This window comes from Miniopterus natalensis, chromosome 1, assembly GCF_054644295.1.
Source record: "Miniopterus natalensis isolate mMinNat1 chromosome 1, mMinNat1.hap1, whole genome shotgun sequence".
In the NCBI taxonomy this organism is placed as follows: Eukaryota; Metazoa; Chordata; class Mammalia; order Chiroptera; family Miniopteridae; genus Miniopterus; species Miniopterus natalensis.
Genome location: NC_142081.1, coordinates 24,403,765 through 24,524,711, shown reverse-complemented (window position 1 = coordinate 24,524,711; position 120,947 = coordinate 24,403,765). Strand labels below are relative to the sequence as shown.

At 43.5% G+C, this 120,947-nt stretch overlaps 1 protein-coding gene across 4 annotated transcripts; it reads left to right on the top strand.

Annotated features, from left to right (window-relative positions):
- The first annotated feature begins 30,708 nt into the window (after positions 1 to 30,708).
- On the top strand, positions 30,709 to 120,315 carry SUSD6 (sushi domain containing 6). Of its 4 annotated transcripts, XM_016223848.2 has the most exons (6): positions 30,712 to 30,920; positions 70,568 to 70,768; positions 108,558 to 108,755; positions 109,991 to 110,129; positions 113,628 to 114,037; positions 116,247 to 120,315. In XM_016223848.2, the coding sequence occupies exons 2-6, from the start codon at positions 70,648 to 70,650 to the stop codon at positions 116,270 to 116,272; spliced, it is 894 nt and encodes a 297-aa protein (XP_016079334.1). In that variant the 5' UTR covers positions 30,712 to 30,920; positions 70,568 to 70,647; the 3' UTR covers positions 116,273 to 120,315. The 4 variants fall into 4 exon arrangements, with proteins under 4 accessions (XP_087675717.1, XP_016079334.1, XP_016079337.2 ...); XM_087819591.1 differs by lacking the exon at positions 116,247 to 120,315 and having other exon boundaries at positions 30,709 to 30,920; positions 113,628 to 114,069; XM_016223851.2 differs by lacking the exons at positions 30,712 to 30,920; positions 116,247 to 120,315 and adding an exon at positions 31,142 to 31,292 and having other exon boundaries at positions 113,628 to 114,069.
- The last annotated feature ends 632 nt before the right edge of the window (positions 120,316 to 120,947 follow it).

Genomic DNA, 120,947 nt, shown 5'->3' with positions numbered 1-120,947 from the left:
GAGGAAACCAGAGAGAGAGCAAGCTCTCACCTGTCTTTCTTATAAGGGCACTAATACATCATGAGGGATCCATTCTCATGACTTAGTCACCTCCCAAAGACCCCATCTTCAAATACCATTACATTGGGGGATTAGAATTTGTTGGGGGAGACACAAACATTCAGGCCATAGCACTCACTTATTTTGGACCCCCAAAAGAACCCTTATATAATGTATATATTATCATTTAAATTCCTTCTGATCAGCCCCCATCACTCAGCTCTGAGCACTTGTGTTCATTCCCCTTCTTAACAAAGTTCTGTTTACAGAATAGAGATCATTCATTCCAAAGTTCTAAATCAGGAGTTGTTAAGCTAGGATCTGTGGGCCACATCCACTGGCTGTTTGTAAATCAAATTTTATTGGAATACAACCATGCTTATTTATTTACATATTGTCTACACTACTTTTCCTGAAATGATGGCTGAATTAAATAGTTTTGACAAAGATTGTATGACTCCCAAAGCTTAGAATATTTACTGTCAGGCTCTTTACAGAAAAATATCACCAATACATGTTATAATGACTGATAACAGCTTGTGGCAGTTATCGATTTATTGCCTTACACCTCCAAATTCACTCTTCACTACCTGCTCTGGGATAACAGACTGTGTGCATTTTCTACTTGACAGTGAGCATGACGCTAAGGTTGGCCAGTAGAGGGAGCCGGAGGGATGTTGCAGGAGGAAGGTGCTTCTCTTTCTGGTTCCTGTATGCTGTGCTTTTTGTTTTTTCTTGCTCCTGCCGCATGATGAGAGGGGCAGATGTTTGGGGACATCCTGTGGCATCCTGCTCCAGCTGCGTGCCTAGAGCAGTTTTTTGGTGATCTTGCAACCCAGGCCCAGGCCTGGTAAACACCTTCCCAACTGAGTCTTCCTGAGGCAGACACCATGTGCTCTAAGCCTTGTGCCCTGACCCTGCTCACTATCCTCACTCCACCTTTGAAGATTATTTCCTGCTTGCCTGGCAACTATGGAACAGATATGCCCCATACAAAATTCTGTGCTGCCCCGATGCACTGCAATCACACCTCCAATGAGGTGTGAACCCCAACCTTTCAGAAGGGGCTCCCTCCCTTTCCAAGTTTTCCTTCCCTCCCTCAGCCTTAGGGAACCCTTGAGAGTTCTCTTTATATCTTTATATTTACTCTCGGTTCATAGTTTAATGCTTCTTTATATTAAGCTTCCTGTGCTTAAATTACTGTGTGGTTTCTGTCTCCTGATTAGACCCAGAATAATACACAGTGTAAAGTATAACCACCCCCAGTTCTTGCGACTAAAGCCTTCAGAAGGAATTTAGGACACAAACCAGAAGTTAAAGGTAGTATTTGTTAAAAGCAAAGCATTCTATTTCATATTTTAATGAAGTAAGTAATATATGTTCATTACAGTAGGAAGTTAAAAAATATAGAAAAAGGAAGGAAAAAAATCACCCAAAGACCACTAGCTTAGTGTGTAAGTGACTTGGTGTGTAAGCTGCAGGAGAACGGGTCTGTGTCTGTTTCTGCTCATAGCTGCTTAGGGCCTAGTACGTAGTAGGCTCTCCTGCTGAATGCGTTGAGAGGGAATGAGGTCTTAAGTGCTACTTTTCCCACCATATGCACCATGAAACTGGCCTTGTCAAAATATTTTGAGCCATTAAGCCACTTTGAAAAATCCTCAGAGTTAGGCATCTTATGCAGATGATGCTCATGTTTGAGAACATGACATGAGAGACCAACTGGCACTAACCCATGGAGTTAGCAAGGAAACCTAGAGGGAATCTTACAGTTGAGCTAATGGGAGTTTTCTCTCACTTCTATAAGGGCCACAGCCCATTTGATTTTGTCTGATACTGGAGAAGATTCTTCATTCCTGAGTGTGAACATGCACTGAGGGTGCTGCCCTATGGACATTTGTCTATGAGACATTTATGGATCCACTCGAAAGAGTGGGCTGTTGCTTAGGAGCCAGACTTGTTCCCAGGTTCTCTGCCTCTCTTACTGGGCCATCTGCTCCTGGCATGAAGCCACCTACCTGCTCCATACTGTAGGCCCTTTCTGTTTTCCAAAGGGCTATTCTGAAGTTACAGCTCCTGTTCCCACAGGCCTCTTCTCCTGCTGTCTGCCAACACACACATGCCTTTTTATAAAAAGTGGGCAATTCTCACTTCAAACACTGTACACCATTGACCTCCATAATGTCTTAGACCAGTCCAGTCACCAGTCATCCTGGTATTTATATTTAGAGATTCAGAGATAAGTCATATCCCATTACTGGAGATGGTGGCCCCTTTTTTGCATGTTTTTCGTGAGGATCAGGAATCTGCCAGCAGGCTCCTTTTACCCTTTCAAATGTGTCAGTCAATCCCACGAGAACAACAAAAAGTGCCTTGAAGACTTATTGCTAAAAAGTACCAAGCTTAGCTAGAAAGTCTGGGAATACTGAGAAGGGTAAGATAGGGTCCTTGCCCTGAATGCGTTGAAGTAACAGTACCCAAACATTCAAGAAGTTTAATAAAAGAGTTAAATCAGTTATAAGAGTTGGTACATAAGAGTGATGACAAGGCAGAATATGATTAATGTATTCTTAACCAGTGCATTACTAATTAATTATTGCTAATTAGTAATTACTAGCCAATTGGGAAAGTTCTTCAACCTCTGAGTCTGATTTCCTTTCTTGTTTGTATTAATTAGCCTGCTAGGACTGCCATAACAAAATACCACAGACTGTGTGGCTTAAACAACAAAAATGTATTGTCTCAGAATTCTGGAGACTAGAAGTCCAAGATCATGGCATCCAGGGGTTTGGATTCTGTGGTCTCTCTCTTTGGCTTGTAGGTGGTTGCCTCCTTGCTGTGCTCTCATGTGGCCTTCTCTCTGTGTTTCCTGTGTCCTAATCTCATAAGGACACTATTCATATTGGATTAGGGTCCACCCTAATGATACCACTTTAACTTAATTACCTCTATAAAGGCCCTCTGTCCAGTGCCATTCTGAAGTACTGGGGGTTAGGACTGCAATATATGACTTTTGAAGGTGCCATAATGCAGCCCATAACATCGATGATACAAAAATAATGATTCCTGGCTATTTTTGGTCAAATATTGATTGAATGCTTATTTTGTGCCAAGCACTGGAATCACACTGGCGGAGCCCTGTCATCATGAATTCTGTAATGGGGAGATGATTATAAATCTGTCACAGAAGTGCTGAGAAGGAGAGGGACTCCTGGGAGAGCATCTGTTCAGGCAAGAGATGGCCATGACCTGAATGAAGGCAGCAGAATTGAGGACAGCAAAAACAGAAAAATGTGAAAGGTATTTATGAGAGAAAATCAACAAAACTGGTGAGGGATTAAGTGTGGGATCAAAACTCTTAGGTGTCTGGCTTGGGCAACCGGATGTGGTGGTGTGAGGTTGGGGGTTGGTGTCATTTGCTGAGATGGGGAATGCAGGAGGAAGAACAACTTTTAAGCCAAGATGAGGAGTTCCTCCTAGGACCTGCTTAATGGCCATGTCCATCAGGTGTCTAACCCAGCCATTGAGAGCATGAGCTTCTGAGTCCATAAACCAGAGTTCAAATTCCAGCTTGTCCATGTCCTGGCTGTGTGATCCTGGGAGTGTTAGTTAACCTCTCTGAATTGCCCTTTGTTCGCTATAAAATGGAGTATAGTAATATCTCCCTTATAAAGTTGCTGCTGAGAATTAAATGAGATAGAATATGTTCAGCACATAGCACAGTGTACCCATGTACGTGGTGTGTAGTAATAACTCAAAAAAATGGCAGGTCATTATTATCTTTATTAAATTTGAATGAAACGATGAGCTTTCTTTGGTTGAATTTCTATAGATCATGTCTCTAACCTGGATTTTAGTTCCTCTGCTCTATTTGGAGACATTGCTCTATACTTGTTTTACCTTTTGTTCTTGGCGATCAAAGGATTTCCCTGATGCTCAGCTCTTTGATAAAGCTGGGTAGAAGGCACAATTATTTTGTTTACCTAAGGAAATTTTAAGAGGGGGTCTCAGTGCTCACTCCGCAGTCTCACTGCAGGTGGCGCCCGTCCTCTGCTCATATGCCTGTGGTACTAATTCTCTAAAATCAGAAACCAGGTTTGAAAACAACAAACCAAATCCTAAAACTCAGGGGAATGCCCAGTGCACCTGAAGGACAGTTTCACAAGGGAACTTGAAGAAAATGTCTTCCTCATTTTAGCTATAGAAATTGACTTGTACCTACAATTCTCTAAGCAAGGCCTGCCGTTTCATGTTCCTCTCTCTCTCTGTGCATGTGCCATTTGCTGGCAATATTGTTCCATACGACTTTGCCTCATTAACTCCTCATCTAGCAAAACTGAACTCAGATGTCACCTCAGTGAAGACTTCCCCGATCGGCCTTTTAGCTGAGTGGGGTTGGGTGCCTCTTCTCTGTGCTTTGACCACGCCTTGAGCATTTCATTTGGATGGAGCTATAATATATGTTTTTATTTATTGAGAACTTCAAACATAAAAAAATAGAATAAATGATCTAATAATGTCAATCTTATAGAATTGTAATTTCTGATTTTCTTATTTGGTTCCCCTACTGAATAGTGACCTCTGTGAGGAGTGGACCGACCTATATTTTATGACATTTTGTCCTCAGCTCGTGTGCCTGGCGTAGATACTCAATGAAAGTTTGAGGAATAAGTGGAAGTACACTTGGTCCCATTTCTCTGTTCACATTCTTCCCCCCTTTCCTTCCTCCTGTTTTTGGGAAGCTCTCGCCATTTATACTTCCAGCCTTTGATGAGCAGCCATGGACACGCCCAGCAGCACTCAGGACTAAGTGTGGCTCACATGACACCCTTCACCAGTTTGGAATGGGCTTTGGAACCACACACAAGTGTCCACATTTCAGCCATTGTGTTGTTTTCCCTTTTAATGAACATGGCAAATTATTTAATGTCTCTGAGCCTAAGTTAATTATCTGTAAAAATAAAACTTGTTTGCTTTGCAGAGCTGTTGCGAGAATTAAATAAGATACCCAATTGCTTGGTGCATAGTAGGTGTGCAGTAGATACTAGTTTCCTTTTCTGTGGGTTTTTTTCTATTCTAGGAAAGTGACTTCATCCCTGGGGAAGAATGGCTGTGATTCATTATGTAGCTGGGACAATGACAACATGGATTTTTGGGCAACACTGGCCTTCCCTGCGGGGCACAGGAAATGGGACATCAGCCTCCCTGCACACCCATGCCCTCTGATTCTGATAACGGAGGCCAGACTGGCCAAGGAAAAATGAGAAGGGCAGCAGGACCCCTGCACTGTGCCCTCCCAGTTCTGTTTGTTGATTCTTCCATTCACTTATTCACCCAACACTCCATATTCTTGAGTTCTTCTGTGTGCAGGCACGGGGCTCAGTGCTGGGGCTCGGTGGTGGAGAGAGGTGCATATTGCAACAAGGGATAGGACTATGAATGAAAAGTGTGGGATATGAGAGGGAATTACGGTACTCTAACCTAGTCTGGGGGATGGGAGGGCTTCCCTGAGGAAGTGACCTTGAAGCCAGGATATAAAGGACAAATGGGAATTAGCAGACCAAGAGAATGGGGAGAAGAGGGCCCTTCCATCCTTCATTGCAGCTCATCTTCTTTCCCCATTCACTCGTGGGGTGCCCATGTGCACTCCACCCAGAGCTCCCTGTCACAAAGCTCTCCCTGTGTGTCATCTCCCAAACATCCTAGCCTAGCCTCACTGGCCCTCTTCTCAACTGACTGCAGGAACTGGTCGTCTTCTCACCAAGGAGGTCACCCTAAGATGGCAGCTGAGAAATGTGACCCTTTCAAGGAGCACTTGCCTTCTCAAAGATGCATTCAAAAGAACTGTCTTTAAGGAACATATTCCAAACACTGGGAATCTCAGGCTCTCTTCCTTCCTTCCTTCCTTCCTTCCTTCCTTCCTTCCTTCCTTCCTTCCTTCCTTCCTTCCTTCCTCCCTCCCTCCCTCCCTCCCTCCCTCCCTCCCTCCCTCCCTCCCTCCCTCCCTCCCTCCCTCCCTCCCTTCCTTTTTAAAATATATCTTTATTGATTTCAGAGAGAGGAAAGGAGAGGGAGAGAGAGAGAGATAGAAACATCAACGACGAGAGAGTCATTGATCGAGTCCACAACCTGGGCATGTGCCCTGAGCGGGAATCGAACCCCGATCACCTGGATCCTAGGTCGATGCTCAACCGCTGAGCCATGCTGGCTGGGCTCAGGCACTTTCTTGAAGAAAGACAACCACAGGGAAGTCTTTCTTCTCTCCCTAGTCACTGGACCCATTAGCTTCCTCCCACCAGAGCAACCCAGCAGAAACACCCAGAGCCTGTCCTTCCCGCCCAGGAGACAGGGAGGGCATGCAGGTGTTTTGTTGCTGGGCAATGGTGCCCAGCCCAGGGCAAAAGTGAACTTGATGTCAGCCCTGGGTGAGGTCAGCCAACAGATGGTCTGTGGACCTCAAAAGAAAAAGAAGCCTCACCGAGAACAGAGCCAGGCTGCTTTCATTTCCTCTTCTTGAGCAGGCTGGCAGATCAGGGCATTGCTTGCAATCAAAGGCAAGATCCTGGACACGCTTCATGGGTGGGACAGGGAAGCATGTTCCTGGTCAGACTATAGCCAGATGGTGTCATCTCTAGTGGCAGTGCTATCCCGAATGCTGTGCTATTCAAGGGTTTTACCCACAACTTGTTTGTAGACAGGACGATCAAAGATGATGTTAATGTGGGCAGAGAGAATAAAAACGATTGTAGCTAGCATTTATATGCCAGGCACATTTCACTTGGCCACATACTTCTTACTTTTTATTTAATGCTCATGGTGACCAGTTGACAGATGAAACAGACTTGGGTTAAAATGTTCAAGGTCACACAGCTAGCAAGTGGTGAGATGGGCTTGGAAAACCATCTAAAGCTCTTCACCAGCACTGATAAGCTTCATTCATTCATTCATTCATTCATTCATTCATTCATTCATTCATTCAACAGAGAACTTATTGAACTCCTTCCATGTCCCAGGCAGTGCTTGAAGTAAAGCAGATAGATTGTACTCTCATGGAACTTACATCCTAGTGAAGAATAAAACAAGTTAAAAGGATAGATTTACAGCAGTGCTATAAAAAATAAAGTGGGATAATAACAGGGCCATTTTAGACTGAATGGTCAGGGAAGATGGTTCTGAGGAAGTGACATCTGTGCAGAAAGGAGCCACGGTGGCAGATCTGGGGGAAGGTCCTTGGGCAGAAGTGGGTTTGGCACCTTTGAGAAACAGAGTGCTGGACTTTAATGGGTTTTAAGTGAGCCATAATTCTGAGTTCCAAGAACTTCATTGGAATAAATGTAAAATCTTGTACTTGGGCTCAGAACAGCAACTGCCTAAACACAGGACATGATGGACTTGCTTAAACTGGGCTTGGGTGAGAGAAGCCAGAGTTTCAGTTGATGTGGTAGTTAACATAATCTTTTATTTATTTTTAAGTTTCTTTATTGTTGAAAATGTTGTGGATGTCCCCTTTTTACCCCATTGATCCCCTCCACCCTGCATCCACCCCACCCCAAGGCCTTCCCCGAACAGTGTCTGTGTCCAAGGGTTATACTTAGAAAATATAAGTTCTTTGATTAATCTCTCCCCACCCACTCCCCCATCCCCACCTTCCCTCTGAGATCCCTCAGTCTGTTCCATGCTTCTATATCTCTGGATCCATTTTGTTCGTGAGTTTATTTTGTTTATTACATTCCACATATAAGTGAGATCATGTGGTACTTGTCTTTCTCTCACTGGCTTATTTCACTTAGCATAATACCTTCTAGTTCCCTCCATGCTGTCCCAAAGGATAAAAGATTCTTCTTTTTTACAGCTGCATAGTATTCCATGGCGTGAATGTACCACAGCTTTTTTATCTACTCATCTGCTGATGGGCACTTGGGCTGTTTCCAGATCTTAGCTATTATAAATTGTGATGTTATGAACATAGGGGTGCATAAGTCCTTTGTGATTGGTGTTTCGGGTTTCTTAGGATATATTCCTAGAAGTGGGATCACTGGGTCAAATGGCAGTTCCATTTTTAATTTTTTGAGGAAACTCCATACTGCTTTCCGTAGTGGTTGCACCAGTCTGCAATCCTGCCAGCAGTGTACTAGGGTTCCCTTTTCTCCACACCCTCACCAACACTTGTTCATTGATTTGTTGATGGAGCCATTCTGACAGGTGTGAAGTGATACCTCATTGTGGTTTTAATTTGCATCTCTCTGATGATTAGCGACGTTGAACATTTTTTCATATGCCATCTGTATGTCCTCTTAGCCATCTGTATGTTCTCTTTGGAGAAGTGTCTGTTTATTTAGGTCCTTTGCCCATATTTTAATTGGATTGTTTGTCATCCTTTTGTTAAGTTGTATGAGTTCCTTATATATTTTGGATATTGACCCTTTATCAGATGTGTCATTGGCAAATATGTTCTCCCATCTAGTGGGCTCCTTTTTGTTTTGTTGATGGTTTTTTTTGGCTGTGCAGAAGCTTTTTATTTTAATGCAGTCTCATTTGTTTATTTTCTCCTTTGTTTCTCTTGCCCTAGGAGATGTATCAGCAAACATATTGCTACGAGAGATGTCTGAGGTTTTGCTGCCTATGTTTTCCTCTAGGATTTTTATGGTTTCACGTCTTTCAAGTAAGTCTTTTATCCATTTTGAGTTTACTTTTGTGTCTGGTGTAAGTTGGTGGTCTAGTTTCATTTTTTTGCAAGTACCTGTCCAATTTTCCCAACACCATTTATTGAAGAGACTGTCTTTACTCCATTGTATGTTCTTGCCTCCTTTGTCAAACATTAAGGCCATAATGGCATGGCTCAATTTCTGTGTTCTCTGTTCTGTTCCACTGATCTATATGTCTGTTCTTGTGCCAATACCAGGCTGTTTTGATTACAGTGGCTTTGAAGTATGCTTTGATATCTGGTATTATGATCTCTCCAACTTTGTTCTTCTTTCTCAAGATTGCCATGGCTATTCGGGGTGTTTTTTGGTTCCATATAAATTTTTGAAGTTTGTTCTAGATCTGTGAAATATGTTATTGGTATTTTTATATGGATTGCATTGAATTTATAGATTGCTTTGGGTAGTATGGACATTTTAATGATGTTAATTCTTCCAGTTCACGAACATGGTATATTTCCCCATTTGTTTATATCTTCCTTTATTTCTTTTTAAAGTGTCCTGCAGTTTTTCGAGTATACGTCTTTTACATCTTTGGTTAAGCTTATTCCTAGGTATCTTATTTTTTTAGTTGCAATGGTAAATGGAATTGTTTTTTTAGTTTCTCTTTCTGAGAGTTCATTATTGGTGTATAAAAATGCCATCGATTTCTGGGTATTAATTTTGTATCCTACTACCTTGTTGAATTCATTTATTAAATCTAGTAATTTTTTGGTGGAGTCTTTAGGATTTTCTATGTACAATATCATGTCACCTGCAAATAATGACAGTTTTACTTCCTCCTTTCCAGTTTGGATGCCTTTTATGTTTTCTTCTTGTCTGATCACTGTGGCTAGGACTTCCAGTACTATGTTGAATAAGAGTGTTGAAAATGGACACCACTGTTCCTGTTCTTAGGGGAAATGGTTTTAGTTTTTGCCCATTGAGTATGATGTTGGCTGTAGGTTTGTCATATATGGCCTTTATTATGTTGAGGTATGATGCCTCTATTCCCACTTTGCTGAGAGTTTTTATCAAAAATGGGTGTTGGATTTTACTGAATGCTTTTTCTGCATCTATTGATATGATCATGTGATTTTTGTCTCTCAATTTGTTTATGTGATATATCACGTTTATTGATTTGTGAATATTGTACCAGCCTTGCATCCCTGGAATAAATCCCACTTGGTCACGGTGTATGATCTTTTTAATATATTGCTGGACCTGATTTGCTAATATTTTGTTGAGGATTTTGGCATCTATGTTGATCAGGGATATTGGCATGTAATTCTCTTTCTTTGTAGTGTCTTTATCTAGTTTTGGAATTAGGCTAATGCTGGCCTCATAAAAAGAGTTTGGAAGTGCCCAGCCGGTGTGGCTTAGTGGTTGAACATGGACCTATGATCCACGAGATCTCGGTTTGATTCCTGGTCAGGGCGCATGCCCGGCTCGTGGGCTCAATCCCCAGTGGGAGACGTGCAGGAAGTAGCCGATCAATGATTCTCTCTCATTGTTGATGTTTCTATCTCTCACTCCCTCTCTCTCTCTTTCACTGAAATCAATAAAAACATATTAAAAAAAAAAAAAAGAATTTGGAAATGTTCCTTCCTCTTGGATTTTTTGAAATAGTTTGAGGAGGGTAGGTGTTAATTCTTCTTTGAACGTCTGGTAAAACTCCCCTGTGAAGCCATCTGGGCCAGGGCTTTTGTGTGCTGGAAGTCTGTTGATTACTGCTTCAACTTCATCAGCAGTTATCGGCCTACTCAGGTTTTCTGACTCTTCCTGATTCAGTTTTGGAAGGTTGTATTTTTCTAGGAATTTGTCCATTTCATCCAGGTTGTCCAGTTTGTTCATAGTATTTTCTTACAAACCTTTGTATCTCTGTTGGGTCAGTTGTTATTTCACCTTTTTTGTTTCTGATTTTGTTTATTTGGGTCCTCTCTCTGTTTCTTGATGAGTCTGGCTAAAGGTTTATCAATCTTGTTTATCTTTTCAAAGAACCAGCTCTTGGTTTCATTGATCTTTTGTATTGTTTTTTTAGTTTCTATGTCACTTATTTCTGTTCTGATCTTTGTTATTTCCTTCCTTCTACCTACTCTGGGCTTTTCTTGTTGTTCTCTTTCTAAGTTTTTAGGTTGTAGGGTGAGAGAGTCTATTAGAAGTTTTTCTTGTTTTTCAAGGTAGACCTGTAGTGCTATGAACTTCCCTCTTGGGACTGCTTTCATTGTGTCCCATATATATGGAGTTGTTGTATGTTCATTTTCATTTATTTCCAGGAAGTTTTTTTATTTTATTATTTTATTTATTTATTGTTTGTTTGTTTGTTTTTGTTTAAAATATTATAGATGTCCCCAATGACCCATTCCACCCCCTCCCTCTCCCCACCATTGTCCGTGTCCTTGGGTTGTGCATATATGCATATAAATTCTTTGGTTAATCTCTCACCCTCCACCCACCCACCCTGCTCTATCTCTCTGACATTCGTCAGTCTGATCTATGCTTCCATGTCATTGAATCTATTCTGTTCATCAGTTTATCAAGTTCTTTAGATTCCACGTATAAGCGAGATCATGTGATGTTTGTCTTTCTCTGCCTGGCTTATTTCAATGATTTCTTTCTTGATCTCTTTGGTAACCCATTCGTTGTTTAAAAACATGCTTTTTAGCCTCCATGTGTTTGAATGTTTTTGAGTGTTTTTATTGTGGTTGATTTCTAATTTCATGCCATTGTGTTCCGATAAGATGCTTGATAAGATTTCAATCTTCTTGAACGTGTAGAGACTTGTTTTGTGTCCTCACTTGTGATCTATCTTTGAGAATGTCCCGTGTGCACTTGAGAAGAATGTACATTCTGCAGCTTTGGGGTGGAATGTCCTGTAAATGTCAGTTAAATCCATCTGATCTAGTGTGTCATTTAGGTTCACTGTTTCCTTGTTGATTTTTTGGTCTGGAAGACCTATCCAGTGAAGTCAGTGGGGTGTTAATGTCCCCTAGTATGACTGTATTGCTGTCGATCTCTCCCTTAAAGTCCTCTAGAAGTTTTTAAAATAAATTTAGGTGCTTCTATATTGGTTACATATATGTTTATCAGGGTTATGTCCTCTTATTGGGTTGATCCCTGTAGTATTTTGTAATGACCTTCCTTGTCTCTCATTATGGTCTTCATTTTGAAGACCTATTTGGTCTGATATGAGTATTGCTACCCCAGCTTTTTTTTCATTTCCATTTGCATGGAAAATTTTGTTCCATCCCTTCACTCTCATCCTGTGTATTTTGTTCTGAGGTGGGTCTCTTGTAGACAGCATATATTTGGGTCATGTTTTCTTATCCATTCAGCCACCCTATATCTTTTTATTGGGGCATTGAATCCATTTACATTTAAGGTTATTATTGAAAGATAATTATCTACTGCTATTTTATTTCTTTATGTCTATGTTTCTCATTCTATTTCTATTTCTAATTATAGCAGTTCCTTTAACATTTCCTGTAATGCTGGTTTTGTGGTGATAAACTCCTTTAGCCTTTTTTTTGGTCTGTAAAGCTCTTTATTTCACAATCTATCTTGAATGATAATCTTGCTGGATAGAGGAGTCTTTGTTACAGATCTTTGTTTTGCATTATGTTGAATACTTCATGCCATTCCCTTCTGGCCTGTGACAGCCTTATGGGGGCTCCTTTGTAGGTAACACATTGCTTTTCCCTTGCTGCCTTTAAGATTCTTTGTCTTGAATTTTTGGCATTTTAATTATGATGTGTCTGGGCGTGGGCCTCTTTGGATTCTTCTTGCTTGGGACTCTCTGTGCCTCCTGAACTTGTGTGACTTTTTCCTTGACCAAGTTAGGGAAGTTTTCTGCCATTATTTCTTCAAACAGGTTCTCTAACCCTTGCTTACTTTTGACCTCCTCTGGCACTCATATAATGCAAATATTGTTACTTTTCATGTTGTCCCACAGCTCCCTTAGACTGTTCTCCTGTTTTTTAATTGTTTTTTCTTTTCGGGTCTCTGATTGAGTGATTTTTTTCTACTCTGTCTACTAATTCACTGATGCTATCCTCAGCTTCCTCTAATCTGCTGTTTATTCCTTCTAGTGTATTCTTTATTTCTGCTATGTCCTTCTTCATTTTCTTCATAGTTTCTATATATTTTTTCATGCTGTTGAGCATCCTTACAATCAGTATTCTGAACTCTTTATCTGAGAGATTGCTTATGTCCATTTTATTTAGCTCTTCTTTTGGAGACTTCTCCTATTCTTTCATTTGGGGCTTGTTTTTTTGGTCTCCCCATTTGGCTACCTTTTTGGGTTTGTTTCTAAGTATTAGGTAGATCTGCTAGGGCTCTCAGTATTTTTGGAGGGTCTCTGGTACAGACCAATGTCAGACACAGTTTGTGACTGGCCCTGAGTACCCTGTTTGGACCTCTCAACAACCCTCGGCTTGAGGTCTCCTCTGCTGGGGCTGGGTGTGTTTGGACAGGACCAAGATGCCCACCAAAGTCTGCTTTTCCAGAAGCAGATCAGGCAAAGACTCAAAGCACTCTGGAGGTCTACCTCTGCCTGCAGGCTGATTAATCTGATTCTCTTAAGGAGCCTCAGGCTGTAGAAGCTCCACAGGGCGAGGCGGCTGGTTGTTATCAGTCTGTTAATGAACCTCAGGCTGTAGAAACTCCTCTGGATAGGGTGAGCGGCTTTCCAGCAGGGTGGGACAATTGCTTTCCCCCTAAGGCAAAAGCCGAAAATTGTCCTCCCAAGAAAGGTCCTCCACAGTCTGGGGGAATGACTTGGCACAGAAGTCCAAACGGGCGTCCCCTGATCTCACTCTCCAGAGCCCACAACCCCAGACTCTCCCCACAGAGCTCCAGTCTACTCTGCTCCCCCTCCACTGGAGCCCAAGGTGAGTGGCTGCACTCAAAACTCTGTGCATTGGCTCTTTAAGGAGATGACTGCAGTTTCAGCTGTCTCTCCCTGGTAGACAGAAACCCTGCTGCTTGTCACAGCCAGATGTTATATGGGCATCTTTCTCAGTTCCGGTGCTCTTGGCTGGGAATCCCAGCCTGGGGTTTATGCCCCAGAATCCTCAGTGGGAACCCCCCACAGCTGAGATCTCCCTCCAGACCTTCAGCTGCCGCCTGTGGGAGCCCAGCCAGCCCTCTCGTGTTCGTACTTCCTTTCAGTCTCTATGCAGTCTCCACTTTTCCTCCTCAGTTATGAGGGTGCCTCCAGCTAGTCTTCAGTTGGTTTTCAGGATGGTTTTTCTATATTTTAGTTGTAAATCCAGATTGGTCCTGGGAGACCAATGAGTGTAGCTTTCACTCATTCTGCTGCCATCTAGGATCTCCCATAATCTTGAGTTGCTCTGATAAAAGTAGGGCCTGGGGTGAAGTAGGGGATGACCCTGTCTTCTCTGAGCAAGTCAGACCCCACCTGGAGATTTGTGTGTGCTCTGGACACTGTACTTTAAGAGGTCAATTGATACATTAGATTGTTCCCCTAGCAGGGATGGGAAATGTCTGGCCCTGTGAAGGCCTCACCAAAGAGAAGCAGTTCCAGGCATCACAAGAGGGTGAGTTAATTAAATGTTTGACCAAATATAGCAGGCTAATTTTTAAGTTGATAATTTTGAATGGCCCTAGAATGATGTTATAAATATCCAAATAGCTCTTGACAGAAAAAAGGTTCCCCATCCGTGCCCCAGAGGACTGCCACACCAGGGTGGAGAGCAGGACAGGTCAGAAAATCATTTTCCTAGAATATTTAGGGAGGCATGCAAGCTGTCTCCAGAAAAATCTAGGATCTATGGGAAGGAGTTTTAAGAAATCAGATTTCTTTCTTTTTTTCCCCCCTGATAAAATGAATATGTGCAGACATTTTCTAAAGTAGAAAAAAATGGAGATTAAAGATGGTGGTGGACTGAGTGGAAGCTACACTGACATTCTCCCAGGACCAAACTGGAATTACAACTAAAATATAGAAAAACCATCCTGAATAATCAACTGCAACTGAAGATGAGCTGGAGAGCACTCTCATAACCAAGGAGAAAAAGTGGAGACCACATAGAGACTGATAGGAAGTGCAGAGGCATGAGGGGTCTGGCTGGGCTCCCACAGACAGCAGCTGAAGGCCCAGAGGGATATCTCAGCTGTGGGGGTTCCCACTGAGGACTCTGGGGCATAAACCCCAGGCTGGGCTTCCCAGCCAAGAGCACCAGAACTGAGAAAGATGCCCACATAACATCTGGCTGTGAAAAGTAGCTGGATTTCTGTCTACCAGAGAGAGACGGCTGGAACTGCAGTCACCGCCTTAAAGAGCCAATGCACAGAGTTTTGTGTGCAGCCACTCACCTTGGGCTCCATCGAAGGGAGAGCAGAGTGGAGTAGAGCTGTGTGAGGAGAATCTAGAGTTGCGGGCTCTGGAGATAGAGCTCAGAGGGCACCCCTTTGGGTTCCTGTGCCAAGCCATTCCCCCATACTGCAGAGGACTTCTTTCACAGGCAGACATTTACTTTCCAAGAAGCTTTTGCCTGAGGGAGAAGCAATTGCCCCACCCTGCTGGAAAGCCAATTGCCCCACCTAGAGGAGTTTCCACAGCCTGAGGCTCATTAACAGACTGATAACAACCAGCCGCCCCACCCTGTGGAGCTTCTACAGCCTGAGGCTCCTTAAGAGAATCAGATTAATCAGCCTGCAGGCAGAGGTAGACCTCCAGAGTGCTTTGAGTCTTTGCCTGATCTGCTTCTGGAAAAGCAGACTTTGGTGGGCATCTTGGTCCTATCCAAACACACCCAGCCCCAGCAGAGGAGACCTCAAGCCGAGGGTTGTTGAGAGGTCCAACCAGGTACTCAAGGCCAATGAACTGTCCGACATTGGCCTGCATCAGAGACCTTCCAAAAATACTGAGAGTCCTAGCAGATCTACCTAATACTTAGAAACAAACCCAAATAGGCAGCCAAATGGGGAGACTTAAAAACAAGCCCCAAGTGAAAGAACAAGAGAAGTCTCCAAAAAAAGAGCTAAATAAAATGGACATAAGCAATCTCTCAGATAAAGAGTTCAGAATACTGATTGTAAGGATGCTCAACAGCATGAAAAAATATATGGAAACTATGAAAAATGACTAGTCAGAAATGAAGAAGGACATAGCAGAAATAAAGAATACATTGGAAGAAATAAACAGCAGATTAGAGGAAGCTGAGGATTGCATCAGAGAATTAGAAGACAGGGTAGGAAAAAATCACTCAATTAGAGATCCAGAAAGAAAAAGCAATTAAAAAACAGGACAGTGTGAGGGAACTGTGGGACAGCATAAAAAGTAACATGCCAGAAGAGGTCGAAAAGTAAGCAAGGGTTAGAGAACCTGTTTGAAGAAATAATGGCAGAAAACTTCCCTAACCTGGTCAAGGAAAAAGTCACACAAGTTCAGAAGGCACTGAGTACCAAGCAAGAAGAATCCAAAGAGGCCCATGCCCAGACACATCATAATTAAAATGCCAAATATTCAAGGCAAAGAGAATCTTAAAGGCAGCAAGGGAAAAGCAATCTTTTACCTACAAAGGTGCTCCCATAGACTGTCAGCTGACTTCTTATCAGAAACTCTACAGGCCAGAAGGGAATGGCATGAAGTATTCAACATAGTGCAAAACAAGGATCTGAAACCAAGACTACTCTATCCAGCAAGGCTATCATTCAAAATAGATGGTGGAATAAAGAGCTTCCCAGACAAATAAAAGGCTAAAGGAGTTTATCACCACCAAACCAGCATTGCAGGAAATGTTAAAGGGACTGCTGTAATAAGAAGAAATAGAGAAACATAGGGATAAAGATTTACAATGGCAATTATAATCTATCAGTAATAAACTTAAGGACTTTAAGGGAGAGATCAACAGCAATACAGTCATAGTCGTGGACTTTAACACCCCACTGACTTCACTGGATAGATCTTCCAGACCAAAAGTCAACACAGAAACAGTGACTCTAAATGGCACACTAGATCCGATGGATTTAATTAATGTTTACAGAACATTTCACCCCAAAGCTGCAGAATATACATTCCTCTCAAGTGCACATGGATCATTCTCAAAGACAGAACATGTTAGGACACAAAACAAGTCTCTACAAGTTCAAGATTGAAATCATATCAAGCATCTCAGATCACAAGGGCATGAAATTAGAAATCAACCACAGTAAAAACACTCAAAAACATTCAAACACATGGAGGCTAAATAGCCTGTTATTAAACAATGAATGGGTTACCAATAAGATCACGAAAGAAATCAAAAACTTCCTGGAAACAAATGAAAATGAACACACAGCCATCCAAAATCTATGGGACACAGCGAAAGCAGTCCTAAGAGGGAAGTTCATAGCACTGCAAGCCTACCTCAAAAAACAAGAAAAATTTTTAGTGAACTATCTAACCCTAAAGAATTAGAAAGCTTCCCTGTGAAACCGTCCTGACCAGAGCTTTTGTTTGCTGGGAGCTTTTTTTTTTATTGCTGCTTTGATTTCATCAGCTGTTATTGGCCTATTCAGGTTTTCTGATTCTTCCTGATTCAGTTTTACATGATCTCCCTCTTATGTGGAATCTAATAAACAAAATAGACTGAGAAACAAAACAGATCCAGAGACATAGAAGCATGGAACAGATTGATGAATCTCAGTGGGAAGGTGGGGGTGGGGGAGTGGGTGGGGGGAGATTAAGCAAAGAACTTATATGCGTAACCCATGGACACAGACAATAGTGTGGTGAAGGCCTGGGGTGGGGGGTGGATGCAGGGTGGAGGGATCAATGAGGAAAAAAAGGGACATCTGTAACACTTCCAATAATAAAGATAAATTAAAAAATAAATAAATAAAAATATTTTTAAAAAGTAGACAAAAGTATAAAGAAGGAAAATAAAGCACTTTTAATTCCATTATCTAGAGACAACCACTGATAACATTTGGTAATTTCTAAGTTAGGAGCAACCTCTGGAAAGATCACAAAAATGACACTGCAGTTGTTTCTTGGAAGAATTGGTGGGAGACTAGTTTTACTTTTCACTTTGGTACATTGTGAATTTCATACCATGTACATGTAATATAAAAGTATAATTTTATAGCCTGGGTAGTGTGGCTCAGTCGTTGAGCATCAAACCATGCAACAAGAGGTCACTGGTTTGATTTCCAGTCAGGGCACATGCCTGGGTTGTGGGCTCAATCCCCAGTAGAGGGTGTGCAGGAGGCCACTGAACCATGGTTCCCTCTCTCTCCCTTCCTCTCTCCGTAAAAATCAATAAAAACATACATTTTTTAAAAAAGTATAATTTTATATAAATAATGGTCAAGAATAGATTCTTTGGACCATATAAGAAATAAAATGACTAGTCTGTTGGGAATATACAACATTTGGTTTCTTTACGAATTAAGTTTATCCATGTGCATTTGAAGTGTATTTGTAAAACTTTGCCTTAAATATCTCCCTGAAGCAGACCTCTCTGTAAGCAGCCACTCCTGTGTTGTTTCAATGTGGCTGGGAGCATTGTCATAGCAAGTTGGACTCTTACAGGTCTCTTTTCCTTTGCACTTGCTTTGGAGTCAGAAACCCGTATTCCAATTTTGGCTCTACCACTTATAGCTACTCACCTTAAGTGAGTTACTTAACTCCTCTAAGAAAGAAGGACCTTATTTTACTTAGGTATAAAAAGTAGTAGGGCAGAGATCGCTAATTGCTTACTCAATATCCGTTCTTACCATCTAGCTTAATACAAAACCCTGACTGGTTTTATTGAGACTAGAAATGTGCACAGCTAAGATATTCCGCTTCCTAGCAAATAAAAGTGGCCAATAAGATGTAATTGGAAGTGGCTGGGTGGGGCTTCCAAGAACCCATCCCATTTTCTTCTTACTGCCTGAATGTGGATGTGATGGCTGGGGCTATGGCAGCTATCTTGAGTATGTTTAAGCCACAGTAGTTACATCTCTGTTAAAGGTAATATTAACTCAAGGAATGGCCTAATAAATTGCCTGAAGACTTATAAGTGTCATAAAAGCCCATAAGAGCACACACAAAGAGATGTGGTGCTCATGGAGATATTCTGATGATGTTAGGAACATGCACAGACCTGGCCAGTTTGGCTCAGTGGTTAGAGCATTGGCCTGTGGACTGGAAGGTCCCGGGTTCAGTTCTAGCCAAGGGCATGTACCTTGGTTGCAGGCTCGATCCCCAGCCTTGGTTGGGGCCAGTGCAGGAGGCAACCAATCGATGTGCCTCTCTCACATCAATGTTTTCCTCTCTCTCCCTTTCACTCTCTCTGAAAAGCAATAGAAAAAATTTAAAAAAAAGAACATGTCCAACAGGAAGGAGCTAGCTGGCAATCCCTCAGCTTCCATTAGAGCTTGCCATGGAAAAGAAGCACTCAGGAACCTTACTGTGCTCAGTTTTCTAACCAATAATGCCAGTTTTAGGGAGAGAGGAATAAGGCCTCTAGGGTGTGGGTATAAGAACCCAGGAGGGTCCTTGGCTTCCTGGAGAATGTACGGAAAATGACCAGTCAGGCACCCAATCCTATTGCCAAACCCTACAGGTCCTGAGAGAACCAGTCCTATAAAGCTTGGGATGGGATGGAGTGTGTGTGTGCTGACAGCCTTTGCTCTGAGGGGCCCTGGGGGTGGACTAGACAACTAGAGGGCTAGGGTTAGAGGGCTGAGCCCGAGGCAGGCTATAGGACAGCATGTGGTGGGAGAAAGCCTGAGAGATCCTAGGATGGTTTCTCAAAGTGAATACTTAGTGCTTCTAGAAAGGCTACAGAGGACTCACTGGGAAAGAGCAGGAGGGCTCTTCAAGGCTGGAACTGGGTAGAGGAGTCTGGGAGTCTGGTAGAGGAGTCTCAGACTTGCTACAGGTCTGAGGCCAGAAAGACCATGGGGATCTTCAGCCCTGGTTAAATTGTTTGTTGCAAGTCATTGGATTGTTAATTAAGTATACTAGGCTTTCTCTGCAAAATTGCTGTGACCTCTGTCAAATTACTAGTTGTTTTTGAACATCTATGTCATCACTTGTCACAAAAGCCTATCCTCTTCTGAGGCATATTATAAGGCAATACTTGCGTATAATCTGTAAAGCAGGACAGAGAGCAGTACTGTGGAAAGAATGTCTTTGTTAATATGATCACAGAATATTCAAATGCCCTGTAACTAGATGAAAAGGTGCATTTATAGACACCTCTCTTGACTCCAGATTCCACAATATATCTCTAGAACTGACAACTGTCTGCCTGAGGGTTGGTATGAAAATTGAATTTTAACTGTGTAAGTCACACCTGTCGGTTCGCTGGGGTTGTACACAGCCTTCGAGCGCTGGGTGGAAGGCGGGAGCCTGAGCAAGTGCGCGCAGGCCCTCCTTTCTTCTCATCTTTGTGCCTGCTTCCTCCATCCCGGCCCTTCCAGCTCGGTGGAGATCAAAGCCACTCCCTAGACCATACAAAGCCATTGCTGGAAAAGCCACACAAACGCAGCAGCTCTTTGCTTACTGGGCCTGGGAGTGGTGCCAGGCCAGCGATTTTGGAAGGGAAACCTTCCAAATGCTAGATTAAGCCTCTGGAGCAGATGTTGCCTGTGAGTTGCCAGCACTCAGAAAGCTGTGTGGGCAGCAAGTGTGGACTGGGATTTGGGTAGCTCACAAAATTGGCGAACAAAGACCTGTAGACACTGCGCTGATGTAAAGGCCGAGGAAGGGTCAGCTGTCAGGAGTCCAGTCTCAGTGCCCAAGAGACTGGAATCACAGTGAGTCATTTCAGATGGTAAGAAAGGGCACAGAACAAGTGTCCCTGTGGACACTCCCAACCCCTCCCTCACGCAGTACTCAGTGGATAGTCTTCCCTCTCCCAACTTTACACTCAACCTCCCCATTTTAAAAATGGGAACAACATAATTCCTGAAATTGGCAAATGAGTCAGGCTTTGAGAAATGGTAGAAATAATGTAGGCGCCATATCCATAAACCACGTTTTTGCACACAAAGTCCAGCAGCTCAGACAAAGCTGATCTTACTGCCTTTGGGAGGAGGTGATTTAAGGGAACAGACAGGTATGCCAACTGGAGGACATTTCCCTCCATGGCATGTGACAATGCTTGAAATTCCACTTCCAGGTAGTGCAGTCAGGGCAAAGAAGAGAGCAAAAAGGGGGGACCAGGAGGCCTGAGACGACCTGGTGAAAGATGTACTTTGCTGAGTGTGGAAAAGAACATTGGATTTGGAGTCTGGCTGACCCGGGTTTGAATCCTGGCTCCGACACGAACTGGCTGGGTGACTTTGAGCTGGTTACTTGATTTTTCTGAGCCCCCATTTGCCATTGTGAAAGCAGGCTAGTGATTCCTGCCTTCCAGGGCTGTTGTGAATGTGAACATGCTCTTTTTACTGAGACCTTGTGCGCACATGTGATTTATTAGAGGCCACGGCCCCAGAGTCATCCCTGCCAATGCATGTCTGGGGCCAGGATGTTCCATCAGCGAGCAAATTTCTCTCTGCTGTCATTGTTCATCTCAGCCCAAACCCCTGGCTTGTTCTGGGGCAGTTACTTCAGAAACTGAGGTGACACTCCCTGCAAGCTGTTGAGAGGCTGGAGGTTTGGATTTCACTGAAGGCTTCAAAAGGTATTTGCATTTTGAGGCCAGTTTCCCTTTGTCATGTTTTTTCCATTGGTTCTTGGCCCTTGGGAGAAGGTTTTCATCTTTCTAGCTCCCCTGAAAGTGATCTTTCTCTCGAAGTATTTCATACCACCAAGGAAGACCTGGGTCTGCCCCCAGAAAAATTTGCAGAGAGGGCAGGACAGAGAAGGAAGAGGAGAGAAAAAGCTGGCGTCAAGTCAGGGACAGGGACTGGGGTGAGAGCAGCAAATGAAATGCAGGGAGTTAGAAGTGACCCTGCTGACGATTGAAACTGGAGGGTCACTCCCTAAGTGACTGTGGGAACCAGGAGTCCCCATGGAGCTGCGTTCTCTTAGGGTCTCCCATCCCTGCCAGGATGCAGAGCAGCCTGCCCCCAAGGAGCTGTGCAGGGGATGCCTCTGTGTTGATTCTAAAATCAGTGCCATGTTGGCCCATAGAGTCTTCTGGCTTCCGTTTCCATATGCCCTCCAGCTGCCTTGAGAGGACTACAGATTGTTTGCGAAGGCCCATTTCATGCCCTGCCTGCCACTACCCAGTGCAGGGCAGGCTTCCTGGGTGTATCACCTGTGTAACTGTACAAAGTCCCCTGCTCAGAAGGACCCTGCCTTGGCTTAATCCTCTTGTTCTGTCATCATCTTGAAATTCTTAATAATTTTAATTTTGAAATAGATGAGCATTTTGTAAGTGAAATCCAATGGATCAATGGAGCATGCATGAAATAAGACATCTGGTGACAGCACATGGCAGGGCAGGCAACAGGAACAAAGAGCAGTGGGCCTGGTGGCCCTGCATGTACATGTGTGCCTAGGAAGTCTGGGGCTCTACTGGATCCCAATGTGTCTGGGTAGGACCTGGGCTCAGATTGTTGGCAGCAACCACAGGAGAGTGGAGGGGATCTACAGGGAAGCAGCATTAGGACCCCAGGTGTGAGGACCACTTGTGCCCCTGGAGCCCATCCTTGCAATGTCTATGCAAATAGCTCTTCGCCTGAGCTCCTGGACCAGAATTGCTGGCCTGTAAACAGTAAACTTTGTCAGTAAATTATTACAAAATAAAAGCATATAAATAGGTATCGTAAGAGACCACATTAGGGAATTATTAGAATTCTTCAAGATGTTTAGAATCTTCCATTTTAAAAACTGCCGAGAGCCCTGGCGAGTGTGGCTCAGTTGTTTGGGCATTGTCCTGTGCACCAAAGGGTTGCTGGTTTGATTCCCAGGTTGCGGGCTTGATACCTGGCAGGGAGGTGCAGCTGATTTTTTGTTCTCACATCAGTGTTTCTCTCTGGCTAAAAAAAAAAAATCAATAGCCCGGCCAGGCGTGGCTTAGCAGATGAGCATCGACCTATGATCCAGGAGATTGCAGTTCGATTCCTGGGCAGGGCACATGCCCAGGTTTCGGGCTTGATCCCCAGTTGGGGGGATGCAGGAGGCAACTGATCAATGATGACTCATCATTGATGTTTCAACTCTCTCTCTCCCTCTCCTTTCCTCTCTCTGAAATCAATAAAGATATATATATTTTTAAAAAATCAATAAACTTTTCTTTAGAAAAAAAATAATAAAAACTGCTGCAAAATTGCAAAGCAAGTATCAGAGGCTTAGAAAGAGAAATTAGATTTAAAGGTCATTGCATTCAATGGAAAAGAACACTATATTCATATGAAACTTGGGAAAACCAATTAATAAGCAAGACAATTTAAAAATTAATTTTTCCCTTGTAATTGAAGATACAATGAAAGAGTGCATAAATAGGTGTTTTAAATTATATTCAAAAGATGAAATCTCTTTCAGTTTCTTATATGATCTCCACAAGGAAATGTCAGAGGAAACATTAAAAGGCTGTTGTATATGCCTGGCCAGTGTGACTCAGTGGTTGAGCATCGACTCATGAACCTGGAGGTTGTGGCTCAATTCCCAGTCGGGGCACATGCTCAGGTTTCAGTCTCAATCCCCAACAGGGGGCGTGAAGGAGATTGATGATGTTTCTATCTCTCTCTCCCTCTCCCTTCCTCTCTCTCTAAAATCAATAAAAAAAAAAATTTTTTTTAAAAAAGGCTGTAGTACAAACTTACATTTAAAATAAAATTCAGACTTTTGTGTGAAACTGATATGTATGAAGATTTAAATCTGCTTAGAAAATTGTTCCATGAGAATCATCAGCTCTAAGTGCACTGAAATTTATATTTTGAAATAATGATCAGAAGTGTATTCCAGTGTTGGTTGCCACAGCCCATAAAATACTCTTAACAGCTTCAGTAACAGTTGTATCAGCAGAAAACTCCTCAAAATTAAAAATTATTGAAAATTATTCGCAATGTTGCATTTGCCAAAGAACAGCTAACATCATTCTCAATTATACTGATTAAAAATAAAGTTGCTAAAATTAATTTTTTTAAATTACAAATTTTGATCACCTAATAAGTGAATTTGCAAAAAAGCCAGAAATTCTTATGATCAATCAAGATTGAACATTAATGAAGTATTATTATATATTACATTTATAAAATATGACACCAAAAATACTTTATTACAACTTGTGAGTTTATGTTGTTTTTTTAAATATATCTTTATTGATTTCAGAGAGAGGAAGGGAGAAGGGGAGAGAGAGATAGAAACATCAATGATGAGTCATTAATCGGCTGCCTGCTGCATTCTCCCTACTGGTGGAGATCAGGCCCACAACCCAGGCATATGCTCTGATTGGAAATCAAACCGTGATCGCCTGGATCATAGATGGATGCTCAACTGCTGAGCCATGCCAGCCAGGCACCCCTATAACCTTTCATAAGTAATAAAATATTTCTAAAGGCAAAGCTTTATATTGTAGTACCTTTAGCAGCACTTTTTTCCTACTCTTTGAACAAGGGAGTTTTATTTTGCACTGGGCCCCACACATTATGTGCTCTGCCCTGCCTCAGTTCCTTGAAGGCTCTCTAGATCTCAGCAAAGTACATAGACGTAGAAACTCTTATAGTTTGAGTTCCTCTAGACTCCAGAGCAGTGGTTCTCAACTGAGAGCAATTTTGTCCCTCCCCCAAGGAGACACGTGGCAACATCTGGAGACATTCTTTGTAGTCACAACTAGGGGGCTGCTACTGGCATGTGGCTAAGGATGTTGCTAAACATCCTACAATGTGCAGACAGCCCCCACAACAAGGAATTATCTGGTCTGAAATATCAATGGTTGCTGCAGTGGAGAAACCCTGATCTAGTGTCTCCAGTTGTGGTTTTGGGCTAGCAGAGCAGCATCCCTGGTGGGTTGTTCGAAATGTAGACTCTCAGTCTCCAGCCCAGACCCTCTAAATCAGAATCTGCATTTTAACAAGGTCCCCAGGTGATTGGTGTCCACATAAAAGTTTGGGAAGCACTGAGCTACGGGATGTGAATCACTAATGGCAGACGTGGGAGGGAGCCCTTCTCTGCCTCTTCAGTCATGCCAGCCCTACAGGACCCCAGGGATTATGCTGTTCTTGACACTTTCTTTATGCTTCTTGCTCATCTCCCAACTCCCCCCGCCCCCTGCCCCCCACAGGCATGTGACAGGCAGGCCCAGGTGCAGGAACACTGTCAGTAGTATCTGACAGCACTTCAGTCCCAGCACTCTCTGGTTTTGAACTTGTACCTCTGTCAAGCAAGTATGCAGAGAAAAGACAGCAGGCTGATTTCAGACCTAGGAATGTCAAAGCTCTGGCCCGACTCCCAGCTGGTCCCAGGCCTCCTTCTGTTGTTCTGGGCCTGAGGACTCTCCGCTGTGCCTCCACGTACTAGGGCCTGGTCCTCTAGCATGCCACTGTTTTCAGGGCACAGCCTTTGAGAGTGCTGTTTCCTTCACAATGACCTTTCCCACTTTAACGGCCTCTGGCTGAGCCTTCAAGACTCACTTGTCTGTCCCTCCTGGAAGCTTTCAGTTTTCCTCAAGGTCCCTATAACTAACAGCAGACAGACCTGTGACAGTGTCCTCAAGTTCCAGGGTCTTCATGGGAGGGAAAGTAAATGAAGGTCAGGTGGAAACTCTGGCAAATGCAGGGGTCCTGAGTCTATAAACAAATGCAGGCCCAGTGTTTACAAAGCTTTGAATTTTTTAAGAGAAGCAGAAAGTCTGGGTTTTTAATGTGAAATCTGATTTTCAAATATTGGCAACTAAATAAAAGATTAAATAAACCACAACGCAGACCGAACCCCTCTGTAGGAGGCTAGGGCCTCAGAGAGACAGTTTGCTGCTGCTGGACTGGGCAAACACCACCTTGTGTTGTCATTATTTGTGGGCATCTTCGTCTCCCCACTCGGCCTGGTGGGGCGAGAACAAAGCAGTCCTCAGCACATCTGGTGAATAAATAAATGAATGCGTGAATGAATGAGTTTATCATTCTGCTACTTGTTCTAAGCTCTGGTTAACCAGTGGGCTTAAAGCCATGGTTTGTAATAGGCAGTTATCACCCTGTAGGGGTTGTTTGGATACTTTGTGGGGGTGTTTTTGGTTGATTGAAAGCACTATTGGCATTTAGTGGATGGGGTGTCAGAGTGATCAAAATAATATCAAGCATCCATTTTGTGTTCATTATGTGCTAGGCTCTGTTCCAAGCACTTAATTGAAATGAACTCATTTAATCTTTTTATTTTTATTTATTGATTTTAGAGAGAGAGAGAGGAAGGGAGGGGAGGGGAGGAGAGAGAGAGAAGGAGGGAGAGATATTTGTTGTTCCACTCATTCATGAATTCATTGGTTGATTCTTGCATGTACCCTGACTGGGGATTGAACCCGCAACCTTGGCGAATGGCGACGATGCTCTAACCAACTGAGTTACCCAGCTAGGACCACTTAATCTTTACAATAGCCTTTCAAGGTAGATATTGCCATCATCCCCATTTCAGCGAAAGTGGCGTTGGTGGTGTGGGGGCGCTGGTCCATCTGCAAAGGACAGGACAGCCCACACGGCAAGGAACCATCTTGTGTTCCACAGACTCTTCCCCAACTGGATGTTTATGTAGAAGGAAAAAAACCTGTTTATAATGATCAGAAATAACAACACTCGTATATATTGCAGGAAGAGTGTGCTTTATTCTTCAGCACTTTCCCAAGAGCTCAGCATCTCAGAAAAACAACACAATAGGCAGCAATGTTGCTCAAGGTATATGAGTCACTAAACCCATATACCTACATCCATCCACTTAGAGTTGATCAAGTCATGGTGATTTTAGGTGCAATAATTGGATCGATTAATTTTTTTAAGTAAATTCTTTATTGAAAAACTACATACTTCAAAAAAGTGAGTCATAAGTATTAACCTCTATGAACTTTTGCAAAGTGAATACACCCCTGTGTAACCAGCACTTAGATCAAGAAATGAAACATTCTCAGCACCCAGAAGTCCTCTCATATTCTCTTCTAGTCACAATTCCCCCTAAAGGTAATGGCCATCCTTTCTACCACTTCTAACACCTTACATTAATTTTGCCTATGTGTTTGAATCTTATATACATGGAATCACATAGTGTATGCTTTTTTTGTGTCTGGCTTCTTTCAGTCAAAATCATATTGTGAGATTCATCCATGTTGTTGTGTGAACTGCTGGCCACTACCTTGGGCAAGAGGCAGGAAGGAGAAACCGGTAATCAGGCTGGAGGGGGAACCTGGGCAGTTATGAAGACACAGCAGGTAGATACTCCCTTTGCTACCTTGGCTTATCCTTGAGTGTAAAATAGGGCTCCTACTTTTTACTCAGCTTACATGGTCTGTATCAGAGACAAAAATGTTGCCAAAGAACAAGTGGGACGACATCAAAATAAGAAGCTTCTGCACAGCAAAAGAAAACATCAGCAAAACGAAAAGAGAGCTCACTGTATGGGAGAACATATTTGCCAATGATACATCTGATAAGGAGTTAATTTCCAAACTATATAAGGAACTCATACAACTTAACAAAAAGAAGACAAACAATCCAATTAAAAAATGGGCAAAGGACTTAAATAGACACTTCTCCAAAGAGGACATACAGATGGCCAAGAGACATATGAAAAAATACTCAAAGTCACTAATCATCAGAGAAATGCAAAATAAAACAATGAGATATCACTTCACACCTGTCAGAATGGCTACCACCAACAACTCATCAAATGACAAGTGTTGGCGAGGGTGTGGAGAAAGGGGAACCCTAGTACACTGCTGGTGGGAATGCAGACTGGTGCAGCCACCATGGAAAGCAGTATGGAGGTTCCTCAAAAAATTAAAAATGGAGCTGCCATTTGACCCAGTGATTCCACTTCTAGGAATATATCCTAAGAAACCTGAAACACCAATCAGAAAGAAGTTATGCACTCCTATAGCAGTGCAGTTTACAATAGCTAAGATTTGAAAACAGCCCAAGTGCCCATCAGTAGATGAGTGGATAAAAAAGCTGTGGGACATTTACACCATGGAATACTATGCAGCTGTAAAAAAGGCATCTCTTACCCATTGGGACAGCATGGATGGAACTGCAGAGTATTATGCTAAGTGAAATAAGCCAGTTAGAGAAAGACAAGTATCACATGATCTCACTCATATGTGGAATATAATGAACAAAATAAACTGATGAACAAAATAAATACAGAGACATAGAAGTATGGAGCAGTCTGATGAATTTCAGAGGGAAGGCAGGGGTGGGGAGTGGGAGTTGGGGAGAGATTAATCAAAGAATTTACACACATCTGCTGACTGGGCATTGTCAGGTATGTGTAAGAAGGGTGATCCAGACCAGTGGCCAGCAGGGACTGGGACACCAAGCCTGGCTCTCATTGGTTCCTGACATGTCAGAGGAGGAGTGTCCCAGGTGATAGCTTAGGCCCACATATTCAGACAACCTGCTGAACTCAGGATCTTCCTTCTGAGAACTAGGAACCGCCTCTCAGCCGTGCTGGCCCAGCCTGCTGGGTCACCCATCTTGGACTCTGACTTTCTGAGGTGATATGGCCTGAATATTTCCACCTCCCCTGGGGCCAAGCAGATTTACTTGTTTATTTCCTTGGGGTTTTGAAGGCTGCCCAAGGAATCTTGAATCAAAACAGGTAAACCCCATGCTAACTCCTGTCTCAGGTCAGACAAGCCAGTCATCTGCTTGGTGCCTCAACTTCCTTATAGGTATAACATGGGAACAATAATGTCTCATTTTATGAGGATGTTGTGCAGATAAAATGAGCTGGTGTGCAAGAAAGCACTTTTTAAAAGATCAAGAGATATGTAATGACAATTTAAGTCACTATTTGCTATTTTTATTGGGAGTAGGAGGGGCCATATATTTATTAGAAAAAAGTGTGATTTTTGGAACAAACAGGAATGAATTCTGGTCTTGTAACAACATACATGCTATGTAGTTATTGATGTCATAAAAATCTCTTTGAACCTGTGTCTTCATGTGGAAAATGGTGTTAATGATACTTAACTTGGAGGATTGTTATCAAAATTAGTTGTGAATAATGGAATGAAGAAATAAAATGGAGTCCCTATAGTTAAGCCACTAAATACTAAAATCAAGTAGGTTGAGGCATAAGGAAAGGATTCTATTCTTATTTTAACTAGTCTGGAAACTTAAACTTTTGAACTTCCTAGTCCTGTACCAACGCCTGGTTATATATCAAACCTTCAAATAACCTTCTGATTACCTCCTGAAGGACTAAGTAAAAAATGTGCAGCTATCCAGACCACAGATCATCTAGAGGATTACCATCTCAGATTAATCCAGAGTCTAAGAATGCAGAACTGATTCTTGTCAAGAATGTACTTTTTACTATAAGAACTCTTAGTTTTTCTTTCTTCTTAGGAACACTCTGGGTATGTCCTAATTGTGTTTTAGGTTTATAAACCAAAAGACCCTTTAATAAATCTTTATCATTTATTTCTAGCCAAAGCCTCCAGGCTCTTTTTGAGTTCATTTGATACTGGTTACATGTATAAAAATCCCTACCCAGGGCCTGGCACACAGTAGGTGCTCAATAATAGATGCTGTCATTCCTGTTCTTATAAGTAAAAACGACAGCAACAGAGATACAATATACTAATTCTGAACCTTTTCTCTCCTTCACTTTCAGGGAGCCAGGCTCCTTTTTCCTGTCCTCTAAGTGGTCCAGGCACAGGCTACTAGTTAGATTTCTGCAAGAGAGAGAAGGAATACTGTGCTTTCAGACATACCATATGAGTGACCAGATTTTCCCGATTTGCCCAGGAGTGTCGTCGTAGTATTAGAACTGGAAGTCCTAGTTCCTTGAAATCCCTTAGCCCCAGTCAAACTGGGACGGACTGACTTCTCTACAAACTGCAGCAAAGGCTGAAGTCTGTCCAAATGCAGACGCTGGCACAGATTCTCAAGTAGGAGCACCTCTGAGACAGGCACTGTACAAGGCCCTGGGCACAAAGATAAAAAGTCACAACCATTTCCATGAGCTCTGTAAACACAACAGCTGAGTACTTATCTCCTAGGACCGCAACGCGATCACCAATAGCCACAGTGCACTCGTATGGCAAGGTGCTGGAAAATAGCCTCAGGCAGCAAGACTCTGGATGGGAAATAAACCTAGGAGTGTGGCGGGCTTCTAGCTCCGCCTCTGCCTGTCCTCTCTCTTAACTCCACAGTTTTCTCAGCCTTGAGATTCGTCGTGTGCTTTTAGCGTGCTGAGGAATCACTTCCGAATGCTCATTAAAATAGATTCCTGAATCTGACGCTAGCTTACAGAATCAGAAGGGTTGGAGGTGGGCCCTCAAATCTGCATTTTTACACCCACTCCACCCCTCCGAGCAATTTTGACGTTGGCAGGCTACGCACCACAGTTTGGGAATATACTGATCAATAGGGAGATAATGACCTGCCTCAACCACGGGTCTGGCGAGTGATTTAAAAGCTAATAAGGCAACAAGCAAGAAAGTGCCTTGTGGACCTGAGAGCAAACCAATTCTTTGCAAATAATAGAAACCCATAATCCAAATAATACCCAAAATATCTAAATAATAATGTAAAAGAGCTGGAGGACGCACTGCAAACGCGACACAGTCTGAGCCAGTATAATCGCCCAATCCGCTCCAGCACAATTGACGTGACTGTCCCTTTAAGGCCCTGACGTCCCCACCCCCACCCCACCTCCACCCCATTCACCTTCCCCGGGGTGTGCGGCCCCACAGGCGGCGCGTGCGTGCTGGCGGCGGTCGAACGCCAGAGCCTCCCAGCGGAGCGGTCGCTGCGCCGCGACGCCGGCGTCGGCGCTTGTTGCGTGCGCGCCCGGCTCCGCCCCTTTCCCTTCCCCTTCTCCTCCTCCTCCCTCCCCGGGCCTCCCCCGCCCGCGAGGTACAGCTGGGCCAGTGACGCGGGAGGTGCCGCCGCCGAGTTCTATTCTCCTCAGCCGGCGACAGCCTCGCGCCCTGCCTCCCGCCTCCTTCCCCAGGCGCCGGCGAGCTGCAGCCAGACAAGGGCACGCGGGGCACGCGGGGCCTCGCCTACACCCGAGAGGGCTGCGGGAGCGCGCAGGCGGCGGAGCGGATCCCGGAGCCGCGGAAACTGCAAGCTCCTCCCTCCCGGAGGTCGCCGCGCCGTTCCTCGGTAAGTTGTCACCGTGGCCGGGGAGCAGCGGAGTCCGGCATTGTGTCCCTGGCGCGCCCGGCCGGCTGTCAGGGTCTCGGGATTGGCGCGCACCGCCCGGGAGGGACGCTGGGGAGCTCCGGCTGGCTGCCTGGCGTCAGCTGCTCTGCGCTGTCTTGCTGTCACCCGCGTGGGCCGGCCGGGCCCGGTGCGGGGCGGGCGGCCGGGGAGTCTGTGCCGAGGCCGCAAGGAGGACCGGACGGCCGTTTTGCGGCCAGGAGCTTAGTGGCCGGATCGGGGCACGCCGCCCTGGCCTCCCCGGGCGTGCTGGGTCGTGCTCGCTGCCGGGGCGTTCAGGGTGGAGACCACGGTTGGCCGATCGCTGGAAAGGAGGTAGGCTGAGGCCCCTTTTCTTTTACTATTATTATTATTTTCCTCGTCAGCCGACTAAAGCTGCGGGTCCCCAGCTGGGGCAGGGTTTGCTTAGCGACTGTGGATTTCCGGAGCAAACCTTGGAGTTCGTATGTGTGAGTCCTGGAGCTTTCTGCAGCCCTCACTCCCCATCTGGTCTTTAATCTCAAAACTTCTCTTGTTATACCCGGCTGAGACTCACCGAAACCATTTCCTGTTTATGTATGTAGACTTTCGTTTTGACTCTTGCTTTTTGAGACTCCAAATATTAGTGTAGGTCTGACCCTCCCGTAGGGTCGTGGCTCTGGGGCTGCTGAAGTGGAAAAAGTTACCTGTAAGGAGATGAGGAGGGAGAGGTGGTTTGGGGAACTGTAAGACACTGGAGAAAAGACGCGTCAAAATCAGGTCTTTGGCTGGTTCCGGGGAAGTTCATGTTTTGGCAAAGAGGCCTAATGCTGTTCCCACGGAATGTTCTCTCGGTGGCAGGCCACTCATTGGGCTTTGTTGCTCTTGGTGACTGGGCTTGTGTGTGCTTTGTACAGAGGTGCAATAAAACTACTCAGTTCAATTAAACTGTAGATATTTACTCCCTTTCTACATCTACAGAGGTGGGAGGTGTGTCTTTCTGTCCTTCACAGTCGTTAATTCATTTTTTGCTTTTTTTATACCTCTGGTTTAAAATGTATGTATGAATGATGTACACACACACACACACACACACACACACACTTTCTGTTTTGGGAATTCCACACCCAAATTGTCACCGTCTAGTGGAGGGCTAGTAGAGGCATGTGCTTGGCATTGAGGTCAAAATTTTTTGGGCTTTGCATTTTTAGCTAGATGCATATTCAAGCAGAAGTGAAAATTTTCAGTTTGAGAGGAGGTGTCTACCTCCCCTTCAGTAAAGGAGGTATTTAGTAAAGCAACAACGATAGCAGTAGTAGGAGAAATTCTTGAGGATGAGGACTTAATGTACATCAAGCCTTCTGCCAAGGACTTTACTTTCTTGATCTCATTTAAATAAACAACAAACTTTTGGTAGATATTGTTATTTGCATTTTTTCCAGTTGAGACCAAAGCCAAACAAATAATTTGCCCAAGGTCACAAAGATAGCTTGTGGTGGAACCCACACTGTAACTACTTGATTCTGCTGTTTCTAGTTTGCTTACCTTTTGGTAAAACTGGAGTCATTCTAGAGTCTTTTCAAAGCACTACTTCTTCAGGCTATTTTTCAGATCCTGAGCACCTCTTTCACCAAGGTACACATTTTTGGTGTGTTTGCACAACATTAATTTATTCATTCATTCTTCCATTTAGTACTCACAGGTATTTATATGATATAGAATGTATGTCAGGCTAGGTATTGGGGATACTGGAATAAATAAGACAGAACCCAGCCATGCCCCTGTGGAGTTCACAGTCTTTAAGTCAATTTTGTTTTCGTTTATGTTGTCAATTTTCATTGGTGGTCATTTACTGCTAAAGGAACTTTTGCCCAATGATTTAACTAGAGGCCTGATAGATAGGACTTCTGTCCACACTGACTTTTTGGATACTGTAGTAGAAATGGCATGGGAAACAGATCCTCACCTACAGCTAGACTGAGGGCAGGTCTCAGTCAGCTTCAACTGGAGATCTCATCTGTTCTGGAGCTGTGGGGTGCTCAGAGTAGGGCCTGCCCCAACCTCTGCCCTGCAGTGTTTAAACCCTGAGAGCAAGCTCACTGTCAGATGGCAGAGTTCAACTTATTTGCTGAGGTGTGCCTTCTCAAAGCCCAGAATTTGGGCTTACAGAAGAGGAAGAAAGGTAGAATAAGGTGTTACAGATGCAGGCCGGCAAATGATGAGACCTCAACACTTTGCCTGGTTTCCTGGCAGGTCTCCATCTCCTGGTGATTGAACATGTGCTCTTATGTAATGGTGCATCTCCTGGCAGGGAATTTCCTTCTTTGCTGTTGCTGGGGCAGCAATTCCTATAGCTATCCTCCCCCTCCATATATACGTATGCAACTTCCAAAGGTAATAAGTCACTTGGCTTCTTAAAAATAAGACCTTGTTTCAGGTTTATTGCTACTAAGCATTGTTTCACTCTCCCCGTGTTTTTCCATCCCCCAGATAAAAACTTGCCTTATGGTTTAAATCTTTTCTTGTGCTCTTTTTCCATATCCTTAGCTTTTTTGACAACCAGGTAACTACTGGTATCTGTTTGTGGGCTTAGAGAATTAAAATATCTTTAAAAAAAATTAGTCACATAATTTTACTCATTTCCTTACCCAAACAAGTGAACAGGGGAGAATGTCTTTAGCAGAGCCCCTTGCAGGCAGAGAAGGAAGGTCAGACAGCATATTTGCTTGTCTTTTCCCTCTAGTTCCCCATTTACCAAGGGACAGTTCACTGAGAGGTAGCCCCAGGGCTATAATGCCCTCTTAAAGGTCTGAAATGCCTACTTGGAGGCCTGAATGTCAGCAGATCCATTGGGCCAGGTTGTGTAATTGCCATGCATGAAGCATTTTACTGAGCTCCTGAACTGCCTTGATCACCAGTTGAAGCTGACAGGCAGTATTCATTTTCCCTCTTCTGTCTGCCTGGAGAGTAGGGATGTCTTGTTTAGGGGAGGGCATTCCATCAAGCAGTAGGAGAAAGGTGAGAAGGAACAAATAATAGAAGAAGCCCAGTGCCCTTTTTTTTTTTTTTTTTTTTTTAAACTTTGGAAGCAAATATTGCTCTGGTGCAGACTCCAGTAGTGAGAGTTAAGACAGTTGGGTTAAAGTAAGGGTAAGCATTGGGACAAATGCATAGGATAATAGAGACTCCCCCAGCTTCTCCTCAAGATCACTTCATTCTGGGGACCACCCACATATCCCATTGTAGTGAGATTTAATTTAATGGAATTTAAAAAAAAATTAATATATATATTTTTTTTACTGAAGAAACTTTATTCATAAAACAAGTGTGAAAGTTTCTTTTTATTGGTAGTAAAAGGGAATTTTAAGGCAGTAATGTCAGCTCTTTATTCCTCAAAGGGAAATAGTTACTATAAGGCTGTACTTTGAGCCACAGGGCTAGTTAGCACCTTTCCTCTTCATTGGAGAACCATGAAATCTATTATGGTCCCTTAGGATGGTGGTTTCAATGAGAAATTGCTACATTTGTAAAAAAAAAACTCAACAACAACAAAACCATACAACATATTTACCATGATAGAAAGATTTTACCAAAAATTAACATTCTTAAGTTAGGTTGCCACATTGCAGGAAACTTAGAAATAAGAGCAATGAGAAATGATGCCTGTAATGTGGAAGGGCTATTTTCATATTGGTGGGAGTGAAGGATGCTGTTTGAGGTTGGGGCTGGGGGTTTTGTGATGGGTATTTGAAGCTGCTAACAGTTGTGGATCTAAGACTAGTGAAGCAATTTCAGGACAGCATTGGGGTGACTGTCCTTGAGTATCAAGATCTGTTCACTCCCACCCTGGGTTGGATTCAGGGCAACAGCCTTTGTTCCCTAGGGTGATGGTAAGTTGGTGTCTCTGTGTAAAAGCATTTATCTGAAAAAGTAGAGCTGCTGGGGAAAGAGTTACCTTTTTCAAGGCTTAGGTTTTAGTGGCAGAGCCTGTGAGACACTTGTGGATGTTTCCTTTTTCTTGTGCTCATGTGTGTCCGTGATGGTGTCCTTTTTCTTTCCCTTTCAGTCCTTTGGCTTAGAAGTCAGCAGGGGTCCTCTGTTCTCTCATCCTCTGGTTCTTACCTGAGTGTGGAAGTCTCCACTCTGCTGGTAGACCTTGCAGTGGCACCAAGCTGGTTCACGTCAGCCATGAAAGGACACCTTTGCTATTGTCAGGGCTGGGGGACAGTGGAGTCCCTGTGAAGTTATTGGTATAGCAACAGCAGAAAATGCAACTGTAGTGAAAACTAAATGGGTTTCACAGACTCTGGTGTTGCCTGTGATGTATTCTCTCTCCCTGGCTCTTACATCTCAAAAAAGGAGAAAACAGCCACCCTTGAAACATCTGAAGGCTACATGCCAAGAATCAGAAACAGGATATTATTGAAGCATTTTTCTCAAGCAGAAACAGATGTAATTCCCTGTTACTGTCGCCAGTGTTAGTAAATCCTTAAAATTACCTGATAGCTATGTGCCCTTAAATGTACTACCACCTCCCACACACATATACAAGTATTATACTTTTTCTCTTTTTTGCCAGGGCCCCTTGCCTTGACTTGGGGAAAGTTAGTCTGGGATTCCTGATGACAGTAATAGGTTCTCAGTGGGTGTGCAGACGGCAGAGTTGGTAACTGAGAATTCTTTATTACTCAGAAGACGATCTGTGGTGAAAATGAAATGATTCAGGATTCTTTTCTCTTATAGTTGGAGATTGGACACAAAACCTCCTAAGAAGAGACACAGATAGGGGCTCTTTCCCAGTCCTCCTTTTCTTATCATCCTGTCTTAGGAGGGGGAAACGTCAGTCTTTCCAAGTCCAACCTCCTGCCTGCGGTGACTTGCCTTCACCCACAGAATTTTAAGATCGGGTGTGGAGTTGCTCTGTGTGTAAACTCTCCTTGCTGAAGTTTTGGCTACACTAGGCTTTGGCTTCTGAACTAGCCAGTAAAACGAAACTGGTTTCTGGGAATGGGATAGGAGTATTTATCCCATTCTTCCTTCTTTGGGCTGTTCTGAGTTTATCTCAGTGAACTAAGTGGGTGGAGGTTTAAGATTGGGAACCTGAAAAAGAGAACAAGGTGGTTTTGCTTATTTTGCATTTTAAATTGTAGCTAGGCAACCTATCTGAAGGAAGACTGAGGTTTTTTGTTTTTGTTTTTTTAATCAATACATTTGGGTTGTTGGAGACAGTTTTACAGAAAGTTTGGAAAATAAAGGAGAAAAAAGTCACTGTGATTCTACTATCCTAACACAAACATTATTTCCATGTGTTCTGTTTTTTCTTTTAATTGGTAATCCAAGTACATTCAATTTTATATGTAGTTTTTCACTTAGCACTATACCATAAACATTTTCTTTATGGCACATAGCCTTTTGTAATTCTTTTTAATGGCTTTATAATATTGCATCAAATAGATCATCTGTGATTTAAATATCTCTTAAATCATTTCTTTCTAAGTTTGCTCAAGGAGCTTTTTTTCAGAGGGGTAATTTTATTTTGTCTAATATGTATTTTTTAAAAAACAGCTTTATTGAGACCATTTATATATCATAAAATTCAATTCAGAGTGTACAATTCAGTGGATTTTAGTATATTTACAGAGCTGTATAACCATCACCACAGTCTAATTTTAGAACATTTTCATCACCCCAAAAAGAAACCCCATTAATAGTCACTCCCTATTCCTCTACAATGCTTCCAGCTCATGGCCACCACTAACTAATCTGTTCTCTCTCACAATTTACCTATTTGGACATTTCATATAAACAGAATCATACAATATGTGGTCTTTAGTAATTGACTTCTTTCACTTAGCATAATGTTGAGGTTTATCCATGTTGTAGCATGTAGCAGTACTTTATCCCACTTTATTGCTAAGTAATCTGTTGTATACCACCTTTTGTTTATCCATTCATTAGCTGATGGACATTAGGGTTGTTTGTTTTTGGTTATTAGGAGTGATGTTGTTATAAACATCCATGTATAAGGTTTTCTGTGGAAATGTATTTTCATTTCTCAGGGAGATACTTTAAAAGCTGTGTTTAAATTTTACTTTGGAGTTATTGTACTTGGTTATGCAGTTTGGGGAAGAAAAACTCTTGGTGTTGAGGATATTGCCCTGAATTAAAAAAAGATGTTACACAAAGACACACACACAGAATCTTTTGTTTATGAAGTTTGAACTCTCCAATAGCATTGTTTCCAAATCTTTGGTGCAGAACTGTAAACAGTAGTGAGAGTTGAGAGATGCAGTAGTGCCTAAATTCAGTGCACATGTACCACTGCCTTTCTATTTATTTGTTTATTTTTTATTCTCATCCCAGGATATTTCTTCCACTGCTTTTCAGAGAGAGTGGAAGGGAGAGAGAGAGGGAGGGCGGGGGAGAGAGAGAGAGAAAGAGAGAGAGAAACATCGATGTGAAAGAGACATGCCGATTGGCTGCCACCCGCATGTGCAACCGAGGTACGTGCCCTTGGCCGGAATCGAACCTGGGACCCTTCAGCCGGCAGGCCAGTGCTCAAACCACTGATCCAGACTGGCTAGGGCTACCTTTTTTTTTTTTTTTTTTTAAAGAGTATTTTCAGCATGAAGCCTCAGTTCTAAATCACATCATTGTGTTTTATGGAGAAAACTTTACCATGAACCCCACAGAGCCTTCCTTATCAAATGTAATTTATAGTTCTCAGAAGCATTTCCTTTCCTTATGAAAAATCCCATGCCAGGGTTGGTGCACCTGCTTGGAGGCTTCTGCTAGGCTAGGGAGTGGAATGCTTGCTGAATAAAGAGCCAACCATTGAGGGGAAGGGCTTTTTACTGGTGGACCTCATTTCCGCTGGAGGTTAAAAATGTAGATCATGCCAGACACAAAGAGGAACAGATGGTGCTGCTGGAGTGTCATTTCCTCTATGGGATCTACCCGAGTGGTTTTACATTATACCAGCCATGTTATTGAAATAATGCAGTAGCTGGTCTTGCTTTCTCTGCTCCTAGAACAAGTGTGCTAATGCTGGCCACCTAAGGTTTTTTTTGTAAGGTCAAGATGGTTCCACCCCAGGGAAATATGTGGGTCACAGGGCACGTGCTCTTTGTTCAACAAACAGGACAGAAACCAGGAACTTGAATTATTTCCTCCTATACCTGTATTAGGTTTCTGTACCTGGAGCCAAGCCCAAGGATCAGTCCACCAGAAAATTCCCATGTGTAAAATGTGTGTGAAGTAATCATAATTTCCCTTTCACAATTCATTGCCCAAAGTTTTGGATATGGAGTGGGCTTTACCTGTTCATGCAAATACTATTCCCAAGTACTAGGAGTCTCAAAAGGCTGAGTGAAGTGAAATAAGACTTATCTGAAGATCTGAATTCTTGACTATAGTATCCAGATGTTACTATAAAACTTGTACAGCAGAGAGACTATAGGCTCATGAGATGCTGGAGTTGGAAGGATGGGACTTTGGGGATCATCTCATTCTACCTCCTCACTTTATAGAAAGGAGAAATGGAAAGTGGATGCTCAGAGCTCACCTCTCTGAGTGGTGACAGGGCCAGGGGAGAAGCCAGAGCTCCAGATCCTAGTCTAGTGCTCTTTCTACCCCAGTGTGTTTGACTTCTCTTCTCTGGGCCTGTCCCAGGAAAGGGGATTGGGAGCCCAGCAGGGTGTGTGATTCATATTGTTAGAAACAAACCATGCCCCTTCTGTGATTTTGGTTTTGAGTCTAATAATGAAATTACAAAGGGGAATTAGTCTTTCAGTATAGAACTGTTCTTAAAATGGGCACTGTTATTCTTAGGTTGGGCGTGTTTTAACTATTTTATCTCTGTACTGTGCTTCTTTGCAATTCAAAAACAACACCTGACTCCAGGCCAATAAGATGTGTCCTTTGAGTCATTTCCCACTTTGGGTCCCCCTTGCCCAGCTGGGAGAGTGGCAAGAGCTGGTGACATCCTAGATATAGTAGAACTGCCTGATAATTGGGAACATGCTTTCTGGGAGGGCTGTGGTTCTGATCTCCTCAGGTTTATTTTATGTAGGACCATCCATCCATCCAAATGCAGTGTGAATACTCATCTCTAACTGTGTCTCTAACCAGCCAGGAAGGAAATAAGCTACCTGAGCTGAGGTCATACATGCTATAACTTTCCCCATCCTGAAAACCATTGAGCAGTTTTGTGTTCACTGGGTGCTATTCTTTCAGTTGGCATGCTCAAGACATTTCTAGAGAATTAAGAAATGGTATGTTGGCTGTTCCACACCTTATCAGTCCTTGATTGCCATCCGCCACCAGATAGAAACTCTGCCATGTGAAAGCCATCTGCCTCCTTGTTTCAGTCCTGTGGGGATTTTGCTTGTTACACATCAGTATGGCAAGAAAAACAGGCTCTAGGTTTCATAAGAGTTCATTGGTCCATCTCCTCCCTCCCCTCCCCCCCGCTTTACTTGCACCTTGAAGCCATAATAATTTGTGAGCTGATAATCTGGTTGGGCTCTGACATCAAGCTGGGGTAGGTACCTGATTGCTGCAGAAACAGAAAGGAATGAAATCTAATCATTTGTTTGGCAAGTATTTAGTGAATACCTGTGGTTGGTGCCAGGTACATATTGGCAAGCAGAACAAAATGGACACAATACTTGCCCTTGAGGAGTTAACAATCTGGGAGAATACCCATGGATCATTTAATTTGAAGAATCTGTTGTGTACAGTCAACTTTCAGCTTGACTACTCTGAAGGAGTAGTTCTGACCTTTTCAGTGACATCTGTGCCCCAAACCAGTATCCCCGTGGAAGGGAGGAGGGCTTGACAGATATTCTTGGAGAATTCCTTCTTGCCTCCCTACCAAGAAAGCAATTGTCTTTCACTGCGGAGTGAGCTATGTCTAGGAGTTTGGTCTGGTGGGAGGGTGCCTGTTTTCTTGCTTTACTTAACCAATCAGCGTTTTCATGTGGGAATGTTTTCTCACCCTGAAATAACTTTCTTTTTTTTTTAAATTAAGAGAAAAGCAGATTTGGATTCAACAGTGAGAAATTGGGAGAAGAGAAATAGATAGGATCAGTGGCTTGAATTCCTTGGGAATCTTTTTTCTCCCATCTCCCCCAAGTCTCAATTTTAGATATAAATGTTGGTTTGTGATATTTCTTATCCTGATATATCTGTGGCTTTCTAACTTGCTGTGGGCAGTAAAGGAGCTAGTACAATACTGGCAAAAATAAGGCTCCCAGTAAACGTACATACCCATGTATTTTACCTCCATAGGTAGCCCAGATTCCAGGTGAAATTGAAAGTCCCCTCAGGTTAGTGACTGTCTCATCCACTTCTTTGTACTCAGATCCTGGATTAATTTGTTAATTGATAAGTGAGTGACCAGGTATAGAGGATTAAAGTAAAAGATCAGAGGGCAAGGTGATTTTGAGGATATGAGCCTTGATGAGGAGGAATCGAAGAGTAGTAGTAGTAATGAAATTCTAAAAAGAGATATTGGAGGGATGCTTGCTTTGAATGAAAAGCAAATATAAACTAGGTGATAAAATGCTGTTAATGTTCACCAAGTTCACTGTGACTGGTGCCAGGAAAAGAAGACAGCTAAGGAATCATGGAGGTGGGAGGAGGTGACGGAAAGAAAGAGTTGGAGGTTGTTCAGAATGTTTTAGCAAGGTCAGTCAAAAACAAACTACAGGACACCTTAAGAATTTTGATCCAAGACCAGAATACCCTTGCCAATTTTCAGATGCAGGTCTTTGTTTCTAGAACTCTGTCATTCTTTTAGAAGCCTCTGGAGGCATTAGTCATGACCTAAATTGAATTTGCACATGTGCATCTTAGTTTGGCCTTATTTACGTGTATGTGTATAAAACATTTAGCATCTACTGTGAATTTGAAGTAGTTAACACAGGATGGCTTGTCTCTGTTTGTTCTCCAGAATTGAGCTTTTTTGGGGGTGGCTCTATTCTGGAATTACAAAATATAATGATGTGGGTCATCTCCTTTGAAAGTCTGTGTATGCTTTGGAAAAATTACATCTTTGAATGAAAGGCTGCTCTCTACAAATGCTGATTTCTTTTTGGGGGATATATATGAACAACAGTAGAATAAACATATTTCAGAGCCTTGGTGTTGGTAAAACTTTCTGTGCATAGCAACAAGGTATGTATTTTTCAAGTAGTGCATCTGAACACATTTATTAATTGAGCAAATATTTAGTGAATTCTCTTTGGCATATAGCCCCCCCCCCCCGGGGTTCTTTACAGCGCACAGTTTTGGAGTTGTTCTCCAGTGCTTGGTTAGTCTCTTTTACCTTCATAGTTTCCAAGCCCCTTAAAGATGGAAAGGGCTGGTTTAAGTTTCCTCTGCAGGCAGGGTATCCATATTAATCGCAATAAAGATTTTTTCATTTTACAAAGTGCTTTCCCATAAGACAGATAATACTGTGAGGAAGGTTTTAGTCCCATTTTGCAAATGGGAAAGCAAAAGCCTTTGATAACCAGTAGACTTTTAGCAGCCACTGTACATGTAAATAGTGACTCTGAGTCAATTGGGGCTCAGGCTCAATCAAACATTGGTATCCCATGCAGCGAAATAGGAAACCTTCTGGAATTGCAGACTGGATAAATTTTAACTTGCTCATGAAAAGCAATATAACAACCTCTTTCCTGTTCCCCCACCCCGATCTCAGCATAGGTACTCTCAAGGTCAGTATGTCAGTATGTTTTTGTGTACTGATGGGACAAAAATGTGAAAGTGTACATAATTTGAAAGGTCAGCTTTCATCTCCTGTGGAAAAAGCATCTCCATATAGCCTGACGGGCTTTTATTTTTATTTTTTGGAGGAGGAGAGGCCATAGGGACAAAACCCTGGTATCTAGAAATCAAGTAGTCTTTGGGTTATTAGAGGGTCCAATTGGGGGTATGCCAGAGCAGAAATTCTGAGTTCCTTGAGTTCTAAGGAATCTGTGATTTTGAGTGGCTCTGCAAACTTACTCTGTATTGCATTGTTGCAGTCTTCTTTCTGTCTTTCTGCAGGTGTGTTCTGACTTCAGGGAACAAAGGTGGATGTAGGGCCTCCTTGAGTCCCCCCCCCGCCATGCTGTTTTTAAAGAGGGAATGTCTTGGCTTCAGAACTCATGAGAATTCTTGAAGGAGTGTCTCTCTTTTTTTTTTTCCTAACCCAGGGACCCAGGCTGTCTCCTGTAGGTGAGGCTTGACTTCTTCCTCCCCATTGCCCTTCCCTTGTTCTCAGAGGCAGAAGATGAGCCTTTGTGGGCACTGAGGAGGTTAGAGGTAAAGGTAGGTCTAACCCATGCTTCACCCATGACAGCTTAGGTTTGAGGAAGCATGAAACAGTGCTAATGTTACTGGGACAGGGTGTGCTTGGCCAGCTCTGTCTGTTTTTTCCACTTAGCTGGGAAAGTGGAGGAGTAAGATTGGCTTTGGGCCATGCATAGTTTCCCCCTTTCCTATGGTGAATGAAAATGGCCAATTGTTTTAAGGAGTGGGTACTGAGTGGGAGGCAGTGGAGGACTGCGGGACTTGGAATCAGACTGATCCTGCTTTCAGCCTCAGTTCAGCCACTTACTAGTTGTATGACCTTGACCAAATTTAACCTCTGATCCTCAGTTTTATTGTAAAATGGAGATGATAATGTCAACATTACCTGTCTCTGGAAGGGTAGCTACCAAAATACTAATGATTACCTAGGGTGGGGAATTCTGGGGTTAGGAAGGGTAACAGGAAACTATAAATTCTTAAATTTTCTTTTTGTGTCATTTGAATTTTTCACTAATGTGTCTAACTTGAATAATTAATTAAAATTACATTTAAAAGTACTCCCTTGTGGGATTATTATGAAAATCGAGCCCTGACAGGGTAGCTCAGTTGGTTAGAGCATCGTCCCAATGCGCCAAGGTTATGGGTTTGACCTTCAGTCAGGGCACATACAAGAAGCAACCAATGAATGCATAAATAAATGAAACAACAAATCATTCTTTCTCTTTCTCCCTCCGTCCCCTTCCTCTCTCTCTCTAAATTCAATAATAATAATTAAAAAAATAGAATAAAATGAGATATTTAAAACAGTTGGTACAGTACCTGACAACCAAAAGATACTCAAATGGCAGTTTATTTGGGGAAGAAGTGATATTAATTGGTAGTCAACCCTTGCTCTTGTAGTGTTAGATTTTGTGTCTGGTTTGTGTGACTTTGGGTAAATTTTTTTGTTAAGCCCCAGCTTCTTCAGCTGAAAATGGAGGTAACAATAGTATTTACTACATATAGAGGGTTTGGAAGAGACATGTAAAGCAGCTAGCCTGGTATCTGGCACATAGTAATTGCTCAGTAAATATTGACTGTTATCAATACTGGCCAGGGCCACAGATGTAAAAGATACCACTGATCTGATAGAGGGGATTATCAAGGGCCAATTTGGTGGGGTTGAGTGAGGTGAAGAGGCCAACTTAGGACTAGGTCCTTTCTCTACTTCCCAAGGCAGGTGGACCACATCTAGCATTTCCTCTCTCCTTTCCTTTACATCCTCCTAGCTTGGCAGGCGGTAGACTCCTTACCACTGCCCTTGTAGGTTTAGGTCTCTGAACTCCTTCAGGTCTGGTCTTCTCTGTTAAAATGCAGTACTGCTATAGTCTACACTGACATCCTCACAGCTCTGAGTCTACTCCTCTCTCTCTCTTTCATCCTGGAAGGCCTACACAAGTATGGGCTCAGCTTCTCTAGGGCAGTGTTTCTCTCCACATCACTTTAGTACTGCCCATAACTTCCCACCTGCTGAGTAACTGTCTGCCTGTTTGTGGGATTGAATGGTTGAGTTGAAGCCAGACTTGGTGGGAAATAGGTTTTTAGTTTTGCTGTGGGGTCCTGTTCTGTATATTCACATTGACCCTTTCTTATGACGGGCCAGTATATTCACATCTTGAGAGGGGAAAAAAACCTGGAGTGATTTTAGTCCGGTGTTATTTCAAGAGACAGAGAGAGAGAGAGAGATTCTTGTCTCAAAACTCATTTGTGGGGCCAGAGCTGATCGTGCCCCCAGTTTCTCGCCTTGGGTTTGTACAGTACTTATACTTCTTACCCTTGCCCTTTCGGTTCTCTGTTTATCAGACTTAATCACATTTGCCTCACTCCCTTCTTCACAGGGGTCATGAAATACTTACCAGTTGGTAAAAAATACAGGCAATGCAATGTTAAAAGTTGTACCAATCTAAGTTTGCCTAGTGGACTGGATGAAGGAGTATATGTATTTGTACAGACTTTTGCACTTGATAGTTTTTGTGTATTTCAAATACACCTTTTCCTAAATTTGCAGTTAGTGGTAGTTGGTAAACCTTTAGTCCATTTTTCTTTGGATTGTATGCTTGGTGTAGGCATTGAGTTCACATTTATAATTCCTCATCAGGATCTAGACAAGTCAGCTGTGACTCCCAGTCTGGTTTCTTTTCTTTATTTATGGCATCATAATGCTTCCTGTGGGCTTGGCAAAAGGAAGATTCCTGGAGGACCTTAAAGACCTCATGGGAAGGACCCTCCTGCTTTTAGCTAATTGCGAAATAAGACTCTTCAGTGGAGAAGCCACCCTCCTAGCCACTTTATGAAAATCTCTCTAAAACAAAAATTGTTCAACTGTTTATCATGTTTCTGTAGTATTTATCTGGTTTTTGAAGATAGACTTGTTTAAATTCATTCTGGTTATAAGGGTGATACCTGGAAGTTTTGGAGGAGATACTTATAAAAGAACCAAACTCGGTTTAATTTCAGGCCTAATCATGAACTTGTAGGAGCAGCTTTAGGGCACCAGGAAGAGAGGAATGACACACTGTTTTGGATCTATCATATAGGATGCCACCCTTTGGAAAATGTATTGTAGGCAGTCCTTGGCCTATGTGAAGTTGTGCCTGGGCATTATCAGAAATGAACTAGCCTGGCCAGCGTGGCTCAGAGATTGAGCTTTGACCTATGATCTCGGAGATCGTGGTTCATTTCCTGGTTAGGGCATATTCTCGGGTTTTTGGCTCCATCCCCAGTGGGGGACGTGCAGGAAGCGGCCAATCAATGACTCTCATCATTGATATTTCTCTCTTTCTGAAATCAATAAAGATATATTAAAAAAAAAAAATGAACCAGATGGTGTTTCTAGTAAAACTGGTAGATTTTTTTTTTTGCTGTCAGAATTAATTAAAAAAATTTATTTAACATGTAAATGTAGAATTATGGAAATCTTCCTTTTTGGGGTTTTAATGCTACCTTTGCCTTTATTTATCCCCTGCTTCTGGCCAGAAGTGACTCTCAACTCTGTTTCTTCGCACCCCCTCTGGTTACTTTCCTCACCAAATGGGTCATTTGTGGTGGAGAGGTATAAGGTCACCAGTCCTCTCAGTGTAGTTTGAAGGTTGTTGATGGGACCAGAATGTACCTGTTACACAGGTAACATTGGTGATGAAAATGTTCATCATTTGAGTTATCCCTGTGGATTAAGACTTGAACATAGCAGGTGTGATACCTAGAAAGAGTGACTGTATCAGGGTCACAGAGCTCAGAAAAGAAAGAGGAAAAATCCTGTGGGGATTAGGACAAGGCAGAAGTATTGAGTGCCTGTGCTGTGCCAGGACCTGTGCTAGGTGCTACACAGGTCATAAAATCAAGCTTAAAAAGTTAAGTACTGTAATTTTACTGGATGGGAGCTAGAACCAAGGTTGGAGTGGTTACATAGCCTGTGTTTTTTTCATAGCAGGTAAGATATATGTGGATTTGGAAGTCGGGGTGGAGAATGAGGTGGTGAGGGAGACAGAGGACAAATGCTTGGAGAGAGGAGGGCAAGGCCAGGTTGGAGCTGCAGTGGAGGGATGCGAGGGATGCTTGGGAGTGGATGATCCTGGGTGAAGGGTGTGGAAAGGAGAGATTGGTTAGCAAAAATACACCAAAGGGGAGAAAAAGATTGGGGTATCTCTTGGAGGTGGGTATACCACTGGTATGATGGCAGCTCTTCTCTGAAGAAAGCTCTGTGGGGTTTGTTTGGGCCCTGGAGGACCAGATAGCCTCTGTATTTAGGCAGGTGGCAGTTGGACCCTGCAGGAAGCCTTTTAATCCCTGGTATTTATAGACTGGCCTGTACTCTGCTGAAAGGCGACTCCTATTTCATTTAACGAAGGCAGCATTATCTGCCTTTGAAACACCACATTTATAGATCCTCATTTGGCCCAGCTGGAGAGGCTGGGTAATGCCCCATTATATTATCATGACTCCCTGCTGCCTTAGAGGTTGTGCAGGGACAGTTACCTCTAAGTGACCTCTGCCTGCACCCTTTCCTGCAGAGATATTCCTTTTCAAACTCTCAAGGATGAGTTGGAATCAGGACTGGGAAAGGTATGCTCTTGTGCCTGTGTTCAAGCTAGCCAGGAATTCCGTAGAATGATGATTCTGATTTGTTCCAAGTTCCTTGTCACAACTTGGGGTTGCTCTGCCCTACATGCATTACAGTTCAACACTGATTTATTGACACGTGCTAGTGTGTGTGTGTGGGGATGGTATACAAAGATGACTAAAACAGGTCTGTGACCCAATGAGGGGATGCTGAGTAAATAGCTCCAATGGTCAGGCTAGTTCTTTTTACTTATAGCAGGAAATGTTCATAAACTCTCATTTTGTCGAACTTAAATGGTTATTGTGAGAATTCATTAGAGTAATAATGAATTGAAGACTGCTTCAAAAAATACAAAGCTCTAGATTCATGCAAAACTTTCTTAATATTACAAGGTAGACTCAATAAAAGATAACACATATCGAGTGCTTTCTTCTTTGTGCCAGACACTGTTGTAAGTGCTTTATATGAATTAGCTTATTTAATTTTCACAGCAATTTTGAAGTAGGTTGCTTATATTATACTCATTTTACAGTTGTGAAAAATGATGCTAGAAGAGAATTAAAAACACCCTTCTAGGATGCACAGAATGGTAAGTAGTAGAGCCAGGTAGTCTGAACTCTTGTCTACACCTTGTGGCCTGTGTAAAGACCCTGAGGAGGTCAGAGAATGGAGGGGGTGGGATATTCCACTTAAAGGAGAGGCAGTAGCCAGGACTTACCCTCAGAGACCAGAAAGGAGCAGGAAAAGGTCAGGCAGGTGCTTGAGAAAGCATTAGCATTTCTGCACAACTTAATTAAATTACTAAAACCGGTTCAGAACTTGATGCCATCTTTCTTGGATAGTAATGCAATTGAAATAGATAATTGAAGCCAAGGAGGAAGGACAGAGTCGGTGAGCTCACATAGTATGTGGATGGAACACTTGACTGACTAAAACAGAGGCAAAATTTTAAAGCTAGAGCTTCTTTAATGACCCAGGCAGTGTGCTTTGTGTTGGGACTTTTAAAGAACACACATTAAACAAACAAACAAACAAACAAACAAACAAAAAACCTCTTTCACTCTCAGCCTGTTGCTGTTGAAATTGCTATTAAGAATATCTGCATTTGATCATTAATATGCACTGCATCCATCTTTGGCAGTTATTTTCCAGAGAAATCAAGCTCATTTTTTGAGGCAACTTCTAGCCAGGTTGTTTCCAATGTGGAAGATTAGGGGCAAACATTTATGTAGATCATGGAGAAGGCAATCCCTTCATCAAATGCATGCTGTCAGGTAAAGAGAGTTCTGGGAATTAATGTCTCTGAATTCCCGTTTCTTTCACTCCATTCCATCTGTCAACAGCTTTTTTAGCTTGTGGTCCCTATGACGGAAGTGATTATCTGTTCATTTGCAGTTCAGAGGAGTTAGCCATCAACATCTAATGACCTAGTTCCCAAATCTTGCAGTGGCTTCAGAAGTTTCTTAGAATACCCCAAAACGGTGTTTCTTAAAGTGTGCTTTAGAATTGCCTCACCCACTCTGTCTTGGGAATCAGTTCCATTGTGGACCCTGGTATCCAAACACTTCCTTTTGCTGTGGTTCTGATACAGAGCTAGGAAGCCAAGCCCAAGCCTACCTCAAGAGGGTGTAGAGCTGCAAGGAGCAGTGTGAACAATCTTCAAGGCTTCCTGTTTTCTTTTTATAATGAATGGGAATTTTGCCTCTTGTTCCATAATATATCCAGGATAATTTTAATATTTAAAATGAATTACATTAATGTGGAATTTGAACCTCTACCAAGAGTGCATGCTTTGGGGTCAGACTGCTTAGTTGTAATTTTGGCCTCATGAATTGCTATCTCTGCCTTGCCTAAAAATGGAGATAGTAATAGTACCTACCTTTTAAGTTCGTTGTGAGAATTCAGATATTAGATGGAAAATGCTTAAATCTATGCACAGTGATTAAGCAGTCAAGGACCAGTTAATAATGATGCTATTACTCTTATTATCCTGAGGTTTCACGTTACCAGGAGTATAACCACACCCCAGTTACAGAATCAAGTCCTGCACGATGACCAAACATCTCTCTCCCCATTGACAGAGCCAGACACAGACTTAAAAAAAGACCTTTGCCACCCATAGGAAGCCTCAGTACTGGGAAAATGCTTTCTGATAACAATCTCAGTCACATTCTAGTTGTAGTTTTCTAAGGACCATATGTGAAGGGGGTATAGCATGACTGTTCTTAGGCAGTCAGAATCTGTCACAGGTGGGAAGGAAGTACTTACTTGTTCAGAAAATGTCAGACACTCCACCAAGTTGTTTTAACCAACTGTTTGCTCTTCATTCAATCTGTACTCCCTCCCCCCTCCCCTCCTGTTTTTGTTTAATGGTTAGGAAAGAGGGCTCATTGCACTTTTCCTTTGTAAAGGTACACATATAATATTCAATTTCCCCATAAACTTACTTGTTTTAAAAAAATTTAAGAAATCACAAGTTATATTTTTTTCTATAAGAAAGATTAGGAAATACAGGTTACTTGTAGTCATGTGATTTTCCCTTCCAGAGATCACTCACTGTTCACCCGTTATTTTGCTACTTCAGCCTGTTACCTGGGAGACAGGGAGACAAGACCTCAGTTGTTGTCTTCTTGAAGAAAAGATTTCAGTCAAGAGACAAAGTGCAGCAAAGTAAGTAAGAATTTAATTGGCCGCAGCAAAAATATACTTAGGATGGTGAAACAAGGAAGGTGCATAGAAGAAGCTACAGGAGAGCCCAGGCTGGGCTGCTCTGGCTCACTGAGAAGTGAGAGAGAGAGAAGGGGGCTTGGAGACAGGTTTAAGGGGTAAGCCTGGGACAAGTTGCTGCTGTCCATTGCTCCCCTGATTGCAAGTCTCATGGGGTCCCCTCAGAAGGGAAAAGGAGATGGTGCTGGCATGCTCCCTTGGGAGTGAGGGGAAGAGCGCCCACTGAATCCTTTGTCTTGAGCATATTTATCCCTTTCGGGTGGGAATCTTAGGGGATGTCTCAGGGGAGTGTCTCAATAGAATATTCATCAGTGTTCCAGGTGTGCTTTTTCAGGGTCGTAGTCTCCACTGATTGGTTGGTGCCAGGGCAGGAGGTCATTAGTCAATGTAGCTGGTCCTGAGACAGCCAAGGTGTCATTTGTCTTGTTTTTCTGCTTTTCTGGGCCTGGAGCTGAAATACAACTGATGTCTAGATGTTATCTTTAGGGAGGAAACACTTCGGGGGTTGAAACCACATGACTGGCTATATGAAAAGCCAGGGGATCCAAACTCAATCACCAGCAATATGCTAGGGAAAGAAAGGTTACCCTGAGGGTGAGGTTCTTATTTTCCCACTATTTCCCCTTGCCTAGGCATCCAGAGCTTTCTGGCCTGCTGAGTTTCTGTATCTGGCCATTGTCCTTGCTCTGCTCATGTCTGTTTAACTGCCTATATAACAAGCCTAGGAGGGTCAGGAATGGCAGAGTGGCCCACAGGGTATTAGAGAGAGGGACCACATTTCTGGGAGCCAAGCTGGCCCTCCTGTGGCTCATAGCCTTATACTAGGCAGCCCTACTTTGGTACAAGCACTCAGCAACACCTTTGTCCTCCAGTGTCCTCTCCCCTTCAGAGCAGTTAGTGTGGAAGGCTAACTACTGGTTCCCAGCAATGTTGCGTACTCCAGCATTAGGCCTGGTTCATGTAGATTCTGCTCTCCTGGTTTTGTGCTCATTTTCACATAACTTAACAGTGAGGGGTCTTGGGCTTCTTTTCTGCTGTACGAACTAGTACTGGCTCGCAGGGTTGATACTTTTCTGTCTTATCCCTCCTACCTCACTAAATGCAGCCGGGAAGGCTCTGCCTAGGAGGAAAACTGGGTAAGGAGAACACTGCCTCAAGGCTTTTTAAATGTAATGCCCCCCCCCCCCTTCTTCCCAGAATAAGAGCTGCCAGTAAAACTTTAGTGCAGGACTATTGAGATGTATTTATCACTGTCGTGATGGACAAGGGAATTGTCAACTCTTTTGTATTGATCCCCTTTACCCCCTTGCAAATGGAAATTATAGGAAATCACAACTAGCATAAAAAACCTTGGGGAGATGGGAAGGATGGAATGTGTAACCCCCATTCCCAGGCAGAATGGCCAAGCTGACTGACCTTAGCATTTGGTGGTCAGGGAGCCAAAGCATGGCTTAAAGATAATGTCACCATCTGGGAATTGAAAGCCGAGTCTTTCTGTTCTCTGACTTTTATGTCATCATTACTGAGCCTCTCCTTTCCAGTCATTAACAGCTTCTGCCAGTTCTTTCTTCTGTAGGTTTCTGTCAGCAGCACCACCCTGGTCAGACCTCATCATCCTGTCTGGTCTCCCAGGCTACTTCAGTCTGTCTTGCTAGGTTCATCTGTGAACATTGTTCTTGTCTCAAGTGAGGCTAGGTAAGAGAATGAAGAAGCCCTGTGTGTGTGGGAGGTAGTATTACCAGCCCTTCCCATGGTGACAGGCTCCGTGAGGGTGAGGACCATATATTTTGGTGCCTCTCACATAGTAGGCCTTTAGTAAATGCTTGTTGAATTTGTTGAGTGGAGGCTGGAAGACCATCCAGGAGTTTTAGGATTGTGGAAATTAAGACCTGCGAGAAAATGGAAAGGACAGAATGGGCATGGCTTATTTCCCAAGAGTTCATTTTGAGATTCTGTTGAAACCCTGATGGAAAATGTGTTCATCCTAGAAGTTAACCAGGGTTCTTGGGGAATTGTGGTGAGGCCAGGTGCCTGTGTGGTATATCTTCCCTAAAGGAGGGTGTGAAAGGTCTCTGGCTAGGTGGAAGCTTATAGCTTAAGGGAACAACAATTAAGGGGCAACATTAAGCAGACCTGTCAGACTGAGGATTTGATTTATTTGTATTAATGGCATTTGTATTGATTCCTCTGGGAAGTTTGAGGATTTGAATGTATTCTACAAATACAGACATTTTCTTTGCTTTGTCAGTGATGAAGCTTATAGGCTTATATTGCGTTTTATTTTGAATGATAGAATCTTGCATGAATTTAAAAGCAGTGTCTTCCTCTTGTGGCTTGGGCAGATTTTTAAGCATTGTTCCGAAACCCCTCCATCCCCCATCTCCCTTTTGTTTCTCAGACCCATCTAGCACCATGAAACAGGTTAGTAACATCTGTGGCCTGGAACCAGTTTCAGCTAACTAAATTCCTTGTAATCCAATTTAAATCTATAGGGCACATCTAAACTTACTGGAATTTTAGGTAGGAAGTGTGGTTGCAAAGGCAAAGCCATTAATTGTAGCTTGTATGAAAAATAAAATCAGCTTGAATTTTCTTTTCACAAACTTTCTCTGAAACACCTCTTTAGATTTTTATTTTTGGCAAATGGGTGTTGGGGTGGCAGCCGTCTTATTGTTGTGATGGTGGGGTTTAATAAGCCAGAGGGTGTTTTCCTAGAATTCTGAACCTTTGAAAAATGCTCTTCTTTTTGGAAAATAATAAGTGCAGAAGCCAGGCTGCCTATCTCAGAGTTATACCCTCTTCCCATTCTATTCTCAATTAGTAAATACCATGGCCTCAGTCAGCCTAAAAACAGGATGGGTTAAATTTGCTTAAATGACTGCAGTAGTTTGGTAATGAATTTAGCCCTTTAATGATGATGATAATGTTGATATAAGAAAATGTCCAAATTTGTAGAGAATTTTTATGAGCTTATTTGAGCCAAACTGATGACATAGGCTGGGAAGCAAAATCTCAACCAATTGAGAAAATACTCTGGAGAATGGCAGTTTTGCAGCTAACTTTATATCTAAGAATCTAAGGAGGAGACTAAGGAGGGTTACATGAAATTCACTGGTGATTGACTAAGGAGGTGGGAGAAAGCGTGGGGTGGGGAGACTCTCTAGGATTGGATAAAAGGCAAAATGGAGAAACACATACTTTTACATTGGTGGTTGCAGGGTAGTTAACAATTAACATTTACAGCACATAGAGATGTTATGCAGGGAACAAGATAATGAGTGGTTCTGTGGTCTCCTGCTCTGGTGCCAGCAGTTGTGCTTTCCAGAAGATTACTCTGATATTTTAAAGGCATGTTATCCTAGATACCTAAGAACAATGGACAGAGCTCACTTAAGGTAAAGATTGACCTTTGCTAAGCTTGGAAAGTGACTGCCTGCTATGACCTGCCCAAAGTTAGGAATTTGTGGTCAGACCATCCTGTGTGGTTACTTTCCGTCTTAGAGTTTGTCAGGCCTACCATGTGCCCCCCCCCCCCCCCCCCCCCCCGCCGCCTGTCAGGTTTATTGCATAATTCCCTTTTCATTCATAATAATAATAGATACTCAGTAACAGGTACACTGATTGATTTGTGAGCAAGTGTTTTCTAAGTCTCCCAGAAAGAAACTCACTTTACATGTGAAGGTCTTAGTGTTGAGTAGAGGAGAAAGCAGCCATGGAGTATAGAGAAATTATCTGTCCAAAGGTTACGCTTTAGAGAAGCACGTTGAATGAAGTTGTATGTTGTTTGTTTGGAATGGGGTATGTTGCTTCTTTTGAGAAGGCTCTTTTCAATAGTAGAATGGTTCCCCTGGAATTCATAGCAGGATTTGTTTTCAACCCTCTTCTGTATTTACAGCTGCTTTTCCACTAGGGAAGCATTCATCTGTTTTTAAAAAGCAGAGAGAGAAAACAAGAAGTTCTCTAAAATAGTGAGGTTTGGAAATGAGAACTGTGTTTGCCTTTCAGGAAGATAAGTTCTAAAGAGTTGTTTGTTTGGGTGAAAAAGAAGAAAGCCTGGCTGTATCCCTCATTGCACACCCCTCAGCATACACCACATACACATACACGCCCTTCACGCAGAGGTTCCTTATGGCAGATGTGAAGTAGTTTAGAACAGAGGGTGCCCATTATGGCCCCTTTGTTATACTAGACTTAACATTGCTTTTCAGTCAGTTTTTTTGGCAGGTCATTTTCTTGCCCTGAGTATCCATAGGCTGGTGTTGGCCCTGAAGGCCAGGACCAGCCTATGGTGATTGCATTTGAGTGTGGGGTCAGAGGCAGCATCTGAGAACATTTTCGGCAGGAAAGGTTTGTGATCATTAGGATGTTTTCATCATACCAATGCTTCAAGACCTTGGAGCTGAGGTTCACCAGGCATCTGGATGAGGTTAGTAAATGGGCTTAACTCTAACGTTCCTTAACCTCTTTCTGCTCTGTTTTAACCATCTAGCTGGTTGTTGATGCGCATCTTTGTTTTGTTATGAGCAGAGGAGGAATTCTGCTTTGCAGTTAAGTAACTGCCTTCTATTTAGATTTTATAGAGGTTACACCGGAAAAGCTAATGAGCACTTTCTTCCATTCTGCACACTTTCTGATCTAAAATAGGTGGTGGGCTAGAGGCTGGGGGGCCTTCATAGAGCCAGTGCTATTGAAGGTGTATATTGAGGTGACAGTAAGGGCAGCTGTGCCCTGAAGCTCCAGTGACTTGGCTCCCTGGCTAATGGCCCATCCCCTGTGGCTGGGCCAACAGGGAGGCCTGCAGCTTCCCTGAAATGACTGCTTCTCCCAGCTAGGTTAGTGTGACCAGCCAGCGGGAGGGGATGGGCTTCCTGGGGAAGAGGGTGGAGGACTCTTAATTAAGCCTCCTTGGTTTGGCAGTAACTCAGACTCACCTCCTATTTCTGTGTTGGCTGATAGTTCCCTTCAGCTCTCAGAACAACCCTTCTTCATTTCTAATACGACCCATTTTTGCTGAAATATCCTCCCCCAGAACTACAGTCTACCTTGAGTATTACTGAATGTAATGTGCCTTCTGCCTCCTTTCTAGAAAAGGCAAGTACCACTCTTGTTTTTTCATGAGCTGCCCCCGCCACGTTGGAGTTCCTGGAGACTAATACTGCTGGACTTCCTCATCTGGCATGGGCCTGGACATGAGCCATTCTTTGGGTGCTCAGAATGGATGGAGCACAGTGGAAAACAGTGCTGGGCTGGCACTCTGTCTGAGAGGTATCAGTGGTCATATTCTGATTGGAAGATATTTGAACAAACTTTGCTTATAAAGAGTTAGAAGAACTGAGTTTTGGTTCAGTCACTAATAAGCCCTGTGTCCCTGGGAGGTCATCCTCCATCTTTAGGCCTCAGTTCCCCTCTTAAAATGGAAAAATATTATGCTTTACAAGACAAGCCCATGAGTCAGCTCCTGGTGAGGGTGACCAGAGGCAGAAAAAGCTGGAACAGAACTTGTAGTTCCCAGTTCTCTTTTGCCTCCAGGCTTTTGCATGTCCTCTTCCTTCTCCTTGGAATATCTCATCTTCCCTTTACCCACCTCTTTCTGCTTTGCCTGGCTAACACCTTCCTAAAGTCAGTGTCAACTTAGACTGCTGCCTATATTGGTGGGAGTGTTCTCCTTTGTGTGGCCATATCTTTGTGTGCTCAGTACTTACCCCCCCGTGTCTGTTTCTTTGTTCTTCTTGGCCCTATTGTGAGCCTCTGGAGGTCAGAGACTGTCTGCTATCACTACTATATCCCCAGTTGGCTTGTGCAGTGCCTAGAATATGTTATATGTACAGTAAATGTTGAATGGTTAAATGACTCCTCCTAGGCCAACACACCCCAGTCCACTCTGGGGGCTGTTCTGTGTCTTCCCCCAACCCCACCTCACCAAGGTCCTTTTCCTAATGAGCTGTGTGTGGGTGTTGGAGACCCTCAGATAATGCCAAGAGTTGTTTTGGAGGTTCTTCTCATTGTGGCAAAGCACTGGGTGATGGTGCCACCCTGCCCTAGGTGCTCTTTCAAGGTGTAGCTTCCACCTGGGATGGATCCCAGACTTTGTCCTGCAGCTCCACATCTCCAGCCTTGGGGGAGGGGCAGACAGTCATGTGCAGATTGCTGTCTTGGCCAGCTGCCTGGGGGTGGGCCATCTGTTGCTTGTGACAGTGGGTGAGCAGCAACCTAATCTCCTTCACTGCTCTGACAACTCGGCAGAGTTGAGCCCCCCTTCTCCCCACATTCTATCCTCTGTTCCCAGGGCTCCGATATGCTACTCTTCATGGAGGTCTTGCTTTTGTTCCAGCTGCTGCTCCCCACCACTCTGCTAGGAGAATCCTTGCTGTGTTTTTATTTATTCTGTGTGTGTGCTTTGCCCTTTAGCCAATGCCCCCAAGAAGCTTTATGTAATGTAAGACAGCAGCAGCAGCAGAAACCTCCACCCCCCCAAACCAGCTAACTTGAGGAATGAAACTTTGGACCACTGTACTGTTGGTCTCTGTTCAGATGCAAATGATGAGTCTCTTTTCATTAGAGTTTGTACCTTTGGGTTCACCACCCCTTTTTCCATCCCTCCTCCTGGGGAGTCTGAACAGCATGGGTGGGCGGAATTACTCGGAAAAGCTCTTTCTGGCCTTGTGTGGACATAGGAAAGAGACAAGGAGAAAGTAACCTATCCCCATTACTCTTGGTGTCTCTGGGTTTGCAGGTTCTGAACTGGTGTGTGTGTGTATAACTAAATGGAGGTGGGATCAGGGGAGAATGTGGACAGTCTTAAAAGTCATCTTTACCAAGTGAAGAGGTAAACAAAGCAGGGAAAAGAAGGGCAGCAAACCCTAAACCAGGACTTCTCAAACTTTCATAAGCATATGAATCACCCGGGCAATCTTAATTAAAATGCATATTCTGATTCAGTAGATTGGGGATAAAGGGTGAAATCCCAGCATTTCTAACAAGCTCCTAGATGTCAGTGGTGCTGTTCGATAGCCCATACCCATACATTGAATAGCAAGGCCCTAGCTCTCATCAATCCTCTTGACACCAATTAGAAAGATTGACCCGGGGAAGGCAGGAAGGAGGCTAGTAAGGACTTTCATATTTTAAACATGAGCGCCGTGCCTGGGCTTTCAGCCAGTATTTACAGAGCTCTTTCCTGGGTCCCTTGTGCCTGATCCTGGTTTCTTTGGAGCTCCCCTTGCCCCAGTTTGGTGTCCCACAATGTAAGAACCTCTTTCCTTCAGAAGGTGGCTGTGCATACAAGACTGGATTCTTCTTCTTTCTCATTGGCTCATTGTAAATAGATAAAGCCAAACACAGCATTTCAAGTAGAATTTTAGAGCTGGAAGAACTCTTAAATCATCTTTCCTAACCCCTGTATTTTATTGAGGAGGAAATAGGCCCAGAAAAGTTTGTGACCTGTCCAGAATCAAATAGCTACTAGCAGAGCTGATATTAAAAGCCAGATGTCTGAACTCCTGAGCTTCTCCCTCTGAGTTAGGGACAACTGGAGAATCAAAATGTTCTTCTGACAACTGGAGGTAGGACAAGAAGCTTTCCAGTGGTGTGAGGGAATTTGTACTATGTGTATAACTAAGGTAGATCTGCTGGCATCTACTGCTGCAGCTCAGCATTCATTCACTTAGGCCACAGTTCTCAACTGCAGCACTATTGACATTTTAGGCCAAATAATTTTTTGTTATGGGGGGGTTGTCCTGTGTATCGTGGGATGCTTAGCAGCATCCCTAGCCTGTACTCACTAGATGTCAAGTTATGACTTTCAAAAATGCCTCCAGCTGTTGCCAAATATCTTGGAAGGTGGGTATAAAATTGCCCCCAGTTGAGAACCACTAGTTAGGCAACAAATAATTTGGGGAGGAGGATCCCTCTTAGGCACTTACTCTGGGTTTTTTTGAGTTTGTGTTGGTTTCAGGGTTAAGTTACAAAGAAAGCATAAAACAGATAAGGCTCCAGCCTTCCTGGTACCTTACAGTTTAGTTTACTGTTTAGTGAGGAGACCAAACCAACCAGTGCATGGAACAGATAAATTGCCATCTTAATGGTCCCTCCAGGACATAGAGCCCCAAGCTGGACTGTGAAAAATGGGATGCCAGCCCATGGTACTTAATGAGGAAGAGATTTTGCTGCCTTGGACTGGATTGTGTAGCTAAGAATTGAGCAACTCTCATTCACATCCTGAGTTATTCTTACCTACTTCTCAAGGAGCATTCTTCCATTCTGAAAAACAAGTCTCCTTCCATCACCCCTTATCTCCCCCTCTACCTTCTTTTATCTCCCCTGACCCTGCTTCCCTCTGCTAATCACCATACTGTTGTCTGTGTCCATGAGTCTCATTTTGATTTTTGTTGGTTTGTTGTTGTTTTTTTAAAATATATCTTTATTGATTTCAGAGAGAGGAAAGGAAAGGGAGAGAGAGAGAGAAACATCAATGATGAGAGAGTCATTGATCTGCTAGCCGGCAACCCGGGCATGTGACCTGACCAGGAATCAAACCCCGATCGCCTGGATCCTAGGTCGATGCTCAACCGCTGAGCCACGCCCTGCTGGGCGATTTTTGTTTTTTTAAAATATGTTTTTAATAGTTTCAGAGAGAGGAAGGGAGAGGGAGAGAGAGGGAGATAGAAACATCAATGATGAGTCACTGATTGGCTGCCTCCTGCATGCCCCCTGCTGGCACTGAGCCCGAAACCCTGGCATGTGCCCTGGCTGGGAATTGAACCTCTGCCTCCTGGATCATAGGTTGATGCTCCTCTGCTGAGCCACCGCGTCTGGGCAAGCCTCATTTTTTTTTTCCTTTGCTTAATCCCTTTACCTTTCTCACCCAGCCCCCAACCTCCTTCCCTGACAGCTGTCAGTCTGTTCTCTGTATCCATGAGTCTATCTCCACTTTGTTTGTCACTTAATTTTGTTCATTGGATTCTACGTATAAGTGAAATATACTTCAGACCATTTTAAAAAATATATATCTTTATTGATTTCATAGAGAGGAAAGGAGAGGGAGAGAGAGATAGAAACATCAATGATGAGAGAGCCATTGATCAGCTGCCTCCTGCACGCCCCCGACTGGGGATCGAGCCCGCAACCCGGGCATGTGCCCTGGTCGGGAATCGAACCCCAATCACCTGGATCCTAGGTTGACGCTCAACCACTGAGCCACGCCTGGCTGGGCTCTGTCTGAACTTTGACTAATTTAGGATTACTTTTGGAGTCTCTATGTGGAGATTTAGGGGAATATCCCTTGTGAATTAATCAGATTCCTTTCTTCTAGGTTCCTGATTTACAGTGGAGAGAGCTGGAAGTATGATTGAAGCTAGACCTGGAAGCATGTCGGGTTTGGTGTAGGAACTCGGTACAATTAGAGGATTATGTAAAGAAGGACACAAATGGGGGCCAGGGCATGTGACTAATCAAAGGGGAAGGAATGGTGGGCAAGTTCCTACTTCTCATTTTTGCTTGGGGCCTCACAGTGCAATCTTGACAGCTTACAGGAAGTTTGGGTAATTGGTGAGGAAGAGGACAGGAAGAGTCATGGTTTGGTTATAAATTAGGAGGCTTTTTGGAACTTACACAAGACGGAGAAAACAGTGTCTTGTTTGGCTTAAGTGCATACCTTATTGGGGCTGTTAATCTTCAGTAGATGGAGGCATATAACATGCTCTTAGAATCCTAAACCTGAATGAACCTCAGGAGAAAATATTCAGGTGACATTTGAATAGAAAGGAGGGAAATGGCAGAAACTGGAACCATATTATGGAGAATTTTAAGGCCTGAGAGTCACTTGGAAAAGGTCAGTTCTCTGGCCCTACCGTTAGAAGTCTATAGAAGAGGTAGCAGTTTCAGAGGAGGGATGACAGGGTTGAGAGGCAACAGGGTAGAGAAGCATTTTTGCTGTCAATCACTAAAGAAGCAGGTAACTCTAATAATCATCCCCTCAGCTTCTCCCTAGCTTTGGCCATCCGTAGCTTGTTGGGAGTGTCATGTCAGAGGGATTCTTTATAGGGCATCTCTGAGCTATCTGGACTGTTAAGGAAGCCTTAACTGAAGTCTGTGGGTTAACTGAGAAGGCACAACTTACAAGATATAAATTCCCTCTAGCCATCATCCAGTCTTTCTTCTCCCTTCCCACCACCAAATAGTTTTGTCTTTATTTTGTCTGCTTTCTCACTTTGAATTCATGGTAAAGTCAGTATGATCTGTCCTTACCACTCTAATGAAACTGCTCTTAATGAGGTCACCAGTGATCTGGTGGCCGGGTCCAATGGGCATTTTTTAGTCTTCATCTTACTGGACCTTTGCTGCATCTGCTAACTACCCCTTACATCTCCTCGAATCCCTGTATCCTTCCCTTGACATCTGTGCTTTTTTGTGTGCTTTTTGGAGTGTCTTTTATAGACTCTCCTTCCCCAATATGCCCATTTAAAAAGTTGATGTTCTTCTCGTGGTCTGTCCTTGACTCTCTTCTCTTCTCACTCTGCTCTCCTGGGTAAGCTCTTCTATTTTGGCTTCAACCATCACTTACAGGCTTATAACTCTAGGGCTATATCCTAAGCTCACAGTGCTGTGCAGAATTTCATACTCATTTCTGATTTGCCTGCTAGACTTTTCTCTGGATATCATTCAAGTAGCACCTACAGTTCAACATACCCAAGAATAACCTGAACTAAATTCATTACATTCTTCAGCAAAATTTGCTTGTCCACCTTTGTTCTTTTTCTCCTGTGGTAGCTTTTACCGTTCACTCAGTCACTTAGGCCAAAAACGTAGGCCTCATCTTTATTCTCACTTATCCCATCCTGTTAGTTTTTGGCATCTTCTGTGTTTGGCACATCATGGACACTGAATGAATGAATAAAAGAAAATGTAATTTCATCAGAATTTAATTACAGTTTAGCACTTTGGCCTTGATAAAGTTGAATACCTCTGATTACAGGCTAACTTTTGGGAAGGGCATTTGATTTTTGGCCACATTCACATTATAGTAAGGAAAAGGCACTTTTTTGTTTAAAACAGGAATACTTTATGGAAGGATTAGTCATTATTAAAATGGGTGGATTGGCCACTGTGCTATCTTTTAGGGCTTCTCTAAGGAGCTGCTGACAGTTAAGATGAGGTTGGTGAAGTCAGATTGTGCTGACCCAGGAGGGCATTGTCCTTGGTGCTTATGGGAGTAGAGATAGTGTATTGTGCGTAAACTTGCCATGTACTATGGTTTTAATGCAAGGAATAGGTTAAGACTTTTCCACTGGGAAGGGTAATATGCTCCCTTTTTAGTTACTGATGAATTTCCTAGTTGTATTTTAGTGTTTTAACAAACGCGGAGGATGTGTTTGTAGCTGTCATACTTTGCCAAGTTTATCTCCCTTCCTTTCCATCGAGCCCCCTAAAGAAAAAGAAAGAAAACAAACAGAAAGTGACTTAAAGAATTAGAGGATTTTGGAGCCAGAGAAGCTCTTCAAGTAGCAGTCATCTGGCTCAACCCTTAGATTTTTAGAGGATGATGATGATAATGATAGATGGTGATAACTATAATACCTACTACCATTTTTGACAACTCATTAAGTGCCAGATATTATGCCAAGTGCTTTACATGCATTCCCCATATAATACTTAAACTAGCCCTATGAGGTACCTATTATTAGTGCTATTTTAGAGTTCTAGAAAGATTGGGGGCACATGCAACCATTCATTGGTTCTCTCTTTCTCTCTCTCTACCCCACTCTCTCCCTCCCCTTCCATTTTCTCTAAAAATCAATGGAGAAAAATATCCTTGTGTGAAGATTAACAACACAAAAAAGAGTTTGCTGAAGCAGCTATTGTGCAGAGATGAAGCTTCTTGCTTGCTCAAGCTCAAGTTTTCCTGTTAGAGGCAGACATGCATAGAATCCAGATCTCCTGACCTTGAACTCAGTGAGCATATATTTTTGTTTTGACATGAGAATTCATTCTCTTTGGTCATTTTTGTCTCATTTCTTGCTCAACCTTTTTTAATTTCAGGGAAATAGAGGAAAGGGTGGTTTAGAATTGGGGTTTTGGTGAGGTTTTAAAGTTTATTTTTAAATAGGCAGTCTTCCCAGACTGACTGGGAATGTAGCAGAAGGCCTGAGAACCAGGAAGTGACACAGACCTGTTTATACCATCCCATTTGCAGGCCTTTGGAAAGTGATCCACAGAGATGATAAAAAGTAAACATAACTGCACCGGCCAGTTCTCTTGGGTTCACTATTTTTGAGACCTGGAGGAGGTGTTTCCTGCACAGTTATGAGTACTTTGAAAACCAAAATCTAGTACTTAAACATCCCCTTGCGTAAATATGTATATAGACAGATTTATTTCTTGTTACCAGACAGCAGCATTCCACGGGTCTTGGCAGACAAAACTATCACTTCCCCCCACCCCCCCTCTGCCATCCTTTTGGTGAGTTATTCTTCCATTTCCTTTTCTTTCTTTATAATTAGCACTGTGTGTGCAAAACTGTCCTGAGACCTCACTAAATATGTGCATGACTTCAAGGTCCAGCTCAAAGCTTTTTCTTTTCACCTTCCCTGTACTCCCAATCTTTGTTCCGGTCTCCTCTGTGTTCTCATAGCACTTTTTAAACCTTTTTATTGGGTCCTAGTAACAAGTCCACAGTGTTATACAGACAAACATATAATTCCTCTCATGTGAATTGTGAATTCCTTGAGAGTAAGAACTGTATCCTACTTCATCTGTGGTCACCCAGCCTTGTACTGAAGACAGCTGGTAAATATTTAATTTGCTGAATTGTAGTATAGTCACTGCAAACACAGTGCCCTAAGAAGTCAGATTTAGCACATCAGCTCCTCAGACATATTTGCCAAGTGGGTATTGAAGCCTGCTCCAGTCAGTTCTGATGGGAACCAAACAGAGGGGTGTGATGACACATAGAAATATCTCTGGGGTCTGCAAACCAATTATAGGTGCTTTTGCCAAGCACCTGTTTTGCTGCTTGGCCAAAACTTTAGGTTTTATATCTGCTGCTAGTTTGCCTTCTCGTATTGCCTACACAAATTATCTTTTGGACTTAATGTTTTTTCTCCCTTCAGAGAACAAGTAAATGTTGAGCACTTTGGGGCACAGAAAGAGGCAGAATTGGTGGTCTCTACAGGAACTTACTGCCTGCAGTAAATGTAGCATATAACAGTTAAGTAACTGTGAGTAGATCCTGGGGAGGGATATGATTGGTTGTCCCATTCATGGTCCAGGCAGTTCTGCTAAAGGCTCAGAAGAGCCTTTCATGATTGTGGACTGAATTGATGTGTTTTCCCAGAAGACAGGCAACTAAGCTTGACCATGTACAGGAAAGGCTTCTAGGCCCCTTGGATTCCACTTACCTGTAAAATGGTGGTAATAGCACCTACTTAATGAGGTAACAAGTCTCTGTATGTGTGTGAGTGTTATGCGTGTGTGTATGTGTGTAAAACACACATGTAAGCTCCCTGCCTTCATCCTTCCCTACAACATATTCAGGCTAGTAGACTTCCTAGGTCCTTGAGACAAAAATATTACTTTAGTGTAGTCATATACACAATTATTTAATTTGGGGGGAAGGATTGCCAAGTTCTTTAAAAATATTTTTATAATGTCATGGGAGAAAACCATGGCAATGCACTTGTTTAACCTGTTGGTTGTTCTTTTGTCTAAACTAACCTTATGTTTTGAGCCTAGTTGCAGGGCCTATATTTCCAGCACATCTGAAACAGTTCCCTTTGGGAAACTAGTGGGGGCTCAGTCATAGGATGTTAGAGGAGAAAGGGGCCTTAGCTGGCACTGATTTAAGGGCCCACTGTTGCAGATACTGTCCTGCATCCTTCATGTTCATCTCCTTTCTGAAACCGGACAACAATGGGTCTGGGCTGCTTATCACCACTTGAGCCAATTAAGCAGAGACAGGGTTGAATTGTATAATCATGGTCAACAGAGCATGATCAACATCTCTGCCCCTAACATTTCTACCCTGTAACAACTCAGTGTTGTGGGTATTGTTTATCCAATTTATAGATGGGAACTGAAAATAACTTGCCCTAGACCACCAAACTAATAATATCCAAGCAGATGAGAGATTCTGGCCCAGTCTGGAGGCATCTTTCCACAATCGCAGCTTCCCTAAGAGATATTTAGTTGAACTGTTTCATTTTACTGATGAACAAAGAGGCCTAGGGAGGCAAAGGGATTTTTCCTATTTCAGCCTATCAGTGGATGAAGCTGGGCCTAGAGAAGTGGTTTCCTGCCTTCAGTGTTGGAAATTTATGGCCTGAGCCAAGTTCCTCCTCACAGGCACTCTGCCTTCTCTCTCCCTTTTTCTGTCCTGTCCTGGGTCCGCCTTGTTTTGTTCTCTTTGGTCCTCTCTTGCATCTTTTCTCTTTCTCTCTGGGCTGCTAGAGCTCTGCATTAATCCTTCTGTGTGTGGAGGCTGGGTTTTCTGTTTTTTTTTTTGTTTTTTTTTAAGACGTAAGTTATTTTTGGAAAGCATTTTAGGAACATTGTGTACAGATGGCCTATACACATGTACTGATGGATTGATTAAGCTCTAAACGGGAAAGTGGAGTTTCCTTAGTTCTCTGCAATGCAGAGGGAGATAGATGTTAGGATAGATGTAGAGGGGGACAGGACTGCTTATGCAGAATAAAGAGGCTGGATTTCACATTGCTTCCTTCCAGTCAGAACTTTTATTGACTTGTGTTTTCAGAGGAAATACTTCTGGGCCCCTCCTATTCCCTAGAAAACATTCCAGATTTCTCAGAATTGAAAGGGCATTTGGGGATCATCCAGGCCCACCCCTGAGGACCAGGAAGAATGATTGATTTAGCTGAGGCTAATTCACTGTGGGTTGGTAGAGCTGGAACTTAAGGCTCCCTTCCACATTCAGATTCATGCTGCAGTCATCTTGCTGTTAGGTTCTAGAAGAGAGATGTTGGAAGCTGTTAAAGAGAAGGCTTAGGGATGGGATGGTGTTCCTGCTGTCTAAAGCCTGAGGAACAGGGTCGGGGGGAAAGTGTGACAACCAGAGGATGTGATGAGCAGTTCTCTGGGAGCAAGACAAGGATACAAGGAAAATTAGAGCAATTAAAAAAAACCTCTGACGCTTGGCTTACCCGGGCTAAATGACTTAGAGGAAAATCAAGGGTTATTATTGTGATTTGTAGGAGGTGAATTTTATCAAGAGTTTGTTGTTTGTGTCTTCTGGGCTTTGGAACTGGTGATTAGAAGGAAATGGATAAGGTAACATTCTGGTTTTCAATGATCTCAAAGTCCAACAGAAGGCTCTGTGCATGTTGAGGTACTCAGATGTTAGTGGCACAAAAGAAGGGGGAAGAAAACAGAGGTTAGCAAGATTGAAAGGAGACATTTATCCATAGGGGGAAAAATAAACTGCAGACATCTAAAAGCAACTTAATTTTGTCATTTTGGGGGGATGAATGGGAGGCATTAAGATTTGATCAACATTTAGAAATCTTTTGCTGTTGTGGCCCAGCCACTTTACAGCGGGTGGAGTAAAGAGGGGAGACGTTGAAGGGAAGAAAAGGAGAGGTAAGTGAGGGCCTCCCTTCTCTTATCACACCTCAGGTGAACTTTGGACTTCACAGTGTTAGGACTTCTTATCCTTATACTCTGAGATGTAATTAACAAATTAAATTCTGTTCACAACTTCATGAACTACTCTTTGTCTTCCCCATCACATGGCAGTAGCAGGGTCAGGGAAGATGATTAAGCGAAGTAATAAACTTTCTTATTCTAGACTCTCTACCACTACCATCCCCTTTCTGGATTAGTTTGAGGGAAGAAAAGGATTTATATTGGTTTTACTGTTCCAGTCCTCTCTCTTAATTAATGGAGAAATGGGCCAAGGTTCAGGAAATAACTTATCCTCACAGAAGTACAGAGAAACCCACCTAGAATCTGGGAGCAAAGCTTGTCAGGACCCTTTTGCCTCCACAGAGGAGAGCTCAGTAGAGTGTGACTCAACCCTGTCCCTCCAGCAGGACTATGACATTCTCTGCGGAGTATACCGTTATATAGCCAGGCAGATGGCCTGAGGAGATGTGGACCCCAGGGTGTCTAGGGGACAGGGTGTCCTTGCTGTTTCATGGCTGGCCCCACCTACTACTGCTGCCTCCCTAGGCTGTGAGCTATTCTTTAAGATGACTTCCAGGACAACTTTAATCTTACTTTGGTTAACCCGGAAGCATCTGTGGCAACAACAAACAAGCAAAAATGTGAACTTTGGGCTTGTGTCCCAGGTTCTCCATAACACCATAAACCTACCGTGCTTGTCGTCATCATTTCTATGATAAGTTTATCAAATAGCCTTTTGCTATCATGACTTCTTGGAGAAGCCTATAAATACAAAGACCCTAGTCTTTTCCAGTTTACAGAGTCACCCCTCATATTGTATCTCTTTGGGCCTCACTAGAGACCAGTAAGATATTCAAAGCAAGCAACATCCCCAATTTACAGATGAGGAAACATAGGCAGAGATGAGGTAAGTGGCTTCCCCAAGATCACAGCCATGGCTTAAGGGCAGTGTTCTTCCTCTTTGAGGGTCATTGTGGACAGGAAATGAGTGTTCATGACATCACATTCAGCAGAGCACAGTCACTCAGGTTTTGATGTTCTGGATTTACAGAGCTGGGAAAGGCCAGAACCTGCCCTTGAAGGGCTGACAGTCTAACTCATGGGGTCTCCCTTTACCACATTCTCTTGGGGCAGCAGCTCTAGTTCCAAGAAAGAAAATAAGAAGGATGAATACAGATTTTCCATCACTCCTCACCCTGTGTTTTGGAGGGGAAAACTGGCTGCTGAAGGAAGAGATTGCGTATACAAAGAGAAGTTTGGATGCCATTGAGAATTCTGTGGCCGAAAGAGACCTTAGAGTCTTTTTGAGATGTGGAAATGGCAGCCAGAGAGTCATGACCCTTCTCTTTTCTTACCTCTAGGTTTAGATGTTATGTGCCTTGTTAAGGGTGGGTGAGTGCAGTTTTAGAAAATGAAGCTGAGTTCCAGGTTCCTCATTAATCATAATTTTTCCCCTCTTTTATTTTTTACTGTGGTAAAATACAAATGAAATAAAATGAACCATCAGCCATTCTTAAGTGTACAGTTCAGTAGTATTCAGTACAGTCATAATGTTGTGTGACCGTTACCACTGTCTATCTTCATAACTTTTCATCTCTCAAAACTGAAATTCTGTACAATATAACTTCCTATCCCACCCTTGTGATAACCCCTATTCTACTTTCTGTCTCTACTTAATTATAATTTTTTTTAAATTAGGGGAAGTGGTCACTAACATACCTAAGGAATACTGAAGTGAAATGTATTCTTTTTTCCCCTTAAGTTTTTGCCTGTGTGTTTTTCTAGGGATAATGAATACCTACTCTTAATTTGTTCTAAAGTGTGTTTGTTATTTGATCTAAAGCCGCAATTCAAGGACAGGCTGGCCTGCCTGCCTTCCTCCCTCCTGTTCTCCCTTCCTCCCTTTCTTTCTGTGTTCAAAACAGATTCTTTCTTTAAATTACTGGATGTATATTGTGACCTTTCTCCACAGTAGCTAGATTCTCCTGTTGTGGGCGATACCCTAAGGGTTGTGGGGATTTGCTTTTCTCTGTATTATTTCTGAAGCATTGACCCTTGGCCCAGACTTGCATGTAAACACTCCATTGACTGTCCTTCATTCATCTTTCTCTTTTTTTTGCAAAGGCCCATTTTCATCACCCCACCTGTTGTGTACTTGATCAGGTCTTCATGGTGGAATTAGTCCCTTGGCAGTAAGGGAGGAGCCAGATGTTTCTTTAAAACAAAACAAAAAAAACAGGAGTTCATATGTGTGCATCTTTCCCCCAAGTATATACTGGCTCCTCCACATGCAGCCACAACAGGTAACCCTGCCATGCAGTCACTGTTTCCTCAAGGCAACAACCAGTGGATCATGAAGAATGATACCTGCTTGTGCCACATCACAGCAAGTCCACACAACAGATATTTCTGTAGTGAATGGATGAAGCCGATCAGAGTGGCGCTTTGGGAGTCAGAAGGGGGTTAGTTCTACTGGAGGTGGGCGTGGTGTGAAATGTCAAAAAAGAATTCTTCCAGAAGATGATCCTGTGCTGAGCCCTAAAAGTGACTGTATTCCTGGCAGAGGGAGCAGTCAGTTTTATTTGAATGTCAGTTTGTTGAGGGAAGAAACAGGTGGCCTACAGTTCAGCCTTGCTACATTAGTTTTTATTTTATATTTTATCTGTTTGAATAGGTAGTGCATGTACAAGATACAATACTCAAGGAGATTAAAAGGGAATACATTCAGTGAAAAATTAGTTTCCTTCTCTGTTAACCACTCAGTTCCCCTTCCTGAAGGCAGTTGTTAGCTGCCAGTGTCTTGCACATTATACCAGAGGGATTTTCAATGCATGTAGAGGGGCGCATGTGTGTCTTTTAAAAAAACACTCAGACACACAAATGATTTTCTTCACATACTAATATTGGAAGTGATTCCATACTACTACAGACTGAACTTTCCAGTTCTTTTTTTTTTTTTTTATCACCTTAGGACACTTTTTCTATTGCTTTTTGGAGAGAGTGGCAGGGGGAGAGAGAGAAAGAGAAACATCGATTAGTTGCCAGGGATCGAGCCTGCAACTGAGGTACGTGCCCTTGGTCGGAATTGAACTGGGGACCCTTCAGTCCACAGGCTGATGCTCTAATCACAGTGTCAGACTGGCTAGGGCCGCAGTTCTTTTTAAGCTGCTGCATAGTATTCTATTGGAGGGGGGTGTGGCAGCTTATTTAACTAGTTCCCCTTCAACCTTTTGCCAGTACAAATAATGTGTTGAATATCCTGCATATATGTCATTGTACACATGTGATTTCTGAGGACAGATTCTAGAAGTCGTATTGATAGGTCAGAGAATATGTGCATTTTGACAGATATTGTCAAAGAGCTCTACATTAATTATAAAGTACTAAATTTAAGATTCTTTACCATTTAGCATTTCACTCTCCCCCGGTCTTCTAAAATCCCTGCCAGAGTGAGCTTTCTAAGTGAATTTGGTGTAACTTCCTGTTTCTAATGTTTATAAACTCCATATGGTTTCAGGATACAGTTTGAACTCCTTTGCCTAGCCTCCGCCTCTAGCCTCTGCTGGGGTGCTGTGCTTCCATTACTTTGATCCCCCTGTATTCAGTATCTCCTTTTTTTCCTTTTCATTGGACACATCCTTTTGCAGTGAGCTTAGCATCACCTCTTCTGGGTAGCCTTTCCTGATGATTTCTACTCTTGTAAGAACACCTAAGCACCCCTCTACTCTGGCCTCATTCATTCACTGCAAAAATATTTGTTGTGCACATGCTGTGATGTCATTCTCAGTTGTCATTCTCGATGATCCACTGATTGTTGCCTTAAGGGAACGGTGACTGCCTGGTAAGGTCACCATACAGCTGTGGCTGTATGTAAAACAGCAGCACCAAAGGGCCCATTGCTAACTAGCTGGTGGTCCTGAACATGTCCTTTAACCTTTTCAGACCTTGGTTTGGCATTGTCAAATGAGAGGATGAAGCCTGATGACCGACCTCCAAGGTCCTGCAGCTCAAATCTTATTATTACTTACAACAGCAACAGCAGGCAGTGTTTACTGAGAACTTGCAAAGTTCAGACACTGTGTCAAGTACTTTGATCCTAATCCTTACATTGACCCTATGAAGACAGTATGGTTACTGTCTCCATTTTACAGATGAGGAAACAGGCTGAGAGAGTAATTTGGCCATAATAGAAGAAACATTTGAATTCTGGCATTCTGACTTTGGTTCTTAGCCACATAAATATATACACATTCCACACGTTTACATACACACAGTTTTGTGTCACTCACAGACTTCACCCCTGGTGCTCTCCATGAACCATCCTGTTCTACAAATGTAAAGACTTAAGTTGGAGTCTGGGTAAAAGCTGGGGGTAGAAGACTGTAGTTACAAATATTTGTGGGTAGTGGGTAAGGACCCAGTGGTTAGCTCTGTTCCTGAACCCCTAGCTCATACTCATTAAAGACTGTGACATGCTTTTCCTTTGGGCTGAGACAACTCATTGCTGTTTGCAGTAACACTCTTTTTTCAAAAATCCTTACCCGAGGATATGTTTAGAGAGAGGGAAGGGGAGAATATGGATGTGAGAAAGAAACATTGATCAGTTGCCTCCCATATGTGCCCCGACTGGAGATCGAACCAACAACCTAGGTATGTGCCCTGACCAGGAATCAAACTACAACCTTTTTTGGTGTATGGGGTAATGCTCCAATCAACCTAGCCATCCGGCCGGGGCTGCAATAACTCTTATTTTAAGGGGAGCATAGGCCTGAGTCAAGGCTTCAGACATGGATTAAAGTCAGGTCTGGATAATATCCCTGACAGAGTCTCAGGTGCATCCTTTTTTAGGGTTGTAGATGGCAGGCTCCCCTATCTATTTACGTAAGGTCTTCTTAATGGAGATGGAGGTATTATGGAATTAAAATAAAAAAGGAAGTGTAATCTTATTATTTGGAATACCTGTTACAAACTAGGATAAATGAAATCAAATGAGTTAATAAGTAAAATATAATATGTATATATCATAATGTATTATCAGTCCAACTGCTTCCCTGAAGGCATGTAGAAAAACTTTCTTAAAAGTCTTGACCTCTGTTTTTTAAATTTTATTTCTAAGATACTGGTTTGTGCTCTTCTGAAGTCTCTGTCTGAACTAGAGTGGGTGGTGGGGCCAATTAACAATTGTGGCCATCCTCCCCCACACATTGTCAGGGACAGACAACAAGTATGGCTTCTGGGATCGCAGGTGTATTGGGTGAGCTGTTAAGTCAGAGTCAGATCCTCGGGCTCATCCAGCCTCAGGCAGTTGAGCAGGCCAAGCTGGGGGCCCTTGGCTCACACTGCTGCATTCCTTCTCTAGGCGGTGTAGTTCTCCCTTTAAGACACGCATTCTCTCTCTCTCTCTCTCTCTTTTCTTTCGGTTAAGTTGGACTTACTCTGAGTCCAGGTGACAAAGGCAAAGCCAGACACTGGTGTAGCAGCTCTGTGTCAACTGTTCCCTCTCTCCTCCTCTCTGCTGGAGCCTCCAAGGCAGGCAGCCAGGAAGAGCCAGGGCAGTCTCTGAAAGCTTTGCTGTGACTGACACATCTCCAGGTGAGCCGGTGCTTGTCTCTTTGTCCTATCGCAAGGATCTGGCTCCTAGGTACTGACACTGAAGGCAGTTTGCTGGAGGCCTTGGTATTTTCCCAGGAAGGAGTTGAAAAGCCACTTATGTGTTTGTCTTTTTTTCTGAAGGGAGGGATTCAGTTGCTAGAATTTTTTCAACTTTGTATGTGATTGTGGCTTCTTTACCAAAGTGCCTGTTTATGACTAACATATGGATAAAGTTTTCACTTCACTTACGTCTTTGTTTTTCGTCTGTTTTCTATAGGTGAATCTACACCTGGCTGACTTTGGAATTCTTCTGGATTTTAATTTTTTTCTTTTTAAAATAACTTGGACGGATAAAAGATGTGCCATGGCAGGATAGCACCAAAGAGCACCTCAGCATCTGCCGTGGCCTCTGTGGGACATGGAGTGTTCCTTCCACTGGTGATCCTTAGCACCCTCCTTGGAGACGGACTTGCCTCAGGTGAGTCATGGCCTGCCTTCTGTCTGTGGGAGGGAAAAGACACAATACCTTTGTTTCTCCTGAAAGCTGGGATAGGGAATTTTCTGTCAGGTATTTATAAGGGAGAGCAGGGTTGGGGGCTTTTGTGCTGTGGTATAGCAGGGAGTCAGTACTGCTGGTGTGGCACCAAGGGGCTTAATGAGCCAGATGGAGGACGATTGTGTAGGAAGCTGCTGGTGATGACATGATCACCCCTCTCCCCAGCTGTAGTTATCAGCAGGATGGAGGTGTGGAATTCAGACGGTGATGTGCAGGTAAGGGTACAGGCTTTGGAACCAGACTGCCTGTGTTCAGAACCCGTCCTACTGTTTGCGGGCTCTGTGACTCTGAGCAAGTCTCTTTATTTCTGTAAACCTCAGTTTCCTCAGCTGCAGAATGGCAAAATAATAGTACCTATTTCATAAGCTGGTTGTGAAGATTGAGATAACACAGTAAGCACTTACTGATTGTTAGCTCTTTATTATTTGTTTCTTGTCTTTCTGGGATTTTGTTGTTGTTGTTTTCTCAAAATGAGTACAGAGTTGAGGTATTGTAACTTAATGAAACACTACCTAGTCATTGACACTACAAACTTTGTGATCTTGGACAAGCCACTTAACCATTCTGTGGCTCAGTTTCCGTATCTGTCAAATGAAGGGATTGACCTGGATAAGCTTTAAGGTCACATCTAGCTCCCTCAGTCTATACTTTCATGATTCTAAGGACTTTCTGGTTGAAGATTGTAAGCTAGAAGAGTCCTAATGGGCTACAAATGCAGCAGTGAACCCTTTAGGGTTTGTATGGTCATTGTTGCCTTCAGCGGTGCTCTGAAGACTCTTCTAGGTTCTCTTCATGTGGTCTTCTACACCTGGTATCCTTTTTCGAAAGGGCATATTTGGGTGTGTATTGTAGGCCTCTGGGTGATGCTACAGAACCCTGCCCCTGTATCTGTAAACGGGGTCTCAATTAATTATGATTTAGCTCACCAGTAGTGGTGCCCCTATCAGAGTTCATTAGGTACATGTATATAGCAGTTTTCTTTGGCCAGCGTTCTCTGGAGAGGGATCTTAGCTAGATTCTGGAAGGGGTCTTGGAGGAAGGCTGGTGTGATGCAGTGTGGCTTTAAGGGTCTCTATAGCTCAGTGTTATCCCATTCATTTCCTTTCTATCAACTTTCACCACCCACTTACTAAACACATACAGATAATGGTGCAATCTCATTTAATCTTATTTTTTTCTTCTGAATTTTTGGGAGAAACAATTACTAATTCATAGCTTTCCTCACCACAGCAGATTTCTGCTGCTGCTGCCATCTCTCAGTCATCTCATTCTGACACTTAACCGAAACCTTCCCATAAACCTGAGATCTCATTGTCTATGGGAGCCCCTGGTACAACCAAGATTGGTGCCCCACCATGTGAACATCATGGTTATGTGAGGTTTCAAAGGAACAGAAGGCCAACCTACACCAATGTGCAACAAAATGAATCATGGCTTACATTCATAGTGCCATTCCAAAGCCAGAGGAGGCCTCGAGAATGGTAGTCATAGAACCATAGAATGTGGAGACCCTCTCTTGTTCACTACTGTATCTCAAGTGGAAGTTGGCAAACTGGTCCACAGGCCAAATCCTACCTTCTGTCTTCTTTTTCTATAGCCTGTGAGCCAAGAATGGTTTTTATATTTTTAACTAGTTGAAAAAAATCAAAAGAATAATATTTTACGATATGTAAAAATTATATGAAACTCATATTTCAGTATCCATAAATAAAATTTTATTGGAACATAGCAGTGTTCATTTGTGTATATATTGTCTACGGCTGCTTTTGTGCTACAGTGGCAGAGTTGAATAGTTGTCACATAGACTGTGGCCCCCAAAGCCTAAAATATTTAGACTTTAAAATATTTTGCCCTTCATAGAAGAGATTTGCCATCCTACCCTAGCCCAGAACAAATAGTGCTTAATAAGTATGTGCATGAATGGAATGACTGTCAGAGCAGGAAGGAAGCTAGAACTGGTCAGAGCTAGGAAGGACTTTAGAGGTTGTACATTTGCCCAGGGTCTTAGGGCCAGGACCAGAACTTGGCCTAGTGCCTGGTACACTACCACAACCATCCTCTTCCAAGACTTCGTTGGGGAAGCTGTCTCATTTTGTTACCTGGCAGTATTAGGGTCTGCCTTCTGTGTCTGAAGTCTTTAGTTTCCTTCATGAAGCCATACCCCCACCTCACCTTCCTTTTTATGGGCTTCACCCCTGCCTCCTCCCATTTTCCAACTATCCATACCTTCCCAAGTCTCCATCCAAAGTCTGAAATCAATTACAGGGACTGATGGTTCCAGACTGGCTGGATAAAAGGGATTATTATTCTACAGTGTGGAAAAATATATATCTATAGTGTGAGCTTAGCCCAGGATAAGAAAGTTTTCTCTGTTGTTCTCTATTCCCCCATCTGCAAAGAATCCTCCCTCCCCTGCCGACCTCCCCGAGTCTGTCTAATCCCCATGAAACATGTGCATTGGCACACAGCAGGGTACATGAAGGGAAAAGGGGTTTTGCCATTTCTTAGATCCAGTGCACCAAGTTGCTGCCAATATTTTTCCCTCTCTTGAGTGGTTTCTGAGGGAAGGAGGTGCCCAGTCCTTGGCCTGAAACCCAGAGCACACCTGTATGGCCATGCCTGCCGTGAGTGATGTGCCAAGCAAGCTTGCCGAGAAACTAAGATTCTCTGGTATTCTGAAGCCAGGGAAAGGCAATTTAGTTAAGGAAAGGTCCTGTCTTCATCATCCTGCGTTTCTTGCCTTCTGTAGCTGTCCCTGAACACTCATTCTAGAGGCATTTTAAATGAGGTGCTTGTAAACTACACAGCCTTGTTACCCAGTGGATTCTAGTATACCCTAAATATGTTTGTGTGTATATGCACATTCATGACCTAAAACCCCACTGGACATAGGTAAGTGTGCATATTCTGGGGGCCAATTTGTCTGCATGGTCTCTGGTCCTAAATACTAGTCACCCTCTAGTCTTGGTCATACTTGCTCAGGTGTAGAAGAAGAGAATCATTTATAAAGTGGCAGTTGAAAGTTCTGGAATAAAGTTATGTCATGTTTGGGATTCAATTTTTCGTTCTGATTTATCTATAGCTCGAGGTTTGTTGTTATAAAGGAGGTGTAAGAGTGGCACTGGGTCTAGATTCCACCTAGGTCATTCCTTTAGCAGAGATGGAGGAAATTGAGTTTCCTGTTTAGGAGTGGCTAAAGGAAGCCTATCTTACTCTTCACACCTGGTAACATCATGCAGGGGAAGATCAGAATTAAAAATAAGATCTATGCTCATTCTACCCAACTTGCCTTTGTGGGGGTGGGGGGCTAGAGAGGAATTAGGATCCCGGCTATATGCAGCCTCTCTCAGATTTCTCAATTCCTTCCCTTTACCTGTGACCTTCAGAAACTTGCTGTATGACCTTAGGCAAATCTACTTGACCTCTTTGTCTCTTCTATAAAACAGAAACAAGATACTTAAGGATGCTAGTTTGGTGGTATGTAGACTAATAAAAATGATTGGAAGGCACTTGACTATAAAATATGCAGTGTAATTCTCAGATACTAACAACAACAGAGATGGTATGTGACCTACTGTTGAGTCATGCTGGGCAGGAGACTATGCAAATAGCATCACTTACTATCTTTCAAAAACAAAACTGAAGATGCAAAGTCACTTTTTGGGTTGGGGATAAGGTGTCACATTTGACCAGTTGAGGAAGGATTGATTACTTCTGGAATCTCCTTTGTCTTCCATGTTAGCATAGTTTGATGGTCTCAACCAAGTTGGCTTGCTGACTCATATAAAAAGCTTTTGATTTTCACTTCCCACCTTAGCATATTTACTGAAAAAACTCAGTATTTTATTAGTTTCTGACTTTATTCCCCTTAAAATGTTGCCATGACACTTTAGGCCATGTTAAACATCACATAAGCACCTAAAGCAAATTTAAAGTAGCGGGGAAAGCAGACATCTGTATTCCTACATAGCAGAGAGAAAGCCAGGCTCTTTGTTCATTGAAGATGGAAAATGTTGAGAACTAGGCTCGAAGGGAGACGATGTGCTGTGGCCCTTAACATTGCTATGGCAGAAAGATGTTGGCAGGGGGCCCTGGCTCACCTCCTTGTCTCTGAGGGACCTGGAGTCAGAGATAATGTTAACTGACCTGAGAGGAGAGGACCGGTAGGAAACTGATGCACATAGAGCATTATTTATTTGTCAGGATCTGTGTTATCATTCCATTTAAAGCTCTCATACTGCGTTTGAGCTAGGTGATCATGTATCCACTTTAAAAATGAGAAACTGAGGCACAGAGAGGTTAGATAACTTGCCCAGAGACAGGCAGTTGTAGGTGGTGACGCTGGTTGGGATTTGTGCCCAGTCTGTCTGACTCTGTTGCCCATGATCTGCTGGGAACTACACTCCCTGTGCTGAGTTGCAGGCTCCTCTGAGGCCCATTCCTTGTGTTGCTCTATTGGAGGACTCAGATCCACCTTTAGAAGATTATTTTGACAAAGGAAGACAGACACCATCTATTTTCTGTCCTGGGTATAGGATGCAGGAGTTACCGTGCTTCCCTCTGTGGTGGTTTCTGTTCTCTTTTACCATGGCCCTTGGTTGTTTGGATCTCAGTTTAGGCGCAAGATTTGCCAAGGTAGTTCTGTTCTTGGGAAGGATCAATAGGGACCACAGCAAATTGTTTGCTAAAGGAGAATGTAGTTCCCAAAACATCCGCAGAGCATCTTCCTGCCAGCTGCAAACCTGCTGACAAAGTGATGTAATCTCTCCATGGTGCAATTACCTGTGACTATAAAAAGACTTGAGGATTGTGGTAGGAGGCTGGATAGATCATTATAGAGCTTGTCACACCCTGGTGTCATGAAAAGACATTGAGAAATTATCCTCTGCAGGCTAATTGATGTGCCATGTTTAGGACATTGCAAACACATGATACAGACCTTGCACTGTAACTTTTGAACAAAAGAAACCAGAAGTCCACCAAACTGGAACCAGAGTGGGTCTCAGTTGGGTTAAAGCCCTCATTAAACCCAGATTCCACTTGCCAAGCAAAGGTGCCCCACTATCACGGGCTAACTTTAGAGCTTGGAAGTTATCCTATTTGCTCAACTCTTTCTGCATACAAGGGTCACAGAGTGCTAATAAAGAAACTAAGGTTAGCACTCAATCTTTAATCCTTCTAGGTAGGTTTGCAGATGAACTCTTCTCAGCATATCTTACCCGCTGAAAGATTCCTTTCCTCCCCATCACACAGAAACGTGAACCTGCAGAGGGTTTGAACAGCTCCCCCAGTCCAGGTGGCTTGTGCTGCTATCGCTGGCTGCCTGGACTGTGGCCAGATCAGGAGTGACCTTGGCCTACCTCATGTTTAGTTTTGGGACTTAGAGGGACAGCAGCATTTAGAGACAACCTGTCTGTGGTGTGGTATGAGTGAGAGAGGTGTTGACTACTGACTTCTCCCAGCCCTGTTCACCCACCTCACCTTAAACAAACCTAAAGCATGAAATGTGAATTCACTGTAGGATGAGGGTGAGATTACAACTATTGAAAAACCTTAGGGTTTCTTCACATAGCTGTCTCTTGTCAGGTGGAATAGGATTCAATTCATAAATGGCAAATACCTCCTGCAGCCAATGAGGTCACTAGTACAGCTCAGTATAATAACTAGCTGTCATTATGCTACAACCCCATCCCTTGGTTTTTAGAGAGTCAGTGTAGTCTGGTTAAAAGAATGGACTCTGGAGTCAGAGTGCCTGGGTTCGAGTACTGCTTCTACTCCTAACTACCTTTGTTACCTTGGATAATTTTCCTAACCTCACTATCAATGTTTCCCTAGAATAGGAATGATAATAGTGCAGAAGATTGTTGCAAGGATTGAATAAGATAGTACATATATGTAAAGCACTTAGGACAATTCCTGGCATACAAAGAAGTAATTCCCAGGTTGGAAGATCAAATTCTAGCACCAATTGGTACAGCGTCTTCTTCTGACACCACACCTCACTAGTTCAGAGACAGACCCAGGGTTGGAAAATGCTCCTTGTTTCTTCTCAGATTTGATTCAATACATCCTGCATACTGCATGAGTTAATTCATAATTTGTATTTCTAAATCTCAAATGCCACATCTTGGCATTCCACACATGAAGACAAGTAGAAAAGAGCAGTAATACTTTTGCATTGTTGGTGCTGGGGTGGGGGGAGGTCAGCTAGGTAACCTCACAGTAAGCCATTCCCTTCAGTGAGGCTGTCTTATTGGTATTTCTGAGCCCAGGTTCCTCAACGCTGCTATTTGTTAGGAATTTTTGGAGTCATTTTTGAAACCTTATAAAGTTGAGAATGCCAAGGGTCTGTTCTTTAAAAGATGTATTTCATTTCATCAGCACCAAGATGTGATTGAAGGATTACATTTTAAAAGATTCCTAAACACATCTGGGAGAATACAACATTAGAATAAAAAAAATAAGAACTCTTCTTATCTTCTCTCCATTTGGTAGTCCTTTGCCGCCTCCTACTCTTCTTAGCGATAATGGACAGCATTCCTTCTTTTAAGAGCCTTTCCCACCTAGATTCATTTGCTTTCCCAGAGTTGGATATTTCTCCCTTGTTTAACTTCTTTGACTTACTAGCTTTGCCAATAGCCAAATTTTTAAAAGTACATTTCATTTGATAATTTAAAATTCTGGACACAGTGCAGAGAAGATAAACAGATTCCCTTAAGATTTTTTTCTTTGCAAAGCTTTTTTTTTTTCTTTTTAAATTCACAGAACTATTTTAGGCATTTCAACCCAGGAGGGGAAATGTGTTTCAGGAAGTTATGGCCAAGTACAAATAGGGTTATAAAGTAATTCTGCTATAGCCCATGTTATTGTGAGTAACAATGACACTTTATGAAATACAGAGGGCCTGATGATCAGTGCTTCACGTGTAGTAGGCACATGTCTCCTTGGGAAAGGGCAGGACCTGTGTGTTTGTTGTCACTGGCTTGAGTTCTGACAGTTTAGCTTTGTTGACTCTGGCAGTGGTAGGAGGAGGCACAAGAGAATGTTGCTGGGATTGTCACACAATGAATAAGGACTAAGTGGGCGTGTGGTGCTGCTTGTCAGTGTTTACTGAGCACTGAGCTAAACACAGAAGTGTGGGGAGAAGCCTTGGATGCTTCTGCTTCCCAGTTGATCTCATTACTTTGGAGGCCAGAATGCAGAGGACCCCGTGTTCGTGTTTTGAGCCAGTGCAGCCCCACTAAGGCTCCTGATAACCATGTGTGGTTGCCCAGGATTGCTGATTAATGGCCTGTGAATTTAGCTGGTGATTTCAGTAGGCTGTGTGGATCTCTACTTTACACTCCTCATACAGTAGACACCTTCAGTCTTTGATATTTGAGGTCTTCTTTTATATAAATGTGTCTTTCAGTCTTGGTTCTTGTTCTGTATACTTGGTTTTGTGTTTGCACATAAGCTCCTCGAAGGCAGGGACAAAGTTCTTTATACTTTGCTGTAACTAGGCCAGCGATCATCCCAGGTGGACCCAACAAGCACATCCTGGAGAAGGTGCTTGGGGGAAAGTGGGAGGTCACTCCTGGCAGGATTGTGCAGAATCGAGGCCTATCCTGTATGTGAGGATGAGCAGGACAAGTCCACAACCCTGTGAGCAGCAGCCACCTGTGGGGCCACCTTTTTGATTTATGGTTCCCCGTAAGAGCCCAGGAAGTCAGGAAGCATGTGAAAGTGTCTTCGTGACTCAGGATGCAGGTGGTGGGGCTCTTCTGAGGGGAAAGGAGTACGACTGGGCAGGCTGCCCAGGAGAGTTTATTGTGGAGCATACTAACTTTCAACTTGGATGAAGATCTTTGAACCCAGTGCAGGTCCCCTTAGGTCATGAGGAGGGAGGAAAAGTAGACCTTTATTGCCTGTGGGGAGTGAAGAACACGTGGGGGAACCCATATAAAAACCATGCTGGCTCTAAAACCTATCCTGATGTTAGAGAGGGCCTGGGGAAGGGCAGCTTGGATGGGTTTGGCTTCCCTTCCTCACTCATAGTTCCCTGTAGCTTAGTCCCTAAAGGCTAAGGAGACTCCTTTTTCACCTTTTCCTGAACATAAGCACCTTCAAACCTGTTCTTATCCTCCCTCCCATACTTCTCTTCATCCTTTAAGATCCGTTTCAAAGTCACCTCCTTTGTGAGACACCACCCATCCCTTTACCCTAGAATCAGTAGGGTCTGAAGGAAGGAGAGTAGGCTTTGTGTATATTTTTTAAATGAAATTAGCAGGAGCTAGTGGTCTCAGTTCTTTCTTTTGGGAGGATGTCAGAGAGGTTTCCTATGAACAGGATACTATTTCCAAAAATCTTGACTTTAATTTGAAGGGTTTAGGCAGCTTTTTAAGACTTCTGGGGCCCTGGCCAGTGTGGCTCAGTGGTTAGAGCGTCGGTCCTCACACTGAAGGGTTACATGTTTGATTTCCGGTCAAGGGCATGTACCTGGGTTTCAGGTTCAATCCCTGGCTCAGTTGGGGGAATGTGCTGGCGGCAACCAATCGATGTGTGTCTCTCACATGGATGTTCTCTCTCTCTTTTTCTCTCTCTCTTTCTCTCTCCCTCCCTCTCTCTCCCTCCCACTCTCTCTAAAAAAAATCCATGGACAAAATATCCTTGAGTGAGGATTAATCAAAAAAAAAAAAAAAAAAAAAAAGACTTCTGGGAATTGTAGCTTTGGGGAACTTTGAACCCTTTGTTCTGTAGGTCATGATTCACAAACCCTATAGACTTGCTCCTAACAACCACCGAGAGTTGCCAGGGTTGCTGTGGGACGGATTGGGTTTGGTATTTTCTTAAATGGCATTAACTCATTTAGCCAGTATGTATTGACATAAGGTGGGCAGGGAGGACAACAGGAGATAATGTGATGCCATGGAGAGCTTTCTGGGACAAGGTCCTGGACTGATCTCGATGGAAGCTATCACATGTAGTTTGGTCCTTATGGCCAGCCTGTGAGAAGAGGGCCGCTGAGCCAGAAACAGTACTCTACACCAGGAAGAATACAGAGCTGACGGTTTAGCACTGTAATTTATTCACAGTTTCTTGTTGAGCTCCTGCTGAATGCCAAGACTGTACCAGCTAGCTCTGTGTGAGAAATGCTGTGATCAGGGAATCATTGAACCATACTGGAATACACATACAGAGGGCTCCTGACTCAGATTGGGATGGTCATGGAAGACTTTTCTGAGAAAGGAAAATGTATAGCGAAACCTGACAGCAAGTAGGGGCTGTGAGTAGGGGAGACAAGGTGGTATAGTAGGTTAGGAATGTAGTCTCTCGGACCAGACAGGCTGGTTTAGAAGCCTAGTTCTGCCACTAACATGTTGTGTAATTTTGAGCAAGTTTCTCGAAGGTAATGTCCTTTGGTTTTCATTTGTGTGAAATTGTGGTGTTACCCTCTTTGTTATTATGTGGCACCTCACCAGTGGCAGGTACGGCCAGCATGTTGGGCACAGTCTGGAGGGAGGAGAGGGAAAGTTAGATAGTATCTGCTCTGCTCACCTTGACATTCCCTTTTTTTGGAACTTGCCATGTCACTTCTGTTGAAACTTTGGGAGTCCAATATAACTCTATCCCCCAAATTAGTTTGCCTCTCACCTTGGTGGGTGAATGAGTGGTCTCTACTTTGGAGTAAGTTGTAAAGCTGGAGTTTCAAAAAGAAAGATAAAGTCTAGCCTCAGCCTAAGTTTAAGAGATTTGGGCTCAACATCACCAAAAGCATAGTTTGGGGGAAGCAACCAGAAGGGTGAGGTGCTGCTGGTGGAGATAGGTACCTTTCCTGAGTTGTCAGAATCGCAGGGGAGGGAGGAGGAAGAAGGAAGAGGAGGAGGAGGAACAAGCTCCCTGTGCTGGAGTGTCCTAAAGATCACAGGGTTAAAGAAAAAACAAACACCAGTTAATGGATTAAGGGTTGAATGAGTCTAAACAGGGAAATAAAGAGGGCTGGAGGTGTGTGTTGATTTTGGTACAAATTGTGAACAAAATTGGGGATGAGAAAAATGGCAATCAGGCTTCTGTTTGCCCAGGGGAACAGGAAGTGACTGCCTAAGTGAGGCTGCCCTTCCAGCCTGCCCAAGGTTGGGGGCAGGGGAACTCAGGGCAGACCCCTCGTCCTCTTCCTCAGCCCAGCAAGCCTGTGGGAGGCATGTCTGACAAGGACTTTACTTCAGCCAGTCTGACACACCACCACACAGGATCCTATGTGGTCTTAGATGGAGTCACAGATTCCACAGGGAGGCCAGAGGGTGTGGGAAGTTCCTAACTGAGGGGGAAGGAAGAAGAGGGAGGAGCTGCTGGCATCTGGGGCATTCGGATGTATTTCAGGACTCTTCATCTTGGATCAGGCCAGCGTAATTGGAAACGTTGGGGTGAGGACTCTCTGTGATTTGATGTGTTCAGGGGTGCAAAGAACTGTTGTGACTTCCAGCAGAGGTGTGTCTCAGGTTTCTTTAGAGTGGCTTTCAGCATAGGAACCTGTTCTCCATGCTATTGTTCTCAGTACTTTGTTCTTAGCAGTTTAGAGGCTTTGTAGTCCCTCTCCCTGGCATTCAGAAATTCTGTTGCCAGTAATGCCAGACCCTGGCCTTGCCAGAATAATTAAGATTGTGAATAATAGGATTAAGTGAGATATTATATGTAAAGTTGCTGGGTCAACAATGAAAGTATTTCAATGGAGGGGATTATGAACATGCTCTATTTTTTATTTTATTTTATTAAATATATCTTTATTGATTTCAGAGAGAGGAAAGGAGAGAGAGAGACAGAGATAGAAACATCAATGATGAGTCATTGATTGAGCCCTCAAACCGGGCATGTGCCCTGACCGGGAATCGAACCCTGATCGCCTGGATCCTAGGTTGACGCTCAACCGCTGAGCCACACGCGGTCGGGCTGAAAATGCTCTATTTTTTAGTCAGTATCCCTTTTCTGAATTGCTCAAAGCACTTAAGTTAACACTAACTGGTTAATCCTTCATCCATCCCTGGGCTGGAGGCTGGCATTTAATAGCCTCCTTTGTATATAAGATCAAACTAAAGTTTCCAACATAGTTTGAAACCTAAATCTGTGGAGTCTAAGTCTAAAGATTAGACCTCTGAATATGATAATGCCTCATTCCTGGGAATAAAGAAGGTCCGAGGAGAAAGGAGATCATTTAAAAAATGCATTTTTCCTCACAAACTGGTCATATCAGACAATGGTGTCATAGTTAGGATTTTGAGAGACCTGGAAATCTGACATCCATTTTCCACTGAGAAGCCACAGAGTCCCTGTTGGGAATCAGGACTGGTGTAAATTGGAGAAGCAGAGGGCTAATCAGAGTAGGTTTGGGGCAAAGAACAGGGAAGCAGAAAGGGAGCTGGCAGAGTTCTTAATTCTGTTATGTTTAGGTTGTGATTGGTGGTACCCGAGGTGCCAGATTCTGCACCACAATGCCAACTTCCTGGTACACACCAGTGGAAACCCACTTGCCATTCTGATGTAACCCAAGAAGTGTCAGGAGGACCCTCAGACCCTCTAAGAATAGAATTGCTTATTCTATTCTGCAGTCCTATGGTGAGACACTATGGAGGTGGGTTCAGGAAGCTCCTTGAGTATCTGTATGGCCCAGGGCAGTTTTACTGCAGAACAAACACTGTATCCTACATACAGCAAGATGGCATTTGGCAGATTGACTTCATGTAACCCTCCAGCCAGATGGAGGCCTGGGCCTGTTGGCCCACCTTTGTCCCTTCTAAGGTCTCCTGAAGAGTCTAGAGCTGGCGAAGAGAGGTTCTGCTTCCTTCACATTACTAGGTGAGGCCCAAAGGGTCATCAGGACCTTTTCCCCATAGCCCATGCTTTCCTGCCTCTGGTCAAAGCTTAAAGGACAGTTTGTGTGCATTCTTACACAAGGTCTTGAACCCTGGAAGCAGGAGAAGGATATGCTGAGTTGGGACATTCCTCCTTCCTCCAGTGGCAGCTATGTGGGCTCCTAGGCTTGAAATTCTAGAAGTCATTCAAGTGTGTCAGTTAATAGTCACATACCTGTGAGAGAATCAGCGGGCTCAACTTTCTAGATTATGTGTTCCATTGGATCGCAAATTTGAGTGTGCATCAGAATGCCCTGGAGGGCTTAGATTGCAAGACACCACCTTCAGAGATTCTGATTCAGCAGGCATGTGATGAGGACTGAGAATTTGCATTTCTATGAAGTTCTTACTTGCTGCTGCTGGTGATCTGGGGACCACACTTTGAGAACCGCCAGTTTGCACTTGGGGTAAACAAGCTCATCTCACCCTTTTCAGAGTACGTTTTGTTTGGTAAGGTGGGAACAGAGAAATGGAGCGGCCTTTAACCCACTGGAGAGAGAGGTGGTTCAGAAGTAGGATCCTACAGATGGACCAGCCTAATTTGAAAACAGGGAAAAGACTAAATGATGAAGGAGGATATTGGCAGGTCTCTCATCTTTTCTGGGCTGGATTTGGTCCTTGCCAGTTATCCTTCAGAGAAAAGAGCCAGGCTGGTTGATGAGTCCCTAGCTGGGTCACCTTGGGCATCTCCTTCCTCCACTTCTTATTCTGCCCTCTTAGCAATGAGCTCTGAAAGTCTGAATTTTAGGAAGTCTTCCCACAGCTTGGGGTCGTGGTATGAAGAACAGAGCCCTGAACTGGGGATCCCAGGCATCATCACCACTACCACCTCTAATGAGCAATAACTTGAAGATCCCTCACTTTGCTCAAGGGTGAAGGGAGGGTTGGATTAGCTACCCAAGGCCCTTTGAACTCTGATACCCTGGATTCCTCTGACTACTTCCTCCCCCAGTTTCAGGAGCTTTGCTTGCTTATTACATTTATTTATTTATTTATTTATTTATTTATTTATTTATTTATTTATTTATTTATTTTTATGTGTGTGAGAACTTCTGTTGATAAGCTGTACTAAATCAGAATCCCATGCAGAGACTGGCTTACTGAAAGTGAAACTAGAGAAAAGTTTGAGAATTGAGTAACTTTTCTTTTTAGAGTCTGTGGCCTCTGCAGTTATGCTGTTTCCATAAAACCTGTGCCCAGAGAGGAATGACTTAGCCTTCTTGTTGGGTCCTGATCCCTTTACTCTAGATCATTGCATTTGACTGGAAGGTTTTGCAGGCTGGCTGATCAGTTCTAGTTTCCAGGGTGCTGGGGATTGTCATTCCACATTCTCCACTGCCTGGCACTGTGCTCATGGTAGGCCTGTGTCAATATTTGCTGGGTGAATAAAATAGAAGGTTGTATCCTTTCCTTTCCTTTAGTTTCTCTCTCCCTTCTTAGCTTCGTATGTTATCTTGCTTTGCCCTTCTACTCTCCATCTCCTCTCCCTCTCTCCCTCTCCTTTCTCTGTACTCACTTTAACTCATCTGCACTCTGGCAGAGCTGGCCATCAGTGTTTGTATATTGAGTGTGTTAAGGGTTGGGGTGTGCCTGTGGAGATCACAAAAGATCCTACTTAAGCCATCTGTGTGAGGGTCACACCCAAAGGGCTTTTTTCTTTTCTCTTCTCTCTTCACCCACTTTATCTAGGCTGTGAGTTACAGAATTGTTTTCACCATCCTAGGGGAGTTTGCTGTTCTTTTCATTGAATTTGACCCTGTTTTCGGCCTTTATTTCCTGCTGTTGGTATTGGCAGGCTAAAGGACATGGGTGCATCCTGCCTCAGAACCATTGTCTGGCCCTGTCTTTCCAGCCTCTGCGTGAAGGGGCACAAGGAAGATTTCCCAGCCTTGGTTAATGGTCACTTAGCCCCTCTGATCCTACCTGGGCAGCTTTCAGGCAGCTCAGGCACTGACTAACCTGAGATCTTTGTTGAAACAGGGAAAGATTGGATTGATTTAATTCATTTTAAGTGAAATCACCAGCCTTTTGATGGCTCCATTAGTTTTCTCCCTTCTGAACACCCTCCTGTTAGCAGTAATGGGAAATCCTGTCTCTGTTTCTCATCCCCCCACCCTCCTACCCTGCTTTAATCTGAGGCAGCTGGATACTGCAGTCTGCTTTTTCATTGACTGGAAGAGCAGTTTGAAGATGATTTTAATGACTGGCTTTCACAGTAAGTCCAGAAGTAAAGACTGTTGCTGTGCTTAAGTTCATACTCACTTGGAGGCCTCAGTCTTGCTCACCTTGCTCCTATAAAACTGCTTACTTAGTTCTTGGTGTGCAGGTAGAAAGGGTCCCCATGAATGCTCTCTTGTCCCAGGCAGTATATGCAACTTTTTTATCATTTGGTAGTTGTAGACCTCCTGGGGTGTGCCAGGCACTGTTTTAGTTCCTGAGTGTTTCCCTGGCACCTCCTCCCTGCCCTGGTGGAAGCACAGAGGCCTAAGTAGGCGAGGTTTCAGGAGGGTGGTGGCTACTCATAGACCTTGGGAACTGTAGTCTTTGAGACTTTCATTCTCTGTGTTTTTATGGTTGCAATGCCTATTTCTGTACTTTACCTTTCTTGGCTCTAAAGAGGAATAAGTAATATGAATCACCTCGAGATCAGAGAAATAATGGGTAGCAATAGCTGTAACAGCTTACCACTATTGGCAGTTGACAAGATGCAGAACACTTTCTTGTATTATGTAGTATTGGTGTCTTCACAATAAAGTTATCATAGCCTTTAAAGGATAAAGCTGGGATTTGAACCCAAGTCTTCCCATTGCAAATCAAGTATTTTTTGTACTACATTGTGTGTGTGTGTGTACGCACACACACACATGCTCTTTTAATACTGATTTCCTCATGCCATTGTCTTTAACATTATTTCAACCATTTAAATGTTAAGAAGCTATTACATACACACTGGGCCCTCTGCCGGGAACTGAGGACCTTACAGTCTAATTGGGGGAAAAGATAAGGTGGAGTGTACACCTTTGTTCCCCTTGAGTGGTTCAGGTACTACATGCTCTTAGAAGAGAATTAACCCTGACATCATCCAGGAAGGCTTCCAGAAGAGCTGAGACTTAACACTGGGCCTGGTGGGAAGGTAGGATCCAAACCTAGGGAGTGCTGGGAAGGGGAGTTTGGTGGGCATTTGGATGGGATACTGAGAAGGTAGTGAGGTTTGATTCCTTCATCAGACTTAGAAAACCAATATCCTCTGGGATGATGCTTTTCCAGCTTGACTGTGCTTTTAAAATTAGATTCCCACACCCCACACCCCATGCCCACAAAGAGTCATTCATATGATCTGGGGTGTAGCCCTGCAATCTGCATTCTTTAAAAGTTTTTAAATAATATGAAACAGTCTCCCAGCTATTCAGTTCTCCCCCCTTGAAGAGAAGAAACCAAGGGTACAGGTTTCATTTGTTCCCTTCCAGAGACCGAACTGTTGCCCCCATAGTTCTGCTGCAGGTGGTGAGAGTAGCCCACACTTTGAGAAACACTGTTCCCTAAGGGAATACTGGTACCCTCCATGTTGCAGGAAGCGTTAGGGATTGGGGACTTGGGTTTTGACATCATAGAGATCCCACTTCTGAGGTCTGTTTATCCTAACCAAGGAGGAATGGGAGGAGTGGATATTAAATGATATAAGTTAAGTTGACTCTGATAGCAGCTGCGTCATTCTGGCTGCTTCCTTGATTTGAAGGTAGGTGGTGGGGCCATTGAGACTGAGTACCTTTAAAACAAAGTCCATGCTCAGAGTTACTGCACATTCCTCTGACTGTTAAGAGAAGTGTTTTTACAGATATTGTTTAGTAGCTTAGCTTTCAGTTGAGTGTGTTTTAGGGAGGGGTTCAGAAGTCAGTCAGTGTGTAGGTAGAAACAGGTCTGGGATTAAGGGTCATATACATTGAGATCCCTGGAAAAGATAAATCCTTGTCTTCCATAGGATTTAGCAGTTTTGGTGAATTTTACAATTTCTGTCTGTATTTTGGGACCAAATGGATAGGGTGGTTGTGAAGATTAGAAAAATTACCAAATACCCTGCTAAGAAATGATATGCCTTAGTTTTGCGTTGTTAAAAATACCTGTAAATATAGTGAAAAAGAATTAACACTTACATGTGCAATATGTTCCAGGTAATAGCCACTTTATGTTTTTGAATTCTCAAGTTTATTTATTTCTTTTTATATCCACACATTATATTTATTTTTTCCCATTCCCCCACCCTTCCCCTTTGGCAACCATCAGTTTGTTCTCTGTGTCTCTGGGTCTGTTTCTGTTTTGTTTATAAATTTATTTTGTTTTTGTAGATTCCACATGTGAGATTCCATATGGTATTTGTCTTTGTCTGATTTATTTCACTTAGCATAGTACCTTCTATGTCCATCCATACTATTGCAAATGGCAAGATTTCACTCTTATTTATTGCTGAATAATATTGTGTGTATATGTACGTATCACATCTTCTTTACCCATTCATCTATTGATGGATATCTAGGTTGCTTTCGTGTCTTCATTATTAATAATGCTTCAGTGAACGTAGAAGTGCATATGTTTTTCAAATTAGTGTTTTTGTTTTCTTCAGATAAATACCCAGAATGGAATTGCTGGATTGTGTGGCACCTCTATTTTTAATTTTTTGAGGAATCTTTATACTGTTTTCCGTAGTTGCTACACAAATTTACAATCCCATCAACAGTGTACCAGGGTTTGTTCCTTTTTTTCACATTCTCACCAATTTATTTGTTGATTTATTGATGATAGCCATTCTGACAAGTGTGAGGTTATTTCTTTGTGGCTTTAATTTGCATTTTCCTGATCATTGGTGATGTTGAATCTTTATATGTTTCTGTTAGCCATCTGTATGTCCTCTTGGGAGTAATGTCTATTCAGGCCCTCTGCCCGTTTTAAAATTTATATACATATATGTATTTGGTGTTAAAGCAGCCACTTTAAATCTATTTCAGTTTTTCAGTGAAATATTTCATTCATTTAAAAATGCAGAGACTAATATCATACATGTGTATATACCACTTAGATTTAATATTTTGCCATGTTTGCTTCAGATGTTTTCCTCCAGAGGTAACCAATATCCTCAGTTGATATGTATTCTTCCAACCATGTTTCTGTGTTTCTGTACATTTACATATACAGGTTTTACATCCCTAAAAATTGATTCCTAAGCAATATAGAGTATTGTTTTATATGTTTTAAAGTGTATGTAATCTTCCATAGCCTCCTTTTGTTCACTCAACATTGTTGTTTTTTTAAATTTAGCCATGTTGACAGGTTTGTTTTACCTGCAATATAGCATTCCATTGCATTAACATACCAAACTATTTGTAACCATTCTCTCATTGATGGATATATAGGTGACTTCAGTTATTCACTGTTAGGAACAATACTGTAAGGAATATCCTGTGCCTATGTATCCTAAGCATGTATACAAGATTCCTCTGATGTATGCATCTCTAGCAGTGGAGTTGCTGGATTACTAGAAGTGCACAGCTTCAACTCTACATATTGCCAAATAGCTCTCCAAACCAGTTGTTTTAGTTTACACCAGGAGTGACATACAAGAAAATTCTTAGGTCTCCACATGCTTTGCAACAACTGGTATTGTTAGATATTAATTTTTGCCAATCTGATGTACATAAAATGGAACTCCTATGTGGCTTTAATTTTGTATTTCCTTGATTATCTTCTCCTGATTTGTAGATTATTTTAACTTTCTCTATGGCAGTGGTTCTCAAGAGTCCTCGAGATCTTTTCAGGAGAGTGACGTAGTCCAACTATTGTCATATTAATACTAAAATGCTATTTGCCTTTTTTGCACTTATTCTTTCATAGGTGTGTAGTGGGAGTTTCCAGAGGATACATGGCATGTATTGACATATCCATTCTGATACTTATTATTCTTATTTTTTTAAACGAATTTACAAAGAAAATTTTTTTTTAGTTTTATTTTCAGCTATGGTATATGTTGATAGATGCAACACATAGACAACTCTTTGGAGGTCCTCAAATATTTTCACTTGTGCAAAGAGCCCTATGAACAAAGAGTTTGAGAACCAAAGCTGCTTTACACTGCTTTATTAATATTTTTTTCCTTTCTGGAATGTGTTTTCTTTATCTTGTTTAAGAACTGCTTTCCAAATTTCATAAGGATGGGCTCTTATTTTCTTTTAGAAGTTTTGGAATGTATTTTTGTGGGTGGTATATGCCATTTCCAAGGCCCTTCTGCCACTAGGAATAGTTTTTAAATTTTTATACCTTCTCAAAAACATTTATATAGCCTGAATAGAACATTTTCCACGTCTATCCTTATAAAGGCATTTTTTTTTTAGTTTTTTTTTTTTTTTTTAGTTTTTCTTTTTTGGGGGGATGGGGGGAGTGTGAGAGGATGGGGGAAGGCTAGGCAGGGATTTTTGTCACCTTCTCCAGACCCCTTTTGTTCAAGAGAGCCTCCTAGTATTTTGCAGAATACAACAGCCTGTCCTTGAAATGGATCCTTGAGTTTATTAGTTTATTGCCAGGGATTGAACTTGCAACCCAGGTACATGCTCTTGACCTGGGAATTGAACCTGTGCCCCTTCAGTGTGCAGGCTGACTGTCTAACCACTGACCCACACCAGCCAGGGCAGAGGATGATTCCTTTTTCATCTTGGTCTCCCGACTGATTCAGCCTTTCCAAGTAAAATGAAGACTCAGAGTTAATTTTCATTAGTCTTTGTTTCACTTGTGGCTTTGTTAGGGGACAGCTGCTACATCTCCACCCCTTCCCCACAAGTTCTTTCTGCATAAATTCTATTTACAGGATTGGTCTCAGTCATTTTGGAACCCAGTTCTTTTAGTAGCTGCAAGAGCAGGGTATTTCTTTTCTGTGGTTAAAGTGCTGATACAGACATCTGATGAATTGTCTTCAGGTCTATGGGTGGAAACATGTAGTCTTTCACTTTCCCCACCACCAATTCAGTTATTGCTCATTTTGAAAAATAGTAAGTTGACATTATTTTAAACTGACTGGCATACTTTAAAAGTGGTGCATAAGTTGCATGTGTGAGTTAATGCTGCTGGCCCTGCTCAGGGCAAGAGTTCTGCATGGTGCTGTTTTTCCCATTTAGCCACACCCAGCCTCCTCCCTCCCCTTCAGCAGCCTAAAAAATTAAATTTCACAAAACCTTGAAATGTTAGAGATGGAAATTAGGTAGATTAACTTTCATTTTTCTGAAAAAGCATTACAGCAGGAATCCACCCGGGTATGGAGAAAAGGGGTTCCTTCTGCTTGAAAGACTGCAGACAGGCCCCAGTGGCCTACATACAGTAAAAGGACTGGAGTGGGGAACTGAGAAGGGGAAGTCTCTGCAGGGGGGAATCAAGCCAGAGACTGTATGATTGTAGGAACCTTCATTATTGCATCTGAAAAAGTTGACTTTCTTTGCAGCTTGTTTATGGTCCTTTTATTAGTTCTTGAGAATGGTCACTAAATAGATGGGGAAAATAAGATGGCAAAAGGGGAAGAGTCATTCCTTGGCTCATTGCTAATGAGAACAAAGTTAGGATTTGATTTGTTGCAAACAGGCTAGGTGGATCTTCCCAAGTTCCGGAGAAAGGGCTTATGCCAAAGAAGTGACGTCTGAACACTCACAAATGCTGTGTTACTCGCTTACTTTAGGTCTTCATACCGACATGGATCTGAGAGCTTTCCTTTGTGGATGGTGCTTTTCTTTGTCCTTACTTAAAGAGTGTTGGTAATGTTGCTGTAATGTTTGATTAGTAGTAGTTTTAAAAATGAAACATGAGGAGTAGTTGTTAGATAAATTTTGCAGATCAAGCAACATGATCTACCCTGGTTTGCCCCTCCCCCCTCCCCTGAAACCCAGGCACTCTAGAATATGTGAGAAAACAATCCCTATAATCAAACCAAATGTATGAAATACAAGATTAATCCCCCCCCCCAATTTTAAAAAAAGCGTTGTTATTTCAAAAGGATTTACCATCCACCAAAGGAGTCACTGCAGTTGTTTTTAAATAGCAAGTGTTCCTGTGTATGTAAAATATGATAGTCTTAGCACCCAACTTTTTAGGATCACATCTGTTTTTCAAGGTATGTAAGAGAAAGAAAAGGTGGGGGAACTCCCACTGGCATCTTGGGCAGTATCAAACGAAGCATTTGGTTGGGCCTCCAACTCCGAAAACTATGCTGAGTTCTACATCTGGTCATAAGAATTTGTTTCCTTTTTTCCCCACTGCAAGCTCTCATGTCTCATGTGCCCTGCACAACAGGCTCCTTTGCCAAGGATGAAGAGCCTGGATGTCAGATCCTTTCTCTGTCCTGGCAGGGAAACTGTTCTGTTTGTTTTCTCAGAAGCCTTTTTGCACTTGGGGAATTTTTTTTTTTTGCCTCTTGTGGGAAGTTGTTTCATCATTTCCCAAAAATATACTGCACCTCTTGTTTAAACAGGGTGCCCTTGAAGAGCTTTGGAGCCTGAGGGGATGTGGAGGTGTTGTGAAATCCTTTGTCTGCCACTTTGATGTGAGCAAGAATGCTGGCTGTCTGCAGGCAGAAGTCTCAGAGTTTGCCAGGAGTGGAATGTAGAGAAGAGAGACTCCATGAGATACAAGCAAGAGCTGGGGTCTTTTTAAGCATCTAGTCATTCCGTGTTGTAAGAGGTATCAGCCCTTTTGGATACAGGCTCCATCAGATATTTGTCTTAAATGTCCCCAGGCTGGTGAAAGTGGGTTCTCTGCCCTTTTGAGATGCTTATGGTACCCTGGAGAGGCTGGATCAACTCATATGTAGAGCAGTGGTAGACAAATGATATGTAACTGTGCTGGATCATGTGGCCATGGTTGCTTTAGTTCAGAGAAAGGAAATTTTTATAGAAGAGAGCACTAAGATCAGTCCTTGCATTGTGGGTAGGTTTGAGTTGACAGAGGAAAAAGTGGAGGATATTGAGGAGAGGGGAAGAAGAAGGAGTTGAGAAGAGCCAGGAGGCTGATCTCAGGCCATGATCATGGGTGAGTGAGGCCAGTGGGGGTAGCCTAGTAGGACTTGATGTTGGAGAAACGGAACAAGCCAAATTGTGGAGAGCCTTGCATATCCAGCAGAAACATTTTTAGACATTAGCCGCCTTTTAAATATTCTGATTAGAGAGTCATTAGGAAAAATGTATTTTGGGGGAAGAGTAGCTTACCAGAGTAAATTGGATTTGCCTCCAGGTGTGCAGTAGTTCTTGGAAGGAAGTTGTGATGTTGGGTACTCTGGAGGGAGGATGGCCTGGTAGAAGGCTTTTCCTGTCTTGCATGAGCATGGTCCCACAGTACCTGTGGCCTGTGGCCCTCTACAGCTCCCCCTGGCAGGGCATAGCATCTCAGGCTATAAGGTTGTTGCTGGCTGAGTAGGACCAGCTATTGGGTGCCACCCGGAGTAAAGCTTTGATCAGGCCCTTGTCAGTGTGGAGGTGATATCCCCTGGTGGGTCCAGTGGGCCCAGGTATAATATGCAGCAGGTTCCAAGCCTTTGGCTGGTCATTTTAGAATGTGATTGTCCAGGGATTATTGCTTAGGTCCAGGTGACACCAGTCACCTCATGCCTAATCAGCAGTGAAAGATTGCTATTTCCAAAATCTTTGCCAATGCTGAGTGTTATCACCTTTACCTGTGCCCTGTACCCCCTTAACAACTTTAAATGAGGAATTCAGGTAACTTTGGATTATTAGTAAAATCAAAGAGGACAGGTAAAAAAATGCTTTTCTTTATGGAGCATCTATCTAGTAGTTGCTCTTAGTGAAAATGGAAATTGGGAAAATTTTTGTTGAGAGAGAGTGTATCAGTGGGGACAAAAAAGCATAAACATGTTATGCTTACCATAAGATCTATTAATTTCCAGTAGAAGGAGAGAAAAGTAAATGATTGCCTTGGGAGGTACTGCCCAGGTATCGGAAAATGAATAACAGTTTCAATACCAGTTGCTGTGCCTGGGCCAGACCTGCCACTCCCGGCTGACCCACCCCAAACTCCCTGGCACAGACCCAGGACATGTCCAGTGCAAAACATCATGTTTGCAGCTCTAGGAAGCAAGCAGTTCCTCTTTGGGGATCATCCCAGCCTGTTGCCAGGCCAGGGCGTAGGCCAGGCAGAGGCTTCACTGCCAGCCTTAGCTCTCTCCGCTGAGGGATTTGGAGCCCTTGTGCAGGGGAAGTGCTAGTGAGGAACACAGCTTGGAGCTTTAAGTCTTCAGCTTTTGCCTCACGTCACTGCCTTTAAAGACCAGCACTTACTTTCTTTTTTTGTGAAAGCTGTGAGGCCCCTGATACTCTGTTCTGGATGGCTGGTAGATAAACTACTAAAACCATTCTGAGTAATCATTTTGTTACAGTTGAGGAACAGGGTGGTTCCTAAAAGAAGGCTTGAGTTTCAGTGGCCCTGCCCAAATTTGCAGAAAGCCCAGTGGTCTTTGCTTTTGTTTTTCTCTGTCCCTCTGAGAGATGAGGCTAGCTGGAAAGATTGAGGGGATTGGTAAAGGGAGAAAGCAGCTGATCCAGAATCAGTTACTCTGCAACTTCTGTGCCATTTTGGGGTGTGTGGTTTCATTTGGTTTTGCAGAAGGGCTGCAAGTACAAATGGACTAGCTCTAGAGGACATTACCCATGTGCAGAGTATGTGAGGCACACTGATTCTTACCATAGGCTAAGTTGCTCCCAATTGGGGAAGGAACTATTGTTCTACTAACATTATTCTATTGTAAGGTCTGGCTGGAAGCATCTGCAAGGACTTTGGATCCCTGATTGCATGCGTGACAAGCCTTTTCCATCAACAAAGCATAGAGGCTGGGGAAACCAGGATGACCTGTCATCCTGAGTAACAGGCCTGTGGCAGGTGCTGACCAGTTTGACTTCCCTTCATGCAATGCAAACCTTTGAGCCCTGGATGCAGTCCTGGTTTCTTTGTGAAATGCACGTGTGTGTGTGCTGCTGAGTGCCAAAGATCCTTGGCTTTGGACACATTCTTCATTTGTATGTGGGCCCATTAAATATATTTTCTCTGGGCTTACCAGAATGATTCTGTGCCTTTGGAGTTAGGGGAGTGAGGAGGCAAGAGATCCAAACTTGGTAGTCTGTGAGGTGGTTTTGAAGCAATGCTGAGTACTCTGCTTTTAAACATTTGTCTTAGGAACAACCTGTACTATGGTATGTTATACATTGACACCCCAGTCACCTTTGTGTAATGGATTTGGACTTTTGTGCAGCACCTGAGAAAACCTCTTGAGCAGTCTTGAGATGCTGCTGCCCACTGAGCAGTGTCACTGGCTTCATCTGTACCGCCATGGATGCTGGTGCAGTAACTTGAATTTTTGGACTTTTAAAAATGACATTGCTGACGGTAGGTGTAAGAAGGGTAGGTTTTCTAAAGTTGATATAATTGAGGGAAAGATTTTGAAATTTAGTGAGCATGGAAGGAATCATAAGTGTCTGTGAACACTCGCTGACTATAAGTCAATAGTCCTGCTCAGTTGTGAAGATGAAAAAAAGAGTTAAAGAATAATAAATAAAACGCACAAATTATATTGTACAAGATTGTATCTAAAAAGCAGAGTATAATTAGGCATTTTACGATTTTATTTCGCTTTCTGAGAACACGACTTATAATATATAAGCCTATTGTTTGACTTTGGGGGACCTTTTCAGGGAAATGGGGGGACTACCTATAACCAGGTTCTGGTGTGACTAAGAGTTGTGCAAAAACAAAACCCTTTTTGTAGGTGTGCAAGGCCTTTCTAAAACTGTGAGAATATGTTCTTTGGAATACATTTCATGTTGACCACTCCCTTGATGGATGAATGCCTTTCCCCTGCATTGTACTCATTTATATGGTAATTTCTGTCAACTTTCTTCCATTTGGATACATTTAACCTATGATTTTAAGCTGTCAGATGGGCTTCTATTTAAAAGACTAGGCTGCTCAAACATTGCTAGCCCTCTCTATTTTGTAAAGCCCCAAGTTTGGGGAGGTAAGAGAAAACAACCACCAACAAATAAACTATCTCCTAGATTATAAACTTTTTATGTTCTTCAGTCTCAGTCCCTATCTTTGTGGATACAGAGTTGTTGTATGTTTGTGCTTTAAGCAACTAAGTTTTTAAGGAAACAAAAAATCCCCACACCAGGTTACCATTTTAATAGAAAGAGAAAAACCTCTAATTATAACAGTGTTTCGGGCCTCTCCTATGCCTGTCTGGCTGAAGTATGGAGTTGATAAGCATACAGTGTCTTTCATACTTGCCATTATAACATGTTAATTAAGAGAATTCAGCTGTGGCACCAGCTGGGGATGTCTGGCTTTGTGAAAGATTGCAATTAGATGCTTTATTTTCTATTTTCTTTTTCCCCTTTCAACTTTGGTGGAATGCCTTTGAATAGGGGCTTTTAGTCTCAGCAGTATAAATACTTTAATTTGTCTAATTATGTAATCATACACTTATACTCCTCTGTGTACACACATCGTTCCATGGATTTAAAAAAATTTTTTTAATATGTCTTTATTGATTTCAGAGAGAGGAAGAGAGAGAGAGAAGCCCGCAATCTGGGCATGTGCCCTGATCAGGAATGGAACCAGGATCTCCTGGATCATAAACCCCTGAGCCATGCCAGCCGAGCCGTTTCATGGATTTTTTTTAATCCCTTTTTCTTACATGAAACATCCAGCCTGCTTTTTGGTTGGTATGGCAGAGCCAAACTCCCCCGTGCATTGGGCAGCAAGAAGAGGAAGGACCAGAGGTAATTAGTGATTTTCCTCTGGTTATGATCTGCCCCCTTTGCCCAGAGGCCTCCCCACCTTGACCAACTCTTATGGGCAAGTCCTTTATCTCTCAAATTATTAGCATCTCAATAGTTTCCTAGGAAAATCAAGGTAATTTAAATAAAATTGGACTTTATAATACTCTGTCTTCCGTTAATTTTGCAAGATAGAGTATTATAAAGTGCAAACTGTGTAGTGTGATTTTTCCCAGTCCTCTGTTCCAGGCAGGCATAGGGCATGAGCCTGGATATGAGAATTCATGCATGCAGGCACAATGGAGGCCATTGATTTCTGGCATTCAGCTCGTGCAGAGAGGTCCTGTGACCTTAGCTGTTAGAATCAGGACCTGGAAGCAGCTGCTTTTTGAGACCTAATCCTCCAGGGATAGGCCATCTGCTGCCATGTGAGGGAACCCTGAGAAAAGAAATTGACCCAAGGTATCTTTGTATTTCTTTCCTCTGCTCCAGTCCCTCCAGTTCTTTCTTGGCCCCCTTCTCCTAGGCAAACTTTATTTATTGATTTTCGAGAGAGAGAAACATCAGTTTGTTGATCCACTTATTTGTGTATTCATTGGTTGGTTTTTGTATGTGCCCTGACTGGAGATGGAACCCACAACCTTGGCATATTGGGACGACACTCTAAACCAACTGAGTTCCCAGCCAGGGCCACTCCTAGGCAAACTTTAGAAGAATGATGAATCTATTGTCCTTCCCCTGTCCCCGGGAAGATTTTTTTTTAATATATCTTTATTGATTTCAGAGAGAGGAAGGGAGAGGGAGAGATAGAAACATCAATGATTAGAGAGTCTTCAATCGGCTGCCTCCTGCACGCCCCCCGCTGGGGATTGAGCCCATAACCCGAGCATGTGCCCTGACAGGAAATCGAACCACAATCTCCTGGATCATAGGTGGATGCTCAACTGCTGAGCCACGCCACAGGGCCCAGGAAGATTTATATGGCTGGTTTCTTTGGTTGGATTAGTACAATAGAACAGACTTTCATTTTATTAGTAGTAGGATTGGAAGGATCCTTAAAATCTCATTTTGTGGAAGAAGAACCTAAGATTTTTCATTCCTTTGCCTTATATTCAGGACCTTCCTTGTTCTGGTGCCAGCCTGATTTTCTAAATTTCCAGCTTTCTTTTAAACCTGGAATCATTTGCTGGTTTCCATACATATATCACCTCTTCTTGCTTCTTTGCCATTGCTAGTACCCTTATCTCTTCCTTGCACATTCTTCCTACTCCTTTATCACAGGCACAGTCTCAGTCACTGTCTTTTACAAGGTCACAATCCTACTCCCCCCTAAAGTCTGATACATTAGCACATTGCTAGAGCTCGATAGATATTTGTTAAATTAATTAAGGAGTTTCTATTAGGAAAGTGAAACCAGAGAGAATAAGAATCAACACTTGTAAATGTTTTTTCCTCTCCTCTGGGTGAAAGTTATTAAATCCATTCTTTGGAAAACAAAAGATTAAAGGATATTTTCTATTCATCTATGTGACATTTGAACATAGTTATCTACTGACACATGGCATTAAATGGGCGAGGCTGCAACAGGCAAATCTTCTGACCAGGAATCTCAGTCTGGTCAGTCAAAAGTGGCTTGCCAGAGTAAAGAGTCCAAAGAACAAGAGAGAAAAAGGGAAGCCGTGGGCCTCAGTGTGACTTAAAAGCAGAGTTGAGTCTACTGCTGACTCTAACCAGATCAAGGCCCAAGTTTTACTAATCTGTCTGTTTTGAGGTTGCTCTGTTTAGTTAGCGATCAAGGTGTCTTAACAATATGCTAGAGCCAGGCTAATAAATCACAGGTTAAAATCAAAGGTGAACAAGTCTCAGGCACTTGGGAAAGCACCGGGAGGACCAAGTGCCCTGCTTTGGACCTCACAGAAGGTTTATTTGGATTCTTGTTTTTAAAGTTCCTTAAAGAAGCTTCAGTAAGGCTTTCTCAGAGAAAACTAAGTGGGAAGAATTCACAGGAGGGGAGAGGCTCTTCCTTGCTGTCTGAGTGGAGGAGAGGAATCTGCTAGGAGTACTCTGTGGCATGCAACCCCTCGATTGACCTTTATTGCCTCATATGGTCCAGATCTTTAGAAAGACCCAAATGTTGGGAGTAAGGAAGAGGGGAAAAAAACAACCCTGGGTGGTTTTGACTCCTCCCTGCCCTTGATCAGCTGATGATAGCACAGGGTGATAAGTTCCGCTTCTGTGAGGTTTGAAGGAAACCAAGAAGGTGTGACAAGCTGCTTTTCCTGTGGTGGCTGCATGGGAAAGGGTGGTTTGAGATGGGTGATTTAAAGAAGAGAATCCCATCCCCCACAAGATGGAAGGAGGAAGAATGTCCAGATCAGTAGCCTTTATAACTTTTGACTTCATCTGTCCATGCTCACTTGTCACTGTTTCTTATCCTAGCTGGTTTAGAGGTGATAAAGGCAGGACCCATAGCCCTGGCAACTTCATTCACCGCCCCCCCCCCCCCCCGCCTTTTCTCTTCCCTTTTATATTTACTAGTCCCTGTCTCCCGGGAAGGTCAGGTCCAATACAAGCATCCACAGAACGTACAGGGCTCACATCATGGCATGGCTTAGTATCATGGTTTGTTAGATATAATTTGTCTGTCACAAGGAGACACAATCACATCTCTTTCTTCAGAAAATTCCATTCAGACCTTTACCTATGACTGGTAAGTGGTTTTCAAACAACTCTGGTGTTTCGCTGGTTTTAGGCCATCATCTCAGCAGATTTCTGCCATATCCATAACTAGTTTACCGATTACTGTATTTCTTTTCATTCTTTGCAGCCATGTAGGCTACAGTGCCTAACAGTGGTCTTTTGAGCACCTGGGAGAAACAAAACGCTTCCTGACTCGCTGTTTGGTGGTACATGGCAGAGGTTGTTTAGTTTGGGCTTCAGTAGAGATGCCCTGTAAGACTGTGTTCTCAGCTGAAAATGCTCCTATATCTTTCTCATTTGCAGCTTTGGTATCTGTGATGCTTAAATAGCTCCATTGTTCGTAGTGCTCAGAGATTAGTGAAGGAAACTGTCTGTCTTGCCTCCCTACCCCCCTTCTCTGGAAAAATGTGGCCCCACTAGAGATATCAGCTGAGTCCTTTGGGCTCAAGTAAACCCACCAGTCCACATTCTTCTCCAGACAGGGATCACTGCTACTTTTGCCCAGATGTACTCCACGCCATGCTACACTGTAGGACTTGGGCTAAATGTTTTCAGTGGCATCTGTAATCACAAGGGGCTTTCCTATAATAGAGAGAAGGGCAAGCCAGAGTTTGAATTTAGATTCTTAATACTTAGTAGCCCTGTAACCTCAGGCCATTACTAAATTTTTCAAAGCCTCAGTTTCTTCATCTGAGCAAATTGAGTAATTATAGCACTTTCCTCACAGGACAGGAAAATTAAATAGTGTGGCAGCTTTAAAGTGTCCAGTGTTGTGCCTGGTAATAAATGTTAACTCTTTTCCTCACTTCTACCCTGTTGAACGTAAAACATCTTAAAATTTATTTTAAATTTAAATTTGTGTTTCTTGGAGGGCTACTGTGTGTTTCTTGGCACTGGACTTGGCATTAGGAGTTCAGTTAGATTGTGGAGTTGGAAATGAATCCATAGCTGTGACCTTTGTACCCGAGTCCAACCCTGTTTTAAACTCCAAGGCAGACTCCTAAATCATTATCACCTGCTCACCAATTACCCTTCTGAGGTTGGACAGTACCTTAAGCAGATGACTGGAGCCTTCTCCAGAGGACCAGCCTGCATCCTCCTGGAGGTGGGAATTCTAAGGGGGAGAGCAAATACAAGTGCAGCTTAGTTAGATGATACAGTGACTCAGAGAAGTCCAGGAACTAGCAAGTGCTGATGAGGAAGTAAATAAACATCATTTGCTTTCTCTTAACCCTTTAACTACCACTGTCAAGGGGAACATAGTAATATTTGTTAATGCACATGGAATGGCCTGCCTCCCTGACTCTACTGTCATCCCATCATCCTAGGGATGAGGCTGGGGGGACAACTGTGGGCTCTGCTCTGTCAGTGCACTGGGCGGGTGGATTTAGACACTGAATGACCCAGGCCTGGAGCAGTCAGATGAAGAAGAGTGGTTCTCCCTGCCTGCCCTTCTTTTGGCAGGCGTATAGTGGGATTGGCAGTGTGGGGAGGGGGAGGGGCAGCCCCAGCTGGTAGCCTACTCCCCTAAGTTCCTGAGCTGTGAGAACAAGAGGAGGTGAAAGGGTAACAGGCCATATGGAAGCCATTTTTCAGCCAAGAGCATCCTGGTCTGTTCTGCTGAGAAGGGAAGTAGGGAAAGGGGCTGGCATATTACTGAGCTGGAGCAAGGGGAGAGCAAAACAAGATTCCCTAGTGTCCCCTCTCCAGAGATCCAGAAATTTCTGAAACAGCCCTTTTTCTTTTCTTTGCCTTACCCCAGTCCAAAAACCAGAGGTAAGGGTTTGGTTTGCTTTGTGAAAATAAATGTACAAAAGTTATCAGTGCCTGGTATGTGCCAGGCATGATGCAAACAATTTCAGGTACACAGTTTTATCTGTCCTTACAAATACTTCATAGAAGTGGGTATTGTCTGTTAAAGAGTGAGGCTCAGAAGAGTTCAGGCAGTTGACGGGGTTGGAGAGTGGACCCCCTGGTCAAACCCAGATTAATCTGCCTGACACCCAAGACCGTGCTCTGACCTCCCCCAACCCTACCCCTTGGCCTTGATCTTGATCCTAGGGGCCTCTTTGATGTTATCTGTTCTTGAAACTTAAATCAGAAACCATGTGACCCTTTGCAGTTAGAAACAAGACAGTGGCTTGAAATATGGGCGAAATTTTGCAAGTTTAGTAGTTTTCTACTAAGCATCTCCCCTCTTTCAGATTCTGTGCCAAGAACTGGAGATACAAAAATGAGCAGAACAAATGCTTGCCCTATAGTAGAGAGGTGGAGGGATGGCTGATTTGTGAGAAACTAACTGCAGAGACAGTGTAGTGATAGTTTACAGAGAGGAGTGAAGAGGTTGTTATGAGAACACAGAAGAATAATAAAGCTACAGACCCAACACCAGGTACTGTACCTGCAAAATTGTGGTTAATCTGCATAGCAACCCTGTGAGGTAGACACCTTTAGTATGCCCATTTTACAAATCAGAGGGAACTGAAGAGTAGGAAGACCTGCCCAAGCCCACACTGTGGGTAACTGTCAGGCAGTACACACCTGGGCACTCTCATTTTAGGCCCATGCTGGTAAGCTGTACCTTGTGCTGCTTAATTCTCTCTAATATTTTCTGGTCTGGTTTGGGTTTCTTGGTGCAAGACAGTTCTGAATCTTGAAAGATGGGTGGGGTTTCAGCTGACCACAAGTGCTTTCAGGTCAGGTGCTCTTCAGGCTGAGGAGAGAAACAGAACTTCTTCCAGAATGACTAAGGACTTTGGTGGCTGCTTCCAGGTGACAAGAGTTTTCATGTTTGGGCCAGGGTCCAATAAAGAAAATGTTGTTCCTTCTTGTTGACTCTGAAGCTGCTGGTTGGTATTTCCCCTCTCCTGTGAGGTGGAGGGACTTAAAATAAGATGGACTAGCTCTGAAGCCAGACCCACCTGTGAGTTGCAGGGCTTGGGCTTGTCCTCTCTTAGGAAAGTGATGGTGGGGCCTAGGAGGAGCTGTAGGGAGCAGCCTAAGCCATGGGTGGTTTCTCCCTCTGTTCCTACCCCTTCCCCAGGGCCACACCCTGGGAAAGGCTGGCCTTCCCCCCATTGTGTGGGAAGTTCTCATGAGAAAAGGGATCCTGGCTAGACAATGGGCTTCCTGTCTCACTGCTTGGAAGGTTTGTCTTAGGGAAGAGGAACGTTGCAAATGGCATGAGAAATCCTCTCCTCTTTCTTGCTGTAGCCTGTTTTTAGAGTTTTGACTATTTGAGTTGGGGTGGGGGGTGGGCACGGGCAGGAAGGCAGAAAGTAGGGGAAAGCCAGAGAGAGCCATAGACTGAAGAGCCCTTGGGTATCTTTTGAGAAATTGAACTGTCTGTTTTCCCTGCTCCCACCTGCCCTGACAGATGCAGTAGCTTCTGTACATAGAGGATGCTTCTCAACCCTCTCACACCCCATGCTCATTTCAAAAACCACAGCAGCTGTAGGACTTCAGTGAAGGAACCTCAAATAGATGGTGAGGCCAGGACAGCCAAGACACCCACCCAACTCGAGACAAATTTGCAAATGTTAGAAGAGACCGCTGAAGTCATCTGGTTCAGTGCCTTCAGGTACTGAAACTGAGGTCCAGAGAGGCTAGTGTCCATAGGCAATATCCAGATTGTCTTTGTCACTGGTCTCCCCTCACTAGCTCCCTTTCCAGGATGTGAGTATGGGAGAAGCTGGGCTCAGAAATTCTTTGTTACTACCTACTGCCATTGTGACCATGAGCAAGTACTGCCCCCTGCTGAGTGACCATAAGCAAGTCTCTTCACCTCTCGATTTGCTTATCTGTCTAATGCTGTAATATGTTTTTATGGGGGCGTTTTAAGAGAGGGAGGAAGGCAGCGAGAGAGAAACATCAATGTGACAGAGACACATCTATTGGTTGTCCCTGACTCCTACCTCCATACGTGGCCCACTGGGGATCAAACCTGCAACTTGGGTGTGTGCTCTGATTGAGAATGGAACCTGTGACCTTCCAGTGCACAGGGCCTCACCAGCTAGGGCTGTTGTAATATGTTTTTAAAGGGATTTTATGAAGCTTAAATGAGTTATACATGTAAAGTGCTTTGACTAGTGTTTAATAGGTGTATAATAGTGTATAATAGGTGGTCAATAAATATGTTATTGCTGAGATTTAAAAGAGGCCTTAGAAGAAACCTTTGACTGTAATTAGATGTGCTCATTCCCCTCCCCCTCATGTGCATTTGCCTGGAATGCCCAGCCCCAACTTTCTTGAGAGGCTTTTTTGAAGAGCATCACCTCCCCTTTGAATTAGTCTGTTTACACTATAGCATGACTTTCCCTTTCAGCATACAGAGGAGCTAGGTGTTACAAAAGCTCCAGAGGGTGAACCACAGAGTGGGACCTGGTGTCGTGCCCTGCTCAGCTGGCCCAGGTTAGCTTAGCAGTCAAGCCTGCAGCTTAGGAGCCATAGTGCCTATTGAATCCAGCTTCATCATTTACAAAAGTGGGATTTGGGGCAAATTATTCCTCTAAGACTCATTGCTCTTATTTGTAAAGTGAAGAAAATATAGTACCTGCTTCATATAATGAGAGAGCTCAGAAGAGTGCCTGGCACATTAATACACTGTTTATAGTAATTATCTTCCATGTCTGTGTCCCTCCCACATGCCCCCTCACCAAAACACACTCATTTAAACACCTTTTTTTTCCTGTTTTCACCTTGATCTTTCTCTGGCTCTCTATGTTCCTAATAAACCATTTACTTATTTATTTCTAAAATATATTTTTATTGATTTTAGAGAGGGAAAGACAGAAACATCAATGATGAAAAAGTCATTGATTAGCTGCCTCCTGCATGCCCCTACTGGGGATCGAGCCTGCAACCGGGCATGTGTCCGCAACCAGAAACCAAACCACAATCTCTTGGATCATAGGTCGATGCTCAACCACTGTGCCACGCTGGCTGGGCCCTAACAAACCATTTAGAGTTAGAAGTAGAAATTAGACCTTCATATATCAAGAAAGGGTTTTGAAAGCAAGTATACATAAGTGGTGCTTTTTAAAACAACCCAAAGGGACCCTCAGTGCTCAGTTCTATCATCTTTCCACATCTATTGTTTAACCTAATACTTCATTCCCTGTGGTGTGGTTCTGAACCCTTTTCACTGTTTCCAGATCCCTAGACTCATCCTGTGACTCTCAGACACACACTCCTCCTGCACTTAGCACTTGTGTTCTCCAATACAGTGGCCACTAGCCCCATTGGCTACTGAGGACTTGAAATGTGGTTAGTCTGCCTTGAGATGTGCTGTGAGTATAAAAACTTACTATGAAAAGATAGAAATTATCTCATTAATAAATTTTTATGTCAATTGCATGTTGAGGTATAATCGATCTTTCATATATATTGGGTTAAATAAAATATATTAATAAAATAAATTTTAGCCCAGCCTGAGTGGCTCAGTTGGTTGAGCATCTTCCTGTGCACTGAAGGGTTGCCAGTTCAATTCCTGGTCAGGGTACATACCTGGATTGCAGGTTTGATCCCTAATCAGGAAGCATACGAGGAAGGCAACCGATTGATGTTTCCCTCCCTCCCTCCCTCCGTCCCTCCCTCTTTCCCTTCCCCCCTCCCTCCCGCATGTCCTCTGGTAAAGGATTAAAAATAATAAGAAATAAGTAAGTAAATAAATAAATTTTACCTGCTTCCTCTGGTTTCGGGCAGTTCTCAGATGAATGAGATACCTGCTTAGAAGGATACCCAGGCTAATAGAAAAGCACACCTTTGAACATTTCCTTCTTTGATTTATGTTGGACTTGGCTGTGTGCATGTCTGTGTCCTCCCTAGATTGTAAGCTTTTTGAGGGCACAGTCCTGTCACCTTCAGTTTTATGGTCCTCCTAGGGCATCGTGTGTGAAAAGGCCTGTTTTAATCATTTGGTGGAATTACAACCAAATAGGAACATTTATGATACTGCCTCAACTGTGTTCCTCATGATTACAACTGCTATGTTGGCAGCTGGGTTTGGAGAATCTCTTTGTTCTCCCCTAAATTCCCAGGAAATCTTTTTCCAGCCAAACTTTTATTCAGCACCCTGTTTCTCTGTGCCCAGTTGAGTTCTACCACACTGATTTTGTCTAAACTACATTATTTCAAATCTGTGAGTGAACACTGACAGTTTATTAAGCCCTCAGTCACTGTGTTCAGGAGTGTTGTTTTCTTGATACCTGTCGTCAGCCAGAAACCTCTTTTACTGAGATCTTTTTTAAATGCACTAGGTATTTAAACATCTGTTTCCCCACCTCAAACTGATCTTCACAGGACCTACTCCCCACACTTTGTTTTGAAGGAACTTAAGTATTTATTTAGTTTGTTAAACTGAACATCATGACCCCTGGTTTTTCCTGGAGCTTGTTTTGAATTGCTTTTTATGGAATCTTATGAAGTTTTGTTTTGTTTTAAGTTGCCGCCGCCTCCTAAAAAGCTGATTCCCAAAACAACAAATGCAAAAAAGTTTGAAGACCAGATTGAGGGTTCTTGTTAATTTCTGCTGAGGTTTTGAGGCTGCAGTGGTCTAAGGTGGAAGTATCGGCCAGATCATTTTGCTTCTCCTCTGTCTGCACCCTCACCAGCTGTTTGGCTAGTCTGTTACTGAATGACTACTATGTGTCAGGCATGCTGGGGGGGGGGAGGGGGGAGGCGGGCGCCCCCCCCCCCCCAAGCATATCTCACTGCTTCCTGTGTGTTCACTGGAGGCCTAAGTGGTTGTAAGAGATAATGGACAGCAGAGAAAAAAGCTAAGTAAGGAGAATTGATTTTTTTTTTCCTGTAAAATTTCTACCTTTTGGCTTTCTCCCTCTCTTTTTAAAATTATGCAGCTTTGCCAAATCAGATGAGTTCATTGTCTTCTTGGGGTTGAGAACAGAGCTTGAAACTCCCTCTGCGGATCAGGGGTTGTCAGAGAGTGAGCCTGATGCTCAGATTAAGTCAGCCTCTTGCCCAAGCGGTAGCTTCAGGAAGCCACTAGGTGATTTATTTGCTATTCTTATCTTCCCTTTCCTACTAACCCTAGGCATCACTGAGAGGGTCCTCTCCAAAAACCTGCCCTTTGCCAACACTCTCCCACTATGCTCTTTGAATTGGCAAGAGGGCTATTTTTTTTTTCTCTTGTGTTTTTGGCATCCTAAAGTACCTTTTTTTTAAAAAAATTTTTTAATGTCTTTATTGATTTCAGAGAGAGGAAAGGAGAGAGATAGAACCATCAGTGATGAGAGAATCATTGATCAGCTGCCTCCTTCAAACCTCCCACTGGGAATTGAGCCCACAACCCAGGCATGTACCCTGACTGGGAATCGAACTGGTGACCTCTTGGTACATGGGATGACACTCAACCAACTGAGCCACACTGGACAGACGAAGTGCTTATGTTTGAATCCTTTTTCAGAGCGTGGCACAAATGACTCCTACAGAATAATCAATAAATACTAGTTGAATTGAAATGAAATTCAAATGCAAGTCACTTCTTTGTAGACTTCCTTTTTTTTACTTATAAAAATGAATGCTAGGTAACCTTCAGCGTCTCGCTCAAAAATTCTGTGAAGATGTAGGCTTTAAGAGCATAAATTCCCAGCAAAGCAGGAGTGGCTTGAGAATCAGCAGCTCTTCCCCAGAGACCATCCTTCCCAGCACATCGGACCTGTGTGTGGGTCCTGCCTACTTTCAGGAGCTGTCCTGGGATGCTCGGCATTAATTATGCTGAGGAAATGAGCCAATTAGACACAGTTGGAGGAGAGCTGGAGGGATCTGTGTGGCATGCTTGTTGCCTGAACGAAAGAGAAAGTGTAAAGAGGGAAGCAGTTTGCTGAGGTTTCTTTGGAAATTTAGCTGACCAGCTCTTTGAACGATTTGACCAAAGTTTAAAGAGGCACCAGAAGGAGTGTTTGGCGCCTCTCTTCGTCCTGTTCAAGACTTTCGGTGAGGTGGGTGGCGTGGGAACAGTTTGGAGAAGGTGTGTCCTTAGAGGGGACCGAGGAGACCTGTGGACTCATCTACTAGTTTCAGAGAAGCTGCTCAGACTTCTCCTCCTGATCCCTGTGGCACCTACCCCAGCTTTGTTTTATTAACAGCTCTTTAAAAATGGAGTTTGTCCCCATCTTAGTGACAGCACAGGGAGCTGTCCTCTCCTTTTAGACTTGATATCCACCCTCCAGCCGGACCAACTGTCAGCTTGCTTAAGAGCAGTTTGTAGGTTGAAGGGAAGTGGTATTTGGTGAGAGGCTATAAGGGCACATCTGAGAGAGAGTGGTGGGTCAGCTTCTGAATGGGAGAGCACCTTATCTGGGACAGACAGACACTCTAGGTCTGTTAGAGGAAATGAAAAAAAAGAAACCCACAGTTCCTATTCTCATATTGATATCCTTGTGGTATTCAGAATAGGGTATTTGTCAGCAAAATCAAATGTCCTTTGGAAACTTTTATCTTTCTTGCATTTGTAGGGCTTTGGAAGTTGAAGTTTGTGGATGCCTGGCCATCCTGCCAGTGGGTCTTCTCCCCTAGCTTAGTCTTCCAAACAGTGATCCCGTAGTGCCCACACTGTGTCCCCCCTGTTTTGGCTAGGTACACCGCTTAATCCACTTCCTGGAACTTCAGGTCTGCTTTGTCTGTCCAGGGTTGGAAGGGCAGGCCATGGAATCACCTCTCCAGGACTGCTCAGACCTTCCACCTTCCAGCTCCTCTGACTTATCATTACTTCAGTTTCCCTACACTGAGGTTCCTACCACACTTACGCACCACTTGCCATCTCCTTGATACACTTCATAAGGACCCACTCAGCTCATGGGGTAGAAGCAGTGTCTGCTGGTGAAAAGAGCACAGGTTTTGGAACCATTTGACTTGACTCTGCTCCCAGGTCTGCCATTTAGTCTACTTACACTTGGCTAAAAGTCATTTAATTCATTGGGCCTCAGTATCCTCGTCTTCAAAGAGGAGTCAGGATAACTACCTCATGGAGTTGTCAGAATGAATGAATAAGATAGGAGGTGAAGGTGCTTTTGTTTTTTAAAAAATATTTTTATTGAATTTATTGGGTTTGCATTGGTTAATAAAATTATATAGGCTTCAAGTGTACAATTCTATAATACATCATTTATATATTGTATTGGGTAAGGTGCTTTTAAAACTAGACAGTCCTACCCTACCCAACAAAAAATGTGGGATTTACTATGGGCCGGAGACAAATGATGCCAGTGACTATTCCAGTCAGGAAATGGGAAGTGCTCCCAGAAAATCCATCAGAAATCCCCTCTGCTGCTGAGAAACTCATTTTTATTACACGGTGGAGTCCTTTCTGGTATCAACCCTGGAAACAAGGCTAACATTTCCCCCACGCAGGTTAAAAGTATTTTACCACCTTTCATTGATTCATTGTTTGTTTCAGTAGGTGTTATTAAAGCCATATTATGTGCTAGATCTTTGTAAGTTCAGGACTTGGTCAGAGTTTACCATTCACTTGTGGATGCAGTTTTCTTTTTCTTTTATCTTTATTGTTGAAAATATTACAGATGTCCTCTTCCCCCCACATTGATCCCCTCCACCCTACATCTGCCTCACCCCCAGACCTTCCCATGTTATTATCTGTCTGTGGGTTATGCATGTATGCATATAGGTTCTTTGATTACTCTCTCCCCGCCCACTCCCCGACCCCTGCCTCCCCCGAGTTTCCTCAGTATGTTCCATGCTTCTGTGTCTCTGGATCTATTTTGTTCATCAGTTTATTTGTTCATTATATTCCACATATGAGTGAGACCATGTGATACTTGTGTTTGTCTGACTGGCTTATTTTGCTTAGCGTAATACTCTCCAGTTCCATCCATACTGTCCCAAAGGGTAAGAGATCTTTCTTTTTTACAGCTGCATAGTATTCCATGGTATAAATGTCCCACAGCTTTTTTATCCACTCATCTACTGATGGGTACTTGGGCTGTTTCCAGATCTTAGCTATTGTAAATTGCGCTGCTATGAACATAGGGGTGCATAAGTTCTTTCTGATTGGTGTTTCGGGTTTCTTAGGATATAGTGGATGCACTTTTCTTAAGGAACAGTGGGGAGAGGAAGGGGACATGTTGCAAACAACCAAACTTCATCGTTGCCAGTGCTCTTCCCTCTCTCAGTGGCAACCTACATTTCCACAGTTGGGCCAACAGCCCTTCCAAGAAACGGACCATGTGCTCCTCATGTGTTTCTTGTTGAGATCTTTGGAACTGCCCTCCTCTGAGTCACTGAGAGGACTCCCACTGGAAAACCTCATCACTGTAACTCACTCTCTCTTTGTCTTTGCAGTGTGTTCCCTGCCCCCAGAACCAGAGAATGGTGGCTACGTCTGCCACCCCCGGCCCTGCAAAGACTCCCTGAACTCGGGCAGTGTCATCGAGTACTTGTGTGCTGAAGGCTACATGTTAAAGGGTGATTACAAATACCTGACGTGTAAGAATGGCGAATGGAAACCAGCCATGGAGATTAGCTGCCATCTTAATGAAGGTCAGTTTGGCAGATGAGAAAGGGTCTGTTTTCTTTTAACTCAAGGGAAGTAGTGCCCACTTCCTCCTGAGCATCCTGTGATGTGGGGCAGTATGGGCCCTTTGATGCCCTGCAGACTCCCTTCCTTTGGGATTTCATGTGTCTTTGTGAAAGACATTTGAGATTGCTGGTGTATGTCCCACTGTGGTTCAGCTGAGCCACTGAGGGCCTCAGTGGCTTTGCTGTGGCATCTGTTCTGCTATGTAAGATCCCTTTGATGCTCATGATCTCATTTGCCTAGCCAAGTGCTGGTGACATTTGACCATGTTCTACTAACACATGAGCACGATGCTAACACCTTTTATAGTGTCTTTTTTTCTTTCTTTTTTTAAAAATATATCTTTATTGATTTCAGAGAGAGGAAGGGAGAGAGAGAGAGAGATAGAAACATCAATGATAAGAGAGTCATTGATCGGCTTGCCTTCTGCATGGTCCCACCAGGGATTGAGCCCGCAACCCGGGCATGTGCCCTGACAGGGAATTGAACCTTGATCTCCTTGATCATAGGTCGTTGCTCAACCACTGAACCATGCTGGCCGGACTATCTTATTTTTTCTTGAATGATAATGAACTGTTTTGTTATGGACCTACAGTCCAGCTGGACAGAAGACCTCTCCCAGTCCTCCTCTTCCTCCTGTCATGCATGACAGGAAAATCCAGCTGTCTGCAGGGAAGAATGTGTCATACAGCCATCTTTGTGCTTCATACTTGGGCTTTGAGGCCATCACACCCAGAGAAGGGTGGGGACTGACCTGAGAGTTACAGAGCGACAGGATCTTAGAACAGGGGGTTATTACAGCCTAGCTCTTACAAATTTTTTCTGCCATGTGAGGAAAAAGATAGGTGGGACTTAAAAGCATGTGTTTATTTAAATGGTTGATGTCTACCAACTGTCTACTGAAGGACAGGAGCAGAAGTGGTTTATAAAGGTAAGATCTCTAGCTGAGTGATTGTAGGTATAAGATGGTCCTCAAAGGCCCACAGGGAAGGGGATATTAGATTCAGGAGCAGGATAGGGAAATGGCCCCCTTTTCTTGTGTGTATAAACTGCTTTGCACTGTTACTCCTAAAATGGCCCTGGCAAAAGTGTGTGTCTGCATGGCACCATGTAGGGGGCCTTTGATAAGATCAGCTGTGGGGCTCATGTTGTATGTGTCTGGATGCAAACCTCTTCTGATGATGGCTTGTTTTTGTAGAGAAAGACACCAAGACATCACTCGGGGTCCCCACGCTTTCTATAGTGGCTTCCACTGCCAGCTCCGTGGCACTCATTCTCCTCCTTGTGGTGCTGTTTGTGCTGCTGCAGCCAAAGCTGAAGTCTTTCCATCACAGCAGGTGAGCATGGGGTGGCAGGCATCATTGTGGGGTCTGGCCTTTGACTAGCAAAGGGTTGCTGTTATGTGTACCAGACTCTGCTGGTCTGTAGATCCCAGGGGAAGGGGAGGGTTCTGTCATGTACTCATGTGCCCAAGACTGCACTTATTGCTTTGCATACATTATCTTAATCCTCATAGGATGAACACACTATACAGTATACAGATGATGTATTATAGAATTGTACACCTTAAACCTATATAATTTTATTAACCAGTGTAACCCCAATAAATTCAATTTTAAAAAACCCCTCACAGGAACATTGCAAATAAGGAAACCGAGGCTCAGAAAGGTTGTCATTTACTGATGGTCATCCCGCTAGATGATGACAGAGCTGAGATTTGAACTCATCTGTCCAACTCCAGAACCATGTCCTTTTCCCTACATCAGTGGTTCTCAAAGTGTGATTCCAGCGGCATCAGTATCACCTGGGAACTTTTAGGAATGCAAATTTTCAGCCCCACCCCAAACCAACTGAGTTAGAAACTCTGGGATTGAGGCCCAGTCACAGGGTTTCACAATTCCTCCTGGTATTCATTGCAGGCTCATATTTACAAGCCACTGCCCTATACCTGGTTCCCAATCCTGGCTGTACATGGAGACTCCTGCTGGGAGTTGAAAACAAATACCAACACCTGGGCCTCCACCCCCAGGCATTCTGATTTATTGGGTTTGGAGTGGGAATCTGGCACTAGTGTTTTATAAAGCTCCTCATTTGGTTCGAAATTGCAGCTAGGACTTGGGGCCAGTGCCCTATACCATACTAAAACAGAGGAGGTGGTTTTCTTGCCCAATATTTTTTTCCACTTGAGTGCATTAGCCACAAATCATCCCAGGCTGGGTGGGTGTGTTTAGGAGGGGGTTGGCAAATGGTGGGGAGTGGATCCCTTAGGATGGATTTCTCTCCTTGGCCATCATAACCTCTGCAGTAGCTCATTCCCTGTCTCTGGAACATTTCCTATTCATTCATGGCCCTTCATCAGTCACTGTTGTTACTCACAGGCTCAAGGAATGAAGGAACAGACTAAACTGCATTAAATAAAATGCTTCTGGTTTGGAATTACAGACAAGGACCAGGCTCAGTTTAATCTTCATGTACTATGTGTGATTTTTCTGCTTTTTATTTGGTTTTGTTTGTGGGAGGGGATAACAGCAATTTTAAAGGTGGTTAAGCAGTTAGTAAAATAAAGAGGATTTGGAAGGGACCATTTACTTGAGGAATCTGCTATTTCCACATAAAGTCAAGCTGATACATTCGACATTTAATTCACATTAGGGAGTTTTCCCCCTTTGCAGTTACCTAGTAAGTCTGTGAAAAGTAACTGGCTGATTTTGCCTGACTTGAGTGGAAGGGAGATTTGGTTTTCACTTGAGACCCTATTTAAATTTTGTACTGTGTACGTTTTAAACAAAAATTTTTATTTTGAATAATGAAAGTTAAGCACATGCCAGAATACAAACCACTTCTATGCCACCTTGCCATCAAAGTTTGTCTTCCTTCCAGAAACTTCTAAGTACTTTTATCAGCCACATCTGTCATCCTCACAGTGTGTACACCATTTGAATTGAGTAGCACAGATTTTATCTCCAAGTACAGATGAAAAAATTGAGAATTAATAACAGTCTAGCAGTAATGCTCTTCGGCCATAGACCACATATCTCCTCTTGTGATGCACTGAGAAGGACACATCACCTGTGTTGTATTCTAGCCAAAAATTGGCTTGCATCTAATTAGACAAGTCCAGAATGTGGGACATTCTAGGATACAGCTGGCCTGGAGTCTATAAAAAATTGTCATAAAAAAATGCTGCAGGGAACTGTTCCAGATTAAAGGAGATAAGAGAGACAGGACAATTAAATGCAGTGCATGATTCTTAATTGGGTCCTGGATGAAAACAAACAGCTGAAATGGATATATTTGTGGATAGTTGAAAAAATTTGTGTTACAGTATTATACCAATGTTAAATTTTCCAAGATGTAATGATACTGTAGTTATATAGGAGACGAGGTTCTTGGGAGGTGTATACTCAATAATGTCTTCAACTAACTTTCAAAATGGTTCAGATAAACTTTAAAAAGTGTGTGTGTGTGTGTGTAACAAGTGATTTCCCCAAAAGGTGTCTGCATGAACAAATCTTACAAATGTAATGTTGAGTAAAAGAAGCCAGACACATACACATGTTTACACACACACATTTATATCCCATTCATATAAATCTCAGAAATGCAAAAATAAACTGGTATGGGAGGATTCATATGTAGGCTATAAAACTATTAAAATAAAAGGCAAAGGAGTGATTTTCATGAAAGTTAGGATACCAGTTACTTAGTGTGATATGAGGCAATGAGAAGTGATTGGGACAGGTACAAGGGGTGTCTAGGATGCTGGCAGTGTTCTCTTTCTTGACCTAGGTAGGGGTGATACACTGTTACCCTTGGGATAAGTCAGTGAGTTACATGTTTTTCTATGTGTTCTTTTCTATATTTGTGTTATAATTCACATATAATAATTTACAAAGTTTAAAAAATAATAAAAGGCAATCAAAGTGGCTGAGTCAGAAGAACAAAATTCTTCTCAGTTCAAGTCCATGACCCATTTCAAGACCATAGTGCTTCTTTTCCTCTCCTTTTTAAAAAACAGCTTTATAGTGCTTTGGCTGGGTGGCTCCGCTGGCTGGAGCATCGTCCCATACACCAAGAAGGTTGCAGGTTTGATTCCCGGTCAGGACACATACCTAGGCTGAGAGTTTGATCCCCAGTCAGGGCGCATATGGGAGGTAGTCCATCGATGTTTCTCTCTCACATTGATGTTTCTCTCTCAATCTATCTCTTCCTCTCTTTCCCTCCCTCCCTCCCTCCCCTGCTCTCCTCCCCCTTTTCCTCCCATCCCTCCCCCTTCCTCTCTAAAAATCAATAAACACATCCTCAGGTGAGGATAATAAACAAATAAAAAAAGATAAAAACAGCTTTATGGAGTTATATTTTACATATCATTTAAGTATCCAGACAATGGTTTTTAGTTGTATTCACAGGTAGTAGTCATCCTTCATCCTTCATCCTTTCTCACTTCTGTTCTAGCTGTGCTGAGTGAGTGGCTTTATTTCCAGGTCTCTGGGTTCCTAGTTTTGCACAGAACCAGAGAGCTAGGTGCCTGTGTACCCAGAGGTTAAGAGCACAGTTTTTGGAAGCAGGTGGAACTGGATTCAAATCCCAGCTTCCTCCTTTACTAGATGTGTGACTGTGAGCAAGTTATTTAACTTCTCTGAGCCTTATCTGCATTGTTGGTGTTTACCTGAAAGGGCTCAAGTGAGGATTCAGTGTGATCAAGTATATAAAGCATGTAGTGTCTGGCGCATAGTAAGTGCTCAAAAATGGTTGGTGGTGTTAGTACAGTATTACGGTATTTATTTGTCTGTGTATTTTAATTCTTCCTTTGTCTTTTCCTCCTCCGGATACAGGCGTGACCAGGGGGTATCTGGGGACCAGGTCTCCATCATAGTGGATGGAGTCCAAGTTGCACTACCGTCGTATGAGGAGGCTGTATACGGCAGTTCCGGTCACTGTGTGCCGCCCGCTGACCCCAGAGTGCAGATTGTGCTGTCAGAAGGATCTGGGCCAAGGGAACAGCAGCTACAGGACCAGGAGGCCTGCTCCTCTCCAGGTGGAGAGGAGGAGGCCCCAGGCCAGTCTGGACTGTGTGAAGCCTGGGGCTCTCGGGGTTCAGAGACTGTGATAGTGCATCAGGCAACCACCTCTTCCTGGGTGGCCGGCTCAGGGAACAGCCGACTGGCACACAAAGAAGCCCCAGATTCAGAGAACAGTGACATTCAAAGCCTTTTATCCCTCACATCGGAGGACTACACAGATGGTAGGTGGTCTGCGCCGATCATGAGTTACTAGTGGCTCCAGGTCCTTGCTGGGAATAAGGAAGGATGTGAGCCTCTAATAATTGGGGGGGGGGGGGGGACGGGGGACGGAGGAGGGGCAAAGAAAGATAATACCTGGGGTATTAGCCTGAAAAACAGTATTTTACTTTTAGCTCCACATAGCTCTTTGGGCTCTGTATAGGGAGACTTTCATTGCGGTCTGTGAATTTTGATAGTTTGGAATCTCCAGAATTATTCGTTGCCATGGCTGTGCTAAATCAAAGGGTAGACAGCTGTTTGGAGATGAGGGTGGGGTCTGTCTTCTCATCGTAATTTTCATATTCCTGAAAGGACAGGAATGATGAGGTATTGTGGGGTCATATTAAGAAGAAAATTGGTGCCTGTTTTTTACCATAGCATTCAGCTGCTTCATCTCAAATAGGAGTGTATCAGGGCCTGTGCTAGTTGGTTTTCTTACACTATCTCAGTTAAACCTCACAGTGATCCTGAGGGGGTAGGTATTACTATATACTACTGTCCTCATTTTACAGGTGAGGAAACTGAGGCTCCAAGAGGCTAAGTCACTTGCCCATTGGTAATTGGTTGAACTGGGATATGAAGCCAGGTGGATCTGGTTCCAAAGCCTGCATTTATAACCCCATGGTGCCATGCTGCCTCCCAGATGTCTCCAGGTCCTTTGTGGCAAACCAGCTCTAGAACAAAATTGCTACCTCCCGACACCTATGCTTTTGCTGGGGCCTGGAGAGTTGAATGTTGGGATTGACTCTCACTTTACATAAAATCCCAGTGTGGTTCAGGATGCAGACAAAACCTAGACATTTCCCTTTTGACAGCGAGTACTTTTGCACTTACAAACCTCTTCCCCACCCCCACCCCCTTGAGAAAACGTTATGCTTCCAGGGAATCTGAGGCACAGTAAAGTGCCTATGGTTTAGCATATCTGAAAGCAAGAAAATTGGAAATTCTTGAATGCAGATCATGTTTATGGAGTTTCCCAATTATCAGCAACATGCCTTCCTTTTACTTGGCAGGATATAGAGCTAGGAAAAGCCACTAAATAGTTGACCCAGGTTTAAAGGTGGAAATCATTGACGCCATGGGTAGCCACCCACATATACTGTCTGTCTAAGTGCACACATATTCTATGTCCATGCAGATTGACAGATGTCCCAAGTGCAAATCTCGGCCCTTATCCTTCCTAAGGAGCCAAGAGGGTGCCTGTGCTTTCCCTTCTTGCTATCTTGCTTTGTTCCATGTACTGAACAAGCAGTTTTTAAAAAATATATCTATTGATTTCAGAGAGAGGAAAGGAGAGGGAGAGAGAGAGATAGAAACATCAATGATGAGAGTCATTGATTGGCTGCCTCCTGCACCCCCCCCCCCCCCACTGGGGATCAAGCCTGCAACCCAGGCATGTGCCCTAACCAGGAATTGAATGAGGATCTCCTGGATCATAGGTCGATGCTCAACCGCTGAGCCACTCCTGGCCAGGCTGAATAAGCATTTTTGAGAGCCCATCTTGTTCCTGGTGCCAGATTAGATTTCAGGGGTGATACAAAGAAACATAAAACATTCTCTCTGTCTGCTTGGACTGTCATTCACTTGAGAAGACGGGGCTTACACTCAAGAAATAATGAAACCAAGAATCATATGGTCCGTGTCAGAATGAAGGATTCAAAAAACAAAACACATAGGTATTCAAGCTTGTTGCAGGCCATGGGACTGCCTGGGACTGACAGTACAGTAGGAAGTCAGGACCTTGAGGCATCAGTCTAACCCTGCTGACTTCGACCCAGGGAGGGGGAATGATTTATTCACTCACACAGCTGGACAGTGACATTAAGGAGGAGGTAGGACTTAAGCAGCGCTTAGTACTCTTATCAGATGAGATTAAGGACAGAAAGAGAAGCAACCAGACCAGCAGTTAAGGCAGAGGAGGATTCAAGTTGGTAGGACCAGAAGGAGTTTGAATACCAGACTGAACATTCAGATGTTGTCACATAGGTAGAGGGAAAGATAAGCAAGAAAGTCCTAAAAGAGAGACACGGGATTTAGACTACCTAGGAGAGTATGAGTAGTGCATTTTATTTGTTTAAACTAAGAGTTTCAAGCGGATCCCTGCAATGGGATCAGGTGTGCTGCGGAGACCCATTTGAGGTAACAAACAGTACTTTCCTTCTCTTCCTATAGATATCCCACTGTTGAAAGAAGCATGAGGTTTGCCACCGTCCTCTCTCCTCTCTGCAATGATCCTCTCTGCTCTTTTCCCCTCTCCCTGTGGGTTTGAGCACCCTGTACTCCAGCCACCCTGCCCGGATATCTGAGCTGCCACCTGTGGATCTGTGGACCTCTGAGGGCCTGTAAGCCCACCTCGCTGGAAACTCAAGGAAGATTCTCGCCATCTGCCTGCTGGACAGCTAGAGGAGCTGGCTTTTTGCCTGGCCCAACCTTCCCATCTTTGTCGGGAACATATATGAATGTGCTGGATTGAACCCTTCCTTTCCCTGAGCCCTCTGGGTCCCCTCCAGCCAGCTATTTGGTGGCAGCCCCCACCAGCCCACATGGGCCAGAGAGCCGCTGTGTTTACTTGTGCCTTCCCCCCACCCTGTCCAGGCTCCCTGTGACGCAGGCCTGTTGCTGTCCTACAAGCCTTAGTGGCTGCACTGCTGCCCCATGTCACACAAGGGGCTGGGCCTGGGGCTGGCTTGTTTCCTTTGAAGGCTGGCACCACTGCCCTTACCAGGAGCAGATCCAAGAGTGAGAGCTGGGGAGACAAGAGGGACTCTTAATTGGAGCAAGAGTGTGGGTCCCTGCGCTTGCCCTTGGTTGACACTGGTAGCATATTTCCTTGGCTGGGGATGGAGGGTGTGAGAAATCCTGCCAGGGCTGTCCCAGCACCCAGCTGTCTAGCTTAGAGGTGCCGGCTCCTCGCCCTGCTGAATTGAGTTTCCAGGAAACATCCAGAAGATCCCAAGGGAGGGCAGGAACGTGGCTGATGATGATTGTCTTCCTAATATGCAAGTTCTCGCCTACTTCAGCATTGGCCTTTCTGGCCTCCGTTTTTTCTTTCCCTGGAGTATAAGGGGAAGTTGCATGCTGCCTCCTGGGCTTTACCTGGGCAGCTCCTGCGTCCTTGCTGCCCACAGAGGCCCAAGGTGAATTATCCCTGGGACAGGAGATTGCTGAGATGCCATGGACTGCCCACATGGTGACTCACATTTGGGGCAAGTTGCCCGTTCTGGGTTCGTGGTGATGGAGGGGAACCTGAGAGGCACAGACTAAGTCCCCAGGCAGCTGCAGGCAGCTTCAGCCCCGGTCCTGAGGGCCCTCCTCACCACAGTCATGTGCCTTAGTAACTGTTCCAGGAAGCGTCCTGCTGCTTGCTGCACTGCTGCTTTTCTTACTTCTGCCCTCCCCTGCTCTCCCCTACTCCTGTTCACAGCCGACAAATGACTTCCTGGTCTTCTCTGGCACCTGGGGCAGGGGTTGAGAGACAGTCTTCACACCCCCCACCGTGCCGGCCACAGTGAGTGAAGGGTTGCAAAGCAGCCTGGCACCTGGGGCCTGGTATTGCAGGAGTGGGCTTGATGCTCCAGATGCTTCCACTCACTGTCTCTCCCTCAGCCATGTCGTGAATGCTGACAAGGCTGGGATGGCAGAGCTCAAGCTGGCTGCTTCTATCTTCAAAAGATGTAGTGTTAAGTAATAGTTGTTTCTGAAACATTGGGGCTGGGGGACTTCAGAGCTGACCCCATGCTGCACCTCTGCTCCTCCCTTGAGCCTCTCTGTTTGGGGTGGTAAAAGTAATAAAGAGCCCGATATATTTTCAGTACCTGACCAAACAGGGTAGCTCCAGGAGTGGGTGGCCTGGAAGATTAGGGGAATGGCCTTCTCTCAGCCTCCTGCCTCCACTCTCACACGCACTTTACTGCCCGCTTGTTCCTGGCCTCTTGCAGCCTCTGTTGTCTTCTTTCTCTCAGGGTAAGGGCAGTGCCTGCTGTGCCTGTTGGCCACTTCCACCTCTCTCCCCTGCCCCACCCAGGAGCCCGAGAATGCTGTGCCCAAAGCCCAGGCTAGCGTGGTTAGATATGGAACAGATTGTCAAAGGTGCCAGAACTAGAACGCAGAGCCATTGAGGGAGATGAAATGTACCAGGGGGCTGTCCTTGGCCTCAGAAGAGGCCATTTCTAGAGAGTGCCTGCCAGCAGTTGCTGGCTCTGGGCCTATCTGGAGAGTCCCTAATGACCCAGCGGCCTCACCAGGCATAGGCTCTCGTTCCCCACAGGGGTACCCTTGTCTTCAAAAAAGAAAGCAGGGGTGAATGGTGTGGGATCTGGAGTTGGCTGAACCTGCAGCTTTTATTTCCAGTCATCCAAAATCTGAATTCTAGCCTAGAATTTTTTCTTTTAATGAAAGATCTTACCCCATTTTCATATCCTGGCCTTTCCCCCTGAGAGATTGCACTTTTGTTTCAGGTTGATTCAGCCACATAGGTTACCCGCTCAGGCCTTGGGGAAAATGAAAAGCCTTCCTTCTGAAGCATTCTTCCAACTCCCCGCCATCCACGCTGTCCTGGGTTCCAAACCCAGGCTGTGTGCCTGGAAGGAAAGGGAAGAGTAAATGGGAGCCTCCTGTTTCTGCCCCACCTCCTCTCCTCTCCAGTCCCCTCCCCTCTCCCCCCCTTGTCACTGACTTTGACGAGGCCCACCTCCGAGGCTTAGGGCCTGTGGGTGCAGGAAGCAGGCCTCATCCTGCTGACATCCACAACAGCTATTAGTTCTCTTTTCCCTAAAGTACTTTCTTAGTCATCAGCCAAGTGCTGCTGTTTCAGGGGCTTCTGGGTTTTGTCCCTTGCAAGGGATTAGGGACTTTACAGCTGCCTTAAGGTGGAGCCTGGCTAAGAGACAGAACGGTGGCAGGTGGCAGGCTGCTAGGAAGGAGGCTGTCAGAGGAGCCTGGAGCAGATGGGAAAACTGCCCATAGCCTGGCTTTTCTGGGCTCACCTCTAGGGGAGTCCAGCAGAGGGCTTGTCCAGGAGAATGGTCAGCACCAAAGGACTTTCTTTAAAAAGGTATTTTTTTGCACATGTGAGCTAACTCAATGCAGGTTTTATATCCTGGCAACTTGCAGTTACATTCCAGTGACTTAAAAGGGCCAGTATATAGTGAAAAATCACATAAAACTTCCCTCCCTTTCAATGCCTTGGTTTAGCAAGCAGGCACTGTCTTTCGCCACTTCTGAATTTCATGTGCTGTGTTCCCATTTCACTCAGTGTGAACCGGGAAACAGGCTGAGTCCTGGCCACTTTGAGTTCTTTTGGTTTTATAAGGCATTTCAGTATGTGTTCTAACACTCCATTTGCAAACAGAACTGGAACTAATGTTACCTTCCCCATTCACCTTTCCCTCCCAAAGTTCTGTGGAGAAGCTGAATGGCAAGACAGACAAAGGTATACTCTTCCTGCCTCATTGGTGGTGGCACAGGGATTGGTAGCACTCAGCCTTTCCCCTCCCACCCTCAGCTGAGCCCTCAGACCACTTGCTTCCTCCATAACGTCACTTCCATTCCCAGGTTACATCTTTGCATCAGGAGTGGACTATGCTGCACACATTTCTACATCCCTGCCTGTTTTCCTCCTAAAGAGAATAAAGGACCCAGAAGGGAAGTGGTATGCAGGCTTTCCAGCTGAACCCCAGATGTGCCTGCTGGGAGCTTCTCTCATGGGGCCTGCTGGGGCTCCAGATGCTCAGTATAGGGACAGTCATTACTGATGCTCAGAGAAGGGCTCAGAGAGGATTTTGGTTGGCAAGCTCAGATTTGCTGGGAAACTCCTCTTAATCTCCAGTTGAAAACAGTAGAATTTTGAATGAAAACCCCAAAGTTGAACCCTGTGCCAGGCAGCAGAGCTCTGGAGAGGCTGCAGGGGCAAAGCACTTGGATTGCCAAGCAGGGGGGAGAGATGGATGTGTGTTCCGTGGCCGCCCACCACACCCTGCCCTGGCTTATTGCACCACTATGGAATCTTTTGCAGAATGGTACTCAAATAATGGTTTAAAACAACACGTGCATCAATTGACTATGTGCAGGATGTCACTCAATCATTTTGGGTTTGCTTTATTTTATATATATTTTTTTGGTATCCTGTACATTGCAGTGGGTGTGAAGATAGTATTTTAATATTTGTATAAAGTTTAATTTAATTTTAATTGTTCTATGTATATAACTGCATTTCTAAATAATAATAATAAAAAAGTTCTTATGAGGCAGTTGTGAGAGATGTGATCCTTCCATAAAGTTTTTATAGAAACCCTAGGTTGAAAAGATTGCATGTGCGTAGGAGCTCATGAAGGGATGAAGCACTAGCTCTGGGGAGACAGGTAACTCACAGGAGATGAGACAGGGAGATGGTCCATGCCACAAGGAAGAGAGACCACAAACGTAAGTGGAAATAAGTTTCTCTTTTTTAAAATGTTCTGTGTGCCAACCACTGTTCTCAGGCTGGGATTCAGCAGTGAGCAGGACCATGTACTTGGGGTCAGCATGGATTTCTGATGTGCTGGGAAGGCAGGCAGTCACTACAGTATGCAGTGATGGTTGTGATCAGTCAGAAAACTCCTTTTGGACAAAACGGCATTTAAGCTGAGATGTGAAGGGCTGGTACAGTGAGGCTAAGGGGCAGAACACTACATGTGTGTGAGCACAAAGGCAGCAGAAAGCACAGCCAGTTTGAGAAACAAAGTCTAGTGCTGCCATATGGCAGGGCTGAGAGGAGGGGGGCTCAGGATGAGCTGAAGGAGGGGGGCAGAGGCTGGGTTGTAGAGGCCTTCACCAGCCAAGCTGGGAAGTTTCTCTTCATCCTAAGAGCAAGGGAAAGTGCCTTACACGTTTAAG

Coding starts and splice junctions, on each gene's coding strand:
- SUSD6 (XM_087819591.1), top strand. CDS start 70,648: ATGTGCCATGGCAGGATAGCACCAAAGAGCACCTCAGCATCTGCCGTG. Junction 108,756..109,990: donor TAGCTGCCATCTTAATGAAG/GTCAGTTTGGCA, acceptor TTGTTTTTGTAG/AGAAAGACACCAAGACATCA. Junction 110,130..113,627: donor AAGTCTTTCCATCACAGCAG/GTGAGCATGGGG, acceptor CTCCGGATACAG/GCGTGACCAGGGGGTATCTG.